Source organism: Cryptomeria japonica, chromosome 1 (genome assembly GCF_030272615.1).
Source record: "Cryptomeria japonica chromosome 1, Sugi_1.0, whole genome shotgun sequence".
Classification (NCBI taxonomy): Eukaryota; Viridiplantae; Streptophyta; class Pinopsida; order Cupressales; family Cupressaceae; genus Cryptomeria; species Cryptomeria japonica.
The window spans coordinates 297,078,498-297,222,676 of record NC_081405.1 but is presented as its reverse complement, the minus strand read 5'-3'; the positions used below and the strand labels follow the sequence as shown (position 1 = coordinate 297,222,676).

At 37.6% G+C, this 144,179-nt stretch overlaps 3 protein-coding genes across 7 annotated transcripts; 2 read left to right on the top strand and 1 right to left on the bottom strand.

The window, feature by feature from the left end:
• Window positions 1-34,017: 34,017 nt before the first annotated feature.
• On the bottom strand, window positions 34,018-107,553 carry LOC131046433 (putative pentatricopeptide repeat-containing protein At5g52630). Of its 5 annotated transcripts, none has more exons than XR_009106002.2 (4): window positions 106,618-107,553; window positions 105,082-106,334; window positions 34,402-34,942; window positions 34,019-34,317 (listed from the first exon to the last, which is right to left on the bottom strand). XR_009106002.2 is itself a non-coding variant. In XM_057980171.2 (3 exons), the coding sequence occupies exons 1-2, from the start codon at window positions 107,333-107,335 to the stop codon at window positions 105,136-105,138; spliced, it is 1,917 nt and encodes a 638-aa protein (XP_057836154.1). In that variant the 5' UTR covers window positions 107,336-107,553; the 3' UTR covers window positions 34,019-34,942; window positions 105,104-105,135. The 5 variants fall into 5 exon arrangements, 2 of the variants coding, with proteins under 2 accessions (XP_057836154.1, XP_057836155.1); XR_009106001.2 differs by having other exon boundaries at window positions 34,019-34,304; XR_009106000.2 differs by having other exon boundaries at window positions 34,018-34,942.
• Window positions 107,554-113,087: 5,534 nt separating this feature from the next.
• On the top strand, window positions 113,088-114,659 carry LOC131046420 (replication protein A 70 kDa DNA-binding subunit C-like). Its single transcript, XM_059209768.1, has 4 exons — window positions 113,088-113,320; window positions 113,424-113,656; window positions 113,738-113,955; window positions 114,042-114,659. The coding sequence occupies exons 1-4, from the start codon at window positions 113,088-113,090 to the stop codon at window positions 114,657-114,659; spliced, it is 1,302 nt and encodes a 433-aa protein (XP_059065751.1).
• A 5,079-nt stretch (window positions 114,660-119,738) lies between these two features.
• Window positions 119,739-120,350, top strand: LOC131046421 (uncharacterized). Its single transcript, XM_057980155.2, has one exon. It carries the CDS (start codon window positions 119,739-119,741, stop codon window positions 120,348-120,350), a length of 612 nt encoding a protein of 203 aa, XP_057836138.2.
• Window positions 120,351-144,179: the final 23,829 nt, after the last annotated feature.

Genomic DNA, 144,179 nt, shown 5'->3' with positions numbered 1-144,179 from the left:
CATATTTGGACAATACTATTGATTAAAAATATATTCCAAAGTCTCCACTCTAGGGTGCATGCTAAAAATTAGCTCACTCTTACACTTTGTCATAAATATATCATAACTGTCACATAATTTACTAACCATTACAAGAGCATTCCACAAAATCCCATAACAGTCCAATGACTAATTTAATATTTAATTATCCAAAAAATGTTTTGAAAACATTAAATTTCATCAAAGTCATAATTAACTATTAAAAATATTATTTTCTCACTAATTCATCTTGGTCCAAGAAATGTTGGAATGGAAATTTTCCCATAAAAATAAGCTAATTAAAAAGAGACATAACAATGCATGTGTGTATGTAAATGCATGTATATATAAATACATGTGTGTATATGTTTGTATACATGTATATGTATATATGTGTGTGTATATATGTATATAATATATGTATGTATGTATGTATGTATGTATGTATGTATGTATGTATGTATGTGTATACACATACACATATAAATTCAAGAAAGACTATATTAATGGTTTTCATGTGTCTTAAATGCATTGACTATATCACTAAAATCTCATAGAGACAAATTTGGGACATCTTGAGGTCATGGCATTGGATCCTTGAAGTGTAAAAAAGGTGGGTTGAGTGGACTTAGAATGATAAATGACTATATCATGGTGAATAAAGAAGGAAAGAAAGGGAAAAGTTCTAGAAGATGAGCTAAAGTCTCTAACAAAATCAATGACTCTAGGTCCATCCCTATTTGATTTATGGGTTGATCATATCCCTAGTGGATTCACCTCTAAAGCAGTATTTTTTGTCATGTATATCCATTTTGGGGTTTTTTACCTGACTCATTATACCACTTTAGGGCATCTAGCAAAGGAGGTGGAATGTTAATAAGTGACATTCTAAATCCTTTATAAATCACTTTGCATGGAGCAATAAGAGGAAACAATATTCATTAATTTTGTCTTATTAGAGTTGTGGATTTTGTCTTCTATTGAGTCAAAGCTTTGCAATCCTAAAGATGCCCAATTAATTCAAATTATGATGAAATTAGAAATAGAAATAGGTGATGCAAGTTTAGTACAATCTTACCCAAATTTCCTAAAACTAATTAGTGGGCACCTTGTGATAATGCCATAACCCTAGACATAGAAGAATGACTAGGTATCTATAAAACTCTTCTATTATAAGAAATTTATATGTAAATTATAATTGAGATGTTTATTATTGGGGGGCTTACCATTATAGTTGGTGTGGTCAAGGTTTGGGGATTGAGATGTGTACACCTGAAAGAGTGGTTAGCCAATAAATAGCTTAAACAAGCAAGTATACCAATGAAACATAACAAAACAAAGAGCTAAATGACAAAGCAAGCTAGATCGTCCATCTCCTAAGATTTTTCCATTGTTCTCTATCTCCAAGGATCCTTCAAATCAAGGTGGCTCTCATCTTGGATGAGCACTGGATCTCTAGGATGACTACCTAAAGAATGAGGGATATGTGATCAAAGATCTAAATGCTATGCAACTAAGATCTTAGTGAATGATTTTGATGTGAAACTAGTTATGATATGGTACAAGGATGATGATATTGATACAAAGTTAAGTTAGCATGAAAATGATATTAAGATGGTATTAAGCTAGCATGGAAATGAAACTAACAGGATATATTTCTAACATGATATGCAAAACATGATAAATCTATGTTATTATGCTTACTAAAATGATCTAATTGTTATTATCAAAGAGAGGCTAAAATGCTTGATGAAATGAGACTATAACTTAGATGCATGAAGACTTGGATATGGATAATGAAGGAAATGAGTCCTATTTATAGAAGAAATAGGGAAATGAATGGTTAAGATTGAGAAATCTTAACAAGGGCTAGGATTGAAAGCTATTCAATCCATGTTTACAATTTTCACCAATGAAATGGTGACAATTGTCAACAATAGGTGGCTTGAGAGGGGATGTACGAGGAATTAAATGCCCGAGAAGACATGAGGGTCACCCTAGGAGGGTGTGGTTAGGATTAGGTTAGGGTTAACCAGTGGATAAAGCTTTTACCCAAAGGGTAAACTCTTGTGCAAGGGTTAATAGAATAACTCTAGGGTCAAAGCAATGAGTGCTTGATGAGACCCATGGGTTAGATGAGGGTTAAGTTAGAGAGAAAGTCTCTAACCATGGGTTGAGGTTGGATTAACCATTAATGGTTAAGAAGTCTTTGAGGGTTAACTTGTTGAAGACATAAATCCTTTAATGCATTTCAAAGACTTTGAGGGATTTTTGAGAAGTGACATCTCTTAATGAATGTGCAAATGATTAAGGGGTGGATTAAGCTAATTAGGATGGTTAGAAGAATCTAGAAGGCTCTAGAAGAGGTTTAGTCATGATTTTAGGAGAATGCAAGTGGGAGACATTTAGGATTTTTAATTAAAATAAAATTATTTATTTCAATTAATGGGTGCAACTTGCATTTGTAGGGAAACACAAGTGGGGGGAGATTTATAAATAAATCTTGTTTTATTTGTATTAGAAGATTAATTTAATTAAATGTAAATTCAATTAAATATGGAAATAGGATTTAATCAAACAAATGGATTTATTTAATTAATAGAAGGGGAATTAATCAAATATTAAATTTGATTAATGGCTAGATAGAAGAAAAGGGGATATTAATTAAACCTTAATTTAATTAATAGGTGGATAAATGATAATTAAATAAATAAAATTCATTTAATTAAGTGTGTAGATTTAGGTGTCTACATTTTGCCCCTCTTTGAAGTGACGTGTGACCACATGTTGATTCAAAGAAAAATCGCTCGATATGTTGCCGAAATTTGTGATATGTTACCCTTGATACTGATTTTAGATACTGATACTGATATGATGTCAATATTATAATGATGCCCCCTCAAGAGATGAATTGAGAAAAATTGGATGATCAAGTCGATTTTGTTGATTTTTCGACGATTGTTTGATTTTGTGAAATTTTTCTATTTTTTGGATTTTTTTTTTAATTTTTTCAATTTTTTGGATTTTTTAAAATTTTTGATATTGATCTATCAATAAAAGTTATTTAAATTTGGTGAAAAATATGCTGCAAGCAGAGCGCGTACTTGCCCCACACGTCCACCAAGGCAATACACCCAAGGTGACATCACCATTGACCATAGAAGCCCCTAAGGCTTTCTTTCCATCTCATTTGAGCACTTGTCAGTTGGAGATTTGAGCCTAGAGAGAAGAAGAAGAGAGAGAGAAAGATGGTGCCACCTCATCACTACCACCGATTCAAGCGAGTTCATCAATTTGAGAGGCCAGTAGCGTTTGGACTTCCGATAAATAGGATTTTGAAACTCTCTTGTGTGATTTTTGAGCATTTTTTTATGGATTTTTGGAGTTTTTTGTACGTGTTTCCGCATTTTTTATGTCCTAGGTTTTTAGCTTTCTTTAACACATATGTATTTTTGCAAAGTGCATTTGATTTGTTTTTGGCGCATACGAAAAATATCATAGCACATATGATTTGTTTAAAAGTGCATTTGATCTTGTAGGTAGCACATATAAACACGTGTGAAGTGCATATGATTAATGTTGTAGTGCATAGGGTAACTGTTATGGCATATATGATAACTGTTATAATGCATGTATGATTTAGCGCATATAAAGACTATTGTGGCGCATATGAGACAATGTTGATTTTTTAATATTTTGTGAATTTTTCGAAGTTGGTAATTTTGATATTTAGAATGTAAATGATGTTTGATACTTAGTTTGATGATTATTTTGTCATGATTTCATCTGATTTTTTGAGAATGTTGAATTTTGATATTGATAGGACTAGATAAAGTGTGTGTTTGTGTTTGGATAGATAGAGTTTATGATGGAAACTCTAGATTGATAGCGTGACTTGTGTCATGGATAGCAGAGGTCTACTTGACAATGTATGATCGACACTCCAAGCTCTTGATAAGTTCAATGACTAGGTCACTGATAGGATAGGTTGAGATGAACATTCCCATGTTGATAAGATTTTAAGATTGAAACTATGGAATGATAGTGTGACTTTCGTCACTGATATGGGTCAATGGGATTCATATATGAGATAACTTGATTTCGATAGGGTGACTTGGTCACTGATATGGGTCAATTTGATTTTGATAGAGTGACTTCATCACTGATATGGGTCAGGTGATTTGATAGTGTGACCTAGTCACTAATATGGGACAACTGATTCAATAATGTGACCTCATCACTAATATGGGATAACCGATTCGATAAGATAGGCTGAGATGAACCCACCTGGATTGATAAGAATGTTATGATCAAAACTTCTTGATTGATAGCGTGACTTTTGTCACTGATAGGGGCTTAATGAGATTGATTAAAATCTCACATTGAGCTGATAGAAGATTTGTCAATTGACTCATGTTGATTGATCCATTTGATAGATAGAATTGATATGGTGTTGATATTGTGATGTAGGCTCCACTTGGTGTCTTGATGCTTCGAGAGCGATACCTGAAGACATTGGCTATGCGAGGAGCTCTTACTGATGGGGACAAAGTTGTGGTTGTTGCATGTGGTTTGTCACACATCCTTTTTATGCCTTCCTACCAAAAGAACAAGGCCCTATTGACTGTGTTAGCTGAGAGATGGCATAGCAAGCATAACACCTTCCACCTACCAGCTGGAGAGATTACAGTTACACTAGAGGATGTGTATAGGATTTTGTGGATCTCGATTACTAGAGAGTTGGTGCAGTATGATGTGGAGGAGTATGGTGGTACTATGGCATTGCGAGAGGTGTTCGCTGACCCACAACTCAGTGGATATTCAGTTGCATGGCATGACATAGTGGATCAATATGCCTCACTTCCTTCAGTGCTAGCAGGTTTGATTGGTGGCTTCCTTTGTCCGAATAGGAGGTCACATGGATTCTTAGTGGGATGGGGCTGGATACTATGATAGATGGTTCGACAGAGGACTCGATATGCATGGGGGGTCTGTGTGTTAGCCCACTTGTACCATGAGTTGCACTAAGTAGTATATGATGAGGCAACGAGTTTAGCAGTCGAAGCCACACTTTTGCAGATTTGGGCTTGGGAGCACATAGCAGTGACTCATCCAGTGGTAGAGAGGTCACGACCAACCATGCTACCATATATATTTATGTATCGATAGGAAGCTTCCCAACCCATGCTCGGGAAGTTGGAGTATTGGAGACAGGTCTTAGATGATATGGATTCAGTGATATGGAGACCCTATGTGGATTGTGAGGCTTAGGCGGAGGATGCTACGAAGATTCCCATTTTATTTCAGAGCAAGTATTTGATAGGAAGGACCTCCTTATGTTGCGGAGAGATTCATTTTGACTCGTGTGTATCGACAGTTTGGTCATACCTAGGGGATGCCTCAGGGTTTGGCCATATATGCTCGAGTGCACAAGGAGAGATCAGATTGGGGCCTGACTGTAGATTGTTATACAACTTGGGTAGAGTTTGATTCACTGCCATGGGTATGGTGGGAGATGCGATTAGGAGTGTTGGATGTGGGGAAGACTCCACAACATGCTCAGTTTTTTGCAAAGCATCCATTCGCTTGACTGATAGGGCCAGGAGAGCCAGTACCACTTTTGGAGGAGGGTGACGATGATGATGATGAGGGAGGTGATGCAAGACAGAGGGGTGGTCGGCGAGATTGAGGGAGAGGCAAGATTGCAGTCATGTCGAGGGGCTAGATTGGTCGAGACAGGGATGGTGGTGGGGATGAGGGAGGTGACGGAGGCCGAGGATGGAGAGTGATGGGGAGAGGGGGAGGTTGGAGAGCATCTTTAGGCTGAGGAGGGCCATTGCAGATAAGAGATGAGGAGGATTCAGGATCATCAGAGGGGATGGAGTCAGAGGAGTCAAGAGATGAGGTGATGGGTGGGATGGGGGGTTTTGAGGAGGAGGGTCCATAGCCACTAGTTAGGCAAAGGAGGACATACATGCCACCACTGGCTACCCCCGTATAGGTTACATCAATATAGGTTGCATAGGATCCACAACCATCACAACCATCGAGGGTACAGATTCCAGTGCCTCCTCATCAACAGCAGGCACAAATAGTTGCACTACAATCTATGGTTCATGGATTACAGGGTCAGTTGATGCAAGCACAAGCATAGATAGTCCAGCTGCAGAGACGAGTTACGCTCCTTACCCTAGAGAGGGATACATCACGATAGGGGTTACAAGCTCAAATTGCTCAACTAACCACTAAGCGAGATACAAAGATAGAGTGGTGGGGCCATGTTGAGTAGCTCATGAAGACCATCCAGCAAATAGTCACTCAAGGCTTGACTAGGGAGACCATGAGAGATCTCATGCATCAGTCAAAGCGAGTTGAGCACTATCAGAGTCTCTACCATGAGTTTGTGCAGCCAAAGAGGCGAGCACCATCCTACATATCAAGTTCGCAACATGGGGGATGTCAGAGACAAGAGGGTAGCCAAGGAGTCTTGGGACCTAGGAGAGATCTTGGTGGTGACGATATAGGTGCAAGTCCTGCAGGTATAGGTGGTGGTTTGGGTGTCAAGCCAACAAATTCGGGTGGCAGCCACTCCTAGATTTCCCTTCATGTGATTGTATTTTTTTATCACTTGATGATATTGATGTACATACTGATATTCTTTTGAGCATTTCAATATGATGTGATGTACACAATGATATATTTTTGATAGTGATGATTCCAATCTCCTTATGATGTACTATTTATTGTTGATAGGATATCCAAGGAATTTTTGGATGGTTATTCTTTCTTTTGATTTATTCTTACATGTATCAATGATTCTCCTTTGGATTGATATGGGTCACACATGTATGATGATATGATGTTAGATATGCTTATGCATGCTATGGATGCATTTACTTTGATGATCTAGATATTTATGTGTATGACTTTGTATTTATGATGCAGATGATATCTATATGATGTATGTGATGATATGATTCTATGATGATGTGATCTATATGTTGTGACGGTGATATATGCCTATGTGATGATTTTGTTGATATCCAGATGTGTGCAATGTATATGGATATGTATTATGATGTGGATATGTGATAAATGAATGTTCTTTTATGCTTATGTGATGCAATGCATGCTTAAATGTATGAAGGCAATGCATATGTGATTTTGATATGAAAATGTCCCTAACATGCTCTTTAATGTTTTTGATGATAATACAATAAATGCTTGTGTTAAATGTACTAATGGTAATGATATGATGTGATCAATGATACTAATGAAATAATGTAAATGATATGAAATTAAATGTTTAATGACAGGAAATGTAATGACATGATACTAAAATGATACTAAATGATATGATATGATGATAATATATGATAAGAAATGCAATTAAATGACACTGAATGCAATGATATGGTTTTAAATGATATGAAATTTGAAATGAAATGATACTTAAATGATGATAAGAATTTATTAATGATACTAAATGAAATGATACTTAAATTTAGAGGATACTAAATGATATGGAATGATAAATGCCCTTATATGAGATGAAAATTGCAACTAAATGTACTTTAAATGATATGAAAATGCAACTAAATGCACTTTAAATGATATGAAAATGCAACTAAATGCACTTTAAATGATATGAAAATGCAACTAAATGCACTTTAAATGATATGAAAATGATAATGCAACTAAATGCATTTTAAATGATATGAAAATGCAACTAAATGCACTTTAAATGATATAAAAATGATAATGCAACTAAATGCATTTTAAATGGTATGAAAATGATAATGGAACTAAATACACTTTTTAAATGATATGAAAATGTACCCTCTGAGATAGTCATCCTTTCGATCAAATTTGTAGTGCTTCCTTTTTTTATCATCATGGAGCCTTTAAAATATTAAAATTTTATACAAGCATCCTCATATAATTGAACCACGATGACCTGAGTATAACTTACATGGATTTTGATATTGCAAGATGACACTACCATCGAAGTATAATTGAACCAAGATGACCTAAGTGTAATTTGCGTAAAATAGACAAGAGTTAATCTCCATCCTATACCAATCTGAAATGTCTTCATTGATATGTGTCATGATCTCATCTTAAGAACAATTTGTATAGTAATAAGGTTTCACTCACAAACAACAGATAAAGAAAATATCGCACTCCTTCCTTGCTTCTCTAGTCTTAAAGACATCATTGAGTCACTTAGGAGATATAATCACAAAAATCAAAAACCACCATAGGTAAACATGCATGATACCCCATGTAATTGTCAGATTATACATCTTACAAATGTATCTTGGTTTTTGTTGCAGAAATCAGTTGTTTGTTCATTTCTCATATTTTCATTGATAGTTCTGATTTTTGTTTTTGGTCAAGCATTTATATTTGTGTTGTTCAATAATTTAACCCAAAAGGCGAGATGCCCCCAGTTAAGTCAGGATTTTGCCCCCAGCTATGGACACTTATTTTGATATGGATATATATATTGATCGCCAATCCATGGTGAGATATGATGCAAATAAATATTTGGATAACCAAGGACAATGACTACGCTAAGTGTGTCCAAGATTATATTGCATTTAAAATATTTTGCGATGGCCATTGGTTTATCTCAGATGGATGCCAAAGATATGATACAATGTCTTAATAGATAGAAAATCCAATCTATCACAAATAGCACCTATTGTCAGGTTTTCACTACTTGCTTTTATCGCACTTTTTTTTTTGTATTTTTTGTATTTTTCTTGATTTTTTATTTTTTTTTGTATTTTTATCTTATCTGTGCATTGGATAACTCATGTATAGAAATTTTTTAGGTGAATGTTGTTGATAGGTTCATCAAACAGGTCCCCTTCTAATGTAGACAGCTAATATGCCCCTGATCCATAGGTTGATATGATGACAAAAGGACCTAGCCAATTTGGTTCAAACTTGCCCTTCTTTTCCCGATCCTGTTGATTATGGGGATTTTCCTTTAGTACCAAATCATCGATTTGAAATGTTCTAGGTTTTACCTTGTGGTTGTATCTCTGGCACATGCATTGCTGATAGGCTTTGAGGTGATCAAAAGCATGTTATCACGACTCATCTAGCAGCTCTAACTCTTGCAGTTTGTTTACCCGATATTCCTCATTTGGAATGAGTTCCTTCAATGATACTTTGAGTGATGGTATCTCAACCTCAATAGGTAGAATAGCCTATGATCCATACACACGTGAGTATGGTGTTGCTCCTGTAGGCGTGCAGATGCTAGTTCTGTAGGCCCATAATGTTGGGTTAAGTTGAACATGCCAATCACAACCAACCTCGTTCACTATTTTCTTGAGGATTTTTAGGATTGTTTTATTTAAGGACTCTGCTTGGCCATTCCCTTGTGGATAGCAAGGTGTGGAGAAACGATGTTGGATATGGAATCATTCACACAATTCTCTCACATCTGGATTCTTGAATGGTCTTCCATTATCAGTGATAATGGAACTAGGAATTCCATACCGACAATGAGATAATCCAGGATAAAAGAGGATATTTTCTTGCCAATAACCATAATCAATGGGACAGCCTCTATCCACTTTGTAAAATACCCAGTGGTTGTGATGATAAAATTGTGTCCATTTGATGAGGAAGGAAGAATATTTCCCACTAGGTTGAGTCCCCATTGATAGAATGGTCATGATGTAGTGAACAGTTGTAGCTCCTGTGTTGGTACATTTATAGTATTTCCATGAATTTGGAATTTTGGAAATTTTCTGGAAAACTGGTATGATTCATTTTCCATGGTCAACCAATAATATCCCATCCTTAGAAGTTTCTTAGCGAGAGTAGGACCACTTGAATGTGTGCCACAAATACCTTTGTGAAGCTCTTGCAAGGCAGTTTCATATTCGTTACGATACAAACACCGAAGAAGAGTACCATCAAGACCTCGTCAGTAAAGTGTGTTAGTGGTTAGATTATAGCGGGCTGCTTGACGAATAAATTTGTGTTTCTGGTTTCGAGATAGATCTAGTGGAAGGATATTGTCTTTTAGGTATACGTAGATCTTTCCATAGTGGTGAGTCAGAACTGACTATGTGGCATATGACTTGGGATTTAGAATTGTCATAGACAAGGGAAAACAATTGTTCCATCAGAAACTCATAACGACTCTGTTTGTCTAGTATTTGCAAGAGTGAGGCAATGGTTGTCATGACACCGACAACTTTGTTGTCCAACCTTGGAATATACTCAAATTTGATGTCCACAAAGTACTTCTTGAAGTAATCCACCTTTCTCTTATAGGGCATCAACTTGTCGCCCTTTGTTTGATGGTCATTGTTAACCTAATTAATGACTAATTGGGAGTCTCCAAAGACTTTCAATTATGTGATCTTCCATTATATGTCCATTTTGATGCCTACTACTAGACCTTTGTACTCAACTATGTTATTTGTACAAGGAAACATCAATATGTAAGATCTTGGAATAGTGTGTCCTTCTGGAGTGACGAATAGGATGTTGGCACCTAATCCATGTCATGTGTATAATTTGTCAAAGTATAAGACCCATGATTTTATCATTACTGTGAGAATATTTGTGTCTGGAAATTCAACATGGATTGGATGATTGTCTTGCATTGTAGCTTCTTCCAGTTGATCGATGATAACTTGACCCTTGATAGCCTTTATGTTTCTATACTGGATGTCAAACTCACTTAGAATCATCACCCATTTAGCTAGCCTTCCTATGAGAGTGGCTTTGCTAAGAAGATATTTTAGTGGGTCGATCTTTGCTACTCACTTGATTGTGTGAGCTAGAATATAGTGTCAAAACTTTTAAGAAGTGAACACCATAGCTAAACAAGCTTTTTCAATGAATGTGTAGCTGAGCTCGTAACCATTCAACGTCCTGCTGATGCAGTATATTGCTCTTTCCTTGCCTGTTGAATCCTCTTGTGCCAATAATGCTCCTAGTGATACCTCTATAGAGGATATGTAGAGAATGAGAGGTTTGTCTTCTATTGGTGGTACCAAGATAGTTGGATTCATCAAATATTGCTTGAGTTGGTGGAATGAATCCATACATTTATCTGTCCATCTGAAAGGGACATTCTTGTGAGGTATATGAGTGAACGAAAGGCACTTGTCAGCTAGTTGAGCAATGAATCTTATTATTGATTGTAGCCATCCTTTTAAAGATCTTAACTGGCTAATATTTCTAGGAGGTGGCATCTCCATGATTGTTTGTACCTTTGTGGGGTCCACCTCGATTCCTTTTTTTGATATTATGTATCCTAAGAGTTTTACGGATGTACACTGAAAACACACTTTTTAGGATTAAATCAAACATTAAATTGCTCTAGCCTCTGAAAGATTTTATCAAGAATCTCCAGATGTCCTTCTCTTGTAAATGATTTGGCCAATGGGTCATCTACATAATCTTCCATGAATGTGTTCATCATGCCATGAAATATTATGGTCATTCCTCATTGATAGGTCACTCCCGCATTCTTTAAGCTGAAAGGCATGAAATTCCAACATTAAGTACCCCATGGACATGTAAATGATGTTTTATCTTGGTCCTCTAATGATATTTTAATTTGATTGCAGCCTAAGAAACCGTCCACGAGTAATAACATAACATGTCCTACTGTTAGATCTACAATTGTGTCGATGTTGGGTAAAGGAAAATCATCCTTCGAACAAGCCTTGTAGAGGTCCCCGAAATCTGTACAAATTTAGATGCTTTTATCTAGTTTGGATACAGGTACAATGTTGGAGATCCACTCTGCATAGTCGATTGGTCGGATGAATCCTACATCAAGTAGCTTCTTCAGTTCTGCTTTAACCAAGAGTGTGACATGTGGGTTCATTTTCCTTAGTTTATGTTTGACATACTTATCTCCTCGAGCTATAGAGAGATGGTGCATGATCAAATCTGGATCTACTCCCGGCATATATGCATAGGACCAAGCAAAATTGATTTTCCTCTCTTTGAAGAAATTTGTGAAGTCAGATTGTTCTTGCTCTGTTAATGACTTTGTCAGGTGTATGGTCTTTACTATCTTTGTTGTGTCGATGTTTATTGATTGTGTTGGCTCAATAAATATGGGTGATCGCTCCTGATAGTGCTCAGGAAGAGTGTCAAGTCTTTCATCCGTCAGCACCTCAAAGAGGTTTTCACCATTGGATATGTCCTTTCTTTTTACTTTTTTATGATCTAATACTGCCATTAGATGGTTTTCACCATTAGATCGATTTTCTATTTTATTCATTTTGCGACTGAAAGACTTGGCATTCTCTTGGTTGAGAACTTCGTTATGGGATTCACTGGTGGAACATGTTTCTAGATTACTGAACAAAGGTAATGGATGATAGTGTCATCATCTAGGAAGATAGGTATGTTGAGTTGTTTAGGATGTTCCCAGTCTATGAGTTCAAGATGTATGAGGGGTAAGGAATCATTAGGTGGATTTAGGTTGATAGTTGTAAGGGTCATGATAGAAATGTTGTCAAAGTTATCAATAACATGATCAAGATCTATTGTGGTACCTTCTTCAGGATTGCCTATTTTGTATTTGCTCATCCTCTCTAGCTTTGTAGATATGTTGTGGTCCAATTTCAAATGATCTAGACCCCAAGCTATGTCCTTCATCAAGTGTGGGTGTATATGTATGGATTACATCTATATTAATGTATTCAATTACATCAGAACAAGTATTCCATTCATATTCATGCGAGTCTATTTCAAAATCACTCTTTAGGAATCTATTGCTATACATGATGGGGATGTCATTTGGTGAGAAGGGTTTGCTGATAGCTGATATAGTTATTGCTTCTATCTCTGAACTTACTTGTATTTCATTTGAATCAAGTTCTATACTAGGCTGCAATCTACAGATCTACTTGTGACAAGTATCCTCTCTTTGTATGGAAATCTCTTCTTGTTGTTTTTCATACTCCTCTTCCTTGTGTTTGCAGATTGCCCCATCAACTACTTGTTGTTGTGGTAATGTTTGTCTCTTTTTTTGTGTGTGTGGTTTCTTGTTGTCGATTCTATTGATCAGGTTGATGTTGATATTGTCCATATCCTAGTCCATATTTGTCCTTGGCAAGTTGCGAGTGTGGTTGAATTGGTTCTACAATACCTTCTTTCCATTTACCGATAGGACCTTTTCCTGAGTATCCCATCCTTTGCACGATTCTAAATCTATTGCCATATTGCTCTATTGGGAGGGTGACAATTAACATTATTGTTTGTGTGTCTCTGTCATCTTTGTACAACCAATTCAAGACATCCTTGTCTTTTTTTTCATCTGCTAGTGTTCCTACATGAATAAACATACCATCAAAGAGTTTTATGGGTTGTGAAGATTTTTGCTTGGATGCTGATGGTTGTCCATGAGACTTTCGTGAAATTGGCAATTTTGATAGACATAAGGATGGTTCAAAAGAGTATTCTCCCATGCCTTTGTCCTTTAACTTCATATTTTTCTCAAAATCTATGGATAGAGATTTGATTTGATTCTCATTGTTTGATGATGTGGAAGTGAGAGCTTCCCTGTTATGTGGTACAAGAACATTATAAGTTGCTTTGAGATTATTTCAATACTGAAAAGGATTAGTGTCTGTCGTGATGAAAATTTCTTGTCCATCATATGGGAATTTCAGGTACTGGTGGTATGTAGATGGTACTGCCTGCATTTCATGAATCCAAGGACGACCCAAAAGTATGTTATAAGATAATTCTATGTCCAATACTTGACATGTAGTATCTCTCTGAACTGGCCCTACTTGAATAGGTAATACCACAAGCCCTTTTGATGATCTTTCTTCATCATCATATGCTTTGATTGTTATCTTTTTCTTAGGATCAATGGTTGTTTTTGAGAAACCCAATGCACAAATAAGTTTTAGAGTACAAATATTTAGACCGGCCCCTCCATCTATTAGGACACATTTCACTGCATGTTTATAGACCAGGACGTCTATATGGAGTGGAGTATTATGCAAATGGTTTAAAGAGACGTCATCATATTCAGAAAATGATAGATTATGAGGCATAGTTAAATGTCCCACCATGGCTTGGAATCGATCAATATCCAGGTTGTTTGGAAGCGTAGTGTCAACAAGAGCTTTTTCCAGAATATCCTTGTGTGCTGGTGAGATCTTGAGAAGCTCTAATATTGATATGCGGGCTGGTGTTTTCTTCAATTGATCTACCGAGTTATATTGTTCTTTCAGAGGAGTGGACATGTTGGAAGTGTTTCCTTTCAAAACATACTTGGATTGGGCCTGTGTAGTCACATTTACAGGGACTCGCTCTTGCTTGTCCTTGATCTTTATGATATTGATTTGATTGTCATATATCAAGATGTAATTGATGACATTGTTATACACATATTTTATATGGGCTTCTTTGTTGTTTGTGGATGATGATGCACCTTTTTTCATAATTAAGAAGTGGATTCTTGAAGGCCTCATGATCATTTTTGGTTTTATGACCGTCTACCATTATGTCACCCTTGTCTAGTAAATCTTGGACCAAATTTTTCAACCTTAGGCAATCATTTATGCAATGCCCTTTGTTTCTATGATATTCTCAGTAGTGCGCATCATCCCACCATGAGGGTTTGACTTGGGGTTCAAAATCCCTTGTATTTGGCAATGTAATGAATTTATTTGTCAACAGTTCTCGAAATGTTGGTTCAAGAGTGTGTCCCAAAGGTGTGAACTTTCCTCGATATGGTGCAGGTTTTGTGTTATTGTTGTTTCCTTTATTATTGGTCCCTTTATTGGTGTTTCCTTTATGGGTGTTTCCTTGATGGGTGTTTCCTTTATTGTTGTTTGGGGGAGTAGTACTTGATAAGTTTAACACCGATTGTTTTTCTGCATCAACTACACCATCATTGACGATATTTTTGTTCCTTGTCCAAAATTTGGATTTGTCTAAGTTGTTGTTGTTGTAATTCTTGTTATAGTTGGTGTTTGATGAACTAGCACCTTCCTTAGAAAATTTCAAAATTCCCTTTGTGATTAAGTCATCTTCTATCTGGATGTCATTGTTGATCACCTTTTGAAAGCTAAGTAGACTTTGTAGTTTAAGTTGATAACTCATTTTGTCATTTAGATTGTCTATAAAGATTTCCATTTTCTCCTTTTCAAGTAAGGTTTGGGGATATCTAGAGATCAATCATCTCCATCTCTACAAGAACATCATGAATGGTTCATTGTTCTTTTGTTTTGTGTTTCAAAGATCAAGCATGGTGACCTCATGTTGAATGTTATAAGAGTATTGTTAAACAAACTTGTTCTCCAACTCTTCAAATGATCTAATGGGAGGAGTGAGTTTTCAAATTCATTCCATCGTTTGTCCTCCTAAGCTTCTTGGGAATAACCTCATCATGTAGGTGTCATTGTGGGCAAACTCCAAGCTCATTGTGCAAAATTCCCTTATATGATCGTAGGGATCACTTTTACCATTGTATTTGTCATACTTTGGTATTTCGAAGTTCGGTGGGAATGGCACCATGTTTAAACTTTGATCAAAGGGATAAGGACAAATATCCTCTAAGGAATATTGTGTGGTGGTCCCTTGTTGCATGTCTTGCATTTGTTGTTGAAGCGCTTGTAGTTGTTGTGTAAGTGTAGTAAGGGGATTGTTTTCATTGTTGGTACCACGATTGTTGGTGTTATCTTGATTATTAGTGTTGTCTTGGTCATTGGTATTGTCTTGATCATTTGTATTGTCATGGTTGGTGTTGTAGGTGTATGTTCTTGATTTTGTACTTTTTATGTTGTCATTTTTCTTTGATTGATCTATGTCAAAATCCTCACGAATCTTAACACCTTTGCTAGATAGCAGGAGGAAGTATTTTTGTTTGTCTGTTTCAATGACTTTCTCCAAGAGTTTTTGTAAGCTAGGGTCTTGTTGGGCCTCTTCGATAACGCCATCCATTATATCTCCCTCATCCATATTTAGGTACTTTTTCCAGGTGTTATTGTATGTATGTCCCATGCTTGATTCAGGTTCTGCGTCTCACTCATTGTTTTTATGGGATCGTGTAAAAACTGGCATGATTTGATTTGATTCAATAAGTGATTGGATCCTTGGGTAGATAAGATAAGTTGATCTTTCCTCCTTTGTTGAGGTGTTGAGAGAATGTTGACTTTTGTTCAAAGGCACATTCTTGCGAATTTTCCTCGCCAAACTCTATATGAATACTGATCCTTCCTGGATAATTTCATAAGTACCCCAGTCTTGCTATATATTGAACTGGGTTTGTATCATCCCATTAAATAATCTCATTCACAGAGTGAAAATTAGCAGGTTTTTGATAGTTCTGATACTTAATATAAGTACAGATCCAATAACCAACAAGATGAGAGGGCGGGGGGGTGAATCATACAAACTTAATCTTCCATAAAAACATCAAATTCAACCTTGGTAACATATACTTCAGTAATAAAACCAAAACTGTCAAACATGCAAACTCAAAAGCATATAAACATCATAAACCTCATAACACCAGATTTAACGTGGAAACCCAAATAGGGAAAAACCATTGTGGGATTTCGGACCCACTAAGAAATATACTCTTCTAGAGTATGCTCAGTTAAAAGCAAATCATGTTAAAGATTACAAACACATTGCTAGAGGTGACTCGGTTAAGGGATTTCCCTCAAATCTGTTAGGATCTTCACCTTGTTAGAAGTGACCTTGTCAAAGGATTTCAAACACTTAATTAGAATGTCACCTTGCTAGAGCGTTTTACAAATAAGACTGTTAGGTCCACTCGGTTAAGAGATTTTCTGTCACTTTCACAAAATAACAATAATAAAAATCTATCTGCAACTTCACATCTAAAATGCTAAAGCAGATTCCTATTTGTTCAATACAATCTAGACATAGAACTAATATTGTCTATCTGTTGGGCTTCTATACTCTGTTATTCAAATAGGTCTTCAAGCTTATCTGCTTGGTAATCACTATGTAGCATCCCTGTGCATACACTTGCCCGCATACATTGTTTATCAACAGTTTCCTATTTATAAACAATTAGGTAACCGCATAATCTCCTTGATCACATTTCCCATATCAATCATAGCCATCAGATCTTCAATCTTGTCCAGGTTCAATGCATCTTTCGATTTGAAAATGTTTTACCCCGCCTTGGAACTTGCATATTAGTCTTGGAACTTGTGCCAAGGTATTGTGGTTCAATCTGCATTGTAGATCTTCATGCCGACTTTCCATTGCCTTAGATTCATTAACAAACTTCATGTATGGCATACCAATCATTTAATCAGTTCCATCTTATCAGCTTCCTTCATTAAATACCGCATGTAAACATTTAATGCATTCTATTATAGCTCGATTACAACTCGGTAAATACTAAACTTCACTCGGTAGACATTCCGCCTTCATTAACCGATACCGATAACCTTAGGGTTTACCGACTATGTTCTTTGCTTGATAACATAGTATAGTATTAACCTTTACAATTTACAATATATGTATGATGTTAAAACAATCTAAACATCATGATCTCATCATTGTCTGACTCGGTACTAGTTGCCCATTGAATACCTTATTCATCCCCTTATTCATCATATTCTTTCTGTGTCTTTTACCGACATCTTTATACTCTTCAAACCATACTTCTCAAGATATGGCAACATCATACTGAATTAGAAAATCAATTTCTTGATGTCAATGACAAAATAATAATATCAAGACAGTAAACATCCTTAATCAGTTATATCCAAAATCATCAACAACCTTCTCAATATCCTTATGAAATGCCAACACTCTTTCATTGTCTGTTATAATGCAATATTGCCAACAGTTTTGAGATTAACGGATGCCTTAGGAAGCGACAATGGATGGAAACACAATCCATGTTTATGATCACCAAAATGTAAGTTACTATAGAATTCGAGTAATAAAAGAAATTTTTAAACCAATCATCATATTGTAAAAGCTTAAATGGGTCACCATTGTATTTATGTATCATGCATTTTTAGTATTCCATATAGCTACAAAATTTATTGTCCTATACAAATTCAAATTGGTCTCTTAACAATAGTTTTTTTGGTAAATTAGAATTTCTGAAGTATCAAACTCTAAAGAAAGCAATTTCCTGAAGTTATGTTCTTCCTACTTGTAAGAACATGGGCAGAATCGCCAAGTTAGCTTCCTATCAGGAACAATGTTAAACAGATTTATGTTCCTCACATTTAATCCTCCAATCCACTTAAAATGGTGCATTTTATTTTTAGAAATAGCACAAACTTTATTTACTAAATAAATACTTGTTTTATAGACCAAATCTTGAATTGATTAATTTCAAATCTTTTCTTCGGGTTGTTTGGGCGCTTGGACCTATTTTCATCATCTCACATATTTGAGTGGAAAGGAATCATAGGATTTTTCATAATGCTAAGATGGTTGTTCATCGGTTGTGGTGGAAAATTATTCATTCTCTTTGTGAGACTGTCTTGACAAAGTGTGACTTTGTTGGAGGTGTGGATCTTGAGGATGTTGTTATTTGTAATCAGTTCAATTTTTCTTTTCAAGGAGGTGTTCCTTCTCTTGGGAGAGGTGTGCTAGGAAGATCATGAGAAATAGATGTCAACATCCTTTGCAAAAGATAAATCGGGAGGGTTGTTGGTTCCCTCTTGAATAAATTTTAAAAATTAATATTGATGGTTCATCTCGAGGGAATCCTAGTCAAGCTGGTATTGGTGGAATAGGACGTGATAGCTATGGAGATTAATTTGTTTTCTCAGTTTATAAGGATCTTCATACCAATAATTTTATGGAGGCTCTTGCCATTTTGTATGTTGTGGAGTGTAGTTGTGCTCTCGACTCGAAAATGATTATTTGTGAATCAGATTCTTAGGTGGTGATGACTTTGTTGATTGGGAAGTGGTTAGATGATATTAGGCACTTAGTTGTGGTTATTAGATACATTCTTTGGTTATGTGGCTCCTTGGAATTTGTTACTTTTAGTCACATCCCTAGGGAGTGGAATGGAGTCACTGACTGTTTGGCCAAATGGGCTTCTGATCATATGCAAGGTTGGAATATTGTGGATAGGGAGCAATTATCTCTGGATTTGTCTAATTTGTTGGATAACTTAGTGGAAACTTATAAGGTTGTGTAATTCTCTTTTCTTTGCCGAGTGTGTGGCCCTTCTGGCTTTGTATCTCTTTCTCTGATTGAATAAATGTTTACCCCTCTTTTAGTTAAAAAGAAAGAAACTAGAATTAGTAAGACAAATAATACACATAATCAAAGAAAATGTATATGTATACATGTACATGTATATGTATATGTATATGTATATGTATATGTATATGTATATGTATATGTATATGTATATGTATATGTATAAGGTAGAACCATTTGTATCTTTATTTAATACAAGCATAAGCATACACATCACATATTCTTGGGTGATCCACTCCTTATCTCTTTCTAATACATTTTCTTTTTTAGTTCTCGCTTTATATATCTATATTATATTGTGAACTACATCATAATATACTAATATAGGTTTTCTACATATAGAACCATGTCCCTAAGCTCGTGTTTCTTCATGTTTGACCATTAGAAGGTACATCATGTTGTGTAAGATTGTCACAAGATACTTTCTAGAACACGTGGTAATCTCTAGCTTGTCCTATTTCATATAAGATTCGCCTATAAGACTTAGCTTCCAATGCCTTTTTAGGTGTTTATTATCTTCCACTAACCCATTCTTTTGGATTTTCTAAGTCCTTATGTTAGTTCTACAACTTGCCAACATCCTCCCATAATCTAGACTCTTGGCTTGTCCTTAAGACAATCTATTTCTAATATGATTTTAAAAAAATAGTCAACTAATTATAGTCCAAACCTCATAGACCAAGTTTTAGCATCTAGTATTTTTAACCGTAAATTTTTCATTTGTATCCACATATCAGCCAAAATTTGTCCAAATATTGCTATCTCTATTGTGAAATTCATGGAGGAAATAGATGTTTGTATACACACTTAATTTGAGCATAAAAAGTGTCTCAGTGTGATGTTGTTTGTTTGAGGCATTGTGGACACACTTTAATGTTGATACAAAAAATTTAAGCCCTCATCAAGGTACAAAGTTTGAAGAAAATTAAGTAGATCTACTTAATTTTCAATGAGACGACTAGTCAATACTAAACTCAACTCCTTCACTTAGAAAACTAGCTTTGCTCTTTATTCATTTAGTTAGTATATTGAGACTCAGCTTCTAAGTTATTATCTATGTGATCTATATAGGTCATGCATCACATCATAAATTCTTGAAAGCTACAAAATATGGTTCTCCACAAACTCAATCTAAGTATTTTGTTGCATGGTGATCTATGCCAATTTATATACACAATACCAACAAAAGTGTAGGAACATTGCTAAAAACATTATTCGTATTTTTATTTATTTATCCAATTAATTTTGACTGTATCACTATTTCTATTACATCCCTCCTAATTTATTTGTCTCATAGTCTTTGATTTTTTTCTTTCCACCTTTTATTTCCTACTTCAATTGCCCATTTGTCCAAACTTAGAAAAGTGTCCTCCAATTGTTGTTGCAACAAAAGAATCAATTTGAATATACAATAGTTACTTTTGTATTGTTCTAATTAATTTATCCATGCTCTAATATAGCTACATATTTAATCATTAAATTTTGTTTGGCACTACTTCTAAATGTTTATATTACTATCCTTTTAGTTACCCTCAAGGCTTCTATTATTATCCTTTTAGTTCCTCCCAAGGCAAGATACTATTGCATTCATTCAATCCAATTTTTTAATTAGTTTAGCCAATCAATACAAAGAATTAAACTATTTGAAAAAAAACTATAATCTAAATTTAATTTTTACTTTAAATGATTATAAAAATGACATTTTTCTTTATTTCTATTGGTAACAGTAAGTACAAAATTTAATTTTCCAAAAAAATACATATTTTTAATATATTTAATTCATTAATTAAAAAGTCAGTTTACTAATCTGTCCATTGTTGTAGATTTTAATGGCTCCAAATAAATAAGGCGATGTCCAAGTTTTGCTCCCTGTACTTCTATAATTGAAGAGGTACAATTATATTTGGCCTTAAATTGCCTTATTACCTTAGCCATGGTAAGCAATTGCAACAAAATCACTTTTCTAGTGCATAAATAACAAGGGGAAGGAACAAACTTCATTATTGCAAGGGACAAAAATGAATTTGTTGATTAAGTTGAGAGGTTTTGAAAGATTAAAAAACGAATAGCACTTATACTATGTTGAAAGTAAAATTCAGAAATAAAATCAGAAATAAAATTAAATCAGATAATGCTTTGTATTGTGCAAACAACACAGACTAAAAACCAATGTTCTTCTCATTGCAAAAGAATGGCTAAACAAAGTACATATATAGAACAAGCTAGTTGTTCGATCAAGCTAAACATAGGAAAATAATAATAGTAAGTCTTAGTTAAAAATAATAATCTAAAAACAGAGATGTTTCATGCATTCGAATGCTTTTCTTTGTAAACTAAAAATAGATTGAAGAACTTAGAAAACTACAGCTTGAAGTCTACATGCAAGTAGATTATTATGCCCAAGAAGGTAAAACTAAAAATAGGAAAAAATCTTGTTATTGAAAGTCCTCATGAATGCAACTTATTAAGCATGAGAAATAAACAAAACTAAAAGCAAATTGGAGTGCCACCGCATGAGACTCCTAAAATTAGCCACTGTTTGAACTGCCACTACCATTGTTGTGAAGCCAATGATGCATCTCTTCAATCTCCCCCTGGATGAACAATGGGGATGAGACCCAATCGTGTCCTTAACTGAACAAAATAGATTGTAGGAAGGGCTTTGGTAAATATAGCAACAACTTGTTCAGATGTAGGACAAAACTGTAATTCCACTTGCTAAACTAAATCATGAACAAAGCGGTGGTGGATCTCAATGTGTTTGGTGCGTGCATGAAAGACTGGATTCTTGGTCATGGCAATTGTATTGTTGTTATCACAAAAAATGATGGTTGCATATTCCTAAACCAAATGAAGATCTTCCAAGATCTTGCATATCCAAATTGCTTAACAACTAGTTGTGGTTGCTGCGATATATTATGCTTCCGTGGAAGAGAGAGCCACAATTGCTTGTTTCTTACTACTACATGAAATAGCTCCAAAACCAAGTGAGAAAACATAACTAGAAGTAGATTTTCTATCATCAACTGAACCAACCCAATTTGAATTTGTGTAACCAACTAGCTCAAACTTGGCATTAGGAAAGTAATGAATGCCAAAATTTTGTGTTCCACTCACATACCTTAGGATCCTTTTTGCAGCTTGCCAATGAGTCTCATATGGATTCTGCATGAACTGAGAGATAAGGCTCACAAAATACATGATATTAGGTCTAGTAGTAGTGAGGTGCATAAGGCTCCCAACCAAACTTATGTATAAGGTAGCATCTACCTTGAAGCTTGCATCTTCCTTGGTCAATTTCTCACCAAGAGCTATTGGAGTGGCAACTGAAGTGCATGATGTCACTCTAAACCTCTTCAATAAATCAACTACATACTTGGATTGAGAAATTGATATACCTTTAGAGTTTTATTGTACCTCCACACCAAGAAAATAATGCAGGAGTCCCAAATCTGACATCTTAAATTCCTTCTTCATTTCAACTTGAAATTTCTCCATGAGAGATGGGCTATTACTTGTATAAATAAGATCATCTACATAAAGACAAACAATAAGAATATCATTACCCAAATGTTGGATATAAAGGGTTGGCTCAGAGGGATTTCAATGGAAGTCTTTCTTCAAGAAATAACTGTCAATCCTTGCATACCATGCACGTGGAGCTTGCTTCAAACCATAGAGTGCTTTCTTCAATTTGTAAACCAACTTTTCTTTACTTGGAATTTCATAGCCAATAGGTTGGTCCACATAGAGCTCCTCATCAATATAACCATTCAAAAAGGCTAATTTGACATCCATCTGATAAACTAGCCATTTGTGTAGCGCAACAATAGCCAAGATAATCTTGTCTGTATCAAATATTGCAACAAGAACAAAGGTTTTTGAATAATCTACTCCAGGTGTTTGGGAAAATCCTTGTGCAACCAAACTTGCCTTAATTCTTTTCACAGAACCATCAACATGATACTTAACCTTGTAGATCCATTTCACGCCAATTGCTTGTTTGCTCCTAGGAAGTTGCACTAACTCCTATGTATGTTTTTTTCAATTGCATGCATATCTTAATTCATAGCATCAATCCATACCTTTTCTTTAATTGCTCCATACACAAAAGGCTCAACTTGAATTGAACTAAACAAAGCAAAATTGATTGTGGTATCCATATTAAAGAACTCCTTTGATAAATGTCATTCAAACTCCGTACATTTCCGAAAGGGGCTTGGACTGGATTTTGAACTTGAGCTATTAACTGATGGTGAACTATCTAGAGAATCTGGTAGAATAGAGCTTGGAAGGCTCACGCTTGAGCTAGCACTAGAGCTGGAACTTCCACTTAAACTTGTGGGGAGAGGAGGAGCATGATCATCTTCAATACCCATGATGAATGGTGTAGTTTGTTCAAGACCTTTATTCCATTGACATACTCCCCCTTCATCAAAAACCACATCTCAGCTGATGATTCATTTCTTTGTATTAGGATTGTAGAATTTGTACCCTTTTTTAGCATCAAAATAGCCCACAAATATACAAAGCTGAGATTTTGCATCCAACTTCTTTTGTGTTTGATATGGAACATGAACATAGGCTGGACAACCAAATACACAAAAGTGAACCACTAAAGGCTTGTGACCACTCCAAGCTTCCTTTGGAGTCATATTCTTAACCAACTTTGTAGGGATTCTATTCAAAATATACATTGTGGTGGCTACTGCTACTCCCCAATAGCAATTAGGAAGGATTTTGGACTGTAACATCCTTTGTGTCATCTCCATAAATGGTTCAATTCTTCCTTCCAACAACTCCATTTTGTTGGGGGGTATAGGTTGTAGTAAGTTGTCTTTTGATCCCATTAGCGCTACAAAAATTAGAAAATTCTTTAAAATTAAATTCTCTCTCTATTTGTTTTGAGTATTTTGAGAGAATACACACTTTGTTTATTTGCCAAAGCCTTAAAGTCCTTGAAGCATGTAAAAGCCTCTGATTTCTGCTTGAGAAAATAAACCCAAGTGTGGTGTGAGAAATCATCAATAAATGTAAAAAAATAGAGACTCTTACCCAAAGATTCATCTTGCATGTCACCACAAATATCAACATGCACAAGCTCTAGTGGAGTTTTTGTCCTCCGTGATTTGTTCACCGGGAAGCTATCTCAATGTTGCTTGCCAAGTGCACACCCTGAGCATACTTCTTGTTTTGTCTGAATTGCAGGGAGTCCTATCACCATATTCTTCTTTTGGAGCCAACTTAGTCCTTGAAAATTTAGATGACCATATCGTTGGTGTCATAACCATGAATCATCTGTGGTTTCTTTGAGAGGATGCATCCTATTAGAACCCAATGTGAGAGGAAAAAGTCTATTCTTTATCATATAAGCCTTTGCTACAAGATGATGGTTAGCAGATTTATCAAATATTTTGCAGCACTTATCTTCAAACACAACCTTATAATTTTTTTCTAGAAGCTACCCAATACTTAAGAGATTATGCTCTAACTTTGGCACATGCAAAGTATCATGAATTAAAGTAGTATCATCCTTCTTAGTTGTCAATGCTAAGGTACCTCTTCCCATTACATCAACCTCTTTATCATCACCAAATTTAACTTGATTTTTCATAGAGTCATCTAACTTGACAAAAAAATCAAATTTACCTGTCATATGATTTGAGCAACTATTGTCTAGGAATCACACATTTGTTTGAGGTTCCTTTGCAAAATTGCATGCAAAGAATGTTGAGTGTTTGGCCTCTTCAAAAGACTCTTCAGCATAGTTGTCTCTTGATTTTTTCAAATCAGATTTCTTCTTTTTCCATTCAAATTCATAGTGCCCATACTGGTCACAATACCGACACAGGATGTTTCTACGATCCACATAACCTCTTCCTCTTCCTCTGTTGTTGTCTCTTCCTCTTCCTCTACCACGTCCTTTATTTAAAAAATACTCTCCTCGATATTTATTAGAGTGAGGGGGGTTGGAAGAATTTTCTTCGATTCTCACAGTACACTGGAAAGCTTGTGCAAGGCTCTCTGTAGAATGCTTCATACGCTCTTCATGTGACTACAATGAACCTACCAATTCTGCAACTTGGAAGGTAGTTAGATCTTTACTTTCTTCTATGGCTATCACAACTGAATCAAACTTTAAAGGAAGAGATCTTAAAATTTTATCTACAATTTTCTGCTCTGTGACAGTTTCTCACTAATTAACAATATCTTGAGTCCTAGTAATGTATTCTTGAATAGATCCGGGTTCTTTTATCCTGAGATTCTCAAAATCCCTTCGAAAAATTTGAAGCCTTACCAATCTTATGTAAGGAAGTTAAGTAGCAGAACAACTTCCTACACTAACCTTGAGAGGAGGGTAATGCAAAAACTTTTACAAATCATTACAACAGTTACAAAAACTTGATAGAAATAGACATAATAACATGCATATTACAACATGGGGAAAACCCTTTCGGGTTTAAAACCCCACTCCAAAAGCAGCTCAATATATTATTCAACAATCAATAACAGATTACAATATACTTGTAGAGAAAGTTCTTCACAAGATTAACACCAATCAGAGATTCAGAGGTAACTCAATGGCCATAAGACTCTTACACAACCTCTATCTCACACGCCTCATATAAGTGATACAATACAAGAAACCGTCAAATGGTATTACAAAACCATGGGCTAAAACCACCCAACAAATTTTAGAGCTGACCTTATCTCCATTCTAGATACCCTATGATGTGTCAAAACACACATCAACACGTGTTCCTCCCTTTTATAGCTCGTTTATGTGTCCAATGCATTTTATATTTCCTATTTTAGGAGTCCAAACTTCCAAAGCCCATAACTTGTGAATTAGTTGTGTAATTGATGAATTGTTTGATGTGCCGAAAAGCTTGTGAAGTACTCTATTACCTCGTAATCTGCTACACTAGTTACACCCACTTTTCAAGGTGTTTCACAGGTTCTAAAGTCCTCATAATTAAATTTAAACCTTTTATCACACCCTCCAAAAATGAAAACTTTAATATCTTCAAAACTAGTTAAGATCTTGTGATGTAAATTTGTTGGCATGCTTATTTAGCCAATTCGAGGCTTTGGGGAGAATTTTGCACCATTTCGTGCTCAATGGAAAAATTAATATAAATAGTAACCTCATATAAATGCAAGGTTGAGACACCATTTTCCCAACATTCTCCCACTTGTTGAACACCATGCAAGAGCAAAGGGAGTATCTACACAATAATTTAATTGCTAGGGAGTATCTACACAATAAAGCTATGAGCTCAATGGCAAAATTTCAAGAATATAGCTAGGTATTGACCCTAGCGTAGCATAGTGCAAAAGCATGTGCACAATGTGCTCCACTTGTGCAAGCATGTGTATAATGCACCCAAAGACAAAGGCAAAAAATTTGTAATCAATTTAGTGCATATAGACATACATTGTGTTCTCTCCCATCTCCTAGCAACAAATTTGATTAGGAGCAAGAAGTTTGAACATAGCATTTCAAGATTCACCAAGTATAAACCCTAGTGCATACATACATGCACTATGTGCCCAGCCTTGTGCACTATGCAAGACCACCTAAATTATGCAATCAGATTTGTGCACCTTCAGATGCACTATGTGCCCTCCTTGTGCAGATGACCCTATAGAATGCACTCAACCTTGGAAGACATCAAACTCAAACTTAAATGTTTAAAACAGAACAATCTCAAGCAATGGTGAATCAAATCATGAAAAAATTGCTCTAGAAATAAGGGAAACAAATCAAAATATGGTTAAGTCATGCATAGAGCGAGTTGTGCATATACCCATGCTCTATGCACTCTTGTTAGTGAATCCCCATGTGTATAATGCACCCAACAACATGCTTGTGTAGGCACTCATGTAGTATGCGCCCAAACAAGTAGGAGAAAGATTAGCTTCATTAAGTCAAACCTAAAGTGGGGTAAAGCAAAACAATAGTCTCAATAGGACATTCATGAAATCAAGGAAGGAAACATGAAAATTTTGAGTGTGTGTTTCTCAGAGCGCATAATGCATGCATTAGTGTACAATGCGCTTAGATTATGCAAGCATGCCTTCAATACATGCTTAAGGGGAGACGAGGTAAGAAGTAAAGGGTTAGCTCAAACCTTAGAACATAGGACTCAGGACTAAAATAAGACCTAGAACATGAGCAATTAGGCTTTGGAAAGACTAAAACTCAGAAGTTAGACCTTAAAACATCATTTAAGCCAACCTAAAAATAAAAAATCAAATCACTTCGAGTAAAACATTAGATGAATGAGAATGTAAATATAAAATATGTCAAGTGTGTTTGATTGCCTTTTGTTTGTTTTGTGGGTGACTAAAGAAGAGGATGAAGGAGTAGGTTGTGGATAACATTAAGGAAATCATCACAAATTCAAGGATCAATGCAACTTCAAGAGGAGGACTTCATGATCGACACAAGGAATACATCAAGGTCGACAACATGGGGAGTTTAACATGTCCAAGACAAAGAGTCAAGTTCTAGAAGACTTCACCAAGGCAAAGAATTTTCAACATCAATGAGGCTTGAAAGAAGAATTCAACGAGGATGATCAAGCATACATAATGGAGATGAGGAAAAAAGTTTACAATCTTGGATTTCGTTTGGAAATCCAAGAACCACTATTAGTATAACAAGCAAGTAATCCAAGACAAAGGCTTCAAGATGAGAAGATTCAGAATCAATACAAGTATGAAGAGTGAAGTGTGATCAAAGAGATAGTTTCTAAAGAGTTAATCAAAGTTAGAAGGCTTGATCCCCAAGGATGTTGCAATTTGGGAATATGATCATTGTCACACCACACCAAGCTTGGAGATGAGTATCAAGAGATATTGCCCAAGGCATCAACACTCCTTCATAATGGTGTATCAAGTCTACAATGCAAAGTTCAGGTGGCATCCCAGTCAGCAATCAGCCAATCAAAGGATTCCAAGTCAAGATGTCCAAGTTCAATAAACTTGACTTACCCTATGGATGCACAAAGTTTGAGATACCTAACCTCAATTCTCATTGGTGCACATTCAAAGAGGACACGTGTCCATCATATTGCAATTTTCTCATTGGCTAGAAGGAGTTTGTTGTAACAAACCCTAATTAGGCTTTTGTCTTGTAATCGTGGCCATAGATTTGTGAGTCAATTTGAGCCATTCATTGTAAAGAGACCTGTATATAAGGCTCGAATCTCTCATTGTAAAGGTTAGTTGTGGATCAATAGTTCATAGATAGCAATTAGATAATGAGTAGAGTAGGAGGAAGAAAAAAGGAATTGTTGCCAAGACTTATTGATTTTAATACATGATCTTCATTGAAGCATGGTGGATTTCTATGTGTAATGTCTACATGTTGTGTGGTTTCTTGTTACTTCTCAAGTTTTAATTGAAGTTCATTGATTATGATGGAGAAGTGTGTGGATATTGATAATTCTTTGGTTCATACTTTTTGTGGTTTGTTGATTGTAAGCTACAATGCAAAGTTGGCATGAACCTTGTTATTGTGTTAAGTTCAATTGTGGATACATGTTCAAGTTGTGCCATATTTGGGTATTTGAATGGATGTTCATGATATGAAAGCCTTTATCATCCTTAAAAGATTGCACTAATTTTGTGAAGTTGTTCCTACCAAGACAAAACAACACTTAGTTGAAGGAATGCGTCCATCCAAATATCATCCATTGTTATCATTGATCTTAGAATTAGATTAGTTTCTCAACCCTTAAAACCTTTTGCTATTTGATTTCCAAGATAAGTAAGTCTTTGTGTTCCAACAACCTTCATGTACAACATAAGTCCCCTTGTGATTCCAACAATATCACATCAAACTATTGAGTTATCCACACGCCAAGACCTCACAATAGAAACCTTGTAGTCATCTCAATTGATCACATAATTTAGCATCCAAGAATATTTTGTTCAAGAGAGGGTAAAATACTTGGTATTTTATTTTGCGTTGAATCATGTCACAAAAACACATCAACAGGTGCGGCCCTTGGTACTTCCTAGGGACCCATAGAGAACCCAGGCACTCAAGAAGAACCCAAACCGTACCCAAGGTTGTACCTATACCAGGACCCAGGCTAAAACAGAAGAACCTGGTATCAAAGCCTGAATGTACAAACAAAATTTCATTAAACATTTGAGCCTCTAAAATGAGAAACCTGCCCATAAGAAGAGAATCATAAGCAAAGCATAAATGATGAATATTCCTGCAGTGGAAGCAGTTGATAACCCTCATTCTATAAGCAGCTTTAGCCACTTTAAGTGACCTACACAATGCCCCAGCAATAAGAATTAAGAGATTTAGATAAGAAGATACAATGTTTGTCTCACATTGGAAAAATTTCTAAAGGGGGAGCATTAACTCAAATGAGAAGTGTTGTAAAGTAGAAATTCCATCCCCAACTGGTGATTTTTTTACAAATCCGAAGTGTGAAGGAATGCAAGCACAGCTTCCCATTTCAACTGTAATTTAATGAACAGACTTGGTTTCCTTGAAGTCTTGTATGAATTTATAATTCCCACAGCTCCTAGCTTTGACAGAAACCTTTCCTCATTAAAAAACAATTTGTGAAAGAATTGATTTAGGTTAGCTAATAATGATTTTGGTTACAATATTGTAAACTGTTACATAATGTCATTGTCAGATGGCTTCTACTTTGTTTAACCCTACACTTCACAAAACAAGTCACCATGAAGCTCTCATGGAACTATGGATACTCTTAGAGAAAACAGCTTAATTCGGTAACTAACATGATCATGAGGAGATTTTGCCTAGCTAAGCATGATACAAAAATGTCAATTTTGAGAACTAGAAAGCTCTTGGAAATTATTAATAGTTATAGATCAATTTTATGTTTCGTAAGGATGCAAATAATGTAAACAAAGTGAACCAAGAGTGAGGATTTGAAAAGGAATGACATCCCTTTGAAGAAAAGAAATTCACATTTGCAACTCAATGCAGGCAAAATTCTTCGGACAAAAACATATGGCCATAAATAATTAAGAAAAAATTGTTCATTTGTCCACATAATACCATCTAGGTCTAGGCTCCATCCCAAAGGAAAAAACTGAAGGAAATGACAAAACACCAAAGAGTTGTTGGAAAAATGTGCAAAGATTTATTTTGGAATAGTAGTTCAGATTCTGAGAATATATTTGCTGTCATTTAAGCGATGTTGTTCCTGGGAAGCTAAGTCACAGAGTTTGCCGAACTTCTGGCTTGGAGTTCGAAATTCAGCAAACCCATAGACATTGCAAAAAAATCGTAAAAATACGCCTAAAGTTCGTCCCGTTTTTCAAAGCATTTTTTGTGGGCGCTTTTTAGGGTTTACGTCATTTTTTTTTTAATAAATATGATGCCCATTTCGTGTAAAAAATAATTAGTTCGGGCCGCGCGGAGTAGGGTTTTCTGTTTGTTTTTCCACTCGCGTCGTGCCTATGCGTCGCGTGTTCGTGCCTATGTGTGTTGTGTTCGTGCCTGACCTTGTCGTGTTTGTGCCTAACCGTGCCTAACCCTACGTGTTCGTGCCTGTGCGAGTCGTGTTTGCGCCTGCTGTTGGCGCCTGTGTGTTCGCGCCTGTTGTTGGCACCTGTGTGTTCGCACCCTGCATGATCTCCATTCGAGCTTACGTGTTCAGGTAGGCCATTATTTCTTCCCACCTTTTTTTTATATATTTTATAATAATTTATTAGATATTCTATATTTAGATTTAAATGTTTTTATATTTTATATTTATATTAAGATATTAAGATATTTTATATTTATATTAAGATATTTTATATTTATATTAAGATATTCTATATTTATATTTAAATGTTTTTATATTTTATATTTATTAAATATTAAGATATTCTCCAATCTTTTATATAAATGTTTTTATATTTTTATGTTTCATTAGATATTAAGATAAATTTTATATTTTATAATAATTTGTATTTTAGATAAATTTTATGTTTTCTAATTTATATTTTAAATAGATGTTTTTATATTTTACATGTTTTATATTTTATGTTTTATGTTTTACATAAAAAGACAAAACATGTTTTAGAAGATATATTCAGATTTTATAATAAAAATTGATATATTTTTGTTTTATGCTTATTGAAATATATTTTAATATTACTTTTCCTTTTTAGAGTCAAAAGTAAAAATTTCATATATTTAGTTTTGATGTTTTTTAAATAGAATGTAAATAATTTAAATACTAAATATTGTTTTTCTTTTGAAACATTACAAATTGTAACAAAATGCCTCCTAAAAAATCAGATTCTCTAGTATGGAAATATGTGACACGTGATGGTAATGAGCTCTTTTGTAAGGAATGTAAGAAACCTTTCAAAGGAAGTTTAACAAGGGCAAGAGATCACTTACTTGGAATCAGTGGGGGTAAAGGAGGAGGTGTTACTGCATGTCCAAAAGTGACTGCAGAAATGAGAGCTTGTTTAGAAAGAGAACAATCCTCTTCGATTGTAGGAATGCTCAAGACGACACAAAAAAAACAAAGAATTCAAGAGGATGAGTCCAGGTTCACATCTATCTCTTCCTCTTCCAGTTTACCCAATGCCTCTTCCAGTTTACCCAAGGCCACAGGTGCATCAGGAGAAAGTAGAATATTGAAAAGCTTTTGGAAACCGGTAGAAAAACAACAAGTGGATGATGCATTGGTTGATTTGTTTTATACAAGTGCCATTCCATTCAACGTGGCAAGAAATTCTCATTTCCGTAATGCAATTCAGAAAGTTGCAGAGTTTGGCAAAGGGTACACACCTCCAACTTCAGAGGCTTTCAGAACAACTCTTTTAGAGAGGTCAAAAGATAGAGTGACAGAAAAGTTAGCTGAGGTCAAAGCTTCTTGGAAAGTAATAGGTTGCACCATATTGAGTGATGGATGGTCAAATATATGTCAAAGGCCATTGATTAATGTTTTAGTAGCTTGCTCTGAAGGTGTTGTCTTCTTGAAAGTGATTGACACCATGAACCAAAAGAAAACTTCAGAATATATTTTTCAGATACTAGATGAAGCCATTCTTGAAGTAGGGGTGGAAAATATGGTTCAGGTGGTTACTGATAGTGCAGCGAATTGTGTGCGTGCTAGGAAGCTGATTGTAGAGAAGCACCCACAGATATATTGGAGCCCATTGTCTAGATTTGTTACTTCATGACTTGGCGAAATTCCCATGGATACATGAAGCAATCCATAGAGGAAGAGCAGTGGCAAATTTCATTAGAAACCACCATCTCACATTGAGTCTATACAGGCAACATGCATCTAGGGAGTTGTTGAGGCCTTGTGACACAAGGTTTGCTTCATTTTATATCACTTTGAAAAGAGTGATTGAAGAGAAAGCAGCTTTGAGATTGGTTGGAACAAGTGGGAAAGTTCAGCACTTTCTAAAAGTGCTAAGGGGAAGAACATAGAGCAAATCATTTTGAGCAACAACTTTTGGGAGAGTGGAGCAAAAGTTTTGAATATATGTGGACCAATTGTTGATGTTCTTCGTATGGTGGATGGTGACACTCCTTGCCTTGGCATGCTTTATGAAAGCATGGACCATTGTAAGGAATCTATTCAGCGAGCACTAAATAATGTAGAAGCAGAGTACATGGAGATTTGGGAGACAGTTGATTCCAGATGGAAGATGATGCACACACCTTTGCATGTAGCAGCATGCTATTTGGAGCCTAAGTTATTTTATATTGATAGGCAAGCTGATCCTGAAATCATGCTAGGGTTTTATGAAGCCATTAGCAGGTTTGAACAAGATAGAACAATTGCAGGTCTAATTAGAGACCAAAGTTGGAAATACAAGAGAGCAGAAGGGTTGTTTGGAATAGAAGCAGCCCGAGATGATATGACACGAGATGAGGTACCTGGCTATAGATGGTGGATGAGCTATGGAGCACAAAATCCTGAACTACAACCTTTGCCATTCGAATATTGAGTCAGGGAAACAGTTCATCAGCTTGTGAGAGGAACTGGAGTTGCTTTGACCACATCCATTCCAAAAAGAGGAACAAGTTGCTGTCCGAAAAGTTGGGAGATCTTGTCTACATTCGGAGCAATTTAAAATTGTTCATGAATAGATCAGCAAATGACTCCACATCTTCTTCACAACAACGAATTTCAAAAGGCAGTAACTGGAGTTGCAAATGAGCCTGAGGATGACTTTGTGGATGATGAATTGGGCAGTGATATTGATAATGATGATGATGATGCTACAGCAGCAACTCGGCCATGTGCTCTTGACGACCTGGAGCTTTTTTGAAGCTCTATAGTCTTGAATTTTGATTATACCTTTTTGACTAAAAACATCTTCGCAGTCTTGATGACTTGGAGGCTTGTAGCTTTTTTGAAGTTCTAAAGTCTTGACGTTTGATTGTATCTTTTTGATTTAAAAAAACTTGACAATCATGATATCACATGTTTCCTATGGTTTATATTAAGAATGTTGCATCTTTCTATAATGATTTTGAATCTATTCTGCAATCTTAAGTATATTGATAATTTGTTGGATATATTACTAATTTTTTTAAAAAAAATTATATAAGGCGAATTTGATGCCGAATTTTTTTTCTGAACTTTTTGCCCTTGCCGAACTTCATCCGAACTCCATAGCTGCCGAACTCGAACTCGAACTTGAACCTTGTGACTTAGCTGGGAAGCAAGATAAGAAGATAAAGCATAAATGACTGCATTGGCAGAAAAAACTATTGTCCCTTAATGTTAAAATTCTCAAGAAAAAACATATATCTATAAATTTATCCATACTTGGCTGTCTGAGAAAGCTGACCATAATAATATTTTCTGAATGGTTCTGAATTGTTTCAAAGTAAATCTCAAATATCTCTCAAAGAAATTGTTATCTTAAACTAAAAATCTGAGGATGGTACAATTATCTTCTTACAGTGGGGGAATCTATAAGGTCAGCCTTCCAAAAGCAATCAGATGGTGTTGAGCCTTCTCTTCATGAAATAACCTTCTAGTCTCGCTCCTTCAAGACCTTAAGCTTTTGCATAAGCTCTCCTGTTGAGAAAAACTGCTTTGAACTGATTATCTTCTCAAAACTCTAAATGAATCTACCATATTGTGGATGTGGCAAAAAATGTATACTAACATGTACCTCATTGTTCATGCACACATGGAAGTTGACTGGAGTCATGCTTTTGCCACACATTGGCATCATCATTAATTTTCTCATAATAGAAGATTCAATGTAGTAGCTATTCTTTCTACATGGAAGTATAAATCTTCCCTTCCAATATGCCAGCACTAGCACATGCAGCCAGCTAAACGATCTTGTAGGGCTTCCAGGATCCTGCATAATAAAGGAAATCTCTCTTGGTTGGTACACTTTCCTCTCTTCAAGCCATTCTAGCATTCCCACGAAACTTATACTGCCATTTATAACTAAGTAGAGAGAACCTGAAGAGCTGCAGGCAAGGCCACTGAACTCACATCTACTGTGAGTTATCATGTCAGGTTTGATCTCAGATGCAGAAACAGAGGATTGAAGGATATTCCTTAGATGTTGGGCTTGGTTATGCTGAAGCTGCTTAGCAAGAGAGTGAAAGAGATCTGAAGCATGCATGACAAGAAGCTGCTTTGGCACAAAATGAGTATCTGTGAATTGTTCATTAAGTCACTCCAATGATTCATATTCCCTAATCAATAAACAAAAAAAAACTTAAGTTTACCAGTAAAAAGTACAAATCTATAACTGGTGGATCTGTAATTAAGGAAACAACTATTCCATATAAAGAAGATATTCGTAGATTTGTAGCTGAAAGTATTACAAAAATTATTTATCATTATCTACTGCGGTAGCTTCTCTTCCAGCATTACATATGTTAGACCAGAAAGAACAAAACTCAACTTCTGAAATCTACAAATTGAACTCAATACTGAAAGAACAGAAAAACAGAAACTCATTTGAGGGTGAATGCAAATGGTATGGATTCATGGAAGATATGCCAGTTTTGGCATCGCAGATACTAACACCCAACAAGTACAAAACATACCACATTCATAGATTGTAAGCAATACAGTTGAAGGAGGAAATTTTAAGCTTGAACGACTAAGCCAGATTACCAAGCTCGTTACAACTTCAAAATATTAAAAGGTTCAAAGGTCTTAACTGGTATGTCCAAAATAAAGCAACGAGATATGTGATTGACATATTTTCTTCACAGAATGATAGCAGCAAACACCTATCCCTTAGACACTCTACTTGTTCCCAACCAGATCCACTTGACCCTCAGCAACAGATCCCAAATATTATAAAATGAAATCAAATTAAAATAAAATAAAATCTACTACTGCATTTACTAGAACATGACAACACTTTAATGTGCTTCATGTAACCCCTTCCAGGATCAAATAAGTAAAGATCACCAAAATCTTTATTTCTCCCTAGAAGCATTTTTGACAAAGAGATGTGCATTGTTCATTTTACTGAATTTTCCTGCATGAACCACATTTTACAATTTCTTTCTTATATTGACTGCCATTTTTCTTTCAGGCAGGACTAAACCAATTTAACACCAAAATGCACATACCAAGTTCTGTTTATGCCCCATTCATTAGGGGGGTTGGGAAAATGTTATGGCACTTGGAGGATTATGCATTATTCCATCAAATGATGTCAAGAATGGGTAATGTAATGAGCAGACCCCTAGCTTGTAATTGAAATTTCAGTGTGTTACAATTTCGCAAGTCTCACCAGGACTTAGATCCGAATTTGAGTCAGGCTTAGCAAGTCTGCAGCCTTGACTCACAGACTTGGCAAGTCTGACAGCTGAGGCTTGCAAGTCTTGACTGTAAGACTTGGTTCTGTCGGAAATTCAGAAAATCAACTTGAAAATATCAAAATGAAGTTAAACCATACAAAAGAAAAACACACACACACATATATATATAATCGACAAGTTTTGGCCAAGCTTTTCCTCCAAGTCTGAATCTGAAACAGAGAACAGTTTGCCAAGGTTTCACCAAGTTTGACTCTCACACTGGTTTGAATAATTCACATAGGTTCTATGAACAATATTTCTCTCAAAACAAAATATTTTCTCAAAAGAAGTATTTTCAACTAGATTATATATATAATCGACAAGTTTTGGCCAAGCTTTTCCACCAAGTCTGAATCTGAAACAGAGAACAGCTTGCCAAGGTTTCACCAAGTTTGACTCTCACACTATGATTTGAATAATTCACATAGGTTCCATGAACAATATTTCTCTTGAAACAAAATATTTTCTCAAAAGAAGTATTTTCAACTAAATTAGAATTGTTAATTTCTTTTCTCATCTTTTCTAACTTAATATAATAGAAATCTTTTCCAAAATAGCTTTTTCCTATCCTTGACTTTGTTAGCACTGTTTTTCAAACTGTTCTATTATTTACCCCTAGTTTGAGAATGTGGGCCTGTTTTAACAAACTCGTACGAAGGTTTTTGGGATATTTTTGACAAACCAGTGCTACAAGTAGTCAGAGACTCTTCTTCTTAGTCAAGTGCAGCACTCATACTTCCCTTGGAGATTTCAGCCTTGGCATCCATACCTTCCCAAGATAACTTATTTTGAATACTGTTTGAAACTGCTTTTGGGAATACAACAAAGTTATATTTAGTTTCTTTTCAAAACTCTGGAGTATTTCCTTTACTGTTCAACTACTGTGGATCCCATCCAGAAATTACATTTTTCAGTCTTCAGAAATAGAAAACCAACTTTTATGATACCAACTCAGATCAATGCCAAGCTTCAAATTTCAGTTAGGAATATAACAGATCTATCAGCACAATTTTGGTATATAAAAGTGATGTCGGGGCAATTTGGATCAATAATATTAAAACTGGGTCACTGGAAATACAGTCCAACATACTGGATCCTCTTTTCTTGTCTGATTTCCTAATATTTTAATCATAGCCCAATGATTATTAGTTACAAAGAAATTATATAAATTACACTGCTGGATGGTTTTGGACAGTAATAATTACATTGTTGGGTGGCATCATGTTGATGTGTTTTTTATGCACATGCAAACACAGAATAAAATACCCAAAAGTATCTTATCCTCTCTTGAACAAAGTTACTCAAATGCTGAAGATTAGCATCCTCTCTTGAACAAAGTTACTCAAATGCTGAAGATTAGCTTAAGGATCACTTGAGATAACTCCAAGGTTCTGGTATGATGTAAAGTATCAGCAATTTTAGCAGACATAATTCTGATTTTAAGATCAGACCTGATTTTGGCAAATTTTCTAGATATATCCTGCCTATGATTCAATCAGTATCATCATGTCCAGCCTTAGAAATCCATGTTCAGAATTGAATGGGTTGTAGGAAGCTTGATTTTTTGCAGAAAATTGTTCTCATTCCTAATGTTTTGATGTAAAATATTTTTGCTTTTCAGGTTTGATATGAAGATAGAAAAAAAGAGAAAGATGAGCACCCAAGGAAGCATGGAAGACGAGTCACATTGAAATTCAACTCACATTTCAAGACAACATCAAGCTGGAAGATAGCTATTCAGAAATGACTTCCTCTACCATTCAAGAGATCTGATTACACTTACATTGAGAGACAGGTTGAAAGGATAGGTTTTGATTCAGTACATGATAATTTCAAGTGCTCCCTGGTTGGAGTGAAATCTGCTTCCATTGCTCATAGTTGGGAGTGATGTGGACTTTTTGAGCAGCATTTGAGGCACTTGAATGGATGAAATGAAAGGAGTGAGCAAAGAATTTCAAGTTTGGATTTCAACTTCATGTGCAACAAAATCAGAGCGAACTTCATGTCTTGATCATGAAGAGCATACTTCATCTTCAAACCTATGGGAGCATACTTCATGCGCCAGTCAAGGAGAGCGAACTTCCTAAACTCACCTACATGAGTGAACTTCATAATCTGAGGTAGATGAGCGAAATTCATGTTAGAAGTTGAGGGGCAAAGGAGATTTGAAAGCATTTGCCTTGAGTTGATTTAATTTGAAACAAACTTCATGTTCTCAAGAAGATGAGCGAGCTTCAAGAATCATCATAAATGAGCGCAGTTCACAAATCACCATAGATGAGCGTACTTCACAAATTGGCATAGATGAGCACACTTCACAAATTGGCACAGATGAGCGAACTTCACAAATAGGAAGAGATGAGCGAATTTTATGAACATGTTAACTAAAGCACACTTCATGTGGTGGCTGATAGGAGCGAATTTTATGTTTGGAAGTGGAAGAGAGAAGGGTGTGAGAATATTTATCTCGAGCTGATCCAATTTGGAGATAACTTCATGAACTGAAGAAGATGAGCGAATTTCACAAATTGGACTACATCAGCGAACTTCACATTTGAAGCCACATGAGCGAACTTCAGGAAATGGAGTACATGAGCGAACTTCAAGATTTGATGAGGATGAGCGAACTTCAGGAGTTGAATGAGAAAGAAAATTTGTTTCATTTACTCAAAATAGGATGGCAAACAGCCAATAGATCATTTCCTTGTGCCAATTTGATGTCTTAACAGAGAACGACTTGAATTTGAATGATGAAAGGTAAGTTAGAGGGCTACTTCAAATTTCAAGGTATATGAGCGACTTCAAATTTCAAGGTATATGAGCGACTTCAAGAATCAAGGGAGATGAGCGAGCTTCATAAATTGACCTTTATGAGCGAGCTTCATAAATTGACCTTTATGAGCAAGCTTCATAAATCGACATATATGAGCGAGCTTCATAAATTGACATATATGAGCGAACTTCACAAATTAAGCCACATGAGCGGACTTCAAGATTTGATACGCATGAGCGAACTTCATGTTTGAACCTAGATGAGCGAACTTCATGTTTGAACCTAAATGAGCGAATTTTCTCAATAGTCTAATAGTAAGTCGGTCAGCTTGAAAGGATTTCCTAATTTTATTTTATTACACTAAGTCGGCCTATATGGGAAAAGACACAATCTTCCCCTAATCGCCTATAAGAGGAAGCTCAAGCAATCATTTCAAACACCAATCAAATCCAACTCCTCTTTCTAATCAGCGAACTTCAGGAGCAGATTAGTGAATTTTATCTGCAAGGCAGTGAGTTCAATCATCATCTACAGCGAATTCAGTCAAGCATCGACATCAAATCTGATCCAGAAGCAGCGACTCCAATCAATAGTGACAGCAAAATTCACAAAGGAAGAAGTGAATTCATCAAGGAGACAACAAATTTGCTCCAACCAAGGAGCAACCTCCTCTATAGACGCCCTTGTTAAACCTGCAAATCACATGAAATCACATAATTACATCAAACTAGGAGGTTATAATAGAAGGAATATCATATGTGTTTGATGCTTGCTTGTTTATTATGCAGGAGATGAAGAAAGAAATCAAGGAGATCGCATTGGAGGAGGAATGAAACAAGTTGCTCGAGGATCAAATTTCAACATCAAGATTAAGATGCAAGGAAGATATCCTCAAGGGAACTTCATAGACAAATACAAGAAGGTGATTACACAAGATGCATTCATCTACACAAAGGCATGATCCACAACATCAACGACATGAAGTCACAAGAGAAGGAATTCCGAAGCAGACAAATTGTGGTGACATCAAAAGTTCATTCTAAGGTAACTTCAATACTTCGAAACTAAAATCTATACCTTGCACCTCCATTATTGAAAACCTCAAGAGTATATTTTCAGAAGAGTTAATTAAAGATAGAAGATCATCATCATCGCGGAAGCTAGACAATGTTGAGTTCAATATTCCTCCATGATGATCTATCAAGCCTACAAAGTGCAAGTCAAAGGTGGAATCCTAGTCATCATCCCACCAATTAGAGGAATTCCACCTCAGCATGTCCAGATTCAATGTACTTGACTCACCCATGATGGCACAAACTTCGAGACACCTACCCCTATCATCTATTGGTCGAATGTTCCAGAGAGGACATGTGTCAAAGTGTTGCACTTATTTCATTGGCCAAATTGAGTTTGTTGTAACAAACCCTAATTAGGGTTCTCATTGTAAAATCTCGGCCATTGATCTCAAATTGATCTAGGCCATTGAATTGTATTGAGAGCATTATAAAAGGCTCAAATCTCTCATTTGTAAAGGTTAATAGTGAATAATTAGCAAATAGATAGTTTTAGAAGAATAGCTAGATTAGAATAGAAGTTAGATTAGGGGAAGGCAAAGATTGTTGCCAAACCTTGTTGTAAAGAACAATTGAAATCATTGAAGTTATGGTCAATTTGATTTGTTACTTCAACAACTCGCATGATCTGTTTTGTTCATACCACTAGCCTCTTGTTGATTGTAAGTGTGCCTTGCGTGGTCAACTGGAATGATATGAACCTAACTTCAAATTGTTATGCGTCCATTGTTTATGCATTAACTTGAATGGTGGGCAGTGTTTGATGATAATGATTTGAACATCTTTGAAACGTCCTTAGAAGATTGCACTGAGCTTGTGTCAAATTGTTTGGTTTGATGGTGAGACCTCACTCGGTAGGACTCCATCTAATCATTCATCCATCTTCTTACATTCTAGGCCTTAGAATAGACTCTCTGTAATGTCCCCACTTCTCTAGTTGCTATCCAGATGCATGAATTCACCTGTCACCCATCTCCACAGGTGAAGTTCAATGTTGGGAGATGATGGGATAGCCAAAGGGGACCAATACTTAGACAAATTTTGCTTTGGTGAGCCATTTATAATATAACTTTATAATGTTATGTTATAAAGTTACTTTTTCTAAATATAGGAAAAGTTAATAAAAGTGACTTAATAAGTTGCTTTATGTTTTAATAAGTAACTTTACTATAAAGTTACCATGTTCGCCCTCCTAGGAGAATAAAACATTTTCAAAAAGGTGGGCAAATAATTATGATGAAACAACCCTCATGTTGGGCGTAGCTTTTGAGAGAAGAAGATTCCTTTGGAATCTTAAAATGATGCCTTGAAAGGGTTTGACTAGGGTTGGAGCTCATTTAAGCTTGTATTGGCATTCATTTTTGGCAGTCTTGATTTATTTTTTGTCGACCTTTGTTGAAGCAAGTCTGCAATTTCAGATCTGCAGGTATTCACAGGGATTTGGGAATGAAAACTCTCATATCTACACAGATTGGACGTAGCCCCAATCAATTTTTGGCACAATTCCAGTATAACAGCACCTTGAGAAGTTATTTCAGGTCATCCAAGGACCAAATTGTTAAGTTATTCAGCTAATACAGCAAGAAGGGTGTATGGACATTAATTCTGGTCCGATTGGAGGTCACTTACAGCAGTCACACCATTCATTAATGCTAACCGTACCATCCAAGGCAGGCCGTACCATTCTAGCTAGCCTGTGGAACCAAATAAATAATCAAAAGGGTTTTGAGACCAGTAATTGCTTGAGAATTCATCGTTGGGGTATGACTAAGGCAGATAAATGGCTCCTTCAGTGAGATCATAGCACATCTGAGCTACATATGCATTTTGGTGGGGAAAAGTGGTCAGAATTGGTGATCTCTCCTGGCAAGGTTTCAGAATAGGTGTCAGAATTGTTAGATATTCATTCAAATGTTTTTTATAATTATTGTTTAGAAGAATAAAACATGTTGGAGCAGTTGGTGCACATTGGAAGCTCCTGTAGCAACATCTTCATTCAATAAAGTCAATAAAGAAGCCATCCAGGCAAGGCATTGGACCTCTGGTAGGCCAATTTGGCATGTTAGTGTTGAAATTCATTTATTCTTGGCATTTGTTAATTGCTGTTAATAAATCAGACATTCTAAAAATTAGTTTCCAGTTAATTGTATGTGTATTATCATTGTTATTCATTTGCATTGTCAATTTTCCCAAAGCCTATATCTCAAAAACACAAAAAAAGGCATAAAACTTAAAAAAAACTCATATACCAATCAAACTTCCTACCACTGGCCAAAGAAATCAGAATCAGAAAATTATATCGGACTGCTTCAATTAGCACTCAACATCGTTCACTCTCTCAACCCTTCAAACTCAAGTTAGTTTAGGATCAAAAAGCATCACTATATTGCAACATCAGATGATCAAGTTCCAGCGATTCAAGCATTCGACAATTCAACGTAAGTCCCCTTGTGATACCAGCAATCACATCAACCAACTGTGCTTATCCACACGTCGTGACCTGACATACTAGAACCTTGGAGTTATCTCAAGTGATCCTTAAGCTAATCTTCAGCATTTGAGTAACTTTGTTCAAGAGAGGATAAGATACTTTTGGGTATTTCATTCTATGTTTGCATGTGCATAAAAAACACATCAACACAACCAACATTGCCCTTGGCTTTGATACAAATAATCGCAAGAAAATAACTAAGCATTTATTTACAACCTCAATTTGTCCATTAGTTTGAAGATAATAGGCTAAACTCATGATTAATTGAGTGCCCTGCAACTTAAATAATTTCAGTTAGAAGTTGCTGCTGAAAGTAGAATCATGATCACTAACAATAGAGTGAGGCATACCATGAAGCTTGAAGACTATGTCCAAAAAGTGTCGTGCTACAATAGTGGTTTTGTAAGATAAGGGCACAAAAACGAGCATACTTAGTTAGATGGTCAACAATGACCAAAATGACTTGTTTATAGCCCAACTTAGGAAGCCCATGAATGAAATCTAGTATTTGCCCAAGCCATGTCTAGAATAGAAAGGGTTTGTATAGAAACTAATAATTTGATAGTCTCCCCTTTGTTGCATTGATACACATCAAATCCTACTTAAGTGCATCCCAAAAGAAATCCCACTTGATATACTCATGTGGCATCAAAAACCTTGAGTAACTGACAATAAGGGAGGAATGAAGTTTCTTGAGCATTTGAGGCTTGAGCTAAGAGTAGGGACAAATAAGTGTGGTCATGATATTTTAGTACTTGACACCGACTAATAATCTTGTTCCCACGTTTATGAATAATCCCTAACAGCTACCATTATTGCCTAACAGCTTTTTGTCCAGGTGGGTATAGCATTGAGAGAGAAAACAATGTACCCTCCTCTTCATATTAGTGTGAGTGCATTGACCATGACATTCTTTTTGCCTTATAATGAACTCGTAATCATAACCTTGCTTTTTAGTTAACAAACTTTTGTTGTTTGAGGCAGGACACCCTATGTTGCAAAACATATCTCAAGTTGTGATGATCAAATTTGATTTGGAATTTGCAGCCCAAGAGGAAAGAATACCATTGCTAAATAGTTTTGTCTCTTTTTTGTAGTTGAATTTAGCAAAAATTCACCTTCTCATATGCTTGTTGGTGAAAGCAAGTGGCTAATCCCCTTGCATCAAAACAACACCAATATCTACCTTCAAGGCATCACATTCTAGAACAAATGGTTTGAGAATATCTGGCATGGCCAAAAATAGGGTAGAATACACAGCAATTTTGAGGGCAAGGAAGGCCATATCAACTTCTATATTCTAGACAAAGGAATTCATTTTAATAAATTTTGTCAAAGGTCCTAGAATTTTACCATAATCCCAAACAAATTTCCAGTAGTACCCAGCAAAGCCTAAGAACCTTGCAACTCTTAATGGATTTGGGTTTAGGCTACTCCTCCACTACCTCGAGCTTAGATTGACTTGCATTCCTTCTTACAAAACAATGTGACTGTGCCAAAGGAACACTTAGAGCCCTTAGTGAAAAGGTAATGATCCTTCAAATTTTGGAGGGTGATTCCAATGTCTTAAATGATTAGCCCAACAATGATTGGAAATAAGAATTTGTGGAGGTAGCTTTTGAACACATTATTCGATACACTTTGAAAGGCAAGGGAAAATTAGTTAAGCCTAAGGGAATCACAAATAATTCATAGTGACCTTCATGTGTCCAAAATTTTAGTTTGCTGTAAATCCAACCTCCACTAAGCAAATTAATTTGATAGCGCAATGTGTTTACCCCGTGGGGTGTGTTATTAATATTGCATATCAACAGTCAAATGATAACCATAGGATAGAATAGTAACCAGAACCTCAGAGCAATGCTTTCATTAATGCCAAAATGTCTAGTACAATAATCATTCTCTGCATCAGTGTCTCCATCAACAAGTACAAGAGTATATATAAAGACACGATTGAGGGTTGCGGTTACCACCTGTGGGGAACCGTCATGCAACAGACAACTACCCTCGACAACACTAACATACTTAACCAACATAGCTTAACAAGTAGTACAAAGCCCATTTTACGACCAACATCACCCCCCCCCTAAGAAAAGTCGTCTCCGGACGACAAGGACAAAAATCCGAGACTAACACAACAAAATGGGGATGAAATATACTGTATACAATAAGAAAATCACAGAGAAGAAGGGGCTGAGGGGGCGTCCCTAAGGGAGGTAGTTGCACTGCCGATGAAGAAGATGCAGGAACTGTTGACGCCAGTCGAGCACGAAACTCATACACCTGTTGTGTCCTCGCCTGAAAACCCTTTTCTACTACCATCTGATGCTCAAGTGCGGATTCCACCATTATTGCTTCCGCAAGGAGTTCTTTTCTTTCCTTGACATCACAGTCCTCCTGTGCCTAAACCAAACTTGTCTACAAAACACGCTTTTCCGTCTCAGCCTCCACCAACTGCTACTCAAATGATACTATCTCCCTAGCCAATTTGTCCTCGATAGCCACCCACGCTGCCCTCTCGGCATCCAACTCCTGGGTACGCTGAGCTAAGTCCCACACTACTACTGCCTCCAACCTGGTGGTCAACTCCTCCCAAGCCCCTCACGTCTAGCCGAGACATAATCCGAGTTCCTCAAAGCATACCATTCATGCCCTGAAGGTGGCCACAACCCTCTGGCACAAAGGCTAGGAGACGCCTCAAATCCTCCATCACACTCGTCAAAGGCTGATAACTGAACTGAACAACTCCCTGGTGCCGTATGACTTCGCCTGCTTGCAATGTCTTCCCTCAAACTCTGTTTGTTCGCAACCTCCAAATTCGTCTCCCTCTACGGCTTATGGCTTCCCTGCCAATGCTTAGCTTCAGCCTTCTTTCTCACAGTACAGAACAACCCAAACACTTACCGTGACTTCTCTAATGCCCTTCGCCCAACTCAAAAGTGTATTGTAGCTCAAAAATAAACTAGGGGTCTGGGGGCAGTGCCCCCAACGAGATCGAGCGCAACGTCCTCGCGGGGTCTGGGCTGTGCCCCAACGGGATCAAGGGGCACACAGAAGTCCAGGGCACACATCATTTTTGTGACATTTTAAGATGCCAAAAACCACCTTCTCCACTCTAATCTTTTTCAACATCCCGGCTCCAAACTATAAGGAAAGCAAGTGCAGAAATTCGCTTTCCTAATGTCAGTTTGCAAGGGAGAATAGACTAGTGTATACAATTTTCAACATTTACAGAATATGGTACAAGCATGAGCATACACAAATAAACAAAATAAAGATATAACACACAGAGTTAACGTGGGAAAACCCTTTCGGGAGAAAAATCCACCAGCAATAGATAATCAACTTTATTAACAGTATGTCAAAAACAATACAATAAAGTCCAGTCTGCAGACTTCCTTCACTCTGTCATACATTCGTTCCAGATTAACATACAACACTCAGATCACACTCCAGTTTTAGAACGCTCAATAGCTATCATAACTTGTAACCTTACATTTAGTTCACATTTGACTTCAAATACCAAACTGGTCGACGGTTCATCTGAGCAACTGCACCAACGGCTTGAAGTCTAACCGTCTGCCTCTGTCAGTTTGCATTCATGAAAAATCAACTATCCCACATGCAACAAGGAGTCGGGTCGGTTCGTATCCAAATACACCGACACTCGCATCCCTAGTGTCCGAGAGTTAACCTTTTTGGATCTTGGTTCGACCTTGCATCCGCAATCGATCTCCGCTCCATCAACCATCGGAATAGCTATCAAACAGTAAAGTCGATCGCCCGATGAAACCTGATTGCCAAGGCGACTCCATCGAGTCATCGATATAGCATGTAAAATGTTACCCCGATCTCCGATAACCAAGAGCGGGCTTCATCGAGACATCGACACCAACCCTGAGATGTTATACCAATCTTCGATAACAGAGAGTGGTCTCATCGGCTCATCGGATCAAGCCCAAAAAACTATCCCGATGAGCGAAGCACTCCGAGACAAAACAAGAGGGACTCATCGGGACTTTGGCATAGCCTTCAGCACACTAACCCAATAGCCAATATCAACCCGATCGCCTAAGGCAACTTCATCGAGTATCGGCTTAACTCCAGATCGAAACCCCCGATAGCCGATGACAAATCGGACCGCCTAAGACAGCTCCATCAGGTATCGGAATAGCTTCCGATACGAACACCTGATAGCCGATGACAAACCCGAACCGCTTAAGACAGCTCCATCGAGTCATCGGCACAACTCTGATGCAATCTTCCACTCTGTTGTTCCATCAGTGTAGGCTAGCCCGACCAACCTGTACATGTCAAGTGAATTAGAGGCACATTTCCAACAAACTCCCACTTGACGAGGAATTCACTGGGCCGAATACCATTTCAGACGTTACTGAGAAACATGGGTATGAAGACCCATAGAATTTGAACACCACTTGAACTTGCGCATGCTCACCGGTTTCGTCAAGGCATCTGCAACATTTTCCAAAGTGTCTACCTTGTTAAGATAAACTTTTCCATCTTCCACCATGTCACGAACGAAGTGATACTGAACATCAACATGCTTTGATCTAGCATGGAAAGTAGGATTCTTTGCCAAACATATGGCACTCTGACTGTCACTCCAGATTTCAATCTGCCCTGCATCAAAACCAACATCTGAACTCAAACGCCTAAGCAAGACTGCTTCTTTACAAGCATGTGTGGCCGCCATGTATTCTGTCTATGTAATGGACAAAGCGACTACAGCTTGCTGCTTGCTCATCCAACTAATTGCTCCACCATTCAAGACAAAAACATATCCACTAGTGGATCTCCTGCTGTCTACCCAATCAAAATCCATACAACCACACAAGCTGAGAGTTCTCTTTGAGTCCTTCAGATTACCATGATAACATAATGCAAAGTCTGAAGTACCCTTTAGGTATCTGAACACTCTCTTTACAGCATTATAGAGCGGTTTCCCTGGATTCGACATAAATCTGCTAAGTACTCCCACTGGTTGAGCAATGTCTGGTCTTGTACAAACCATAGCATACATCAGACTGCCTATAGCACTTGCATAAGGTACACTTTTCATGTCTTCAATCTCTTTTGGAGATTTCGGATTGTCAGACAAAGACAACTTAGTTCCCTGCAAGATGGGAACAACCTGTGGTTTACAATCAGACATATGAAATATGTCAAGAACATTGGTTATATACTTCCTCTGGCTGAGCCAAAGTTTTCTCTTAGATCTATCTCTTTTTATCTCCATTCCTAGAATGTAATTTGTTGGTCCTAAGTCCTTCATTTCAAGTTTCATAGAAAGCTGAGATTTTAAATCTGAGATCATACCTTTTGTGTTTCCTATGAACAACATATCATCTACATACAAAGCTATGATAAGAATCCTATCACCATCAGTTTTGTAGTAAACACAATGATCAACCTTTGACCTCACAAATCCTAAAGACAAAACAAACGTATCATACTTTTGATACCACATTCTGGGAGACTATTTTAAACCATACAGAGACTTCTTGAGTTTGCAAACCAGATGTTCTTTTACCTTTTCCCACAAAGTGCTCAAGCTGGGACATATAAATTTCTTCTTCAAGATCACCATGAAGAAATGATGTCTTCACATTCATCTGCTCAATCTCCCAATCATATGCTGATGCAAGTGATAAGAGAAATCTGATAGATGTCAGCTTAGCTACAAGAGAGAAGATTTCCCCATAGTCAATACCTTCCTTTTGCGAATACCCCTTTGCAACCAGTCTTGCTTTGTACTTGTCAATGCTGCCATCTGGACCATACTTCTTTTTGAACACCCATTTGCAGCCTACAGGCTTTCTGCCTTTAGGCAATGGCACCAAATCCCAAATTCCATTTTTATCCAATGATGACATTTCATCATTCATGGCTTCCAACCAGGAATCCGAATCAGGCATTTCAATTGCTTCTTTGACAATCCTAGGCTCATCAGTATCTACAAGTAAAGCATAAGCACAATTAACATTCAACATAGAGTGACTGTACTTATTAGGTGTATACCTATTAGGTTGCCGCCTCTCTCGAGTAGATCTTCTCAACTCTGGTGTTGAGGCTTCTTGAGGTTCCATGGGAGGCTCATCATCATGTTCTTCTTCAGAACTACTTGAACTGCTTGAACTCTCCTCATTTTCAGGTATCTTTGGAGATTCTTCTTTGGCTGGAGGAATTTCAACCAAGGCTTCTCCTTTCTTTTCTATTTTATGATCTAGTGACATAGGCTTCAGCTCATGAAAGATCACACTTCTGCTGTACACAACCTTACTAGTCACTAGATTCCAAATTTTGTATCCTTTCACACCAACTCCATAGCCAATGAAGATACATTTCACCGCTTTGCTATCCAACTTAGATCTATTAACATCAGGCACATGAGCATATGCCTCTGCACCAAAAACACGAAGGTGCCTTAAAGAAGGTTCCTTACCAGACCATGCTTCCATAGGTGTTTTGTCAACCAATGCTGAAGTAGGAGAACGATTCAGCAGGTAACACATTGTAGCAACTGCTTCAGCCCAGAATTTTTGTTCCAGCCCAGCTCCGCTCAACATGCTTCTTGCTTTCTCCATTAGAGACCGATTCAACCTTTCCGCAACTCCATTCTGTTGTAGAGTGTAAGGTACAGTCTTGTATCTCTTAATTCCATGATCAACACAGTACTTGTCAAAATATGCACTACAAAATTCACCACCGTTGTCTATTCTTAAACATTTAATCTTTCTCCCAGTCTGATTTTCAACAAGGTTCTTAAACTCCTTAAACCGACTGAACACTTCTGACTTACTTTTAAGAAAGTACACAAATGCCCTTCTTGAATAATCGTCTACAAAAGATACATAGTATTTAGACTTAGACAGAGAAGGTACATCCACTGGACCAAACACATCAGAGTGAACATAATCCAAAATATCAGAAGACTTATGAGAACTAGAATAAAACTGAACATGGTTATGTTTTCCATATATGCAGTGTTCGCAGAAATCGAACTCAAAACTAAATCATCCAGACCTACAACCAGATTCTTATTCTTCAAGGCTTTTAAACCTCTTCTACCTATGTGGCCTAGCCTATTATGCCAGAGCATTGTTTTCTTAGCAGGAAGTTTAGCTTCCAAAGAATTAGCATTATGCATCATTACAATTGATTTAACTAACTTTTCAGAGGCCATATTACAACATATAGGTTTAGCATTTAACTTATATAAAATACCAAAACGATCACCCTCTGCCAATACAATGGAACCCCTAGTCATCTTGCAACCACCAGATACAAATGTAACTTGCACTCCAGCATCATTAAGTTTACTTACAGAGAGAAGATTTCTTGCTAGACCTAGTATATGAAGAACTCCGTTTATCCCCTTCACTCTACCATCTGGGAACTGAATTTTGATTCTGCCTCTCCCTACAATCTCCAACATAGAATCACTAGCCGAGTATACCTTTCCACCAGCATATGGTTCATATTTCGAGAACCACTCCTTGTGGGAGGTCATGTGGAAAGATGCGCCAGAATCTACTAACCAGGTGTCATCTGAAGTAGGCACTGCCAGGACTGTTACAAAAGCATCAGCATTACTTTGAGAAGATTTAGTGTCAGAATACTTATTCTTCTTCTTCTCCTCGCAATCCTTTCGGATATGCCCTTTCTGCCCACAGTTCTAGCACTTCACCTTTGACTTCTTGCCTGGAGATTTAAATCTCTCTTGAGACTTGGACTTCTTCCCTCTCTTCTTGTCTTTGTCCTTCGGTCTGCCTCGAACAAAGAGTGCATCTTTTGTAGTCTCAGAAGACTTCTTTCTCATTTCTTCTGACAAAAGAGTATTAACCACAGTATCCATCTTGAACTGGGTTGTAGTACTACCAATAGCCATCACTAAGTGCTCCCAAGAGTCAGGCAGTGAACACAACAGCAGCATGCAACATTCTTCTTCCTGTATGGACACGCCAATAGAAGTTAACTGTGCAAGAACAATGTTGAATGCATTCAAGTGATCTGCCAATGGTGTTCCTACATCCATCTTCAGAGAGTACAATTTCTTCCTCAGGAAAAGTTTATTCACCAAGGATTTGCCTTGATAAATATCCCCCAACTTAGTCCAGAGTAGATGTGCAGTCTTCTCCTCATGGACGCTTAACATAACAGAATCAGCAAGACATAGCCTGATTAGACCTCTTGCCTAACAGAATCAGCAAGACATAGCCTGATTAGACCTCTTGCCTAACAGAATCAGCAAGACATAGCCTGATTAGACCTCTTGCCTTCCGGTCAGCTAAGTCCCAATCTTGTTGCTTCATGCCTGAAGGCTTAGAAGTTGCAGTCACAGCACCCCAGAGATCTCTATCGACCAGCAAGTCTTCCATCTTGAGTTTCCATAGTTCGAAACTGGAACCATTAAACTTCTCCATGTCTATGCGCCCTGAGGTGCTCACCATCTCAACCTGTAAAACAAGTAGACACTCTGCAAGACTCCCACTGAAACGGAACTGACACAAAAAACCAACCCTACCCAACAAGGATAACAAAATGGGCCAAGCTCTAATACCACTTGTAAGGAAAGCAAGTGCGGAAATTCGCTTTCCTAATGTCAGTTTGCAGGGGAGAATAGACTAGTGTATACAATTTTCAACATTTACAGAATATGGCACAAGCATGAGCATACACAAATAAACAACATAAAGATATAACACACAGAGTTAACGTGGGAAAACCCTTTCAGGAGAAAAACCCACCAGCAACAGATAATCGACTTTATTAACAATATGTCAAAAACAATACAATAAAGTCCAATCTACAGACTTCCTTCACTCTGTCATACAATCGTTCCAGATTAACATACAACACTCAGATCACACTCGAGTTTCAAAACGCTCAATAGCTATTGTAACTTGTAACCTTACATTCAGTTCACATTTGACTTCAAATACCAAACTGGTTGACGGTTCATCTGAGCAACTGCACCAACGGCTTGAAGTCTAACCGTCTGCCTATGTCGGTTTGCATTCATGGAAAATCAATTATCCCACATGCAGCAAGGAGTCGGGTCGGTTCGTATCCAAATACACCGACAGTCGCATCCTTAGTGTCCGAGAGTTAACCTTTTTGGATCTCGGTTCGACCTTGCATCCGCAGTCGGTCTTCGCTTCATCGACCATCGGAATAGCTATCAAACAGTAAAGTCGATCGCCTGATGATACCTGATTGCCAAGGTGACTCCATCAGGTCATCGGTATAGCATGTAAAATGTTACCCTGATCTCCGATAACCAAGAGTGGACTTCATCGGGACATCGGCACCAACCCTGAGATGTTATCCCGATCTCCGATAACAGAGAGCGGTCTCATCGGCTCATCGGATCAAGCCCAAAAAACTATCCTGATGAGCGAAGCACTCTGAGACAAAACAAGAGGGACTCATCAGGACTTCGGCATAGCCTTCAGTACACTAACCCGATAGCCGAGATCGACCCGATCGCCTAAGGCGACTTCATTGGGTATTGGCTTAACTCTAGACTGGAACCCCCGATAGCCGATGACAAATCGGACCGCCTAAGACAGCTCCATTGGGTATCGGAATAGCTTTTGATAGGAACACCTGATAGCCGATGACAAACCCGAACCGCCTAAGATAGCTCCATCAGGTCATCTGCACAACTGTGATGCAATCTTCCACTCTGTTGTTCCATCGGTGTAGGCTAGCCCGGCCAACCCGCACATGTCAAGTGAATTAGAGGCACATTTCCAACACAAACTCCATCAAATGATTTTTCAATCTGGTCGTCATTTGTTTTTGTTTTTTGTTTTTTTATAAATTAAATGCATGCTTGTTTGAATGTCGGTACATTTTTCTTTTCACGTGCCATCACCACTGTTTATCCCTGTCGTGCCGTGGTATTTTTCCTTTCACCCTTTTTTAAACCGCTGTCGTCGTCGCCGTGCTCCTTCAGGCCTACGGTGGTATTCCACCGCCGGTAACCTCCATCGACAGTGGTCCACCGCACAGTGGTCTCACCATGGTGGTTCCACCGTACGGTGGTCCCACCACCACTTTCAATTTTTTTTCTTTTAATTTTTTTTTAATTTAATTTCCTAATCTAATTGTCCAGAGAGTCTTCGACTCAGGTCCCATGCCTCTGGGATCGCCCTTCATCTTTCTCTGTTTGCCTCGCCCGAGAGTCTCCCGCTTTGGTCCCGTGCCTCTTGAGTCGCCTACCCATCCTCTCGAGTCCCCTTCCATCCTCTTGTGTCCCCCTCTGGACTCTTGGGTGTCCTTCCGGCCTCTCGGGTCTCCTGCACGCTTCTCGTGGTAGGGATTCAATTTGGACCCGCTGATGGCAAGTCTATTTTCAATGGCCATCCGAAGACCTGGAACCATAAATTCTACAGGGACCACGGTCTCCTTCCCATACATAAGAAGAAGAAGAAGAAGAAATATTTTGAAGGCTGCGGCCTTCCACACAGGGTTCCAATCGTTGCCGACACGAATGATCTTGGGATTATCTACGTCAGCGAGGTTTGTCTCCTTCAATTTTACCTCTTGATACTTGATGGGTTCTTCCTTCGAGAACTGGTGTGCAGTGGTGTCACTCACACGGGTGTCTACCTTCCAATATTCTCTGTATTCCGATAGGTACACCTCCTCTATTACTTGCTTTGATTCCTCTACTTCGAGCCTATAGCTCTAGAACATTTTGTAATCCTCCATCTGCCAGTGGAAGAGCCCGTTCAATGACCCTGTCTCATCCTCGGAGCACTCTCCTAGTTTGAGAATCCCTTCGTTGTTGGGCTCCATGCAGCCCCGTCCTTTGTCCCTCAGGTCGCCTTCTCCTTCACCGTCCAATTCCGAAGATGATGCCAGTTCCTCACTAACCAACTGCGTCCCAAGGTCTATGATAAACTTCCTTCCTCCATTCTCCATAGACAGTGTTCTTCTGCCAGTTGTGGGTGGCCTTGGCTGCCACCAGCCACCCTCTCCCTAAGACAGCATCATACCCTTTTTTCTTTAATGGGATTACCATGAAGTCCAATATGAAGGGTTGCGCCCCGACGGTAACTTGCTGGCCCATCAGTGTCCTGATGGGTTTGATTCCATGTTGATTTGCTCCCAGCAGATTGAATGTAGATGGCCACAGCGTTAGCTTTCCCAGCTTCCGCTAGGTTTCTTCTGGAAGAACATTCACTCTCGATCCACCATCGATGATGGTATCGATTAGAATGGTGCCAAGGATACCCATCTCCACAATGGTCGGGTTCCTTCCAATGTTAACTGCCAGCAGCCTGGGGTCTATTGCAGACCCCCCAGGAATATCCGTGCGGTGGTTGGTATTGGTGCATGGTTGGGAGAGATTATTTAACAACGTCATTCGTAATTGAGGCATCGTCTGGAGGAGGTCGTGTACCTTCACAGACACCTCCAGTTTTAAAATTTGATTTAGTATAGCCTCCTTCGCCTCCAGTCGGCTGGAAGTACCCGTCGTACCCTTCGTCTTCGTCCTCTCTCGTATCTCTTTCTCAATTTCTTCCCGTGTTTCCCGTACCCTTCGCTTCTCCGTCTCCGGGTCTGGGCACGTTGCTTGTCTGGCTTGGGCGCGGGTTACGGCCAGCACTTCCTCTTCTTTGGTTTCCTCGATATTGAGCAAGTTGACGCCGAACTTTGGGCAGGTGGCGTCTTCGTGGTCTCCCGATCCACACCATTTGCACATATTGTGTGGCCTCTCCCTTCGGGCAGTCTCGAGCGAAGTGCCCCCACTGGCTGCACGCTTTGCATTGTATCATCTGTCGGCCTTTGGAGTCGTATTGGATCCGTCTCCTTGTATTGTTATTGTTGTTATTGTTGTTTCGTCCTCCCCACCGGTTATCTCGATAGCCTCCCGATGTTGCATTGTTGTTCGCCTGGGATGTAGTTGGTTGCTCCTGTGTAAGCAATACTTGCCATTGCTACTACTTCCCTCGGAAGAGTCATCATCCTCGAATGAGCTATCCTTCTTCTTTTTCTTCTTGGATGTCTTGGTCTCGCTCTCGAGATCCATCGCTCTATTATATGCATCTTCGTACGAGGTTGGTGGAACAATTTTCATCTTCTTTCGAAGGGAGTGTTTCAGTCCCTCCACAAACCATCTCTTTTTCAACCCATCTGTTGGTTGACTCTCCATTTTCTCCAACAGTTCCTTGAGCCGCTGACTATAGGCTCGAACTGTCTCGTTCTTGTTCTACTTTGTGCCATAGATTTTGGCTACTATTTCATTGTCGTCTCTGAGGAGGCAGAACTCTATCTCGAACTCCTTCTTTAGGTTGGGCCATGTGCCGACTTTGGCCTTATCCATATCGGAGTACCGATCGATGGCCACTCCCCTTAAGGTTGCTGGAAATTGTGTTACCCATTCGTCCTGGTCGATAACACCGTTCGCTGACCATATGGTTTCGCAAGTGCAGCAATGGCGGACGAGATCTTCCTTCCCGTCGCCGTTGAACTTCGGCAGCTTCTGTTTACTGGCCATTGATGGGGGTCGTGTCACCTATCGTGCACCTGCACCACTCCCACCCACGTCGGTGGTGTGTGTTGTTTGAGTGACTGGGGGTACGGTGGTTTGTACCCGCGTGCTTGGTGTGATGGGTCCCAGGAGGGGGTCCTGCTTGCCGTGTGCTTGTGCCTCCTCCACACCTACGGCCGTATGGTTGCCCTCCCCTCCATTCTCACCCTCGTCATCTGTTCGCTCCCTTCGAGATGGTCCTCCGTATGTAGTGTAAGGGATAAATTCCTGAACTAATCCTAGGTCTCTTCGACCAGATTTCTTCGTAGCCTTGTTTCCTACAAAAATTCTTTGTAGCTTCTCACCCTATGGTGTTCTGGCAACACATAGAAATCTCCTTCGGCTTCTGCTCCGGCACCCTTAGTGACACCTCCTTGGTTCCCTTCGGGCAACTCTTCGGTAGGTCGTCCTTCGGCAAGTTGCCTCAGCCTCCGTCTACGTTCTACTTGTTGTTCCAGAATCAAGGCTCTCTGTGCGGCCTCCCACTCCTCACTTTGTGCCCTCTTATTTCTATCCATATTTAGTAAGTTGGGCATTAATTCCCGTACATAATGTAGGAGTGTTCTTTATTTTGCCCCTGAAGCTCAAGGTTCAAGTTTCCCGTCGTCACTTGCCATTACGCTCCTCTTCCCAACAACGGTTGTTTTCTTCATACTCCCATAGGACCTATTGGCGTCACTCCTCATGTTGGGTTTCCTCCCTTCGGTGTTGGTGGGCAAGGGTTGCTTGGGCTAGGAGATGCGGGAGTTGTTGCAACAACCTATTTGCCACCGGACTGACGTTGAGAGCGTCCCAGACTACACCCTCGGGTACATCTTCCTGTGTAGCCTCCCCTCATACGAAAGTCTCTATAGCCACCTGGAACTGGATCACGAAGTCGCCTGTCAATGCGTTCTCCCGTTCGTAAAGTTCTCTCAGTCGGCTATCATCCCCCTCGATGCTATTGCCAATGGGCTGGCCCATTATCCTCCGTAGGCCATTCACGCTCTGAGGCTACCCAGATTCAGACGGCAATGGTGCCAGATGTTTACCCCGTGGGGTGTGTTATTAATATTGCATATCAATAGTCAGATGATAACCATAGGATAGAATAGTAACCAGAACCTCAGAGCAATGCTTTCATTAATGCCAAAATGTCTAGTACAATAATCATTCTCTGCATCAGTGTCTCCAACAACAAGTACAAGAGCATATATAAAGACAGTCGAGGGTTGCGGTTACCACCCGTGGGGAACCATCGTGCAACGGACAACTACCCTCGACGACACTAGCATACTAAACCAACGTAGCTTAACAAGTAGTACAAAGCCCATTTTACGACCAACACAATGATATATGGTAGACCTAAACATCACACTTCAGCTCGGATATCTTCTTTGAAACCACTTATAAAACAACTTTCGGAAAAAAATTCATCAAGGCCACTAGTAAAATTAACTAATTTCTCAAAATGGGTTTGGTATTGTTGGAAGGAATGTATCCCGCACAATTTAGTTATGGCTCTTGTGAAGTCTTTGTACTCACTTGGACTGAAGTGGCAAAGGACATCCTTATTAAAGTGTAATGTCCCCTTTTGGGATCACCCTATACTTTGCCCTAAATTCACAAATCCAAAATGAAATAAGGGAAAAACATAGTTAGGGATATAATCTTCATTTAAGAATAAGATGCTCGATAAGCCTATTTTTCGAAAACCGCAATGAGATTGGACAACAATGTAGATATAACTCATGAAATACATTCAATTATAGGGTTAGGATATGTATATATAAATCTACACAACCAATATAAATAATTGCATGGACACTCAACCATAACGAGGGTTGGGTTGGAAGACATGATGAGGTGCCCCAAGTATCCTCTACCCTAGGCCCAACAACAAGACCTTATCCTCTGTGGCCTCATGTGGTCCTTAACCGATGGTCCTTAACCATCACCATGAGGTGGCGTACCATTGAGGGCTTTACACCATTCCCCTCCATCACATCAACCTCTCATCTCTTGTGATTGATTCACTTCAACAATTGATCCATGTAGAGATATTAGGGAAGCTACGATAGGGTGCCTTTGACCCTCAACCCTAGGCCCAAGGTTAGGACCTTATCCTCCTTGGCCTCATGTGGTCCTTAACCAATGGTCCTTAACCATCACCATGAGGTGGCCTCGTGGTCCTTAACCAATAGTCCTTGACCATCTTTACAAGGCGTTGTGCCTAGTGAGGAATCTCTCCCCATTCCCCCTATTTTTTTTTTTTCAGTACACCAGAGGTATCCCCGCGACCCAGTCCAGTGACCCAAACTGTCTTACCTTGGACTTACTTTTATTGCCAAGTTGGGGCTAGGAAGAGGCGAACTGAGGCGAGACTAGTCCCCTAGGGAGAGAATATGGAGCCCACAACCAGTCCTCCCTCTTAAATCCGAGAGGGAGTCGAACCCGAGACCGATGGGGAGCAAACCCACCGCCCAAGCCAACTCACCTACCCGTTCAAGCTAAAACTTTATGGTTTGAACCAAGGATGTAAGCACTACAGGCAAGAAGCCCCACTATTTCTCCAAGGTTCTCCCCAAGGTAAAGCATACTCCATTGTTAACACAGTAGAGACAAACCCGTGGGGTTTGAACCTAGGTTGTAGGCACTACAGGCAAGAAGCCCCACCATTTCACCAAAGGGTCATCCCCTAAAACTTTATGGTTTGAACCAAGGATGTAAGCACTACAGGCAAGAAGCCCCACTATTTCTCTAAGGTTCTCCCAAAGGTAAAGCATACTCCATTGTTAACACGGTAGAGACGAACCTGTGGGGTTTGAACCTAGGTTGTAGGCACTACAAGCAAGAAGCCCCACCATTTCACCAAAGGGTCATCCACCTAAAACTTTATGGTTTGAACCAAGGATGTAAGCACTACAGGCAAGAAGCCCCACTATTTCTCCAAGGTTCTCCCCAAGGTAAAGCATACTCAATTGTTAACACGGTAGAGACGAACCCGTGGGGTTTGAACCTAGGTTGTAGGCACTACAGGCCTCTCCCCATTCCCCCTATTATGTCCCTTCCTTCTATCACAATTCCAAACAATGATAAAACATACAAATTGTTTACCGCTGCAAATGGTAAATTAAATATAGAAAATAACAATGTACATGACAATGCATACCAGACACGACAGTAAAATATATCTTTATTCGCACATGCAATCATTACAGAGAAGAAGACCAGAGACGGTCGGCCAAGGATTACAACAGATCCGACAATACCGTACCCCTTCCTTGACAGTACACGACATATTTAAAGGATCCGACGATTGCCGAGAGGTAAACAACCGTCAACCAACCGACACATAACTACCCGAGACTGACAACCCACTCAATACAATTAATTAATACCTTGTCGAATAACAAATATTATCAAACATAACAATAGGCAGTTTATGCCGACATCATCCCCCCCAAAAGAAAAAGTCATCTTCCAGACGACAAGCAAACATCAAGTAATATTCGGGAAGACTAACGACAAATGGTGACTTCGATTGGACAACCACAACTTGTAGTGTACCTGCCAAATCAAATGGGGGTTTGGGGGCAACGCCCCCAACGAGGGTCTGGGGGCAGCACCCCCAATGGAATCGAGGGGCAGCGCCCCTCGCAGGGTCCCACATGGAACTCCATGGCGCACATGATTTTCGTGATATTTTAAGATGCCAAAAACAATGCTAATGAAGCCAAAAAAGAGCTTTAACCAACGTCTGCAACATGTCGTGAAGAAACCACCTTGTTGTACGGAACGATGGCATTGAGAGGATTGTACCATATATGACACGATGAGAACACACACAAGCTGAGGTTGATCATGTACAGCTGATTGGTGTTCCCGTACAGGATGCAACCACTGTTGTATGATGCGAAAGAAATGCTCTGGCCGTACGGTGTTGACAATAGGCTTTGTTCGTACGAGATGAAGTATCCTCCATACGATGTGGGCAATATGATCTGTCTGTACGTGACAGAATTGACGAACGGCAATAACTCCTTAGAACTTCAAAATATGCATTGGCAGTAGGGAATGATGCACTAGGTGTCGTACGGAAGGAATGCACTTGTGATACCGTACGAGATGAATGAACTTGCCATGTTGTACGGAATGAGTTGAAAGTCGTACAATACAAAGCAATGACCATTGTGAAGTCCGTACGATTATTCCACAATTATGTCATACAGTTGGATGTACGGTTCTGAGGTGATGTACATGGCAAGGAGAAGGTGGTCGTACGGTGGTGATTCCCTAATGGTGGTTTGATGTTCGTACGGTGGTGATTCCCTCATGGTGGTTTAATGTTTGTACAGTGATTCCCTCCTGGCAGTTTGATGTTCGTACGATGGTAATTTCCTCCTAGCAGTTTGATGTGATGTCGTCTTAGTCTTTACTTGCCTTCGTATCTCCTTCCGTACGAACTCCTTCGTACGGGTTGAGCCTTATTCCCTTCATCCAACCCCAAACCTTGCCAATGTACAATTTGTTTGTGTGGCTTTTCTGAATTTCACCTCTGTACGAATTTGTGGTACGGAACTCTTTTGACCCCAAGTCTTTACTCCTTGTTTGGGTGGTATTCTGCAGGGCGTACGAATCCTTTTGAGGTAAATGGTATGCTTCCAAATTCCGTACGGATTTGTTGTACGGATGATGTGCTTTCAACTTGTACAGCCTTCTCTCACACAACCCCCCTATAGCATACAGATGACGTGCTTCATTATTCCTACAACTTTTTTTCTCCTTATCATACGGCCTAACCCCATACAATTCCTTCGAACCAGTTGGACTTTGCACTTCCTCAATTTCACCAATCTGTAGCATGTTATAATCGGGGTGGAAGACTTCATAATCCTCCATCTACCAGTGAAATAATCCATTAAGAGAACTCATCTCATCCTCAAAGCAATCTTCCAGTTTGAGCATCGCTTCATTGTTGGGTTTCATGCCTTTCCTCCCTCCGTCCATACCTAACTCTCCACCCTCAAACTCAGAGTCCGAGGGTGCCAGTTCTTCACTCACTGCCTAGTTCCTCAAGTCAATGACATGCTTCCTCTTGTCACTCTCAATCGAGAGTGTGTTTCTATTCCAGTTATGATTCACCTTGGCAATAATCAACCATCCCCTCCTAAGGAGTGCATCGTACGCCTTCTTCTGTAACCGGATGACTACAAAGTCCAAGAAAAATTGTTGTGTCCCAATCATTACTTTTTGTGCCATCAATATTCCCAATGGTTGGATGTCATGTTGGTCGGCACCTACCAAGTGGAAGGTTGGCGGCCAAAGCTTTGGCTTCCCCAGACATTTCCATGTGTCCTCTGGCATTACATTTACTCCCAAGCCCCCATCGACAATGGTGTTTGTCAGCTTCTTCCCCATTATTTCCATCTCGACGACGATCGACTTCCTCCCGATGCTCACCGTCAACAACATTGGATCACTGGACTCATTCCCTTCGGCTGATGATTTTCCAGTCGATTCCTCCTCGTGTGGCTTACATTGTTTCTGGATGACTGTGTCATCACTAACTGTGTGATACATTATGTGATTTCGATGGGCTGGACTCTCCCTCGTTGATTTCCATAACCACTTGGTGATACATTCTGTGATTTCGATGGGCTAGACTATCCCTGTGTGAAGAGTACTTGTGTACTTCTCATCTTCAAATTGTACGGGCACTCCTTGATTGAATGCCCTAGCACTTGGCAAATTTCACAAAACATATTTCTAGGACAATTACCTTTCATGTGCCCCTCCCTTTTGCACTCAATACACCATAGTTCATTACCTTCTTTGTTGGTTCCTTTCTCAAGCTTCAATTCTTTCATCATTCTCAACATATCCCGTCGAAGGTACGGTTTTGGATTCTTCGTCACTGCTACCTTCGGTGCTCTCATCATCATCGGTCTTCCTCTTCTCTTGGGAGGAGGTTTTATTTTCACTCTCGATGTCCATCGCTCGATTGTACACATCGGCCTATGAGGACGGAGGCACTACTTTCATCTTCTTGCGCAGTGAGGGCATCAATCCCTCCGTGAACCACCTCTTCTTCAACCCGTCGGGTGGCTGGTTTTCCATCTTGTTCAACAATTCTTTGAGCCTACGGTTGCAAGCACGTACACTCTCATTTTTCCCTTGCTTAGTATTATAGATTTCAGCCATGATCTCATTATCATCCCTCAAGAGTTTGAATTCCTCCTGGAACGCCCTCTTCAGATCACTCCATCTCATCTTGTGCTGGGCGTTGAGGCCTGTGTACCAGTCAATGGCGATCCCTTGAAGGGTGGCAAGAAATGCCTTCAACCAGTAGTCCCTGTCATCTTGTCCGTTTGCCTCCCAAATGGTTATGCATGTTTTGCAATGCCGTACTGGGTCCTCCGACCCATCTCCCGTGAACTTCGGCAATTTCTACTTCTCCTGGGTGTTCAACATTGTTTTCACTCGAAAGGTATGTGTGTATTCGCCTTGTATGTCGGGGTGGGTTGTTTCGACCGCTACATTCCGATGCTTTCCCTACACTCTCGGCCATGCAGGCCTCCTCTACACGTCCACCTTCAGCATCCCCAACACTTCGAGTACTTCCAGGTGTGTCGGACCTGAGTGAACTGTTCCGACCGCTACGTTCTAGTGCTTTCCTTGCACTCTCAAACACGTGCGCGTCCTCTACACGTCCACCTCCAGCGTCCCAACACTCCGAGTACTTCCAGGCTTCGACTCGTCTTTGTGCTCCCTTCGGCGAGAGTCAGCAGATCACCTAATCGCTTGGTCTTGACCACCCTGTGGCCTCTTCTCACCTTTGATGGGATCTACGGACATGAATCACTCAAGGCTGACCTGATTTCTTTTAAGGCAACGGTGCCAAAATGTTTACCACTGCAACTGGTAAATTAAATATAGAAAATAACAATGTACATGACAATGCATACTAGACACTGCAGTAAAATATATCTTTATTCGTAAGTGCAATCATTACAGAGAAGAAGACCAGAGATGGTCGGCCAAGGATTACAACAGATCCGACAATACTGTCCCCCTTCCTTGACTGTACACGACATATTTAAAGGACCTGACGGTTGCCGAGAGGTACACAACCGTCAACCAACCGACACATAACTACCCAAGACTGACAACCCACTCAATACAATTAATTAATACCTTGCCAGATAACAAATATTATCAAACATAACAATAGGCAATTTATGCCAACAACACAAATTATGATAGTAATTGGTATTTGCTAAGCCCATTCATCAAATTGATATTCATAGTTTCTCTAATATTATTATTTTGTGTTATATTATTCACATTATTTATGTTACTTACATTTTATTATATTACATTTCAGTATTGTGTTGCATTGATAATATTTTACTCTATAAGCAAATATTATATAAGATTTGGTTAACTGTATAAGCCTCAGAATTTATTATCATTATATTATTTTGTTATCTTAATATTATATTACACTAAACATATTACTATGTTTATTGTATTAATTATAGTAACAATATTTAATTGTATTAATATTATTAATTATATCAGCAATGCTGACTGTATTAACAGTAAAACAGCAGCATGCGATGCTGTAGATAACCACATACCTGTGTTATTTTCCCAGTCTTAGTGACTGCCAAACTCTCAGTCCTCATTCCTTCCTATTTTCCTTTTCTTACTTTCCCGTGTCTTAGAAGTGATTACCGCTGCCTCTTTAATAGGCCTTTAGGCTGAATAGTTGCATCTCTTGCTAGTAAATGGACACATCGTTATCCTTTCTTAATCGCACACTTCCATTATTCATAACATTTGTTACTTTATACAAATTGCGTTTATTTATTATTGAATATGTAATATTAATAAGAATATTAATGAATATGTAATTTTAATAAGAATATTGATGTATATGTAATAGTAATAAGAATATCTACGAACCCTGAGGACTCGTCCCCTACCTGAAAACCCCCGTCCCAGTCACGAGGACTTGGGGACGGCCAGGGGGATGGTCCCCCCCGCCCCCCATCCCCAAATTGTCAGAATTTTGAGGGGATGGCTTACCTAGCTGTGGGGGACGTCCGTACGTCCCGGGGACTGCTAGACGTCCCCCACATCTAGGGCTAGGGAAAAATATTAAAAAAATAAAAAAAGTCGTATTTTCAATTTTTTTTAATTTTTCTAACATGGGCCCTCTATCAATTCAAATTTTTCAAAATAGTTATAAAAAATTATTGAAAATACGACTATCTATATTTTTCTAACATGGGCCCTCTATATTGAAAAAATTTAAAAAACGACTATGAATTTTTTTATTATTGAATTTGAATAGTTATGAAATCAAAATACGACTATCTATATTTTTCTAACATGGGCCCCCTCTATCTAAAATTAAAAGGCAACATTAAATTTATTAATTCATATCAAATATTTATAATTTTAAATTTTAAAATTTATAAATAGAAAATAAATTAAATAATAAATATTATACTTTGCTTTTTAGTATTTACTTAGTACTATTTTGATTTCCATATCACAATTGACAATGAAACAATATGGCAGCGGTGTAGCCTTTGGGCATTTTGTATGTTATTTCTTTAATATCTATTATGATATGCATATTGACAATGTGAATGAATTGAAATTCTGAATTATGAGTGCATATTGAGTATTGAGTCTATTGATAATGTTGTATGTTCGATGTTTGCATTCTAAAATGTTTTCATAGTATCATACACATGTTATATCCATGTTTTCATATGAATATAATGTATAGATGCATGCTTTATCCATGTTTTCATATGAACATTTAGAATTTTCCTATATATTTTAAATTTTCCCTATATTTTATATAGCCGTCCCCCCCCCCCCCCCTTGTCCCCAAAATTGGCAAAAAAAATTGTCGTCCTAGAAACTCATCCCCCTATCCCCCCGTCCCAAAAACTTGGGGTAACGTAGAAGAATATTAATAAATATGTAATATTAATAAGAATATTAATGAATATTTAATATTAATAAGAATATTAATGTGTGATGTGTAACATTTAATATGAATGTGTATAATAATCTGTTTATTAAAAACATTTTATGAATCTAACTATTAGGTTAAATGTGGGGACATGACATAAAGCCTGCCCATGTACGAAACTATCAAGATTTTTCAAACCATTGATAACATTACAGAGCTTCATTATCCCATTGGAAAAAAGTAAGAGAGATTTTGACTCATCAAGATTTGATGAACTGTAAAATACTACTCTGCTCTATAGAACCAATTGGTTAGGTCTATACCATCAAATTTTAGAAAGTCCAATCTAGTATTGGTCGGGGCCTACCAAGATTTTGGGGATTGGAAAATCCTCAATGAAGAGTGTTGTCCTGTATCAAGATGCAAACTTTGGAGCCTATTAGTGATACATGTACATGAATGTAGAGGCACCCAGCCGACTGTCCAGATTAATTTGCATGTCAAGCCAATCTAGCTTGGAGAGATGTGCATCCACATTAGACTATAATTGGTGGACTCTATAAATAACTAGTTCCAAAAAAAGCTTCGATTGGTCTTGGGATCTATGGCCAACAGCCATAGTGAACACACAAGGCTACCAAAAGGGTTATCAAAGTTATATGTCAAAAGTCAAAACCATCAATGTGAAGAGATGAATGCAATGGGGTAGGTGCATGGATGATGTGAACAACTTGAGCAGAACAAATGAAATGTCCCAACTTTGGCCTAGAAAAACAACAAACAATAAAACAATTGTGTGATCAAGGGTGGCAGCCTTGACGACAATCTTTAAGTAGTTAGAAAGTAATAAGTTTACATATTACCAATATTAGGTTGTATATTTATATCAACTACAGGATGGAAAACATTGAGAACATCACCCTATTCCAATAAATTATTAGGGCAAAGACAAAAAAAGAATTGATATATGAGCCATCCATCAAGCCATAAAGACTCGCAAGATCCAAGGCATTCAAAGTTGATCATCCATCAAAGAGGTTTCCATTCAACACACCAAGCTATAAGATGTCAAGCATAATGACCTCAATCACCTTACATATGTGTAGTCTCATGCATAACAATTACTAATATCAATGGCATTAGGGTCATCAACCAATAACAGATCAACTCTGCCATTAATAACGTTCAATAGAGGAGAAGACAAAACACGGTATCAAGGGATATAAGCGATAGCAAAATTAATGGTGATAGTTAGCATCGGTCATCAACATTCCAAGGTTTGCACATCATCATGACCAGCTAAGGCATGGAAGATAATGTTTGGATCAATATCTAAATAGCATTATTCATCTATTGTTGATATTGACATGGAATAAAAAGTGATCAAAATGTATAGCAGTGACTACCATATGGATGACTAGATAATCTATTAGATGATTATGATTAAGTTACACAATAATCAATGGTTACAGGTCAAAGACTAATCTCAATGAAGAGACACGATGATAACCCAATTATCATTGGTTGGAGATTAATAATAATGAAAGGTTACAATGCTTTATCATGTTAAGGATGTGATTATCAGAAGAAGAATCTGATTAAGAGTACAAAGTCAGTTGATAGCTAAATGGTGCGATTATTAAGTAATATGAAGGAAGACCACCAAGAGATATGTGACATATCTCATCATCCCAAGCGCGTGATATAAGAGGGTATTCACAATCTCTCAATTGAGCATCAATTCAATTTATCTTTAATCTTTTATTCTTTGGCATTTTGGTTGCATAAGGAACACAATCATAAATTAGAGACAGCACCATCTTAAGTTGCAAGTGAAGAGCACACAGAAAATACTGAGAGGGGGGGAGGTGAATCAGTATTTTAGAACTTTTAAAAACATGAAACTTCATAAAACATAGAGAGAGCAAAATCTCGACACAAACACCAATTTTCTCGTGGAAAACCCTTTCGGGTAAAAAACCATGGCACACAATAGCTTTCATTTACAAAATGGGCACCAACCCAGAATACAAGAGTGAGCACCAACTCCAATCAGCTAAGGACCAACCTCAGTTTGAGCACCAACTAAAAAACACTAAAACTCAGTAAAATTTTAGAACATATGCAGCTCCTTCGAAAATTTTCAACTCAAAAACACATCCTCATTTTCCATCCCCTGCCCAATCTCAAATCAAGAAAAAACACACCCAATACTTGCAGCTATGCATGATGTTATTTTTAATTCACAATCTCATGCATCTATCCATTCAATAACATGCTTGACTCAATAGGAATAACACGGCACAATCACAACAGAAAGAAGATATATTTCTTAGCCACAGTTATCATGTTTTCTTCTATTTACAATTTTCTCATAGCACATACAAACATTTTTTGAATTTACGGCAAACACACACCATTTCTGCAGTCCTTATATTTTTCTCAAACTTACATTGTTATAACTTAACAACACACCCACGATATTCAGCAACACTCTTTTTAAAAACACTCGGGTGACTTATATAAAGCATTAGACTCACATCTTGGTATTGCGACACTTCATAATATTCATCGAACGCATGAAAACTCCACGATTTCTATTTTAAGCTTCAATTTTAAACTTCATACCAAAATTAGACTCCATAATAACTACTCTGCTAGCTGCATACAATTTATTCTACAGAGGGTACCGCAATGATTTTATTTAGCCAATAAACCTTGCCACACTTCTGCAATATATGGGTATCAAGCTGATCAATAAGTATTCCACGATTCGCAGCCAATGATGTTGTACATTTTTTTTTTTACAGGGACCCGCTGAATTAAAGAATGGCACATGTGCTATCAAAGGATCTAATGCCAAAAGAAGATGAGTTGTCCACTCACCAATAGAACCCTCAAAATAGAATCCACGAAGTCAGGGAAGTTTGTTTCAAATGAAACCGCCACGCATATTAATATTGCTGATTATTCAAACCACCAAATCTAACTTGCAACAAGTCAATAGGTGAAGTGGACAAGTAGGCAGCTTAAGCTAACACCCAAGAAGCTCAAACACACAACCAAGTAGCTCAACTAGATGGCCAGGTAGCTCAACCAGATAGCTAGGCAGCTCAACCAGGTAAGCAAGTAGCTCAACCAAGCTAGCTAGTAGCTCAACTAAACAACTAGATAGCTCAACCATACAACCAAACAGCTCAACCAAATAGCCAAAATTACTCAACCAAGATATGATGAATAATCAACAGCATAGCTAGTATTTCATTCCAATTCTCTTTTCAAAAAAAATGCCAAACATAGTTCCCTATTACTTTGAGTAATCCTCCAAAAATTACACAACCTCGATCATCATCCTTTGACATCAATGACAAAATATCCAACAATCTCCCCCTTTGTCCAACCTAAAACAAAGATGCTCTAAAATAATACTGCTCCCCCTGACAATTGAAATCGGACTAAAAGAATATGACAATAAAAACTCCCCCTGAGTCCAAACAGCAATTCAATGATGCAGTGGAATCACTCCCAATTTCTCCCTTTTGATATCATCAAGAATGCATAGATTGTTAGTAGCTCTGCTTGCATCAACAATATGTTTACCATCTTTTCTAGTTTTCAGCATGTACTTCTTCTAAGGCCATGAACAAAATTTCTTCATTTGAAGACTCTTCATCACTAACCTTGGATGAACAACTTTCTTCTTTTCAATAGAGACTCTTTTTGGATTTCTGAAACTTTTTCTCTTTTCCCTTGTACTTCTTTTCAAAGTTGCTGTCCTCGTTTTTTTCATATGGACATTTAGCTACAAAATGTCATGCGTTACCATAGTTAAAGCATTTGAAAGGCAACTTGCCTTTATATTTACCAAAACCTTTCTTCAACTTCCTCATAAAATGTGCTTCATCAGAATCAGATTCTTCATCAAAACTTTCACTAGATGCATACTCTTTGTCTTTTCCTTTCTTCGAAGCTTTGAAGGTTGCCTCTCTTTTGGATGAAGAATCAGAGTTTGTCCTCATCTCATACGCTGTTAGAATGTCATGAAGCTTATCAACGGTCAACTTATCAAGTTTTGTCATCTCTTCAATCGCTGGAACCTTTGCATCAAAACGCAAAGAAAGAGACCTTAAAATTTTCTGAACAATTGTAGACTCCTCAACCTTTTCTCCTAAGCCCTTAATAGAGTCAACAACTTCATCTACTCGTAGAAAATAACTAGCAACATTTTCCTCTTCTTGCATCCTAAGGCTTTCAAAAATCCTTATATGATTCTGAAGTTTTGCTTTCTTAACCTTGTCATCTCCTTCATATGTTTTCTAGAGTTCTCCCAAATGTCATAAGTTGTATCACAATGCATGACTTTCACAAATTTTGTCTCTGACAGACCACATAATATTGCATTCATGGCTTTTGCACTGTTTTCAAAAGCCTTCTTCCCATCAACATCTGTTGGAGGAATTGAAAGAATTATGTAACTAGTCACCACACTATTCCAAACATCAAATAGGCTTGCATTCACACACTCCAGAATGCATAGTTGGAGCCATCAAATAAAGGTGCTTTATTCATAGCAAGACCTTCAAGAGCATTCATGTGTGTGCTATCAAGATCAACCTTCAAGGGTTTAAGCTCTATTTCTAGAGGAAACCTGAGGTGATACCAATTGAAGAGCACACAGAAAATATTGATGGGGGGAGGGGGAGAGCGGCGGGGTAGGGGGGTGAATTAGTATTTTAAAACTTTTAAAAACATGAAACTTCATAAAACATAGAGAGAGCAAACATCTAGACACAAACACCAATTTTCTTATGGAAAACCCTTTTGGGTAAAAAACCGCGACACACAGTAAGTAGCTTTCATTAACAAAATAGGCACCAACCCAAAATACAAGAGTGAGCACCAACTCACAAAGAGCACCAACTCCAATCAGCTAAGGCACCAACTCAAAAACATTGAAACTCTGTGAAATTTTAGAACACACACAGCTCCTCCAAAAAATTTCAACTCAAAAACACATCCTCATTTTCCATCCCCTACTCAATCCAAGCCAAGAAAAAACACACCCAAAAGTTGTAGCTTTGTATGATTTTATGTTTATTTCACAATCTCATGCATCTATCCATTCAATAACATGCTTGACTCAATAGGAATAACATGGCACAGTCACAACAGAAAGAAGATATATTTCTTAGCCACAGCTATCACGCTTTCTTCTATCCACAATTTTCTCACAGCACACATTTTTTTTTATTTACAGCAAACACACACCATTTCTGCAGTCCTTACATTTTTCTCACACTTACACTATTATAACTTAAGAAACACTCACGATATTCAGCAACACTCTTTTTAAAAACACTCAGTTGACTTATATAAAGCATTAGACTCACATCTTGGTATCACAACACTTCATAATATTCATTCAACGGATGAAAAATCCATGATTTCTATTTTAAGCTTCAATTTTAAACTTCATACCAAAATTAGACTCCACGATAACTACTTTGCTAGCTGCATACAATTTATTCTATAGAGGGTGCCACCATGATTTTTATTTAGCCAATAAACCTTGCCACACTTTCACAATATATGGGTATCGTGCTGATAAAGAAGTATTCCACAATTCGCAGCCAATGATGTTGTATGTTTTTTTTAAAAAGGAACCCATGCAATTAAAGAACGGCCCATGTGCTATCAAAGAATCTTATGCCAAAATAAGATGAGCTGTCCAATCACCAAAAGCACCCTCAAAATAGAATCCACGAAGTCAACGAAGTTTGTCTCAAATGAAGCAGCCAAGCACATTAATATTGCTGATTATTCAGACCACCAATCTAACTTGGCACAAGTCAGCAGGTGAAGTGGACAAGTAGGCAGCTTAAGCTGACACCCAAGTAGCTCAACCAGACAGCAAAGCAGCTCAACCAAGTAAGCAAGGAGGTCAACCAAGCTAGCAAGTAGCTCAAGCAGCTCAACTAGACAACTAGATAGCTCAACCAAATAGCCAAGCAACTCAACCAAGAAAGCAAGTAGCTCAACCAAGCTAGCAAGTAGCTCAACCAAGCTAGCAAGTAGCTCAAGCAGCTCAACTAGACAACTAGATAGCTCAACACAACCTTGATCATCATCCTTTGACATCAATGACAAAATATCCAACAGCAAGCACATAAGTATACATCAAGAACAGCAACATATCACCATAGAGTGATACTAGAATCTACAACCTGCATATTATTATCAGTGGATCAGACATAGCAGTCGTTTCGAGGAAAATTGCATGATCATCATCAGCATATCAGAAAGAGCAAGGCCACTCATCATCTGCAAGTCACAAGGAGCAACAAATCTCTATTCATGTGCACTCAAAGTACTAAATCAGATACGGCAGTGTCTAGATATTGCAGATTATCATCTATATAAACTTAAACATTGAAGATCCATTTGCTTGTTTATACATATTTACATCTAAGACAGCAAGTAATCTATATATTCTAATTACCAAATACTTAAGCATATTAATAATTGTATATCAGAAATAACATAAACATCAGTATATTTCATAATTCATATTATTTGCAAATATCATCAAGTCAGAAATCCTTCACAACTAGATAATTGTCCCTATCTCATAAGTAACCAAATAACGGGACATTACAAGTGGTATCAAAGCAAGAAATCCCATCAGCCTGTGAATGTTTATGAGTGATAAAGAAGTGAAAACCTATCAACGCAAGAGGTCAGGCCAAGACAACAAGAACAACCAACAAGAGAAAACAAGCATGGGTGAGGAAGATCTTGGTAGGAAGATGGATCAATTCTTTGCCGAACAAAGAAATACTCAACTAAGAATGGTTCAGTTACACAACATGCTCACAAAAACGGTGACCAGGGTCTCAGCAAATCATAATAATAATAATATAAATCAAGGAGAGAACAAAGGACAATCAATTAATGGAAGTCCAAGCCATAGGACAACTACAAAGAGTTCCCAACCCATGATACCAACTTTCACACCAAGGGTTGAACAGCAAGAAGAAAATGAACCTTCTTTAGTAGATATTCGAGACTATTGGGTAGATGGAGGTCTTCGAATGGAGATGTCATGAAAAGACTATATGGACTTAAGGATGAGGCACATGCCCAAAAGGGGGAACCGTGATAATTATTCAAAATTGAAGAGGAAGGTGGGAAAACTCAGCATACCTTGTTTTGATGGATCACAAAAGACCACCGCATGAGCATGGGTACAAAAGATGTATACCTACTTTCAACTAAACTCTATTTCCGAAGAGGAAGCCATCAAATATACAGCGCTACATCTAGACGGGGTAGCACATGAATGGTGGTACCACGGAATGACCACCATGGGGCATGCACAAATCACCTCTTATGTTGAGTTCACAAAGAGATTAATTGAAAGATCTGATAACAAAGATCTGGAACTTCACTTCAAAGAGCTGGCCAAACTTAAACAAAAGGGCTCTATTGATGAATACATAATGGAGTTCCAACAATTATCAGTCCTAGTTACTAAGATATCTGAAAGAAGGTTAATAGTGCTATTCATGGATGGACTAATGGATAAAGGCCATCAATCCTAAAACATTGCAAGAGAGGCCATTAAGAAATCAAGGGATGATGAACATGGAATACTACTAGGATTGACATAGTTGATTTGCTTGACTGCAAGAGGCCAAACGGAGGCACTGAGAAGAAATGAAAGATGCCAACTGAGATATTGGCACAATCTGATTTGGTTTGTCTCAACTGAATCTTTGACCAACGTTGTAATTTTTGGTTTTGATGAGGTTCTTTTGGTTTTCATGCGTTTTTGAAGTTTTTCAATGATGCAATTTTGGAAAGCAATATAGAAACAACTTACAACTACTGAAATTAATTTTCAGAAGGTCTGATTTATTAACAGCAACTAACAAATACCAAGAATAAATGAATTTTAACACTACATGCCAAATTGGCCTACCAGGGGTCCAACGCCTTGCCTGGAGGGCTTCTTTATTGACTTTATTGAATGTAATTGCTGCTACAGGAGCTTTCAATGTGCATCAACAGCTCCAATGGGCTTTATTCTTTATAACAATAATTATCAAAAACAATTTAATGGAAGAATGGCTGATCTGGAGCTTATCCTGAAATCTTGCCAGGAGAGATCACCAAAATTGCTTCCTTTTCCCCTCTAATTTGCTGGTATCATCAAAATGTGCTAGGGTTTCACCAAATTGACCATAAATCTACCTTAGTTATTCCCTGACAACTAAGTTGCCGGTTCGGCTTCGGGCACCGGTTCGGGTTCAAAGAACCGGTACGCCGGTACGGCAAAATTTTGAAAAGGGGTTTGGGTTCATTTAGTACAAAAACATTTAAAACATATAAATATATAACTTATTTTTATTATATTATATTATATTATATATTATATATTATATTATATTATATTATAAAATAATATAATATATATTATACAATATAATATAATATATAATATATCATTGAATTTCAATTTATAAAATAAAAAAACTTAAAAATAAATAAACCCCGATAGCTACTTTGACTGCTGTTGAAATACTCTAACCAAGGGCTGTGGCACGTCAGCTGAGTCAGATGAAATGTCAACAGCAAGAGGCCAAAACAAAGCACATGACATAATAAAAATTTTGCCCAACTGAGTGACCGAACCGAACCATGAACCGTATACGGACCACAAACCACGAACCATATTTGGGCAATACGGGGGCCTATATAGCCGAACCCATTAACTCAGCCTGACAATAATTTCACAAGCAAGAGCTTCTCCAAAACCCTTCTTATTTATTTATTTGCAATCCCAAGCTGCTGAAAATGGTACGGCTGACTTGAATGTGCATTAAATTTGCTGAAAGTGTGACCAAATTGCTCGGATCTGTATGTCATTACTAACCCTGCAATCTGATACAAAATTCCACATGATTTGACCCTTGAATGGCCTGAAAATTGATCTTTCTTGAGTGCTGAAGAAGGAAGAATGGCTGGGGTATCGTCCAACCTGCCTAAATTGAAGGTTTTCATCTCCAATTTGGCCTCCAAACTGCTGTACCTGCTATGGCAGAATATTGCAGAGAAGAAGAATGAAAATTTCCAAAATAACATAATACCCATCTTGCACGTACAACCTCCTTTTAGCCTTCAAAACCTAATTCGATCCCTAGAAGCATCAATAGAAGATTCCAATGGAATCTTTTCTCCCTCCATAAGTTCAATGGGTAAAGGGTCAGTTTGTCATTAAAATTTGGCCACCTTTTAAAAGTTACATTTCACCTAGGAAGATGTTCCATGGGGTGAATTATAAAGCCTTATTAAAACACTTATAAATAACTTTTCTATTTTTAGAAAAAGTGAGTTTTATAACTTTATATTATAAAGTGATATTATTAAGTCCACCAAAGCAAGAAAATGACTAAGTATTGGTCCCCTTTGGCTAACCAATCATCTCCATACTTTAAACTTCACCTGTGGAGATGGGTGACAAGTGAATTTTCACATCTGGATAGCAACTAGAGAAGTGGGGACATTACAAGAAACCAATTAGATGGAGCAACATGACAGGGCCTAAGGAAAAGAAAACTTTGTTTTACAGGCAAGGAGCCATGGGAGCCAGGACACCAATGAATGGGTTACGGAAAGATTCATTACATTGAAGTTAGGCCAAATAGTGAAGAAGAAGATGATTTGGACAGCAGCAAATCAGAAGATGAGGCTAGCCCACCTTCTCTCCAAAAGAAAAGTAGCACTTTAGCTACCATCATGGGATTTCATGGGCCTAAAACATTTAGGGTTCAAGGGTTCTTACACATACACCCCATCACCATTCTTATAGATAATGGAGCCACACATAATTTCCTAAACTCCACCCTCATCCAGTCCCAAGAGATTCTGACTTATGAACAAGAAGGTTTCACCATAGTAATGGCCAATGGTTCAAAATTAAGATGCCACACAATAGCGCGGCAATGCTTGAAGTCGCCATTGGAAGTTATAAGTTACGTGATGATTTCCATATGATGGAATTGGGAAACATAGACTTGATATTAGGTATACAATGGATGGAAACTATTGGCAGGTTCACCCAAAACTTCAAGACCATGACTTTCAGATTTAAGATCAATGGTGAGAGGATCATTCTTAAGGGATTAATTGATGAAATTCCCGAAGAGAAGTTATCTAAAAAAAGACATGTGTCCCTAAAGAATTATAGGAAGAACCTACAAAACTATCTCCAACGGCAAGTAAGCAAACACCCTGAGGGGAATATTCAGCTGCAACCCAAGGATGGCGCCATTGTTATGACACATATCAAGCACATCAACAGGTTCAAGAAAGGTATAAACAGATTCTTCAAGGGATGGTTGAAATCTAAAGGTCTCATAACCAAGGAGATAAGGATGCAGGAAGGAATTTCGGAGGAAGAAAGGAATCAGTATGAGATGCTTATGGACAAGCATCTTCAAGAAGGGGAGACTGTGTCCCCAACTTTGGCCTAGAAAAATAACAAACAATAAAACAATTGTGTGATCACGGATGGCAGCCTTGATGACAATCTTTGAGTAGTTAGAAGGTAATAAGTGTACATAGTACCAATATTAGGTTGTATATTTGTATCAACTGTAGGATGGAAAACATTGAGAACATCACCTATTCCAATAAATTATTAGGGCAAAGACAAATAAAGAATTGACATGTGAGCCATCCATCGAGGCATAAAGACTTGAAAGCATCCAAGGCATTTGAAATTGATCTTCCATCAAAGAGGTTTCCATTCAACACACCAAGCTATAAGATGTCAAGCATAATGACCTCAATCACCTTACATATGTTAAGTCTCATACATAACAATTACTAATATGAATGGTGTGAGGGTCATCGACCAGTAACAGATCAACTAAGTTCTAAAATTAAATAAAGATTAAGTAATCAAGGATCCATATCGACGTTCAAGAGAGGAGAACACAAAACACAGTATCGAGGGATATAATCAATAGCAGAATTAATGGTGATGGTCAGCATCGGTCATGAACATTCCAAGATTCGCACATCATCATGACCAGCTAAGGCATGTAAGATAATGTTTGGATCGATATCTGAATAGTATTATTCATCTACTGTCGATATTGACAAGGAATAAACAGTGATAAAAATACATAACAGTGACTACCATATGGATGACTAGATAATCTATTAGATGATTATGATTAAGTTACACAATAATCAGTGGTTACAGGTCAGAGACTAATCTCAATGAAGAGACACGATGATAACCCAAATATAATCGGTTGGAGATTAATAATAATGAAAGGGTACAATGCTTTATCATGTTAAGTATGCGATTATCATAAGAAGAATCCGATTAAGAGTACAAAGTCAGTCGAAAACTAAATGGTGCAACTAGTAAGTATTATGAAGGAAGACGACCACCAAGAGATATGAGACATGTCTCATCATCTGAAGCACATGATATAAGAGTGTATTCACAATCTCTCAATTGAGCATCGATTCAGTTTATCTTTTATTCTTTTATCCATTTTGGATTCGCTCTTTTAAGAGCAGTTGCCTTTGGCATTTCGGTTGCATAAGGAACACAATCATAAATCAGAGACAGCACCATCTTAAGTTGCAAGCACATAAGTATACATCAGGAACAGCAATGTATCACCATAGAGTGTTACTAAAATCTACAACCTGCATATTATTCTCAGTGGATCAGACATAGCAGCCGTTTCAAGGAGGAACATTGCATGGTCATCATCAGCATATCAGAAAGAGCAAGGCCACTCATCATCTGCAAGTCACAAGGAGCAACAGACCTCTATTCGCATGCACTCAAAGTACTAAATCAGATATGGCAGTGTCTAGCTATTGCAGATTATCATCTATATATACATAAGTAGTGAAAATTCCTTTGCTTGCTTATACATGTTTACATCAGAGACAGAAAGTAATATATATATTATAATTGCCAGATACTTGTGCATATTAATAATTGTATATCAGAAATAGCATAAATATCAGTATATTTCATAATTCATATTATTTGCAAAGATCATCAAAGTAAGAAATCTTTCACAATTAGATAATTGTCCCTATCTCATAAGTAACCAAATAACAGGACATTACAATAAAAAGGATTACTTGAGTTATGTGTCAAAATAATTAGCTCAATGAGAGGATCACAATGGGACAGTTGCCTAGTGGTCCAAACTTCATTTATTTATAGGTTTTTTACAAAAAATACCCTATTGACAGATTTTTCAGACACAACTACCAATTTTTTCCTCGTTTGGGAGAAATTTGAGCCTAAAGTTGCAAATCAGCAGATGTAATGGGAGATGAACCTGCTGTTGTGATTGACACTAAACCTACAATCTAAGAGATTATCATCTAGTTTTTGAATAGTGTGGTGTGCTTTCCCACTAATGTAGCATCATAAAATTGCTCAAATTTCTAGCAATCTGCTCAATTGTCTGAGATTCTAAGAACCTGTGTCTAGATCTATCTGCAGAAACTAGGGAATGATCAAGAAGGTTTCAAGAGGGTGCGGTTGGTCTATGAGCTCACAAATATATTGGTCCCATTCAAAACTAGTGTTGGCCTGATATTTTAAAGCCCTAACTATAAAGGGTGGAACTATCCTATAGCCCACTATCTCATCTCCAAGATATGGTGCAATTAATTTTTTGAGGCTAAACACTTATCAGAGCATCATAGACCATAGGCAATTGAAAGTTACCTAGGATTGGATTTTCAAAAAAAATATGGCATCTTCCTATATAACATATACCCAAGGGTATGTGAAAGCTGATAGCCATATAGAGATGTTGTTTAAGGCCTAGTTATTGGAATCTATGCCCCCCTCACTTCATGAAACCCTTTTATGAAGAATCTAGCTTAGACAAAAATGACAACTCTTCTAAGGATATTCGGAAACCCCCAACACAAGGTGTATAGCCTAAAACCAAACAAAACTACTGGCAATAGAAAAAAATGGCAAATTTCAAGCAAGATTCTAAGTGCCACTTTCAAATTACCACGACCCTCAGAGGGCAAGGTGAAAGCATACGGTGGATAATCACAAAAGAGCTAATCTTGTGATATTGCTGCAGAATGTGGCCCTAAAAAGAGCTCTAATATCAATTGTAAGGAACTTACAACTAAAATAAAGACAACACAGACATGCAGAAAATAAGATCAACATAATGCTTTTATATTGTTTGCATGGTGCCACTTCAAGGAAGAAATCATCCCAATAGAACATAGACTCCAATTACAATATCAAAGATGCTTACACTTGGGAAGTCATAAAAATATAGAGCCTTGATGTCTTTCTAAAGACAACTACTACTATGCCATGCATGTGGAATAAATACTTACCATATGGGTGACTTACAAAGCAAATGCACCCAAACTACTACTAACTAATACCTAATTTATACATCCGAATGGGGGTTCATAACACTAAGGGCATGTCCCCATGCTGCTACTTAGCTTATTTTGGCTAGCAGTAGCTGCTCAACTTTTTGAGGAGCAATTTGTGGAGCAAGTGGCCCCATGGAAAGTAAAATGGCTGCTTGTTTTTATGCAATCCTCTTAAATAATTTTTTTAAATGAAATTATTAGTGATATTCTTGCAAATAAAATCTGTAAGCAAAATTGTAGACAAATAAAAAGGAGAGAAAAAAAATATGGTAAAGCCACATGTCAGTTTTTTCAACAAGCGGCCGCTGCTTATTTCTAGCCCCCCCTTTTTTCTCAAATCTTATTTTCAATTTTTAAGCAGCTGCTGCTCCACCAAAATAGGGGAAGATTCCAGTTTATCATTTTCTGCTAATTAAAATTTTACATGGGAACTCTTTGGCTGCTTAAATTTAAGCAGAAAATCTTCATAAGCAGACGCATGGAGACATGGAGTAAGCCCTTATCATTAGGCCAGAACTGTAGGCAACATACAGTAAACTGGTACCTATATATTGTTGGTGTAGATTAATCGCCAGCTGAGTTGGCAGGTAGCTGCCTATGTGGCAAGTTCCCTTTATATTCACCTCCACTCCTAATGTTTCATCAAGCCTTTTAATCAATCATTTATCCATTTGCTAACAATTTGCAATTGTTTGTTGTTTCATTTTGCTCAAGTTTCCTTGGCAAACTCATATGGTACTAGAGCCATGCTTGTTGCAAAGTGAATTGCATTCTGATTATTTGTGAATTGTGATTTCACATGGAGAGTTTGAAGACCAATTCAACAAATTCAGCATAATATTGGTTCAGTCTTGATGAAATTTGTTCAATTTATGGTGAAATTTGTTTAAAACTTGAAAATTCCTTTTCATTTCAGCAAATATTTGTAAAATTTTGCAAAATTTGCTGGAAATTTAAAGAATTTTGTTTAAATTTGCTTTTTCTTTGTAAAGATCTGTGAAATATTTGCAAAAATCTGAAGTTAATTTGCAAATATTCATGAAATTTATTGGAATATTGAAGAAATTTGCATTAATATTTGTACATTTGCAAAAATCAGATCAATATTTGCATAGATTTCCTAGATTTTGCAAAATTTTGATTGTAGGGTTATTCTTCAACATTGATCTACCTCTTTTGGTGTGAAAATTGGTTGGGGATGTCAGTATGTGATGAAAATTTGCAAATATTCATTATTTGTTATTAAATCTGCAAATATTTATGCTCTGCCTGCAAATAAGGCATTGACCAGGACATATTCTGCAATATATTTGTGCTGAGAGCCAGCAATTGGAGGAAATTTGAATCGACCTACAGTTTCTCTGTGTTTTGTTAGGCACAAATTTTGCACCCAACCAGCAAATGGATGTAGATCGACTGCCAAAATATGAGGCTGGAACATGCAAATTACAGATTTTGTGTTCAGGCATGGATCATTGGAGAATATGAGACCTTTATTCAAAGCTTTTTCCCTCTCTGCTGTGGGGCTTTAATCTGGCAGTTCAACTCTCATTCTTGGCATCCATTACATTCTGTTTTGGCAAACAAAATTATTTTGAGAATTGTATTTGCATACCCTGAAAAGTCTTCTACATTTTTGGCAGCCTGTGATCCTCTGTTTTGGTGTGGAGGTGTGGACTTTGGGCTTTTACCTCTCTATTCTGGCATGAACTTTTTGCTGTATTCACTTTGGACTAGTAGCATGGCATAAGGGGCGATCCACATCTGTGATCCCTCTATTTGGAGCTGTTTTAATTTTGCCTGGCACCACCCTGTAAATTGGTGGTTAATCCACTTGCATTTATTTGAAACCTGACTATCAAGCTTCACAACTGCTGGCAACTTGCATTTTTTTGTGGTTTTGAATGTGCTTTATAAAACTACAGTTGACCTGTACTTTTTGACCAGTGCTTTGCCTCGGCAAGGCTTCAAACCCACAATAGGGCATTCCCTTTGGCATTTATTCATTTTCAAAGTTATGGGTGACAATTTCGAAAATTGAAATATGCAGATCAAGTTCAGTTTTGATGAATTCTGACAGTTCATTCAACCACAACAAACTGCCTTTTGCGCTTCACTCTTGCACCAATTTGGCATCCCCTTTTTCAAGCATTTAGATTCATCTCTTTGAATCAACTTGCCAGGCATTGCATTTGCTCATTTGTAGTTCAATTGTTTGGGCAACAAAATTCATCATTGGGCGGCATTTTTTGAAAAGTAAAGTTCAAACTCCAGTGAGTTAATTTACTAGAAATTTCCGTTCAGAATTGTATGGGGATGGTATTCCCTCCAGGTTCAATCTTCCAACTTTGGGTGACAAAATCAGATGCGAAAAATTGAAATTTTCTATGTAATTTACTTAGCATTTGCATTTGTTTGGCATTGGCATTTATGACTTGCATTTGAATTTGCATTTCATTTGCTTTGCAATTGCATCTAAGAGGTTAACTTTCACTTGATTTCTCTTCTCATTCCACTTGTAAATTTGTAATTTGTAAGTTTGTGAAGGCATAAAATTTTGTAATGCACCTTTTATAGGCATATGGGCGAAAATTCAAATTGATGTAACTTTCAAATAGTAGCTCAAAATTGAGTGCCATCTTTTTTGAAAGTGGTCATTTTTTCATGCCTCGTCCATTGGAATTGATACCACACTATTGTTATAAAGTGTTGTTTTTCGCTCAAATTGGTCATGCCTATGCACTACACTTATAAAGTGCCTATTGTAAGCAGGGTCTCTAAAACTAAATCAAAAGGGGAGTGTAATGTGTTGTATCTTGTATGATTCCACACTTCTTACATTTCTTCAGTTTGAGACCAATTGAGATATTATGGGGACTATGAATGTAGTCATGATCTATGACGAACTTCTGCTTTTGGAGGGGTCCATCATGTCACCTAAACCGCAATTTCATTCTTCTGTCATGAAACTAAATTCAAAGAATTATTTATCTTGGAAACAAGGGATATTGACTCACTATCGTGAGCATCGTCTATTTCCCTATCTCTTTAGACTCGTTACTGAACTAGATGACAAATGGCAAAGGAAAAATGGTTTAACAAACATGATGAGGTCTATCGACTAATAGGTATTGCAGTTTGGAATGGATATTTTCATCACATTGAGCACACTGAGTTCTCTTTCATTGCTTGGACCATCATCCAACAATTGCATGGAGACTTTGACTCCTCATCTGTTTGTGATGTCATCTTGGCTGAAACTAAGAAACCTATTATCCCATCTTGTGCTGACACATATTCAGTGAACGATCAGTTGGCATACAGTGTTCCTTCACATATGGTTGCATCCATAGCTGAGTACACTTCATCTCCCCCAGTCGAGGACAATTCATCTACTATTGCTACTACTGAGTTTAGCAATGCTTCTTCAATAGCTTCCAGTGATTTGGTGCAGCAGGATTTTCGTCATCTTCCTAAGATAGCTCATTTGGACATATTTATACCAGACATTGCAACTTTGTTTTTAGAGTCCCACATTGCAGACTTGGAGGATGCCATTGAGGATATTCATCTCCTCTTTCATGGTAGCTTCTATGGAGTTGCATCATCTTCCAATGTTATAAGCACACATTCAGACCCTCATATTCCTTCTTTGCCTACATTTGCCTCTATCATAGCGATACCAGATTCTCATTGGTCCAACTATCACCGTACATCCATGGTCATTGTACCTGAATCTTCTACGGTACCTGATTCATCTTATCAGCATTTGACATTTCAGCATTGTCTTAGAGACATTTGAGCAGCATTTAGCAGAGTCATCTTTGTCTTTGAGCTATGATCTGCATTGGTCTTCATCAGATTCTAGATCGCCATCTTCATCATTGTGGTCTAGAACACTTGATTTGACTATGGTACCATTTGGCATCAACATGGAGACACTTAAGCAAATTTCAAAGGCTCGCTTCATCTTGAATTTTCTTTTCTCATATTCCTTTCAGGAGTGGGAAAATAACTTGCACACTTACGTGGTTCTATTTCTTCCTAAGGGAAGAAAAGTTATTTGTTGGCCTTGGATCAGCTTCAGCATTTATTGTTAGACATCTACCATTACTGCAGGAAATTCTACATTGAGAGGGTGTTGCATTGTATCACTCCTCTCATATGGGCAGGATTATTTCCTCACATGAGGTTTTGTACTTCTCATCTTTTACCCTCATCTAGGGGGGAGCTTTTTCCCACAAGGTTTTCTCCTCTTCTTTTTGAGTGCATTGTATACTTGGGTATTGTTGATGTGTTTTTTATGCACATGTGAACACAGAATAAAATACCCAAAAAGTATCTTATCCTCTCTTGAATAAAATCTCTCAAATGCTGAAGATTAGCTTAAAGATCACTTGAGAAGACTCCACGGTTCGTGAATGTAGGGTCACTATGTGTGGATAAGCTCTATTGGTCATCATGATTGCTGTTTCATCAAGGGGCACTTTACTTAAGGAGAGATTTCATAGAGTACATTGTGAATGATATGCGGTGAAGTTTATTGGCAAAAGATAAGGGTTTAGAGAGGTTCTAAGCTATCCTAAGAATGGATGGATGAAGAATGACACAAATGAAACTCTACTAGTTTTAGCATCGCCATACAAGAACAACTTCACTAGAACTAGTGCAATCTTCTAAGGATATTTAGGAATTTTCAAATCATCGCTAATCATAGACACCATTACTTGAATGCATATCAATGATTGAGCAACAATTGAACTTAAGCACTATCAATAATTCCAGTTGACCACGCAGGGCACTCTTACAATCAGCAAGAGGCTAGTAGTATGGATTACGAGTTTCACAATACATCAAATGCAACATTCCATCATTCAATCTAAATACTTAAACTAAAATCAAAGATTGACTTGAGAAGATAAAGAACCATGCAATAGGCTTCAAAGATTGAATAGAAACACCATAACTTCAATGTTTTATTAATCCAATGGCCAAACAACAACAATTCTTCAAGTCCTTCTCTTATCACTCTTGACTTCTGGATGAGAGTCATTTATGTTTCATTTTATGTCATGTTTTAGCCTATTTCATATGCTTTCATACCCATTTCCATAGTCCATTTCCATTCCATATTATATCATTTTAGCATTTTATGTTGCATATGATTTATATAGATAAGTAATATTTAATTTAGTTTTAAGATAAAATACTTGAATAATAAATATTAGATTGTATTAACTAACAAGCATTTTCATGTTAGCTTTGGAAAATAATTTGCAGCATGCTATGGAGAAGGAGAGAACAAAATTCTTACACCCCGTGGATATACTTGGCAACAAATAATTCCAACTATTAATTATTTGTTTTACTAAATATTAGCTATCTTGTTGTAACAACAAACAATTTATTTTTGTACTCATATGACATGAAATAGTATAAATTATTTGTTGTTGCAACTAATAAAATTATGTTGTACGTAGGCCAAAAGAATGGCTACTTTTGTGGCACAACAAATTCCTATATTTGTGGCTTGTTTTATTCCAACCCACAAGCCACAAATAATTCCAAAAGAAGTGGCAAGAGAATAGAATCCAATGCTATAAAATAGGGCTGCAAAAATATATTATTGTTGGAGAAAAGCATTGGAAAAATAATGCAACAAGCTAATATCCGTGAATAGGAAATAGTTGAGAATTTGTTGCACGCCTATTCATTTTATAAAGGCAATGTAATATCATTAAAAGGGGGAAATGAAAGACAAAGAATTTTATATTATTCTGTGATAAATAAAATAGTGCTTGTTCTAATAAAACCAACGTAAGAAGGCATTCATTTCTTCCACTGTGCAAACCAGGAGCAAGGGCCCACCCTTCGGGAAGCTTGGTGATATTTTATTTTGTTTGTGTGTTATTTCTTTTTAGTTTTAAACTTTAACAATTGTGTGATTTAAATTCCATTAGTTTAGTTTGATAAAATGATTATGATTTAAGTTTCGTTTGTAAGATTTTATTAAAGTTTGATTGGTATTATTGATTTGATGAGAAGGTTTGTCAATTATTAACAAATTGTTTGTTTCATAATTTGTTGTCTGTGCAGTTTCTGTTGTCAGGAAGTGACAGTTACTGTCCCCAGAATTATTTTGAATTGTCATAGGTTTATTTTTAGATGCATTTCATCCCCACTTGGCTTGCTATCTTCATCCCTTGAGCAGATAGCCACTATACCTTTCATCAGTCTACGATCCCGGATTGACACGTATAGACCGAACTGAAATTCATTATAAAGTGTTAAATCTTTCTTATTCTTTGCCCTAGTTTTGGCCTATCATTTTGGCGCCATTATCGGGGAGAGGTATTGAAGGCATGAAACCATAGTGGGCTAAGTTAGGACCATTGTGCCTCAGTGAAAATCTATGCAACTGTCGACCTTGTTTAGATGATTAACCTTGGTTTGCTTTGTTTTAAATCATATAGATGCATTGTTTGAGGTAGATCTTAGAAATTAAAGAAACATTTATATATTCATTAATTGTTGTGAGATTGATAAGAAGAAGTAATATTGAAGAAACAACACAAAAATGTCAAAAATGTTGCATTTTCAATATAGTGCAGACACGTCAATTTTGAATTTAAAAACTGAAAAGGTAATTGGTGGTGAAATTGCGTTGAACCAAGGTGATGTTTTTCTAACCCCTCTATCTAATGAATGCAACATAAATCATCTCAATCTTACATTACCATTGTCACAATCATTTACAAGTATTATTCCTATAGATGAGCAAGAATACATAATTGATGAATTTTTAGGACAATGGAATTTTGAAAATGATGATTTAACCATGTGTTGTTCTAATTGTTGCGAGGAGGAGGCTAAGTGTACACTCCAAGTTGATCAAGAGGATGTGCTAACAGATATACAAGCTATAAGCAAGCCTCAATAAGAAAATGGTAAACACGCACCAATCTTCTTTATAACTCAAGAACTTCATATGCCAAGTAGGGAAAATCAAAGTATGGTTAATGATGATGAAATGTCTTATAATTCAATTGGATTTAAAAGACAATATGTTTCTTCACAAAATACTTCTTACACCTAGTATATGTGGTGAATGGAATAACAAAGGCTCACAACAATCACTATATCCATCATTACCATCTCCATCATACCCGTCCTACATCATCCCACCCACTTTACATCTGCAACAATTATTACCATTTTCATTATCACATTCATATCACCAAATATCCACCTTCACATATCCACCAAGGGTACTATCAATGCCTAATAAACATTACATAATAAGGTGGTTCAAACTGCATATAATGATGAGATTTTAATGATCCCTTTACATTTCATTAACGTGCATGAAATTGATGATACAACTAAAGAATGTGATTTTTGTTTAAATGAATTAGAGGAACATAATGATCAATTCATAGATAATCAATTTAGTTCTTCTTATCTACTTCATGAATCACAACTTTTAGAAATGTTTCACACACCTAAGGAAACACATCCATATGATTTCATCATTGAGAGGATAAATGTGTATGTTGAATGTAAGCATGCACTAAAAGGTGATCTATTGTATACCTTAATCATTCACGAGTTGTGTGCGATACATAATGACATCCTACGAGATCTATCCTTTAAAAATGTTTTAATGTTCAAACATCTAGATCTTGGGAGGCCTATAATAAAAATGTGTATTCCTCACACACTTATTGATCTAGGTCCAACTGATTTTATGATTAAGAAGAACTAGAAGGATTTGAATGCATTATTGACCGAACAAAATATGATGCAATCGGATGATCATTCATTTAAAAAGAATCAAGTATGAAATTAAGTTGGGGGGAAGAGGAATTCCTTTGAATTTTGGAAGTCATTGGTTGATTCTTAATAATGTCTTCATTGACTGTTTCTTTGGGACTTTTAATAAAACCACATATGTGAGCTATGGACTACATCAAGGTATGCATTCTTGTGTTGATTAGCATTTCATTTATATTATATTTACACAAGAATTAATTGTCATCCATCCATTTATTTTTATTACATATTTATTCATATATATAACTTTACCATTCTTTTTCTAATCAATAAATTATCATAATGGTGAAGTTATTAAATGGATGATATTGTACATTACCAGTGTTCCATGGGCGTTGGGGACGCGGGGACGCATCTTCGGGATGGGGGGACAGCGGGGGGATGGCGGCGGGGGGGTGGCGGGGTGGTGGTGCTCATATACTTATACATATACATATAGTACTTGAAAAACTAGTTTTGAAAAGACGTATAACAGTATAACAGTATAAGAATTAGATTTCAAATGAAACTATAGGAAATACCAAGATTACTTAGATTACTAATACTAATTGCTAAAAGTCTTCTTCACGTTTTTCCTCCTCTTCAGCTTGCTGGAAAAAAATCAGTTTTCCAAAATGAGAGTGAAATCTAAAAGAAACATGCTTTTGTGTTGTTTTGGGGGGTAGGGTGGGGCCCACATCCAATTAGGGTTACCCCTTAACCCTCCCCCAAAAGGCACATGTTTTTTAAAAATTGTCTTTTTCAGTTTGTTTAGACGTGGGAACGCAAGAGACGCCTGGGCATCTCCCAGGCGTCTCCACGTCCCGACGGCATTTGGGTGGCGGTGGCGGGACGGTGGGGGACGTCGCGTCCCCGTCCCCCCGTCCCTGAGACGTTTCTGACGGGAGGACGCGCCCAAAAAGGGGGGGGATGCATCCTCGTGGAACACTAACATTACTATACTTGATATGCTTGGTCATGAGAATATGGTACAAGTTTCTTATGATGGTTACTCGTCACTGATTGGTGATGCTTCTCCTCATGAAACTTCAAAGATGTACTTTGTTAGTCTTGATAACTAGGTGGCGAAGATCAAGTTTCTTTTGTGCTGCACTCTTGGAGATCACAAGAGGAATTTTTGTGCTGAGTGTCGAACACTAATGGGCCTAAATTCTCTTTTTCACCATCCTTGCTGCTAGACCATGTGGAGGACACAATGCAAATTGGTGTAACCATGAATCTGGCAATACCATGCTCTTGGCTAATTCTTCATAAGCCACACATCCAAAGACATGTGGAGCTCCTACAAGGAGCATGAGCATATTCTAATGCAGATCCGTACACTTCGTCATAAGGATTAATTCATCTGCCCATCTAAAGCTATATGGATAAGTTGAGAGACTCCATTGGTCTTTCCCCTTATAGCCTTTTCTTTGGTGGATTGCTTCTCTTGTAGGTAATTCTTTTAACCAAATGATTGGGCTTGTATTCCAAAGTTTTGCAGTCAACTTTCAGATATGGTGGTATGAGCTACATGGGATCAGGAATTTTTGTAGCAATCATGCTATGAGAATATTCAAGGTCACTCTTGATGAGGTATATTTCTTGCATTTGGTCATCATTTCAAGTTCTACATCATATAACCAGTTTCAACAGTGACTTTCATTGAAAGGCTTCCAGGGAAATCCTAGATTTGAATGGTCTCACTTAAACATCCATATGAGAGTTTCATATTCTGTAGTCATTCTATGCAGTTTTTCAAAAAAAAAAAATAATAATAATGAAAAAAAAAAGCAAAAAGAATAGCAATAAAATTCTAACAATGAAAACCTTTGGGCATTGTTAGACAACTACAATTTGAAAACCAGTTTCTGGCGGATTGTAGTTGAAATAAATTCTTAGTGGTGAAAACTGTTTTTACAGCGCCACTAAGCGGTGAGCGATTGAAAACTGGCTTGCCAACGGTCACTTATCGTTATCAAAAATGACAAAAAAAAAAGAGAAAAAGACAGAGAAAAATAAAAAAAGGGGAAAAAAATGCAATTATTGGTGTTCTTCCTTTGGCCTGATTATTTTACAGGAAGACTCGGATGCTTCTTTGGTTCTTCACTCTCTGAGTGTTTCTATCACCTCCTATCATTCACTTGTGCAACTATGCTCCTATTTGTTGTGGTCACTCTGACTTTGATCACCTATGCTACAGGAAGTGCTTCACATTCAATTGAGGTGTTCTACAAAATGAGATTCATCTCCCAATGGTATGCTCTCTAGTGTTTTAGTCAAATGGAGATCTTCAATGGTGTTGCAGTTCTTGGTGCAATATTTGGTTCCTTGTTGCAAGTTTCACAGATGCAGAGTTACATTAGCTACCAAACCTTGGCATATATGGACATGAGAGTTGATAAAACAATCAGTTTTATTTTTCATTATTTTATCTCTTAACTTTATTAATATTTCTTATTATATTAATCATATATGCAACATTCGTGCCTATCCTCTCCTTTTTTCCCGAGGATGGTCAACCCTTTAAGTTGGGGGGAGGTATACCATCCTTATTACCTATTGTTTCCCTATTATTTCACTGTATCCTTAATTATCTCATCACACTATCCATTATTTTCACCTTGCATAATCATTTCATATTATTTTAGTCTCCACATCACCTATCCTTTCATAGCCTATGGACATTGCATCTCATTTCACCCATTTTAGGCAACTCGTGAATGATTGATAGAAAAATTTTGTGACACCTCCTATATATAGCATTTAAATTAACAAATAATGCTATTGAAAAAAATTTAAACAAATTTTAAAACAATAAGAAAATCAAAAAAAAATCAAAAAGAAAAATGATGAAAAATGAAGAGTTAAAGGAGGTATGAATAGTGCAAAATCAAAAAACAAAGCAATAAAGTCTATCATGAGAAGCTGATAGAAAAATCATAATGAGCTATAACAACTATGGGTGAAGAAAAAGTCCAAAGTCATACTCCCAAGGCTACCCTCTCAGAAATAAAGATTGCACAAGGACATGCAATATGTTAAGTTGGGGGAATGATAAGAGCCATTTATGTTTCATTTTATGTCATGTTTTAGCCTATTTCATATTCTTTCATACCCATTTCCATAGTTCATTTCCATTCCATATTATATCATTTTACCATTTTATGTTGCATATGATTTATATAGATAAGTAATTTTTTAATTTAGTTTTAAGATAAAATACTTGAATAATAAATATTAGATTGTATTAACTAACAAGCATTTTCATGTTAGCTTTGGAAAATAATTTGCAGCATGCTACGGAGAAGGAGAGAACAAAATTCCTACACCCCATGGATATACTTGGCAACAAATAATTCCAACTAATAATTATTTGTTTTACTAAATATTAGCTTTCTTGTTGTAACAACAAACAATTTATTTTTGTACTCATATGACATGAAATAGTATAAATTATTTGTTGTTGCAAATAATAAAATTATGTTGTACGTAGGCCAAAAGAATGGCTACTTTTGAGGCACAACAAATTCCTATATTTGTGGTTTGTTTTATTCCAACCCACAAGCCACAAATAATTCCAAAAGAAGTGGCAAGAAAATATAATCAAATGCTACAAAATAGGGCTCCAAAAATATATTATTGGTGGAAAAAAGCATTGAAAAAATAATGCAACAAACTAATATCCGTGAATAGGAAATAGTTGAGAATTTGTTGCACACCTATTCATTTTATAAAGGCAATGTAATATCATTAAAAGGGGGGGATGAAAGACAAAGAGTTTTATATTATTCTGTGATAAATAAAATAGTGTTTGTTCTGATAAAACCAGCGTAAGAAGGCATTCATTTCTTCCACCGTGCAAACCAGGAGCAAGGGCCCACTCCTCGGGAAGCTCAGTGATATTTTATTTTGTTTGTGTTATTTCTTTTCAGTTTTTAACTTTAACAGTTGTGTGATTTAAATTCCATTAGTTTAGTTTGATAAAATGATTATGATTTAAGTTTCGTTTGTAAGATTTTATTAAAGTTTGATTGGTATTATTGATTTGATGAGAAGGTTTGTCAATTATTAATAAATTGTTTGTTTCATAATTTGTTGTCTATGCAGTTTTTGTTGTCGGGAAGTGACAGTTCCTGTCACCAGAATTATTTTGAATTGTCATAGGTTTATTTTCTAGATGCATTTCATCCCCACTTGGCTTGCTATCTTCATCCCTTGAGCAGACAGCCACTATACCTTTCATCAGTCTACAATCTCGGATTGACATGTATAGACCGAACTAAAATTCATTATAAAGTGTTAAATCTTTCTTATTCTTTGCCCCAGTTTTGGCCTATCACTTCTAATCAAAATCTCTATCTCTCTATTCAATATTCTAGCACTATTATTCTATTAACCTTTACAAATGAAACGAATGGAGTTTATATAGGACTCCCAAATACAATGAAGGGCCGAGATCGAATGGAGATCAAAGGCCAAGATTTTGCCACCTAAACCCTAATTAAGGTTTGATACAAATGAAACCCTATCTAGATAAACATCATCATGGAAACAACCAATGAGAAAATACCATGTGCCTACACGGAAATGAGGAAGCATCCTCCAATAGGAAAATGAAATGCCAAGTGGGATCATAACAAACTATCTTCTAGAATCTGGTTCCCTTTCTCACATTCCTTTCTGGCATATTCGATGAATTTGGTCACCATACCATCTATCTCTATCATTGGGATCTCAAGCAAAGACTTCAGCTGCTCCTCCATATTAGCAACAATCAAGAAGGAAGACTGAGAGGGGGGGTGAATCAGTCTTCCCCGGATCAAAGTAAATTAAACTTCAAAACATTAACTAATAAATTGCAGCAATGAATTAGATAAGCAAATTAATAGCACAACACACAACACCAAGATTTTGACGTGGAAAACCCGGTTAAGGGAAAAACCACGATGGGAACCTACCCACTGTAAGATGATACTCTGCAGTAGTATGTGAAAATATTACAATGGGGAATGCACATGCATTCAAGCACACTGCCTAGAGCTCACTGCTCAAAAGATATATGCCCGAAAGGCTACAACCCTCAGGGAAGTCTCACTGACTTACAATATGATTCGGACTACAATCTGGAAGAAATAAACTGCAATGATAGCATCTTCAAATGCCTGATGACAGTTCCGATTAAGCACAATTGTCTGCTCTGCAACACCAATCTCACCTCAACACTACACTAAATGATAAGTCTCTTGTTCGCACAATCACCTCTCTCTGATAATGCAGACACAATACCGACACCTAAATTACATAAGTATCTCACCTATAAATACAGATCATCAACCTTGATAACAAGGTCGACTAAACCCTCAACCCTCAACTCATAATTATAAAAATTGTATTACACGATACAAAGATCGATCACCGGACCAATATAATGATTTACATTACATAACATGGACCTAATTCAAATTCTCAAATGATCACATCCACCAGAAATCATGCCAAGATCAACCGCAACACGCTACACCACTAGAAATACCGCATAACACGAAAATCATCAACGATTCACAGAAATCACCAAAAACTCACACAACGATCAATGCGGATCACCAAAACAAATAGGACACGACTAGGAAACACCAGCAAGCACGTTAGAACCATTCGGAACAGTTGCACCAACACCGCTTTTCAAATCTTCATTGATCAACATCTAGAAAGCTCAAGAACACAACCAATCAGCAACTGTCACAAAGAAAGATAACTTGCGGAGTACCAAATCACGAACCATCAAAAATAAAGATACACAAGATCATCCCAAACAATATCCCAAAGTCTTAGCACAAGATCTAATCACACCAAAATATGCCTGAGGAAATACCGGGTTCTGCAAAACAGTGATCAGCAAAACCAAACTTCAAAACCGGATCAAAAACTTTTTGCAAACTCACCGGAATAAATCACAGGAATTGTTGACATCAATGACAACAACATATCCTAGCAGCAGCAATGACAACAACCAAATCCAACAATCTTCCCAACAATCCAACAATCACCCCCTTTGGCATTGATAGCAACATATGAATGTGAAAAACAGTCAATGCAAAGAAAGAAGATATCACCAGCAAACTCCCCCCAAGAACAAAATTGATAAAGCAGTCTTTCACATAATCTCTCTCCCCCTTTGACAGCAATGCCAAAGATCTCCAAAACAGAAAAACAAACTCTCTCCCAATACAAAATCATGAATCTCTCTCCCCCTAGGATACACAACAAAATCAACAGACTACTCCAGCAGAGGAGCAGCATCAACTCACCAATCCGGATAAAAGAATAAGGCTCTGAATTCCACCGAATCAATGCAACTCAATGCATCTAACTCTCATCATGAGGGGTGGATACCCCTAACTTGTCTCTCAAATAGACAAATGTATCTATAGGCAAAGGTTTAGCGAAAATATCAACAATTTGTTCCTTTGTAGATACATACTCCAGCTTCACCTTCCCTTCACTGACTTGCTCTCTCAAGTAGTTATATTTGATCGTATATGCTTAGACTTTGATATTGCACTGGATTCTTTGACAAGTTTATAGCACTAGAATTATCACAGTATATAATAGTAGGCTCATCATGAATAACTATGATATCTTTCAACATTTGTTTCATCCAAACTATTTGAGTGCAATTACTAGCAGCAGCAATGTACTCAGCTTTAGCAGTAGATAAAGACACTGAATCTTGTTTCTTGCTAGCCCATGAAACCAACTTCTTACCTAAAAAGAATGCTCCACCAGTAGTACTCTTTCAATCATCAACATCACTAGCCCAATCCGCATCAGTGTAAGCACATAACATGAAATCATCATTCTTCGGATACCATAAACCATAATCCACAGTTCCCTTTAGATATCTGAATATGCTCTTAATAGCTTGATATCTAGCAGCCATACACACAGCATGCATAATGTCAAGCCTAGTCTGAGTAAGATATAGCAGTCCACCAACCATAGATTTGTACAAACTCTGATTAGCTTTAGGAGATTCATCATTTTTGGACAGTTTACAACTAGTCACCATAGGAGTTCCAACAGGTTTGGAATCATCTAGTCCAAACTTCTTCAACAATTCCTTCACATACTTAGTTAGAGATATAAAGATACATTTTTCTGTCTGTGCAATCTGCAAACCTAAGAAAAACTTCATCTCACCAATCCTAGACATCTCAAATTCTTTCTGCATATCACCAGCAAACTTCATACTCATATCATCATCACCACCAAAGATAAATGTCATCAACAAAGACTTCAACAATCAAAATGTTATCAAATTCAATTTTAAAGTACAAATTACTGTCAACAACACCTTTAGTAAATCCCAATTTCAACAAATATTTGTCTAATCTAGCATACCAGGCTCTAGGAGCTTGTTTCAGTCCATAAAATGTTTTCTTCAACTTACATACCATGTCTCCATCACCCGACAGTGAAAATCCATCCTCCGACAGTGAAAATCCATCAAGTTGCTCAATGTAAACTTTTTCCTCTAGATCGCCATTCAAAAATGCAGATTTGACATCCATCTGATATACCTTGAAATCTTTATAAGCAGCATAAGCAAGTAACAGTCTAACAGCTTCGATTCTGGCAACCAAGGCAAAAGTTTCTTCATAATCAATCCCTTCACACTGTGAATACCCTTTGCAAACCAATCTAGCTTTATTTCTGACTACTTCACCGGCTTCATTCAGTTTGTTCTTAAAAACCCACTTAGTATCAATAACATTTTTATCCTTAGGTCTAGACACAAGTTCCCAAGTGTTGTTCTTTTCAATCTGACCCAACTCTTCTTCCATGGCTCTTATCCAGTTTTCATCTTTACAAGCTTCAGCCACATCTTTAGGTTCAACTTTAGAAATCAAACATACTTCTTTTGCAGCTAACCTTCTTCTAGTCATCACACCTTTATTCTTGTCACCAATAATCTGATTCTCAGAATTATTCAATCTAACATACCTCAGAATCTTCTAATTGTTCTGATCCTCAGGTTCCTACACATCATCACAAGCAGCAGCAACATCCGGATTAACAGTTTCTACCGAATCATTCTGCTTAGGCTCTTTAGGCTGAATAGGAGTTAAAACAACATGTTGAACATCATCATAAGCTCTTGTCTCCTTCCCAAGGTTCTCATCCACCTTCACATTTGCACTCTCCACTATCTTTCTCAGTCTCTTGTTATAGCATCGATAGGCTTTACTCTGTTGAATATCCCAAAAAGATACCTTCATCACTTCTAGCATCAAACTTTCCAAGATCCTCATCTCTCTTAATATAACATTTGCTACCAAAAACTTTGAAATATTTCATAGTAGGAATGTGACCAAACCAAAGCTCATAAAGGGTCTTACCAGCATCACCTTTGATATGAACTCCGTTGAATGTATAAACTGCAGTGCTAATAGCTTCTCTCCAGTAGACCTTTGAAACATTTCCTTCAATCAACATGGTTCTTGCAGCATCAAAAACAATACAATTCTTCCTTTCAACAATCCCATTTTGTTGTGGAGTCCTAGGAGCAAATAGTTGTCTTTTGATTCCATGCATCTCACAGAATGAGTTGAATTCACGAGAACAAAATTCTCCACCTCTATCAGATCTCAAACACTTCAGCTTCAATCCAGACTTAGTTTCAACTTTAGCTTTGAATATCTTAAATTTCTCAAATGCTTTTGATTTTTCCTTCAAAAAGACAACCCACGTCACTCTGGAATAATCATCAATTAGCAGCATAAAGTATCTATCACCCTGCACACTTCTAACAATTGTAGGTCCACATAGGTCAGTATGCACAAGATCCAGCAATCCATCAAATGTATAAGGTTTGCTCTTGAAAGAAATTCTTGTTTGCTTACCCAACTAACACTCCTTACATATCGGATTAACAGGTTTAACAATTTTAGGTAGATCTCTAACATCTTGTGTAGAACTAATCTTAATCAATGAATCAAAGTTTACTTGACACATCCTTCTATGCCACAACCAACTCTCATCTATCTTAGCAATCAAACAACTTTTCTCACCAGCATTCAAATGAAAAATGTTACCTTCAGTCTTAATCCCAGATGCAATCTCTATACCGAAGGCATTCAAGATCTTGCATTTACCATCCTTGAATTGTAGATCGTAACTCTTATCAACCATCTGTCCAACACTGAAAAGATTATGCTTCAAACCTTCAACATACAAGACATCATCAGTGTTGTGCTTACCATCAAAAGAAATAGAACCTCTCCCACGGATTAAACAGGCTTTGTCATCTCCAAATCTAACTATTCCACCATCATACCTTTCCATGCTTACAAATTTGCTTTTGTCACCAGTCATATGATGTGAACAACCATTGTCAATCACCCATACACCCTTTTCTTCTACCTTAGCAGCCAAAGCTTTCTCCTCAACAGAACAACTTGTGGAATCACCAGGTACAGGTCTATCTTCTTTAATGGCAATAAACACAACTTCATCTCCTTCTGATTCATCATTTGTAACACCTCCATCTGCAGCATAATAACAGTTCTTTTGGTTCCTAAACTTCCGGTTAGACTTGCAAGGCTTATCATACTTTTCATGCTTCTCATATCTATCATTCCTATCATACTTATCAAACTTATCATGTTTGTCATACTTAGCCATTCTCTCCGGACATCTAGAAGCAAAATGTCCTATCTTATTACAAGAAAAACATTTCAAGGGCAACTTTCCATCATACTTACCAGCGCCTTTAGGTAATCTCTGAGCAATCACTAGTTCAAGCTCATCAAGCTCTTTTTCTTGCTCTGTTATCTCTCTTCTTTCTCTTTCATATTTGGATATCCTACACTCATCAGGATCACACTTCTGCTTACCGGATACCAATGTTGATGCTCTAGACTTTCCATGTGATTCTCCAAATTCACTTAGCTCAAATGCAGCAGCCAACACATCTCTTGTCACTGTAGTCACACTCCGGATCTCATCAATAGCAGCAACCTTATGTTTGCAAGCAAGAGGCGAAAAATCTCAGCACCTTAGCAACAATCTAATCTTCCTCAATCTTTCCACCGGCATTTCTGATACCAAGGACAAGTTCATTCACTTTAGCCATGCATGAACGTATGTTCTCATCACCTCTCATCTTCAATGTCTTATACTTTCCTTAAAAGCTCTACAACTTAGCAACTTTCACTTGGCTATCACCTTTATACAGGATCTCAAGCTTCTCCCAGATCTCATGTGCGGTCTGAAGTCCCATAACATTTGTCATTTCAGAATCAATCAGGGCACTAAGCAATGCTTCCTTCGCTCTGATGTTATATTCTGCTTCCTTAACCTCATCAAGAGTGGATGGTCCATTCTGAGGAACAGCATAGATATTCATAGCAATCTTCCAATAATCTTCTCCAAGACATTTCAAATGCACCTCCATCCGACTCTTCCATATAGTATAGTTACTTCCATCAAACCTCGACTATCCTTCTTGAAAAGAATACCTTGAGCTGCCATCTCGGATCTCCTCAAGCGATTAAGCTTCTACTGGAGGATCTAGCTCTGATACCAATTGTTAGCAGCAATCAAGAAGGAAGACTGAGGGGGGGGGGGGGGTTGTGTTGAATCAGTCTTCACCGGATCAAAGCAAATTAAAATTCAAAACATAAACTGATAAACTGCAACAATGAATCAGATAAGCAAATTAATAACACAACACCAAGATTTTGACGTGGAAAACCCGATTAAGGGAAAAACCACGGTGGGAACCTACCCACTATAAGATGATACTCTGCAGTAATATGTGAAAATTTTACAATGGAGAATGCACATGCATTCAAGCACACTGCCTAGAGCTCGCTGCTCAAAAGATATATGCCTGGAAGGCTACCACCCTCAAGGAAGTCTCATTGACTTACAATATGATTCGGACTACATTGCGGAAGAAATGAACTGTAATGATAGCATCTTCAAATGCCTGATGACAGTTCTAGTTAAGCACAATTGTCTGCTCTGCAACACCAATCTCACCTCAACACTCCACTGAATGAGAAGTTTCTTGTTCGCACAATCATCTCTCTGATAATGCAAACACAATACCGACACATAAATTACATAAGTATCTCACCTATAAATACAAATCATCAACCCTGATAACCAGGTCGACTAAACCCTCAACCCTCAACTCATAATTATAAAAATTGTATTACACGATACAAAGATCGATCACCGGACCAATATAATAATTTACATTACATAAAATGGACCTAATTCAAATTCCCAAATGATCACATCCACCGGAAATCACGCCAAGATCAACCGCAACACGCTACACCACCAGAAATACCACATAACACGAAAATCATCACCGGTTCACAGAAATCACCAAAAACTCACACAATGATCAATGCGGATCACCAAAACAAATAAGACATGACTAGGAAACACCAGCAAGCACGTTAGAACCATCTGGTACAGTTGCACCAACACCACTTTTCAAATCTTCATCGATCAACATCTAGAAAGCTCAAGAACACAACCAATCGGCAACTGTCACAAAGAAAGATAACTTGCGGAGAACCAAATCACAAACCATCAAAAAAGAAGATACACAAGATCATCCCAAACAATATCCCAAAGTCTCAGCACAAGATCTGATCACACCGGAATATACCGGAGGAAATACCGGATTCTGCAAAACAATGATCAGCAAAACCAACCTTCAAAACCGGATCAGACACTCTTTCCAAACTCACCGGAATAAATCACAGGAATATGTTGACATCAATGACAATAGGAATGACAACAACCAAATCCAACACTCCATGTGCATGACTTCTTCGAAGCTTTGACGATGGCATTATCCCATTCAGGTTCGAGTTCTTGGGTTTTGCTTGCTAAAACCATGAACTCAAACATGTCATTCAACTATTCCCTGGTGATCTTTCCATCAGTCCCATGGAAAATCACTCTTATCCTTTCCTCCAATTCTCTAGCTTCTATGATCATTCTTGGATCAATCTTTCTCTCTAAAACAATCTGTGCTACTTCCACTATCTTATCATGAATTCGGTGCATATCATCTTGAATTTGACTACATCTGTTTCCAATCTCCTCAAAGATGATCTTCTTCGTGCGAAGTAGGCTGCTCCATTGTAGAAAGGTAGGTGTAGATCCCTCTTTTGTTATCTTCTCTCTTGACAAAACTTCTCGGGATGTTTTCCATATTACTTGAAGTACTGGAATGATGGCATCTCTAGCATGAGCAAATGTTTCAAAGGCTTCTACGAGGAAATGAGTTCTCACAAGGACCTTTATAACTGTATCGAGTGTCTTCATTATGCCCTTCATGAACTTGCTAACTCTAGTATATGAATTCTCTATCCATGTATCCATCAACTATGCTGAATTCCTCATCTTCTCCATATGATCCACTAATTTTGGAGGAAGCAAGGGTGGCGGTGTAACTGTTGGACTCTGATGTCTCAATGGTTGCTGAAATTGCTGAACATAATTCCTCCACGCACTTGTCTCATTTTCTAATCTTCTATTCTTTTCTATTTCAGCTCTCAACATGTCATTAACTGCCTTCAATGAATCAGTTGCATCACCTATAGCTTGCTTGGAAGTGAGTGGACCCAAATCAATAGTTTCCATGTCATACTCATTTTTTGTGATCTCTCCTCCATACTTCTCAACCCTTAGAGTAGCTATTTGCAACTTTCTTGATCCTGAATCATCTCTAATAACCTTTGACATATTCGTAGCTTTCCTCCTCTCAGTGACCTCTCGAGTTTGGCTTAGAAGACTCGCTATATCATATATTTGCTCTTCCTCAACTACTATCACTTCTTGAGCTAGTCTTTCTTTTAGCCATTCCGGAATAGAAGAACTTCCTTCTTGAATTTGTGCTTCTTCATGTATTTGCTCATCTCTGGGTGGTGAGGTAGTCTCATCATTATCCTCTTCTTCGCCTCCTTTGATCTCTTGAATGAGATGGGTGAGATCTTCTTGTTCTTTTGATAACTTCTCCTTTCCTTTATCATTGTGGACTATAGATTCCGCTGATTCATTGGCTCCTTGACTCAACTCCTTTTCTACCCTTTGTTCTTCATGTCTAGAAGAAGGATGACTTGGATTTGATTTTTCCTTTTCACCACGATCTTCCTTTCTCTTCGATCCTCTTGAATGAGATGGTTGAGGTGCACTCCCACTTGCGCTTGCTTCATCTTCATCATCTACTCTTTCTTTTGAGTGGAATGTCGGTGCTATATTCTGCTCTTTCAACTTTCGATGTTGTATGTCTATCCATATGCGGGTGTATTCCAAAATTGGTTTCATTAACTCCTTCAAGTCATCAACCTCTATATCTGCCCATTTGAATTTGATCTCTGTCTTCTTTGGCGTATGCTGCTTGGAAATATTTGCCACTATCTTGAACTCGATCAGCAACATGAAACAACTTGCATTTCCTGATGAAATCGAGAGATAGCTTGGAATACATCTTCTTTTTCACTTCCACATCATTTTGAACATTCATCCAATAATCCTCAAGATGCCACCGGTGTCCATACTTCTTTCCCAAAACTTCTTTTACATTACCATATGGATCAAAGCGATCTCTAGTTGTGAATGGCTTGAGTGAATGGATTGCTAACTCTTTCTCGGCATCTTTTGCTACATGAGTAGAGGGGCATACTTCAATAGAATCTCCAAGAGTGATAGGGAAGGAAACATCGGCTCCATGATTATGCCTATATTCCTTGACATATGCCAATAACTGTCTCACCACCTCGAGTAGCACCACTCTATTCGTTGGGTAGCTCAGCAACATGTAGGGAGGAACGGGACATTCTTGAACTCTAATATAAGTGAACTTCGGGAACTGGATGAACCATGCACCATGTTGTTCTACCAATGCTTGTGCTTCTAGAGAGAGTCTTCGCTGCAATCCACCTCGAAGTGTCCTCGTGATATGCATGGTGAATGCATCATTCACTCTCCTAGAGTGTTGCTTTGGTGGATGCTTAAGTTGTGGATAGCAATCATATACCTTAATCTCTCCAGGTCTCCTTCCAACTACACCTGTGTACATCAATCCTGGATACTCATAATTTCTCGCTATGGAGTATATGACGTAGGAGCTCATATAGAATGTTCTGGTGCGCATCAGCCTCCTCATCTGTAGATCAATGTTGTTGATCAATCTTGCCCAATTGATTGCGTTCTTGCCGTGAGTAACAGTCTCAATGAAGTAGAACATCCAATCCTCAAAATATGAAGCCTCAAGTGCGCCAACCAATCGATGGAGTAAGGTGATGAAGTCTGTGAATTCATCATTGAAGTCTATCCTATGCAATCTATCTGGCCATCTGCTTCTACCACCTCTACTCTTCTTCAACCAAAATTTGTCAATGATCTTCACACAAGCATCTGGATCATCATCATAGGCAGACTTAGCTCCTTCCATGCCTATGTAGACCATGTCTTTGGGCTCGGGTAGATGAAATGTTTCGCTGATTGCTGAAACCGAGAGATATGCAAGCACTGTTCCATCCTTCGCCACCATCCTTCGCCACAATCCTTCTTGAGGTAGAGTAATAATGTTGAGCATATTCCACAATCAGCTCGTAACATTGCACCGCGGGAGGAAAGCCAGCTACATTTATGATCCCACTTTCAATCATCTTCTTGGTTGTAGCAGTAGGTTCACTTGTGTGTGATAGGTGCCAAAACTTCTTGGTGTCGAACTTCCTGAGATTGGTATCTCCTACTTTGCTCCAATGCGAAGTGATCTTGCTTTCAAATGCACCACTCCTTGAGTCTTCCTTAATGATCGCCTGATGGGAGAGGGTCTTGTTTGGTTTAGGAGCCGCCATCTTTCACCTATGAGAGATATGTAAGTTAGAGTAGTGGTGAAATATTGATGTACTAAAGCATATTTACTCAAGTATGGAATGAATCTTGCATCTAAAAAATGTGGGATGAATTGCTAAATAAGACTGATTTGCTTCTTTAGATGAATTAGGGAGATCTAATTTGCCTTAACAAAATCACTATCAGACTTAGACCTGTCCCTGATTTTATATCAGTCTAAATGATGCATTTATCTCCAATTTCTGATATTTCACTTCAAAATCTAATCAATGATATGAATGTTGATGCTCAAGGGTTTGCTGTCTTTCAAATTCTCCTTAATTCCTTGCTATTGACAATCTGCTAAAATTTGCCCTTGTGAGGATGAAATCGCTGTTCTCTCTAAGGTGAATTTGTTGTAGAAGATGATTAATTCGCCCTCTTGCTGCTAAAGTTCGCCAATCTGCTCTTCAAGTTTGCTAATTAGAGAGATGAACTTGTTTTGATTGATGTTGAAATGATTGTTTGCTCTCCTTCTTATAGGCGATCAAAGAAAGGGAGGTGTCTTTTCCCATATAGGCCGACTTACCTAAATTAAATTAAAACAACAAATTGCCTTAGCCGACTTACCTCTTCTTGTTTGAATTTCGAATTTTATTATTGCTGGATTAGTGCATCAAGAAAAATCGCTCACCTACCTCATTTCTTGAAGTTCGCTTATGAGGTTTAATCCTTGAAGTTCGCTCTTATATACCATTTTGCGAAGTTCGCTCATATCATTGAATTGGTGAAGTTTTTTTAAAATTAATTCAAGGTAAACATTTTCAAATTTCCTTCTTTCCCCCCCATCATAAATTTCGCTCATTCACCTTAATCCTTGAAGTTGAAATTCACTTCTTGTAGCTCCTTACATTAAGTTTGCTCATCTTCAACAAGAAGTTAAAATTCGCTCATGTAGCTCGATTCATGAAGTTGATATTCGCTTATGAAGCTTTGAAGATGAAGTTGATATTCGCTCATGAAGCTCTGAAGATGAAGATCGCTCTAATTGGTGTGCACATGAAGTTTGTTTCAATCTCCTTGCTTATTAAGTTCGCTCTCCCTCTCCAACTCATGAAGTTCACTTGTCTTCCTTAACTCATGAAGTTCGCTCCAAATCTCCAACTCATGAAGTTCGCTCCAAATCTCCAACTCATGAAGTTCGCTCCAAATCATCAACTCATGAAGTTCGCTCCAAATCATCAACTCATGAAGTTCGCTCCAAATTCTCAACTTGTGAAGTTCGCTCCAAATCTCCAAGTCATGAAGTTCGCTCCAAATGCTCAAGTCGTGAAGACCGTTCCAAATGCTCAAGTCATGAAGTTAGCTCCAAATGCTCAACTCATGAAGTTCGCTCCAAATTCTCAACTCATGAAGTTCGCTCCAAATTCTCAACCCATGAAGTTCACTCCAAATTCTCAACTCATGAAGTTCGCTCCAAATCTCCAAGTCATGAAGTTCGCTCCAAAAGCTCAAGTCATGAAGTTCGCTCCAAATGCTCAAGTCATGAAGTTAGCTCCAAATCCTCAAGTCATGAAGTTCGCTCCAAATGCTCAACTCATGAAGTTCCCTCCAAATGCTCAACTCATGAAGTTCGCTCCAAATGCTCAACTCATGAAGTTCACTCTTGAGTGTTTGAAAATGAAGTAGGTGCTCTCAAATTTCCTTCATTCCTCTACTTCCAATTTCGCTCATGAAGGCTTGAAGGTGAAGTTCCCTCCAAATCCTCAAATCATGAAGTCGCTCCAAATCATCAAGTCATGAAGTTCACCCCAAACCATCAACTCATGAAGTTCGCTCAAAATCATCAACTCGTGAAGTTCACTCCAAATTCTCAACTCGTGAAGTTTGCTCCAAATCATCAACTCATGAAGTTCGCTCCAAATCCTTAAGTCATGAAGTTCGCTCCTAGAGAAGACTTGAAGATGAAGTAGATTACAAATGAGCTTGTCAATCATTTCGTTGCATATGAACTCAATCCTTGGAATATCTCATTCAAACGCTCAAACTCATACTTACACATATTCTCAAACAAGGCACTCAAGGGAAGTTCGCTCATCTACCTCTCAACATGAAGTTTGCTCCTCTATGCCTAAACATGAAGTTAAGGTTTTGGGGGCTTGGAGAATGAGGTGAATTGAAATCGAATATTGTCTTCTTGTACATCACCTTGATTCATTTTCTCCCTTCAAACTTGCGAGAGGAGGTCTCTTGGAAACAACCTCGGACGAGGTATTTAAAGTGAATTTTGCTTCTTATGAGAAGCAATTGGAGTTTATCTTCAACCTTGAACTCTTGGAGTGTCACTAACTAGCAACTTCTTTGGACTCTTCAGCTGAGCTCCTGATTGACTCACATGACATCTAAACCCTATACACTTACTCATTTCGCCTATGAAAAAGGGGGAGGCTAGGACTTGAAAAAAAAGGGGGGTCCCCATCTTGATGGGGTGATGTGTGAAATGGTCACAACAGGTACCTTGTTAGGTTTTGATGTTGAGACCCACTCTTTTCCTTCACCTAAGTTGTGCTTAAGGGGGGGTGTTGGTGTAGACTAATCACCAACTTAGTTGGCAGGTAGCTACCTATGTGGCAAGTTAGGTAAGGTGGTAGGTAGAATATCTTCCCTTAATATTCGCCTCCACTCCTAATGTTTTTCATCAGGTCTTCTAATCAATCATTTCTCCATTTGCTAACAATTTACAATTGTTTGTTGTTTCATTTTTCTCGAGCTTCCTTGGCAAATCTCACATATACCTTATAACCTCTATCCATGTTGTGTGCATGTCATTGTCCTTAAAAATCAATAGATGTTAACTTTATTTATAAACAAAATTATTGTTCTTCTCAAACTTTGTAAAAAGTAAAAAGGTCAAGAATGGAAACTGCTTTGGTAGTCTCATAAGAGACAGGAACGTGGAAAATATGGGTTAACCTGATATTTTGCATGAGTTTGGATGATTTGAATCTAAGATTTAAAATTATTGTGAGATTTTGGCCTATGTATACTTAAGTCATCTCTAATGACCAATTTCTAGTATAGTCATTTGTTCTATGACATTTCTCTTGTGCAAGTTGGTAATAATCACAAGACATGGGAACCCACAAAGCATCCAAGCACCTGTAACAGATGTTTGAAACAGAGAGAAGAAAAATGTGAAACATCAATCGAAGGACTTTCACCCCAAAGCCTGTTCTATAATATTTGAATATTGTTCCTTTCATGCAGCTTCCTATGCAGTTTCTAGCATGGTAACTAAAAAGATAATGATAACCACATAACTCAAGTTCATTAACCAGCATATACTTCTTCAGTATTGACACTGCAAGATACATGAGCATATCTTTAAAAGGTATCAAATGCAATCTTATCTTCCATGTTAAAGGGCTTGACATCAATGCAATCTTATCTTCCATGTCAAAGGGCTTGACATCAATGTACATGTGACTTGCACCTCCTTGAAATTAGTTGAAAATGCTTTTAAATATCTCTTTCATTTCACCATATCATCTAAGAATATTCAGGTTGTTGGTTTCCTGACTCCTCTATTTCATTCCTAAGTGCCTACTTTCTTATAGTCTGGCTTTGTGTCTTGCCAAGAGGTAATGTAATCATTCAATTTCCCCACCATATCTATCAAGATTCCATGACATCATTTAAGTCCTGCTGCAACTTCAACAGTGCTCCTAATCTTCAATATTTAGAAGAATTCTATACCAATACAAATAAATGCCACATGTCAGAAACCTGTAGGTTGGAAAACACTACAAAAATCACATGAATCCTGTATGGTTTGTACAAAATATGAAGTACAAGTTCCATACCAATTATGTTAGTTCTCATAATGGAAAGCAGGAGATCTATGGTAGGTATTTCTTAAAATGCAAAGAAATTTGATCCTTCATTATTTTTTGCTGGAAGCCATATGAGATCCATACCTGTAGAAACTAAGACGTTGTGATATATTTCCATATTGGATGAAAGTTTCCTATGAATGACAGAAAAGGGGACAAATGTATTTAGGAAGACAATTAACTCTGTTTTCAATACTCTAAATCTTCTCTTTATGATGGACTTATGTATCTGCCAGTGGGAAGGGATCGTTAGTGTAAGCTGACCTGCTACTGATTTTTCACCAAAGTTCTAAACAGATGAGAAAAACAAAAAAAGATAGAAACATCAATACAAAAAAGATACACAGTTTGTTCCAGAAACACTCTTGCAAAGAAAAGCAATATCTTAACAACATGATGACAAAGATAAAAACTTCAAATCACATTTACTGGAGAGCCCATCAGTTTTAAAGAATGGCAAACTGCAACTTGAAAGCTAGATCAGGAAAAATAGAAGCAACTTAAATCAAGTTCTGCGATGTTACTTCCTACCTTGTATGGAATTTTGGCCAGGGTTACAATGATATATCAAAGAAATATAAACTGAATGTAATCAAAATTAACTTTCAGCTTAAGAAAGCCAACTCTAACTTGCCTTTTGACATCCCAACTCTAAAAGTAGATCTGTTAAATCTATGATTTGTTATTATTTTTTCAGCCACATTATTGAAGTAACAACATCCATGTTATGAGCAAGGTAGAAGAAATGCGTGTTAGCTGCATGGCCATGACATACCAGCTTGTGACATTCAAGTACTCGACTTTCTCTGAGGAAATCAACATAAATAAGGATCTCAGCTATAGAAGATAGCAAAAACCTCTAGAAGACTTGTGAAAGAGATCATGAGACATAAACATGATAAGACATTAGAGCTTTGTGATTTAATGCCAATATATCGCTGATGAACACACTATCAATGTACACATTCTACTAGAAACTTTATTCTATGCAATAATTTACAACTCAATCTTTGAGAATTTTTTCATTATGATATTATCCACCAAGAATCGAAAAAATTGAGATTCTTGGGAGCCAAAAAAATGTGTACACACCTTTGTCACTTATATATCTTACCATCAAAAGATCACAGAAGTTTGATTTTCATTTCACCAATAATCTCTACAGGAGCACACTCCATCCTTGAAATGATGAAAACGATGTGTATCCCTTACTATAATTTCTCTTTTAACAAGCTTAGAGATGAACTTGATTGCATTGTGGCAGTCACCACATACACGAAGATTTTTCATAATTCTTATGGTTGTATCTATTGGTGTGCTCATAAGCCCAAATGCAAGTGCTATCTTCTCACTGTGAAAGCCAAGGAGGACTTCTTTCTGCTCCTCTTCCACATCATGAAGCACAAACCTTGTGTCAGGCACATATCCTGCCGCTTCCATCTGATCATTTAATGTCTTCAACTTTGCATAGATTTCCTCTATTTGAGGGTGTGTGTCATCATCCGAAACAAAAGCATGCACTTTGCTTTTTAATCCAATCCAGCTAAGCCCTGTCTCTTTTTTCAGACCGCGGTCTCTCATCATTTTCCTTACTTTTGCAACATCATCCCACCTTCCAGCTGCTGCATAGATATTAGACAGCAGGACACGAGCTCCGGCGTTGTATGGATCCATTTCAGATAATTTTTCTGCAGCTAACTTACCTAACTCCATATTGCCATGCATTCTGCAAGCACCAAGCAAGGCACCCCACACAGATGCAATCGGTTCCATTGGCATTTGTTTGATGAACTCGTCTGCCTCCTGCAAGTGCCCAGAGCGACCAAGAAGATCAACTATGCAGGAATAATGCTCTGGCCTTGGTGAAATGCAATAGTCTCGAGTCATAGAATCAAAAAAACGTTGACCTTCATCCACTAGGCCTGCATGGCTACAAACAGAAAGAACACAAAGAAATGTGATATCATTGGGAATCATGCCCGAAATCTCAAACTGCGAGAAGAGCCCAAGGGCTTCCTCCGCCTTCCCATGTTGTCCACATGCTATAATCATTGCATTCCATGCTGCCAGATTTCGTTTTGGCAATTTGTCAAACACTTGGCGTGCATCTTCAATACACCCACACTTTGCATACATGCCAACAAGAGAACTACCAACAAAGCTGTACACATCATAACCAGATTTTACACCAAGACAATGTATCTGCCTACCATAATCAAGAATAGTGACATTTGCACAAACTGAATATATAGTCGAAAACGTATAATCATTGGGTTTCACTCCATCAACCAGTGCTTGCCGAAAAAGTATTAAAGCTTCCTCATTCTGTCCATTTAAAGCACAGCCTGCAATAGGGGAAAATTTTAAGAAAGCACGTAATTTTTTCCATATCAAATTTTCAGTACGCTTACATAATTTATATATAGATAATAATCCCAAAGCTTTCAAGAAAAAAAAAAATGACAGTACATCCCGAAAATATAATCTAAAAATTCTCAAATTTTCAAGAAAGAAATATCACTCTATGGTAAATCGGGCATGTCTTCATCTTAAAGTAGGGTATGTTTTAAAAACAATTCTGGCTAAATTACTCAGTTGTAAATTATTAGGCACTAAAAATTTCCCTGCCTGTAATCAACCCGCTCCATGAAACAACATTTCGTTCAGGCATTTCGTCAAACACTTTTTTCGCATCGTCGACAACTCGACACTTAGCATACATATCAACAAGCGCACTGCCTGTAAAGATATCCAAATAATACCCAGTCTTCAGGATACAAGAATGAATCTGCATCCCCTCTTGCAGTGCCCTAATTGCGGCGCTCGCCTTCAGAACGCTAGGAAAAGTATAATTGTTCAATTTCATTGCTGCTCGCTGCATCCGCGCGAAAAGCTTCAGTGCTTCCTCCTCAGGCCCATTCTGAGCATAACCAGTAACCATGGTGGTCCATGTGATTGGCTGTCGAGGAAACATTTTGTCAAACATTTTACGTGCATCCTCAATGATTCCGCATTTGGCATACATATTTACAAGATTGTTTGATATGAAGGGAAGATATACAAATCCTGATACAATGGTGTGTGCGTGTAACTGTTTTCCTTCTGCAATGGCTCTCGAATTCACACACCATTGAAGCAGAGGGCGATAAGAATTGTAGTCAGCTACAATGCATTTGGGTAATGCATTTACGCATTGTTGTTTATTGGCTTCTGTGTTTTTCACGAGTTTTTCTTCATCCTCCAGAGTTGGGATTTCTCCAAGGAATACTTCTGAAACGCTGGCAACTGCAGAAGTACTGAAACCAATGGCTTTGAATTTGATTCGGCATCGGACTGTAACGAGCATTCAATCTGGAAAATAATGTCCTTTAACTTCCTTTATTCCAGAATGATTGGAAAGTTTCTGTGAAAACACTAATGTATGATTGCATTGGGCTGTTTGTGAAATTTACTTGTCCTCGAACATTTAGCTTGTTCCAGCTCCGCAAGATGGAGATTCACAGTTTAATGTAGTGCATGTCTAGTCGAACTAAGGTTTCGAAACAAGGTTTAATTAAGCCGATAGGCTTTTAGTGGGGGCATCTATGCCCAGAAAATTGTCAGCCTTCCGGCAGCCCGTCAAAGATTCCGGTCGACGGCATTCCGGCAGTTCGTAGGGAAAAGTACCTCACGTCTACCAAGTATTTATCGGCGGAGTTAATTCATTCGCGTTGGCCAGCGTTAATGTCAGCGGAGTATTATGTTTTGCGTGAGATGTATGCAGCACGTCTTCGAAGTGTTTATGACCGAAGTTAATTCATGTGCATTGAACATCGTTGTATTAACGGGGCCGACATTAATACCTCTGTTTTTCACTAGAGCCATTCACAGAGGTCAAATTTGTTTTGGAGGTGGGTGTTGTTTGGAGTGGAGCGGTCGCAACAAGGAGTAGATTAGTTGTTACCTCTGTTTCCGGCCAGAGCCATTCACAGAGGTCGAATTTGTTTTGGAGGTGGGTGTTGTTTGGAGTGGAGCAGTCGCGAGAAGGAGTAGATTGGTTGTTCTGTGGCAAGGTTTGTGCGTTGTTTGCTTTTTTGCATAGACTTTATGAAAGCTTGCAATCTATTGTGAGTTTTGCTCTTTGTTTATTAGGCGGATAAGGACCTTCAGAAAAAGTGTCTGTTTCAATTTTTTAAGGGTTTTAAGGAAAAATGCCTATTTCATTTTTTTATTGTTGTCATTACTACAACGACCTTCGTTGGGAAACAAGTTTGGATATATATTTTGAAAAGTATATGGGCCCTCAGAAAGCTCTTGTTTCGATTTTTCTAAGGGTTTTACGGAAAAATGAGTGTTCCATTTTGGATATATATTTTGAAAAGGATGATTATTAACAAACTTTTAACGTTATCTTCGCCCTAGGTTTACCATTATTTATTTTAATAATGAGCTTCTCACCGTTCATTATTAGGGCTTTACCAGTTTAAACAAAAGCTTCGTGGTTTCAACGGTCGCCAAATTGTACATTCTGAAATATTCAATGGATGCTCTTGGTAATAGATCACTGCTTGAGCATTAAAACTAAGGCATTTCCCATTCCTCAGACCTTGGTTGACAGAGGTCTTTCGTTGGATGAATGTATGTCCCCTGCTCGCTTTGCTAATGCTAGAGATTCTAGATAGTAGATTGAAGCCTACCACCACCTGCAACAATTCAAGTAGGCCTGCTCTCACAAAAATTACATTGTGAATAAAGTTATTTCCACATGTTATAATATGTAATTTGGCGTCTGTGTGCTAGATGCAGTGACTTGTTTGATGGCTAATATCATTAATGTGTTTTAATGCATCGACATTCTCCCTTGTCTATTCATGCACATTTAACCGTGTTTCTTTTCTTAACTGTCCACATCCTTTTAGAATGGAATTAACATTAATTAGCCTCGATAAATATAATCTACAAAAACAATCATTTTTCATACTACCCTTCACTAACATTGGCTGATAGATCTTACTGTTTTTTTAAGCGTTAAACTGATTGTAACATTTGGTTGCATATATTTTAAAGACGGTCATATAAACATTCATGGAAACATTATAAGGATAAGGAAGCACAATGCACATAACACAGTAACATTGACATGTGAGCTCAATCATGGGATTTTTTTAAGCAAAACAAAACATCTTTCATTACTTTATAGTCTGCTCAAAAACATTTGATCGTCTCCAAACATGGAGTCTATAGTCAACTCTTGCAAATATGTGGTGTCAATGTAGAATTACCTATCTTTGGAGAGTTGCCTATCGACGTAGAATTACCTTTCAATGTACAATTGCCTATCTTTGAAAAACCTCTACAACTTGATCTACTTAATTTCAACATAAGATACAATAAAAGTTGATACAATATCAAAGGAAAAAAACATCAACGCAGTGGTAAGGAACTTGAAAGATGCAGTTAATAGAGTGTATAGGGCAGATCCACTTCATAGATTTTAGAATTTACAGTTTAGAAAAAAAAGAGGAATCTATGGTTGTTTTCATGTTAACACTTATATAGGTTTCTCCTTCAACTTCCTTGCCATGACCTTGACGGTTTCTTTCTTTGATGTTTTTTCAACTTTTATTGTGTCTGCAAACATGCAGTTTATACTCGACTCTTCGAAATATGTGGTGTCAATGTACAATTACCTATCTTTGGCCAATTGGCTATGGATGTGGTATTACCTATCAGTGTAGAATTACCTATCTTTCAAAAACCTCTACAAGTTGATCTACTTCATTTCAACATAAGATACAATAACAATTGAAAGAATTTCAAAGTAAAAAAATCGTCAAGGCAGTGGTAAGGAAGTTGAAAGATGCAGTTAATAGAGTCAATAGGGCGGACCCACTTCATAGATTACAGAATTTGCAGTTTAGAAAAAAAGAGGAATCTATGCTTGTTTTCATGTTAACACTTCTATATGTTTCTCCTTCAACTTACTTGCCACTGCCTTGGCGATTTCTTTCTTTTATGTTCTTTCAACTTTTATTTTGTCTTGCGTTGAAATTAAGTAGACCAAGTTGTAGAGGTTTTTCAAATATGGAGTTGTTACAAAGGAGGCTCACTCATAGGGTTCTCAGAATATGTGCTATCATTGAAAAAGCCCCACTTCATGGATTTTATAGAGTCAATAGGTCAGACCCACTTCATAGATTTAAGAATTTGCAGTTTGCAAAAAAAGAGGAATCCATGGTTGTTTTCATATTCACACTTATATAAGTTTCTCCTTAAACTTCCTTACCATTGCCTTGGCAATCTTTTCCTTTGAAGTTCTTTCAACTTTTATTGTATCTTATGTTGAAATTAAGTAGATCAAGTTGTAGATGTTTTCAAAATATGCAGTTGTTGCAAAGCAAACTCACTCATAGGATTTTCAGAATATGCACTATCATTGAAAATGACCTGCTTCATGGATTTTTTAGAAATGCATAGATTAAACAAAGAGAAATCCATGATAGCTCACAATAAAAAAAAATGTTGGCTACAAGATTGCTCGCAGAGTGAAAATACCTACAGCACCTGACGAAAAATATGGATCTGCTTACTCTCACCGCTGTGACCCTTGTTACGGCGCTCTTTCACTGACAAAAAAAATACACAGCCTCCTCCCCTTTCTGTTGTCAAACAAATGCAGCAAAAAGTGGCTCAATTTGAGGTTTAGGAATACATGGTTGTTTTCATGTTCACACTTATATAAGTTTCTCCTTCAACTTCCTTACCACTGCCTTGGCAATCTTTTCCTTTGAAGTTCTTTCAAGTTTTATTGTATCTTATGTTGAAATTAAGTAGATCAAGCTATAGATGTTTTCAAACTATGCAGTTATTGCAAAGCAGACTCACTCATAGGATTTTTAGAATATGCACTATCATTGAAAATGACTCGCTTCATGGATTTTTTAGAAATGTATAGATTAAACAAAGAGAAATCCATGATAGCTCACAATAAAAAAAATATGTTGGCTACAAGACTGCTCGCACAGTGGAAATACCTACAGCACCTGACGAAAAATATGGATCTGTTTACTCTCACCGTTGTGACCCTTGTTACGACACTCTTTCGCTATCAAAAGAATACACAACCTCCTCCCCTTTCTGTTGTCAAACAAATGCAGCAAAAAGTGGCTCAATTTGAGGTTTAGGGGGCAATTTTGCCCACGAAAATTCAAGCAAAATGCGTTGAAATTGTCATTCCTTGCTAAAATCACCTACCAATCAGCTCAAAGTAGCTGCATGTTGGTTGAATATTTTGTATTTGTTACGCCTTCCTTTTCGCCATGTAGGGAGTTTTAAGAACTAAACATCCATCTTGCCCGGTACTTGTGCTTGTTGTTTGCTTTACTGGCTGGCAGATTATGGAAAGAGCGATCACGGTTTTGTGTATCTATATATCCATCTACATACATACAGTTGCATATGGATTTCTATGTCTGTGCATGCAGATATATAGCTTTATGCTTATCCTTGTAGCCATATATACATACATGCCTGTGCATCTATATATCCATGTACATACATATCTATCTATATGTATATGGATATATATACATACATATTTATGTTTCTACATGCACATGCATATGGAATTCTATGTCTGTCCATGCAAATATATAGCTTTATATATATGTGAATATACCTATATCTACCAGCTTTAGTGGAGGCATTTATCTCCGGAAAATTGTCTTTGTCCCAATGTTTTTTTTTTTGAGATGAGGAACAACAGAATTTGTTATCGGTGGCCTTATGCGAATGCAACTTACAAGGTTCATGAGCCATAGATACACTGTGCTTAGCGCAATGGATACACAGCAAAATGTGTTGCCAAAAAAAACCTTCCATACATGAACTTTTGCTAGGTTTGCCTACACCTTCAAATACTTGCAAAAGCGAATTCCCATGCTCTAATTAATGTAGCCCATCTTTTCATCGTCATTTGATTTTTCTCTCTACGGCCTCGTCCTGCAAGAAATCCATCATTCGGTTTCACTGATTTGTTGAATTGTGTCAAGTTATCCACAATGCATTCTATATGAATTTCCAGCAAAGTAAATTTGATATTGTTCTTGAGTTGGCTTGAACATTGATGGGCTATGCGTTGAACATTGATGAGATTTGCCCTGCCTGCACTTCAACTTCACTCGTTGGCCTGTTCATCTTTCACAAGTAGAATGTAGTCCTTTGGAATTGTGGGTTTCAAATAGCTGATAGATTTCTATTTTTCACCTCTTTTTGGGTCAACTAGGCAGCCTTTAACATTAAAAAACTAGCTTCGTTGACAATTTTGTGTTTCTTACCTCTTTTCCCGGTTGTCTATAATTTTGTATTTTGTTGCCTTTGAAAAATAGGAAACAAAACATTGAATTTGTTGGGTTGTCAAAGTGTGCATGTATATTAATCTCAATATTTATGACTGTTTGTTTCTTATGTTGCATTTTCCTTTGGAGGTTTTATTTGAATATGTTATTCAACCTTTCTTTATGTTGTTTATTTTCCTATAGACGTTATCTACTCTCACAAAAGATCGCTCCCTCTAATTGTGAAGAGCATTAAGCAGTATGTCATCTTCTACTAGCTCTCCTGGTCCATCAGAATAGCCTCCCCTAGATACTTCGGTAAGATAATCCACTCTATGTTGTCACAAATTTAAAGATATAATCATTCTTTTGGGTATTTCAGCAACACAAAAAACATCACTTGTATACATGTTTCGCTGCATCCACATAGTTGTCATCATTCCCATGTTTCATAGTCTATGCATATATTCTATCCATCTATTAACAAAAAGAAAAAAAAAACTCACAAACACATTAACTTATAGGAATATACAACGAGGCATCCTTTTATTCAAAACTGCTCCACCACCTTGTAATATGACTGGCATTCTATTGTCTTCATGCATGAATAGATATATAGATTGGCACCAAATTGGATATATATATATCACCAAACATAGTTTCCTTTTACCATGTTTGCATTGCTGCTATGGAACTTCCCTCCTCTATAAATTCAACCTTGTTGTCCTCTCCTTGTAGGGACTTAACAATCACCTCGAGCTTACCCCATATGCAATCCGATCTATGAATGCTGGAGATGATATCCCTTCGCCATTGTTGCAGCTTTTGTCATTTAAAAAAATGGCTGGTGATCCAAATGACAATGACAAATACAAAATAGTCCTGTCAGATGGTACATATATGCAGCTAGCCATTTTGTCACCCAAGTATGCTGACTTATTGCATGCAGAGACGTTGAAGATAGGTTCTATTGTTTTGTTGACAAACTATACTTGTCGATATGTTTGGAACACAAGGTAGCTTCTATAATGCATTTTTCCTCATTTATGTGAACCTTTTTCTATGTTGTTTACAAACACATTTCTTGCAATTGAGCATACCTCCTTCTCGCTTTTACAGGACCATCATTATATTCACTCTTGATGTGAAGAAAACGGATTGTCATTTGGTTGGAAAACCTAGATACCTCTTTAAAGAGCAGGAGGAGCAAATGTTGGGCCGTGAAACCCCACCCTCCACTAAATGTGCTCTTAAATTCGGTGTAGATTTACCTTCCCCACAAAATGCTCCCTCTAAAAATATCAGCCTTGTTAAAAGCTTGAACCCTTTCCAAAACAATTGGACCATAAAAGGTAGGGTAACAAATAAGAGGTAGATGCATCAATATAACACGCCAAAGCGCAATGGCCAAGTTTTTAGTTTCGATATTATAGACGAAGAGGGTTGTGAAATTAGAATCACTTCCTTTGATGAGATAGCAGAATTGCACTATCATCGAATTGAAAAAGGAGCTTCATATGTTATTCCCAAAGGTACTGTAAAGGATGCAAACACAGTATACAATAAGCTTAACAACCACCTTGAGATTATCTTGATTGAAACTTCAGTTTTGAAGCGATCTGCCCCTGATCTTGATGAGACTAAAAAAAAAGTCGCTTCACCCCTATTAATGAAGTTCTCACCACTAACAACAATACTTTGGTTGATGTTATTGGTATTATTGTCAACGTTGGAAAGATTTCTGTAATTCGTAGAAAGGATGGTTGTACTGTAAACAAGAGAATAGTAAAAATAAATGATATGTCAACTTTGACAATAGATGTTAACCTTTGGGGCCCGCCATCAGAACAACTAGGTAGTGACTTGAAAAATATGCATGCATCTGGAACATTTGTCATCCTTGCTATTCAAAATGCAAGGGTTGGTTATTTCAATGGAAAAGTCATTAATATTTCAGTGTCTACAACTTTTGAAATTAACCCTTCTATTTCAGAAGCAAACCCACTTTGTTTAAGAGGCATTGTACAACAATGCCTTGATCCACACTCTTCGGTTGTCCATACCAAAAATAACCAGTATCAAAGAATGTCAATTGCATCCATCCTACAATGCCTTAGCATTGTGTCGGAAACCATTGAGACTACTATTACAGCTGTCTTGCGCTTCATAAAGCAAGATCAGTTTTACTATACAGCTTGCCCATTACAGTTCAACGATAAAGAATGTAAAAAGAAATGTAGTAAGTTAGCTGAGAATTTGTGGCTCTGCCCTAGGTGTCAAACACAATTCCCTGAATGTAATTACATACCTCCTGCAGATGAAACTACAAGATCATACAGGCAGTGTTTGGGCTAATGCATTTGATGAGGTTGGCACAAAACTCTTGGCTTTGTCTACAAAGGAACTATACATACTACAATACGACTTAACAACAGAAAAAACACCTCACATCATACTTAATAAAGCTATGTTCAAGCACTATAGCTTTACAGCTTTGGTTTCTACTGACACATACAACTCTGAGCGTAGAATAAAAGTAGCAATCAACAAAGTGCAGAGGCTCGATTTTGACGCTAAGTCCACCTATCTGCTTGGAGAGATTGCTAGAATGGGTGCAACCACATGACTATATAATTGTTGGGGCAAAAAAAATAGGAATTCTCTTTGTCTACGTACACTATATGAAGCTCATATTTATGCATTTACAAACAATTTGACAATGTTTTGTTCCACCACACTTGCTCGCAGTTATTTCAAACATTGAACAGCTACATATAGCCACATATTACTATTGTGTTGTTTTGCATTTTGAGATGGCTTGCTCAATCCTTTAACTAATATGTTTTTCTACCGATGAAGGCTGCCAATTGCTCAGTATGCTTTTATTTAGAACCTCTTTTTCTATGCATGGTTTATATGTGTATGCATATATATGTATGGATGTATCTGTGTGTATATATAAAGCCCCACAATTTTAAAGTACCCACCCTACAATCTCTTCACTTTCTCCTTGCAAAAGAAAAACCATTTGCCAGTTTTCTTTGAAGATGATTCAAAAAAAAAAAACTTAATCTCATTGTCCGGGAGCTAACTTTTACCTCTCTTCATATAAATGTGTGCTGTAATCCGCTGTCATACCTAAATAAACATTGTTCTTTCCAATTATGGTTCATTCATAGCCCTTGTTTAAAATTTGATTCAAAATGCACTTTGAAGATATGATACCTTCATATTTCAGCATTTCTATACATAAACACATCTCCACAGTTTTAATCGCAATGTGCATGTCTATGGATTTCCTTTTTCTGTTCAAATTGCAATTCTATGTACGTTTTGTTACCACCTCTTCCAGATTTACATAACAAAATTAAAGTTCAAACCATGACTATGCTAAGTTCTTTGAATTGATCTTTGTACGTTTCCATTAATCTGTTTGCATACACACACACATATATATATGGCTGTGGATCTGAGTATATATGCATGTGTGCATATATATATATATATATATATATATATATATATATATATATATATATATATATATATATATATATATATATATATATATATATATATGCCTTTCTCTACATAAGTGTCTTCATATACACATATGTAAGTATATACTACTATGCACTACATATACATATCTGTTTATCTATATATATATATATGTATGTATGTATGTATGTAGGTATATATGCATGTGTGTGTATGCATTTGCATAGAGATGCTCCTATATATATGTATTTCCATATCCACATATGTACCTATATATTGTTTTTTGCTACATATATATCTATATACATAGATATGTTGTGATCCCCTTCAAGTTCAGCCGGTGGAGGAGGGTGGAGAACCATTGGAAGGGAACTGGGGTTCTACCGACTGAACCGTCTTCGCTGCCTTTCATGCATATAGGACTACATGTTTCTGCCATCATACACTTTTGCCATATACTACCTTGCAAGCATCCTTCACAAGACTTTTGCATTGTAAAGCTTTGTAAGATTGTATGTTGCCACCATCATTGTTACAACTTCTAAATGAAAGAGACCGTAATAGGAATTTTAAAGTGTCCACCCTTCAATCTTTTCACTTTCTCCTTCCAAGAAAAAAACCATTTACCAGTTTTCTTTGAAGATGACTGAAAAAAAAAACATTTAGTCTCATTTTCCAAGAACTAGCTTTTACTTCTCTTCATATACATCTCTGCTCTAGTCTGCTGTCATACCTAAACAAACATTGTCCTTTCCAATTATGGTTCATTCATATCCCTTTTTTAAAATTTAATTCAAAAAGCACTACAAACATATGATGACTTTATATTTTAGCATTCCTATACATAAACACATCCCCACAGTTTTAATCGCAATGTATATGTCTATGGATTTTCTTTTCTATTCGAATTGCAATTCTATGTACGCTTTTTTACCACCTCTTCCAGATTTACATAGCAGATTAAAGTACAAATCATGCAAATGCTAACTTCTTTGAATTGAACTTTATACGTTTGCATTACTCTATTTGCATACACACAAACAAACATATATATATATGGATGTGGATCTGAGTATATATCCATATGTGCATATACATATATGTGTATATATGTATATATACACATATACACATATACACATATGTGTATATGTGTATACATATATACATATACATACATATATACATACATATATACATATATATGTATATACATATGTATATATATATGTATATACATATATATGTATATATGTATATATATATATGTATGTATGTCTTTCTCTACATAGTTGTCCGCATATACACATACGTAAGTATATAGTAATTTGGTCTACATATACGTATCTGTTTATATATATATATATATATATATATATATATATATATATATATATATATTCATGTGTGTGTATGAATTTGCATAGAGATGCTCCTCTATCTATGTATTTCCATATCCACATATGTACCTATATATTGTTTTTTGCTACATATATATCTATATACATAGATATGATGCGATCCCCTTCATGTTCAGTCGGCGGAGGAGGGTGGAGAACCATTGGAAGGGAACTGGGGTTCTACCGACTGAACCGTCTTCACTGCCTTTCATGCATTTATAGCTGCATATTTTCTGCCAACATGCAGTTTTGTTATATACTACCTTGCAAGCATAGTTCACTGGCCTTCTACATTGTAAAGCTTTGTTAGATTGTACGTTGCCATCATTGTTGTTACAACTTCTAAATGGAAGAGACCGTAATAGGATTAACTCCCATTTGCCCAGTTTTCCCATTGTCTAAAATGCTTCCTACCATTGTTGTTTTTCCCTTATCTTTGGTTTGCCTGGCTGGCCATAACGGTTAGTACTATTTTCATACAACTTTCATCTCGGAATGCATTTTTTTACTATAGTAAGCATTCCACTACAAGGTTCTTACATAGATTTTAGAGACCCAAACTCAGCCTTCCAATTATAACCCAACAAGTCTAGCTTTGCACTGTTTGTTCATGCCCGTTTACATTTTGCTTACATTCTTTCATCTACAGTCTAAAATTGCCTCTACGTTATTTCCCATTGGCCTAGAATTTAAACCAACCTGTGAACTACAACTTTATTGCATTGTGATTCAATCTTCCCAGATTAAAAATAAGAATGGTTGCAAATTACTCAATTATAAGTTTGTTATATTGTAAGCACTTGTTAGAAAATTAGCTTCCCTACGCAATAGTGAATTACTAATTTGGTATAGGCATAAGGGATTTTTGGGAAAAAAAACGGAAATTAGAAACACGGTTGTTTCAACTTATTAGTTCTAAGAAGTCCTCAAGCCCTCGTGTAGGTTGTTCCTGTCCTTTACGAGCCCTATAGATTTTATAGCTCTCATTCACGTTTGCTTAAGGAATCAACATCTGAATTAAGTGTTTTGGCAAAAAAAAAATATTTTCTTGTTATTTCAGTTTGTTTATATATGTCTTGGATTAGTTACTTTCTTCAAACATTTGGCGGTCTATATCCTAATTTCCCACCATTATCTAATTCTTTTAGTTTTTCAAAAAACTCCCCAATCCACTATTCACAGACGCATCCATTTAATTGTCTTCTGTCCATACTGATAACTCTACTATATGTATTGTACAACATCCTATGTTAAATTGTTGTTGTTACTTAATAATGGTTGTTCTTCTATCCTGCCCATCAAATGGCATGAGATTGGCTTTCTAAACTGTATGCATACTGCCTTCTTAAAATTAATCATTGTACATATATATCTACCTCTTTGTCCACACACACACACACATACATACCGCCACACCCGCACACGCACACACACACACACACACACACACACACACACACACACACACACAGTCTCGCATATATATATATGCATGTTGGTATACATACATGTGTGTATATGCATATACATATATGTGTTAACATACTTATCTATCTGCATATGCACATATGTAAGTATATACTATCCTAAACTACATACATGTACACACACACACACACACACACACACACACACACACACACACACACACACACACACACACACACACACACACACACACACACACACACACACACACATATATATATGCATGTTGGTATACATACATGTGTGTATATGCATATACATATATGTGTTAACATACTTATCTATCTGCATATGCACATATGTAAGTATATACTGTCCTAAACTACATATATGTGACTATTTACCTATTTATCTATGTATATATCTATGCAGGTGTACATGCATGTGTGTATGTGCATATACATATATATGTTGTCGTATCTATGTGTTTACACATGCACACATGTAACTATATACTATTTTTCGCTGCATATATATGTATACACATAAAAAAGTATGTCCATATATCCTTCCACTTGTCTAAACAACCCCATTTATATCTGCCCTTCCATAAATGCACTGCACCGTTTACGTGTTCCCTTGTATACCATTTCTATTCATCTCAATGTGTAGCCACACCCATATACACCCTTCCATAAACACTCTTCATCACACTGCGCCCCTTCTCATTAGCCTATCCATACAATAGAATTCCCTTCATCTTCAATCGGCGGAGGAGGGTGGAGAACCATTGGAAGGGAATTGGGGTTCTACCGATTGAAGACTCCACTACATTTTAGGTTCCTGCACCGAAATATGCTTCCAACCATATGTGTCGCACACTCAATAGCCCTCCACTCGTTCTTTCCCCTTTGTTGCTTCTCATTCTAACACACCCCCATTCTTGTGTTTTTCTCAGATCTCCAAAGAGCCTGCTCCACAAACAGATTGGGAAGTTCTTATGTCTCGATCCTCTACCAAACTAGTTGTTAACCACAACAAGGACTTTGACAGTTCAATTCATTTATTTGCAATAAATGCATCAACCAAACACCACAATACTAAAATGTTAAAACAATTGCACTTGCCTGTTGCACGATGTCTTGCCCAAGTTCCAAGGCAAACGAACATTGCATATGATAATGATGAGCAACTCCCTTCAGAAATACTACTCTCCGTCAATGAACAAGTAATGTTAATAGCTAATCTATGGATACAAGATGGTTTGGTGAATGGCTCATTAGGACAAATCAAATCCATTGTCTATGATACAGATTCTAAACCTCCTGACTTACCAAAGTACATGGTCATTGAATTCAAAAATTATACTGGACCTCATTGGGACAATGCAAATCCAAAGTTTGTCCCTATAACTCCTATTACTCGAGGTAGCCGCACTCAAGTCCCCCTTGCAATGGCTTGGGCTCTTACTATTCACAAATCCCAAGGCCTCACTTTGGCCAAAGCAACAATCAATATTGGAAAGACTGAAAAACAAGGGCTAACCTTCACTGCACTATCACGAGTGAAATCTCTTCATCATTTAAGAATAGACCCGCCTTTCACTTTTGAAAGGTACTCAAAATTACAAAGCAATGCTTATACAACTATCAAAAAGAAAGAAGAAAACAGATTGGCTGCTCTCTCTAGTCAGCTTTCTACATCACCCCCCAGCTAGCAACTCTAATCAACAACAACATCAGGTATGTCACTCCACAATTTCAGCTCCACTCCTCCCTTTACCTTTTAAATTTCTATAGTCTCTACATTTTTACTATGCATCTCATTAATAATGTGGCTTCTTTTCTTGCAGGGTCCATCTTAATTGTTGTCTCACTACTTTTCTTCACCCGTCTAGAATTTCTACACACAACATTATTCAACGTTGGCCTCCTCTTACCAGGTATGCCAACAATTTTCTATATTGCCATTCTCTTTGGATACTCATTCCATATTTAACAATTACACCATCCAATTTCCCCATAATATCTCTAAACAAGGTATAGCTATCTACTTATGTTAAGCTATCCGTTCTGGTTAAATATCCATTTGACGGATTTTAGTTTAGTCTTCATTTCAACTGTAAGAAATAGTTTAATACAAAATGCTCATCATTACCTTTCCCTGTACTGGGTAACTATGTTGCAGCATTGCACTCCTCCTCTGCCACTCCTTTTGGTTGCAACAAAATAAGGTATATTAAATGTCAAAGTTTTTTCGTTATAAATATGTTGTATCAATTATTCTAATATCTACAAATATTATAATTATATTCCTTGTTGTTTATTTCAGATCCATCCAATTTCTCCCTTGCATTGTTCAATGTCTCGCCAATGATATTTAACCTCGTCTTTTGCCTTTCACAGAGACTAGCTAAACAAACACATTCAAGCTGCTCCATCTACACAATGCAACTACAAAAAAACACAGCAGGTAATGCGATTCAAACCTATCCCATCACTAATCTTCCTCTGCTCGTTTTCTAAAAAAATGCACAACCAATTTTCAATCAACGTTTTTCAACTAATCTGGCATTTCTACATCGTTGCTTTTCTACTTTTTGCTAATTTTAAAGTTCTCATCCATGCAACAATCAAGGTTTTGCTTCAACCACCGCTATAGAATGAAAAGAAAAGGGCACAAAGACGTTCAAGTTCTTCACTTTCGTAAGTATATACCTCCCTAATTACAGGTCCACCAGTTTAAATTGCACACTTAAATTGCTTGCATTGTTCGGCTTCTTCTCTTATGCAAATTTTAGTGATTACCTCCCTTCATATGTTCTATGGTTTAACCTCACCATATCCATCTGCTTTGCTTTTGACAATTTCCATGCCAATATAGATAAATATGTTTACTTTCAAATGCATTTTTAATATATTCTTTTTACCAAACAAGTTCAACTTGCAGCCCTCTCTGCCACAACAAACTAGACTTCCGCCACCCATTCCTCACCATATACAAATGAAAGGTAACAACGACCCTTCCCCTCTCTTTGCGCTTCATTTTCAATAATTTACCCCAAATAAAACATTTTGTTTGTACATTTCACTCACTTTGTTGTGTTTCTCCCCCCCTGCAGGCTTTATTCTTCAGCTCTCATTTGCTTCCTGTTGTTGAATGCACATCGGTCAGATTGTTGTTCATTTGTGCTTCAACATATACTTATCACCCTCTTGTAAAGATTGGCAAAAAAGACAAGATACCACATTCCGACAGCCCCTATCGACGACTTGTTGTAGGCACTTCTCCTGCAACTGCTATTTTTACAAATAGTGGGGGAATTTTGTTTGTTGAATGAATGAGACTGATTAGTCTATGGGACCAAGAAAATCACAGGACTGCATCTTTTGAATTCCTTTCTATGTCTGATCTCCTGCTATGAATCTTGACCAGATAGCTAGTAGTTTGGTTGATCCCGTCCTCATCAAATAAATGATACATGTTGTCGGCTTTCAAGATAAACTCATATTGAGCATGAATATCATCGTAAGCAGTGCACTCAATGAGAAAGTGTCGTTCAATCTCTATAGCATCCACCTTGCAAAACAAGAAAGTTCTCTCCTCCCAAACCTCTTTGGGTCTTTCTCACCTACTCGTTTCACGTCTGAGATGATGTGAACCAGTCCTTAATTGAGCAAGTAACAGCTTTGCCTTCCCTTTAATAATTGTCCCTAAATATGCTTTCTCGCCATGTTCTCCAGCTGGGTTAAAGTCTTTGATGTAATACATCTTTTTACGACCAATGTGATTAGTCCACATGGCAGTTTGAAAATTTTCAATGATGAACTTATTTATTTCCCCATTAGTATTAGGACACTTGTGCAACTTGATGTTCCATTTGTTCAACCACTTTTTGTTTTGTTTCATCCAAGTTTTCTTCCTACAGTTAAGACCCTCTTCCATCACAATCTTGGGCCATCGTTGGTTTTTCATGTTTGAAACCCAAATTGATATAAGAGAGAAGTGTTGGGTATGCTTGTTGGATCATGCTTGTTAGGAATTGCCTTGTTAATGAGAGATTAGTTGTGTTCAAAATTAAAGGTTTTTTTAAATGACTAGTTAGTGTGAGGTAGGTTGTTTGAAATTAAGGTCCATGTTTTCTTTTCTAAATATTTAGATGCAGTTATTTGACAATAAGAGTGTATAATTTTTTTCTAAAATGAAAAAAAGGTAAAAATGTGTGTTTTGTAGTCTTTTTTATATTTTGAATTCAATTTGACTTTTTGTCTTGAATGTGATGATTAGTTTATGTTTATATTGAATAGTCAGTAACTAATCAAAGATTTGACTAAACTTGATTCTACACATTCCAAGGATTTAGAATTTATTTACAAATTCTCCATTCCTTTACTTAAGTTGTATCCACAAGTGCAAATTCAAACTTGGTTCATATTTTTAACTAAGATTTTGACACTTGAACTTTTAAAATCAAATATCATCATGGCCCAAGCCCCTTTCCAACTAGACATTACTAGCCAACTTGAACATGAAGTGTTCAAATTTGAGAGCATGGTGTTGTCTAAAATGATCTTAATCTATTTTGTGTAATCAAGAATCAAAAGCATCATCATCCAAGTATAACTAGAGTAACTATCGCTAGCCATTGCGATAACTATCGCTAGCAGTGTTATTGCCGACAACAACAACAGCCGCTAGCGGTGTGAGGGTCGTTGGAGACTTAGGGCCATTGGTGGTTTGAAACCGCTAGCGGTTAGCCCTACTAGGGGTTTAAAAACCACAAAAACCATATTTTTTTAATTTTTTTGAGGTAAATCTATACGGTACGCTTTGTATGGCCATGAAATTAAAAAAATTTACCTCTGAGATCCCTGCACTAAAAATAGGCAAATTATATATCAAAATTCATGGAATCAACCTTCAGAATCCAACTGTGAGGTCATTTTGGGCCCAAAAATCTCTGAATTTTTAGGTACCCTTTGGAACATAGAAAAACCCTCGAACTTCAAACTCTTGCAAAAATGGACTCTGTATATCGGATTTCAGCGAAATGAAAGGCAATCCTAACTATTTCAAGCCTTCTAGAATTTATGGTGAGATCCAAAATAACCCAAGATGAACAATTTGTTGTGTAAATGCAAATAATCTCCCAAAAAGTGAATAAGAATCTTCAGATCTAGAGCTCTAATACCATGTTAGAATTCGTGAAATGTGAATCGCACAAGCCCAATTATCTTCTGCAAGAATACCTGTCACACAATAAGAGAAAATTGAACAGCAAAGAGAATTGAAGACAATTAACAATAATTGAATGTATTGCTTTGAAATTGCTTATTGCTTAATTACAATGAAGGATATGACATCCTTATAAAGAAATCTAACTCTAAAGATAGAAATCCTAAATGGTGAAGTCTACAAGATAGACTGAGAGTTAAAATAGAATGCATGAATCAGTCATGTATGCACAAAAAGCATAATAAACTAATTAATGTATGAAACTCTCGAAATTATAAACATAGCTTGCTTTTCCTAGTTTGCATTATGCATGGAGATAAATATTGATTATTCATAATTAATTAATTAACTAACTAATAAATGCCAATAATTACTTACTAACTAAACGAAGGAATCAATTATTTACTGAAATAATGCAATTTTTTTTTTTGAATAAAAGGGTTAAAACTTTATTGATAATCAGAAATAAGCATTACCCAGAAAGGCAGAGCCCCAAGGCCCCAGAGAAGACAACCAACCCAACCACAAATCAACCAGCTTCATAACCATCCTTGTCCTTAGTGAAAATCTTTTGCAATTCCTGACAGTATTCCCCAGAGAGATGCTCCCAGCCTTCCACTTTCCAATCACTATCATGATCTAAGGCCCACTTGGCCAAACAATCCGCCACTCCATTCCATTCACAAGGAATATGGATGAAGGACACCTACTCCATTAAAGAGCTAATTTGGAGAATCTGTTGAACAATCCTTGCCAATTGCCACTAAATTCCACTCACCTTCTGCTCTAACAACAAGTTAACAACAATTTGTGAATCTGATTCACAAATCACCTTCCTACAACCCAACGCCAAAGCTCGCTCCAGTGCATAAAGAATCACTAAACCCTCCATAAAATTATTAGACTGCCATCCTTTATGCACCGAAAAGAAGAAAACAACCTCCCCCCTGTTGTTCCTGCCTACACTCCCTATTCCAGTAGGGCCTGGGTTACCCCTAGATGAGCCATCAGTGTTAATCTTGATAAACTCATCCTGAGGGGGTATCCACCTTCCCACCCTTTGCACCTTCTTAATAGCCCATCTACCTCTCCGGACACAAGCAAAGGTCAGAGATAGCTCCTGCAATCCAAGCCTACTCACAATATCTACCTCATCTCTACCCAGCGAGAAGTTCACCTCACACTTAGCTTCCACGGTCTCCCGAATCATAATAGTGATCCTATTCCAAACTTGTTGAACAAACAATTTAGCCTCACGAAAAATCCTCCCGTTCCTTTCGAGCCAAATCTGCCATAGAATGAAGATGGGCCCAATATACCAAACAGTCTAGATGGAGGATGGAATAGGAGGTCTGCCCAAACTACTCCAAAATTCCTCCAGAGAATCAGCATGGACACAAGGACGCTTCCACACCCCCCACCAATAGTGCCAGATAAGCATAGAGAATGGGCATATGAAGAACAGATGAGAGGAATCTTCCTCTCCGTTACCACATAGAACATAGATAGAAGGCCCCAAGAATCCTCGCTTGCAGATATTGTCCCATGTAAGACATCTATTCCAAGCTAAAGTCCAAGCAAAGTAGTTACACTTCGGCCAAGAAGCATTATTCCACACCTGTTTCCACCTATTCACTTCCCTTCCCTCGAGTCTTCGGCTCATCAATTCCCAGTAACCACTAGCCACATAAAAGATGCCCTTAGGATTTGGGGACCAAGCAAGCCCATCCTTACCCTTGAGAGAGCTACAATGTCTATTCACCAAAATGCCCTGTAGCTCCGCACATTCTTCCTCCATCCCAACCACCAGCCACTCATTAGGATTCTTCCACCACTCCAAATCCAGCTGACCGCACCTATAGACAACCTTAAAATCACTCACCCTTGACCATCTCGCATCCAAAAACCTCTGGCTCACGTTTCAAAGGTTAGGAAACTGTTCAAGGATGGGAGGGTAACCATCCCAAGAGTCCTTCCACAAAAGGACCTCTTCCCTCCTTCTGCAAATCCAAAAAAGCCCTGCCTTAATGAGAGAAGCCCTCTCTTTAGCATGTTCTAGATCGATGAGCCCTTTCCTTCAAGTGGATATTTAGGGATTTCCTCCAACGGGATCCTCTGCATATATTTGTTGGCCAGAATCCTAGCCCAACCTCAATCCTGCTCAACACACCACCTCCAGTACAGTTTAGCTATAAGTGCCTCCCCAAAAAGAATAGACTGCCTTAACCCAAGCCCCCCTGACTGCTTTGGGCTACACACCAGGTCCCAATTGACCAGACTCCACTTGGAAGAGGAGAGATTTCCTGCCCATAAGAACTGCCTAGCTAGAGAGTCCAAACCCTTCAAGAACCACTTAGGTGCCACCTGAAGCATACATCAACAGGTCGGCAGAGCCTGAACCACCGACTGAATCAGTTGAACCCTCCCCACAAAGGATAACCATCTATGGGTCCAGTGATCAACCTTCGATCGGAACTTATCCAAGATCCCCTGCCATGACTCCCTAGGAGGGTTGCCAAGAGAGATAGGGATTCCTAAATAGGTCAAGGGCAGGGAGCCAATTTGGAATCTCATAATAAAAGCAATCCTCCTTTGGATATCTTCCGAAGTGTTGAAAAAGAGGATAGAAGACTTACCCTTATTAATCAACTGGCCAGACGCCGCAAGATATACATCCAGGACCTTCTGCAAATTAGAGGCTTCATTGATCTAAGCTAGCCCCATAAGGGCTGTATCATCCACAAACTGCAAGTGAGACTGCAGCTGTAGGTCATTACCCCAATTCCAACCTTAGATATTACCCAAGCCCACATTATGCTTGATCGGCCTCCCTAGACCCTCAGCAAGAAGAATGAATAAATAAGGGGAAAGGGGATCCCCTTGGTGGAGACCCCTTGAAGCCCCAAATAGCTCAATATGGTCCCCATTGATAAGCACTAAGAAAGAGGTGGACGTAACACAACTCATAACCCACTAGATCCACCAATCAGCAAAACCAAAAGCCCTGAGGATCTTCTGAAGGAAGGACCACCAAACTCTATCGTATGCCTTGGCCATAGCCAACTTGATAAACATAGCCTTTTCCTTGGAGGTTGCCATAGAGTGAATGGTCTCTGTAGCAATGACCACCCCATCTAGAATTTGGTGGCCTTCCACAAACCCACTCTGCTCCTCCGAAATAACACTCCCCAGGCACTTCTTCAATCTGTCTGCTATCAGTTTAGAGATGATCTTATAAATCACATTGTAGAGAGAGATGGGGCGGAACTGGCCTAACCGGTCGGCCCCTTCACACTTGGGAATTAGAGCAATGAAGGTCGCATTCAAAGCCCTAAGCATCTGCTTATTTCTCTGGGACTCCTGGACAACATCCAATAAATCTAGCTTAATAATTTCCCAGAACTCTTGAAAGAATTCAATCGGGAACCCATCCAGTCCAGGAGCCTTCCCTTTCCTCATATGGAAGACAATCCTCTCAAGTTCTTCCATCAAGATAGGATGCAAAAGTTGCTCATTCATCTCCCTCGAGACAAGAGAAGGGATGCAAGCCAGAACCAGATTCTCCTCCACTGTTTCCCCCTGAGATTCTTTCCTAAAGAGGGACTAGAAAAACTGAAGAGACTCCCTAGACATCTCCTGCAAGGATAAGCACTGCTCACCTCTATCATTAACCAGAATAGGAATGGAATTTACGTGTCTCCTTGCTTTCACAGAGTTGAAGAAGAAAGTTGTATTCTTGTCCCCCTCCTTCAGCCAATCAATGTGAGCTCTCTGCTTCCAATAAATTTCTTCCCTAGTCTCCCATTCCTCAACCACCTTGACAACCTTGTCTTCCTCTCTAAGCAATTCCTCCGACAACCCATGCTCTCTGATTTCCTTGGTGATCTCACTCAACACAATTTGGGCAGCTTTCTTCTCATGAAAGATGTTCCCAAACCCTTGACGGTTCCACTGTTTAAGCTGATGCTTAATAATTTGCAGTTGCTTGGAAAAAGTGAACATGGCAGTGCCAAAGGCCGGCCTGCCTTTCCTCCACCAGTCCGCAACCAGATCCTATAAAGAGGGGTCTCGAAGCCACATAAATTGAAATTTGAAAGAAGGCGAGCGGGCAACCCGAGCCAAGGATGAAACCAACTTGATGGGCCAATGATCTGACCCTCTCCAATCAAGAATCTCAGAAGTTGTGGACCACCCCCCGCCAATCCAAAAGCAAGAAACCAGAAAGCAATCCAACCATTCAGCAATCCAATTCTCACCCACCCTCCTGTTGTTCCAAGTGAACAAGCCATTGCTAGGCTTGATGTCAACCAACTGCAGCCGGGAGATACTATCTTGGAAGAGGATTAAAGATGGTTCCAACCTCATAACACCCCCCTTCTTCTCACTCAACTCCAGAATGGCATTGAAGTCTCCTACCATAATCCAAGGCTGAAAAGGGGCCAACCTTCGCATACCAGCCACATGAGACCATAAGTTTTGCTTACCCTGAATATCAATGGGAGCATAGATATTTGAAAACAAAATGACTTCCCCAGTCTCGAGACTAGATAGCACCCCGGATATCGAGGATCTGGAAGTGGCCCACCAGACAAGGCGGAGCCTTAAAGGGTTCCAAAGACAGGCCACCCCTCCTGAGGAGCCAGCTAACCCAACACACTGACATTTGCCTCGCCCCCATAGCTTTGGCACAAGACCCATCATACTCTCCACTGAAATTTTAGTTTCTTGCAAGAAATGGACATCAGGTGAATGATTCCTAATCAAATCCCGAACAACTTTTTGTTTAGGGCCGTTGTTCAAGCCCCTTACATTCAATGAGAGTACAATCATTTGGGAGGGTTGGAAAAGTGAGAATCCAAGGTCTTTACTGACCTTGACTCAACCAAATTCTCTCCCATCATTTTGATTTTATCCACATCCTTCTTTCTGCCAGCCTTTGAGATTTTTTCTGAGGCACTTTTCTTAATATCCTTCTGATGTAGACCTAGGTGAACAAAAGACTTACTAGTCCTAGCTCCAGCCGGTTCCAATTTTAGGGCTATCGGGGACCCCTCCCCCCAACCCAAATTTGCCTCTGAATGAGGAATGAGTCCCAACTCGGCCCCTACAGCTTGCTCCATCTCCATTTGTTGGTTTCCAGTCACTACCAAGGCCTGGGAAAAGTCCTCCCTAAATCTTTCCGGTGCCCCCCCTGAAGCCCCCTGGTCCAAAGGGGTTAACCCCAGATTCACTTCCTATTGGCTGAGGTCGTCCAACACTTCAAATTTGTTAAAGGTATCTCCTCCTATCTCTCCTGAAGGGACCTCTTCTGGCCTTGATTTCTATTCCTTGTCTTAACTGGAACAAAACCCTCAACACCCACAACATCAGTCACCATAGCACTTTTGCCTTTATTAGCCCTATCTTGACCCTGGACCGGTTGTTGAGGTTGGTGCACCACTAGTTTATATCTAGGGCATTTACATTGTAAATGACCATACTCATGACATAGATGACAACGAAAAGGTAAAGTCTCATAGTCTAGCTGTTGAACCCATGAGTAAGAACCCACACACATATCTACAACATCTGGTAATGGTTTACTAAGATCAATTTCAACACAAATGCGCGCAAAGGTCATTACCTTTCTCCCTAGGGTTTGTGATGAAGATCCCACTGGTTTCCCCAGTAGTGCTGCTAGCATCCGTAACATGTCCTCTCGACAACATTCCACTGGAAGACGTGGTAACCGAACCCATACAGGGACCCTGTTTGGGAGCTCCTCCGAAGGGTTAAACCCTGCATGCCAAGGTTTGATGAACAACCCCACCTGGTTGTAAAACTATGGGCCTCCTTCAAAAACCATATTTCGGTCCTCCATACAGTTGAAAGTAACCATGAAATAGTTGTTCGCCAGCAACATAATCTCCATTTCCCCATCTGGTGCCCAAGACCTCTGCGCCCAGTTTTCCAAGAACTGCAAGTATACCCTCATTCCCAGAAATTTGCAGTAGAGCGAGTGTTTTGAAAAGTACTCAACGTCTTCCGCTATCATCTCCAAAGGAATGACCAACTTCGGCCTTTCACTGCATCTCTCTAGACACCCATTAATCTTTGTAAGGCAAGAATTACCAGTACTTCCAGTCCCCGGTTCTGAGGAGAAAAGGTTATTGGAAAATGTCTTCATATTTTGAGGTGGGGGTTTAGAACCCACCGCAGCACGGAAATCCATGGTTGGAGCCGCATGAGAGGCCTCACCACCAAAACCTGACATCGGAGCTCGAATAGATTTAAAAGGTGACAAAGGGCAACCAAGGACCCCAACCCAAAGAGCCCCTTATGAAAGCGCTGCCCCTAAGGCTCCCCCCTTCCAAGCTCCTCTTAAAGATGCCCCCAAACGGCCCCCCCAAACCCCATGGGAGTCCCACCGGAAGCCCACTGACCGCAGCAGTCTGGAACCCTTCCTCCCGCTCAACCACCCCTTACTCCCGCGTAGCCAAACCTTCCCCCGACGACCGGTGTAGCAGCTCCTAGCCCGCCGCTTCTAGCTCGCCACTCTCCCCCGACACCCTTCACTCCCCTCCCCCTCTGCGCCTGCAACAAACGCCTCCGGCAAGCTAGGGCTTCGAAACCCTAGCTCAGCCACTCGAAGACATCTGCATGCACGCCATCCATCGTGAATTAATGCAATTAAGTGAATAATTAATATATGAATTATTTATTCCAAAGGGCATTTCTAAAAATATAAATTAATTTTTAATGGGTATTTCTAAAACCTATAGCATAAAAGTCACTTTTTCAGGACCCTACCATGCCCTTGTATGCCAAGCATAATTTGATTCAAATGAAAGTGTTTTTTTGAATTCTTTTGGAAAAAGATTTATAACACACTCACCTTTGATGAGGATATTTTTTGTAATTTTTTTCTGAATACATTTTTTTTTTAGGCTTAATTGTTGTTTTGAAAAACTCTCGCGTACAACAAGCATAAGTTGACCTAAACTTATCATTTTTTTTATTTTTTTGAAACTTTATTGAATTGTATAGAATTGTCTCTAGTTTGATGCCATATAATTTTTTTTCAAAAAAAATTAGAAATAAATTTGTTTTTAAAAATTATATATATATATATATATATATATATATATATATATATATATATATATATATATATATATATATATATATATATATATATATATATATATATATATGGAATCTAGATAGTCTCTTTTTTAATGGGTTTTTATTTATTCAAAAAAATTTGAAAAAAAAAAGTCTTCAGATATATGTCGAGAGTCAGTATTTTGTATGGACACTGACATGGCCTTCAAGTTGCAGGTCAAACCAGGTCCAAGGCTAATGGTTGGCTCTCCAAGCCTTTTCCTAAAGCAAAATCCAAAGGGGAAACAGGGCCAAAATTTCATTTTTTTTAGAATTGGGACCTCGTTTACTAATTGGGATTCTGTTTAGGATTTGAGATCTCGTTTGCTTTTTTTTTTTAATTTAAAGAGGCAAAAAGCAAATGAGATCTTGTTTAGGATACAAGATATTGATTCGAAAAAGTAAATGGGATCTTGTTTGTATTTTTACCATTTTTAAAAATTACTGTTGTACTTTTAATAGTCATTTTTTGCAGTGATTTAGGAAATTAGGGTTTCACCAATTAAGATAATAAAACCAATAATCTTACCAAATAAACCTTACATTAAAAGGGGGAGGAAATATAATAGATGTAGCCACAATTCAATTAGGAAAAGGGTTGTGATATCAATTAAATTTACTTATAGGTTGTTTCCCCTTTTAGAGTTGAAATTTATGTGAATTGTAAGGTTTAGGGAAAAATAATGGATAATTGAAGTGAATCAGAAATAACAAAGTGCGACAAACACCAAAGAAAGCCACAAACAAGGATTTGAGCTGAAGAAGAGGATCATAACCTATTGTTGGAAATTTGTGCTAAATTTTTGGGACCATGGTGCTAGGTCGCCTTAGTCTTGTAACTCTTGGATGGGCAATTGAGGTTTTTTTTCGATCTGGGAGACACACAAGATCCACTATTGGAAGTTCAAGCAAAATTCTTAGGACCATGGCAATAGGTCACCCTAGTCCTCCGATTTTCACTCCTCAGAAATCTGAACTTGTTTGTCATCATCAACTCTCTCGAGATCTTTAACCACAACTTTTAAATCAACTTCCTACACACAAAAAGAAAGGACAAGGGTTGTGGATAGGGGTTTGTCTTAGGTCAAACCCTAGTTTAGGAATTAACCTTGAATTGAATTGAAGTATGAAATATAAATAATGAAGTAAATGTTGTAAGATATACCTCAAATCTACAATGGTAGATAGAATATTGATGATGCAATGTTCTTTGGATACAATCATGAATGTTGAATGAAATAACATGGCAAACACATGAACATGAATGACCAAATCAAACACACATGCTTGCATGAAGATTGATATTACTTTTCTCCATGATGCTTGAAGGATGCAATGTTTCCTTGAATTCTTGAGAATGCTTTATGGATGCACGAATGATTGGGTATGTGTGTTAACAATTTCTTTTGGGTCTAAAATAAATTGATAGGATGTCCTTATATAGGGTTCCCTAGGTAAATTACCAATTATCCCGACCTTCAACAATCACATTGAGGCATGGAGACCAAAATCCATCAGGGAGGGGGAATGCCTACCCACATTTAAAATGGGTCATGTTTAAGGAGGACCAAGGTTCCATGACACCATGGTCCAAACAAGGGCACCAAAATGCCCTTGTCCTCCAAAGGCGGGATGATAAGCCATTAAACAAAGGGGACATAGCTCTGGGATGGGTTCCACTTAGCCATGTATGCAAGTGACATCAAATCTAGAGTAAAAGGGGTCAAAATGGTCCTAAAGGGAATGGAGTAGGACATGCTAAGGTAGGAGCACAAATATGAGGTGTGAATTGTACCGGTTATAATTTATGATGCTATAGGATGTTAAGAAACATTAGTAAAAATTTAAAGATGCATCCTAAAACATTGGTAAGAGAAACAAAGATAAAACAAGGTATTGAAAATGATCCAAACAACCAATGTTGGAGTTTTAGTGGTCGAATCCCAAGGTTTGATATGAAATTGAATATTGAAGTGAAATATTTGGTTGAAAAGTATTGGCATGATAACACAAGGGTATCGTCTAATGATATATATGTTTTGGAACTAAGAGTGGGGTTGAAAATTCATGATCATCATCCAAAACACATATTAGACACAACTCAAATTGAATTTTATAGAAAAGTTTTGGATGGTGTTTGTTACTAGGAGATATTACCATAAGTCAAAGATCATTTGAGAAATGAAATCCCTAGTATGTGAAAATTAATAATCAACGAATCTCTTGTTGTTGTAAAACACATGTGCAATTTTGTTATTATTATGATGTTTTTTGATATATACATTGTGTTCTGCATACTAACATGCTTATGTAGGAATGTGGTATTGATAGTCCACCTTAAAAAATCAAGGAATTTGTAGCAGGTTTATTTTTTGAAAGATCTAATGAGCAATTATTTTATTTAAGTTCATGTATTTCTAGACAATGTACTAGTTGTGGCATTTTTTCATTATTAGTAGAATATACGCACGAGAGTAGCGAAAATGAGTTTGGACAACAACTAGTAAATGTTAAAAGATTTAAGAATATTGAGTATCCTTTAAAGGATGAGATGTAATGCCCACCAAAATACCCTAGAGAAAATTAACCATCTAATATGCAAATAGAGATTAAAAAAAATTATAACATCATCTAATGCATCATATATAAATAAATACCCACATGCATTAAACATTTATTTACATGTTATATCCATATCCATCAAGAGCATAAACATTTAAACACCATACACAAGCGGAAATAATTACAACTCATCAACATCTTTCCCTAGGGTATCTCAATGTCATTACTTAATATATCACTAAGAACATAACATCACATTCACTACTACGATACAAATCCACTTTATCACATCTTCTTATCATTTAATTCTTACAATAATATAAAAGAACTTCCATATATCTAACTACTACGAACACATTCTAATATATCTCAAATGCCATTAAATTCCTTTGGATTCATTTTTAAAGCACCAATTCCAAATGTTCCTAATTCCAATCTCATACTATCATCATAACATCGTTATTCCATTTCTAATTTTATCTATTACATGTTGAAGCAATCACTGGTGAGGAGGGACCTCAAAGAGATCAATCCAGACCAGTCCGCAAGAGTAAACACAACAGAAACACGGATATGATGGAGGTAATGTAGAACAAATAGTTTTATTGCATGAAATTTGATTACATCCAATCGGTAACAATTGGGTTACAACATACCGACACATAGGCTTGGTAGAATAGGTCACAACCGGGACCTTGAATCGAAAGATCTATCTTCTAGGCACAATCTATCTATCTGATACTTTGATAGATTCTAATTGATTACATTCTATATATATATTGATCCAAAGGATCCAGTCGGCCCAAAAGGGATCAAAACCTGAAGAACAAGACCTAACGTGCAAAAAGAATAAGGTCGACCTCCGCCAAGAGATTCCTTCGAAAAATCCAAAGGATGAAATGTAAAAGGTTAGCCACAGGCCAAGAAACATCAAGATCAATTCTCAAGGCTCTGAAAGCTTCATAATGGGTTCCAATAGATCACCAGAATAGGTCTCAGGCAACTGTTAACAAAGGAACAACTGATAACAAGAAATTGTCATGGAAACCGATAGTGATATCTTATCAGAAAGTGATCCAAATGAGATGTGGTCTAAAAGAAAGAAAGATGATCAAGTCTTCAAGTAGAATCAAACTCCATAGGATCCAGTGATCCAAAACCAAGACACACAGAAAGAAAACTGAAACTGCAACAAAACATAAAGGAAAATATTTTTGGTTGATGCAAGATTGTTGCGAACCAGGGATGCTCCTACATCAAACATCTGGGGTTAATGAAAAGTGAGCCTCTCACTTTTCTTGGGTCAAAGGGAAACCAAGGTAGTCTACCTCTGCCTAAGTAATCCAAGATGAATCTTCAACTGGTCTTCTCTTCCACTTCACAAGATATTCTTTGTACTATTTGTTTCGGGTACTACGCTCAATCATACTATCCAAAATCTCTTCAATATGATCTCGTTCCTTTTGGGGCAATTGTTTCTCAAGGTCTGCAATACTATCCCCACTAAATTCTGGTTCATGGTACTCATGAAGATCTACAATGTTGAATATAGGTGAAATACTTAGACTATTTGGTAGCTCCACTTCATATGCATTTCCAGAGCTGAACTTTCTCAAAATCTTACAGGGTCCAAACTTCTTCATCTGCAACTTATTATAAGTTCCAATCGGGAATCTCTCTTTTCTCAAATATACCATCACTTCATCCCCAACTTCAAATTCCTTATGTCTCCTCTTCTCATCGACCTTCTCTTTATATTTGTTTTTCATGTCTTCCAAATGTTGTTTAACCTGAATATGCAATGCTACCATGTGATCTACAAAATCTTCTACTTCTGAACTCTTCCGGTCTTCACTGCTAATGTCTCTCAATTCTGCTATTCCTCTAGGATGCACTCTGGTAACAATCTCAAAAGGTATTTTTTTGGTACTTATATTCACTGAATTGTTGTAGGCAAACTCTTGTTGTGCAAGGATCAAATCCCAACTTCCAGATTTTCTCCCACTAAACATCTCAACAAGTTTCCCAAACTCCGGTTAACAACTTCTGTCTGTCCATTAGTCTGTGGATGAAAACTGGAACTGAACTTCAAATCTGTCTTCATCTTCTTCCAAAGTGTCCTCCAAAAATAGCCAACAAACTCAGTGTCTTTGTCTAAAACTATGCTCTTAGGTAATCCATGCAATCTCACCACTTCCTTGAAAAATAGGCCTGCTACATATAATACATCATATGTTTTATTACAAGGTATGAAATGAGCCATATTTGAAAATATATCCACTACCACAAATATAGAATCATTCCTTCTTGGTGTCTTAGGCAATCCAAGTACAAAATTCATGCTTATATCCTCCTAAGGTCTTACTGGTACTGTCAAAGGTTTATACAATCCCACACTCTGACTACTACATTTTGCAACTTCACAAACTCTACAACTTTGCACATATCTCTTAACATCCTTATGAATCTGGGGCCAAAAGTACTGCTCACTCACCAATGCAATTGTTTTGTCAATGCTAAAATGTCCAACTAAACCTCCACTATGTTTATCTTTTATCAAGTTTTCTCTCATGGAACTCGTAGGTATGCACAACTGAACTCCCTTGAATAACATCTCATCTTGAATGAAATAATCCAATCATTTGCTCCTATCAACCATAACCAGTTCTCTACATGCTTTCCAAGGTTCTGCAAAATCCAGGTCCTCATCATACAAGGTCTTCAAATCTTCAAACCTAATACTGCCACTCTCATTTTTGTTAGCAAATTCCTTCTCCTACTCAATGCATCAACAACTTTGTTAGATTTCCCACTTCTATGCTTCAACACAAAGGTGTAACTTGATGCAGGAGCACCTGAGCACCTGAATGCTCAAATCCTAGCAGGCATAACATTTTATTGCAAATTAAGAATGTGTGTTTATTTTATGCTTCTAGTAGGTTTAATAGGTTTGTTTTGTGGTGTCATAAGGTTTGGAACTCATTTGTGTTAAGAGTTTCCAAGATTTTGTTTTTTTTTCTCAGTGGGCCAAAAATTGTCAATTTTGGGTCCAAATGAGAATTTTTGAATTTTTGATGTTGTAAAGCCTTGAAAGGCATTGGAGCATGTTTATTTAGTGTTTCTAATGATGTTGAGTCATTGGTTTGAGTGCCAAGTCACCGGGAGTCAAAATACAACTTTTTGAGCAACAAAAGTTGTCAAAAGTTGTCAAAAAGTTGTCAAAAAGCTGTCATAAAGTGAAAAAAATGACTTTTGGTGGTTTTGGTTAGTTCCAGCCTGTACCTATCCATACAATGGCTTCAACAAGTTGGCACATGTATAAAAACCATGTTCCAATCATTGTATGGGCAGTTTACATTGGAAAAATAAGAAAAATACTTGCTTTGCTCTTATTTTCTGTGAGTTTTTTAACTAGTTTTCTGCACTTTTTAGAGTACAGTCCGTACCATGGCTCCATGAGTCTGTACTGCTCCTATTTTTGGTTGATGTGATCTCCTTTGATGTTTTAGTAGTGATTGGAACAAGTTTTATTTTAAGTGTTCTTGAGAAAGGCATTATTTTGTGGTTCCAATGGAAGATCATTCATGGTCCAACTGATTTCTTCAAAGTCTCTTCATCCATGGCTTTGGGGAAATTTGTTGGATCCTCTGTACATACTGTACCATACATTTATTTTCCTTTCCTAGCAATGCACAAGTGTTTGTAAACCCATGGCAAGTGTGTGAAGTGAGTAACTTGGCTTGGGTATTCTTAATGTTGTGTGAATGGTACTTTGTTGTTCATAGCACTGTACTTTGATATGTTGAAGAAGAATCAAGTTGGCAAGAGTCTTAATTGTATTTTACCATCCTTGTCTCTCTCATGACTTGGTTGGATGCAAGAAGAAAAGGTGTAAACAGGCTGTAAGACAGTGTGTCACTGTTTTCATTATTAAAACCTCATTGCCAACCTTCATAGACGACAATATGGAATGATGGATTCTTTTTGTCATGCATAATGGAATGTATTTGCAAGTGGTTTCAATGTTGAGATGACAAGTTACACAAATTGATTGTAAAGGACCTAAATAAGGATCCTAAAACAGTGTACTCTTTGTCACAGTCATATAATGTTGTCATACTTTGTGGCATCCTTTTGAATGTTCAAACTTACAAGCTCTTTGGAGAGGTTATGTGCATTATTCTATCATGCCATTAACACCTGTTTGCAGGCCAAGGACAGAGTGAAGAAGCCAATCAAAACAAAGGAATAAAGTTACAACTGTGTTAAGACTGTCAAAGTGCAGTGATGACGGTTGAATGAGTAGCAGTCATCAAAATTCCTTTCCTATTTGCTTTGCAAGATGTTCCAACTTTTGTCAGATCATGATTGCATCTATATTTGATATACTTTCATTGTATTTGGTTTATTAAGGTGGAAAATGTGTGCAAAACCTTAAATACATTGTTGTCCCAGTCATTCAGACTGTTATTTTTGTGTAAAGCAGCAGTATGGCATTTATTTGACAGAATGAAAATATTAGTAGATGAGTTTTGAATCCTTTAAAGTGTTTGGTATATGTTGTAGCAAGGTTTGGAGCATTTAAATTGGTCTACTATCATGAGAAAGAATTGTAAATTGCAAACCCTCACTAGAAACCTCAAAAACCCTTGAAAATTGCATATTTTGTGGGACAGTCCTCAAACAGTCCGTATAGTACTTTCCATAGAAAAAATCCTTGAGCTCTCATCATAAAATGACCACATCTCCAAGGGTTTGTCATGAAGTTTAGTAGGCTGAGCAGGGTGAACAAATTTCATAAAAAACTAGGGCTAATTCTAGTAGCCTTTTTGGAGCAATTTTGACAATTTCATGAAATCGGTAAGGAAGGAGAAGAAAATGATTGTTTCAAACCATCAAAATTGGTGAGTTGAGACCTGAGACACCCTACTACATGCTCCATAGTGTTGCACTAAGTCATTTGTTCAAGATGACCCTTTGAACCTAGAAGTTGCCTTGAGTATTTTAACGCTCCTTGTATCCAACTTAGAAATTTCCATTCTTGAAAAGTGAAGGATAGTCATCATACCTTGCAGACCTATCCAGATGCTCAATCAACACTTTAATATGATTGAATTCCTTAAAGGTGCAAACAAGATTTGATAAACCATGGTTCTCCAACAGTTGCCCATTCCTGGAAGAGAGGAGATTCAACCAGTTGGACAACCAAACTTGTTCATTTTTGGTTACACACAAGAGGACCTCATTTCAGATTTGAATGCCTTAGCATGGAAGGTAAGGAGGAGTGATGTCTAATTCAATAGGGTGCAAGCAGTGTTGAATAGAGAGGAGGAGATAGGAGAAAGGTTTAGAAGAATCCCATTTGTGCCTAGGGATTTGGGAAACACATTGAGAACAAATGCCCACCAACCTCAAAAGGAGACTAACTTCTCTCTACCTCCTCATCATAACTCTACAATAATTCTACCCATCTCATATAACTCTAATTCAACTTACTCTGTCTGTTCAAATAATGCAAAGCTTGATGATTTGTATACAATACAAACTCGTTAGGCAACAAGTAGTGTCTCCATTTCTTCAAGGCTTGAAATATGGCATTAAATTCCTAATCATAAACTGAATATCTCTTCTGGGCATCATTCAATTTTTTACTAAAACAGGCTACTGCTCTCCCTTCTTGACTCAAAACTGCTCCTATTGTTGTTCCACTTGCATCACAATCCACTTGAAATACCTTATTGAAATCCGGTAAAACTAACACAGGTTGCTCAGTCACTTTCTACATTAACAATTCAAAACTTTTGTTTGCTCTGGTGGTCCACTTGAGTTCCTTTTGATCTCCTCTCATGGTCTTAGTCATAGGGTTACAAACTAAATTGAATTTTTTGATAAATTTCTAGCCAATCCATGAAATTATCTTACCTCTCCAATGCTTTCTGGTGTAGGCCACTTAATAATGGCTTTCACTTTCTCAGGGTCCATCTTCAAACCATCCTTAGATATCACAAATCGTAAATAGACTAGCTCATCCTTCATGAAAGTGCACTTCTTGATATTGATCAGCAACTTTTCTTCTCTCAACCTCTATAAAACTTGTCTTAACTGCAACAAATGCTCCTCTTTTGTTTTATTCAAAATCAGAATGTCATCCAAATACACAATAACAAACTTACCCAATAATTTATTCAACACCTCATTCATCAGCCTCATGAAAGTGCTCGGTGCATTAGTCAATTCAAAAGGCATCACCAACCATTCATATAGTCCTTCATTTGTCTTAAATGTTGGCTTCCACTCATCACCTTCTTTGATCCTGATATGATAATATCCACTCTTTAAATATATCTTTGTAAAGTATTTTGCTCCACTCAAACAGTCTATTATGTCATCCATCCTAGGCAAAGGAAACTAGTATTTCACTGTGATCTTGTTTATTGCTCTTGAATCAGTACACATCCTCTAGTCTCCATTCTTCTTAGGTGCTAATATTGTTGGTACTGCACAAGGGCTCAGACTCTCCTTGATCAAACCCTTCTTCAATAACTCCTGCACTTGTCTATTCAATTCTTCATTCTCTGCCGGTGTCAATCGGTGTGCATCTTTGTTAGGCAACTAGCTCCAGAAACCAAGTCCATGCAATGACTAATACTTTTAACAGGTGGCAATCCATCACACACTTTATCTGAAATGATGTCCTCATATTTTGTTAGCAAATCTCTTATCTCTTCCGGGTGTTCTCCTTTCAGTTTCGGTCTCTCAGTCTTTTTAGGAATTAAGTCAAAACACACATTCTCATGTCTCAGTCCATCCATGAATTTCATTCCATCTACTAAAAAGATTCTGGTATTTGTACAGACTTCACCCTTCAAAGTTTCCTCCAAAGGTAACAAGGTTTTCTTCATCCCATTGGCCACAAAAGTGTATGTATTCTTCCTCCCATCATGTATTGCTTGTCTATCAAACTTCCAAGGTCTTCCCAATAAAAGATGACAAATATACATAGACATAACTGTTGGCTATTTGGAGGAATTAATTATTTGTTGCATTGATGTTTTGTCATTGATGTCAACACTAGTTGTTTTGGTTGTTTATCGGTATCCTTCTGGTCCCAGTGTTGGTGCCCAAAACCACAGATTAGAAAACTTAAGGGTTTGCCAAATCCTCAACTAATCCAACTAGCTTTGGCCAATGAATAGGGATGGTCGAAGACCAAATCCCTCTGCACTTAAGGCTCCAATGAACCTAGGTGGGTATACCTCTTCCTCTCAAGCACAAAAAGAGTTATTTAAAGTGGATTTAAGCTTTATGGTTAGCAAATGCAAAACTAGCAAATGATTGTTCTACAATTATGCTTTATTATGTGCTTTAAGTGAATGCCTTTGCAAAGAAATGGTTGTGAATGTATATTGAAAATGAGATTGCTTTCAGGACCTAAAAGACATATGCATAGATCGGTTCATATAGGATTTGGGAAGAATGTTTTTCTGTCAAGGACCTTGAAAAATCAATAACAGACCAGTGCCTCTATCCAGGGATATATATGACACTTTGTGGACAGAATATCTTATCAACTCAAGAGACAATTTCTCATCAACAATGAAGGTTCAATATGTGTTACACAAACAATAAGAACTCAATCTTTCAATTAATGCAATATCATGTGATTCACATCATAGCAAATCTATACACAGATTTATCAAGAGGACAAATATAATAATCAACACAAAAGTGTGTACAATATTTGGAAAAGAAACAATGAACCTTGTATATTAACCTTCAGGGAATGATTGCATACATAAGCTACACTTTTAGATACTCCATTACAAATTGCTTGCACAAAATGGTACTTCTTCTTCCTATAGACTTCCCTAATACATATAACTTGCAGTCCTTCCAGGCAGCATGATGTTCTATATTGACTCCCACCTCCTCTGTCATAGATTTTGGTATCCTGTTATATACATAACTGAAGGGATGCAAACAAGCTTCAAACTGATGCATCTATTCCGAATGACTACCTAATTTACAACTGAAGATACGTAATTACAACATGACAAACAACTAAGATCACGGACTGAGATCTTAGGCATTCCCGTAGTTTCTTCCGCTTGTATACTCTTCAGTGCCATTGTTTTTCTGGTAAATAAATCCTTCGGCTGTATTGACATAAGTTCATTTTATGTCCCTCCAATGCCTCAATGACCTCAACATTTCGATCCACACTCTGACTAAGCTTCCTGCATTATCGGTATAACGCACCTCGAAGAACTCCTTGCAACTCACCATCCGCCATAACAGTCCCATCGGGATTCGACATAGCATAAAAATTCTCCTCCTGATGTCCTGATGAGTCTTCACTTTATGTTACTTTATCGATATAACTCACATCAATATCCCCGCAGGTGCTTTTATCTTCATCAGGGGTCGAAATAGCCTTTTTCTATTCCTCCCGAAGTCCCGATGTTACTCCGATGCACTTTTATGCTTTATACCTCCAAGTCTTCTTTATTAGTATAGGTAATATTGATGGTTCTGCCTTCCAATTCTCCATGTCATCAGGGATTGGCCTAACTATTTTTGTACTATCCTGATATGGTCTTTTTCTCTGATGGACCTGCCTTCAATTCCCTTCAGTCATCGGGTATCGGGATAGAGTTTTTCATTATTTCCGATCTCTCGATGCTATAGGTCCATGATCTGTACTTCCTTTTCATCATTACAAGTTACACCGATAGCCTCATAGGTTATCGGTATAGCAATTTTTACACTTTTCCGATAAGCTGATACATGCTGATAGAAAACACCCTCCTTCTGCCTCATCGGAACAAGCTATCCCAATGGTATGACTTTTCTAAGAGCGCGCATCATGCTGAATATTATTTAAGTGCTCCAATGAATCTGCCTTCTGATTTATCAGTATATGTCATGCTGATAATCCTTCTTTTGCTTGCCAATGTTGTTTCATTGGGACTACTTATGCTGATAATTGAAATTTTGCAGTTTTGAAAAAATGAGTCATCCACCATGAATAGTAGTGATCCCAGCTATCCCACAGGGTCTGATACATACTTGACATTCCTGAAACAAGTGATCCTTGGAGAAATTTACTTGTGCTAATAAAGTTCCTGCACATGCAAACTAGCAGTAAATGCTCATTTGATAGGAAAAAGGCCTCCATATAGCACAAAAATGTTTTGTAAAAATATGTGCTAACACCCAGTAAGATGTTTGGTTTCTGGTTAGATTAGATCATGATGATCTGGTGTGCTTCGGTATGTTTTGTTTATGGGATTGGCTTATTCATGCTACTCAGATTCATTTTCAGTCAGTTGGTTTTTATCTGGTGATTGGGTGCTATCATGTATGCTGGGAAGCTTGGTTTGTTGTTCCGACGAGGGTTTCACCGACAAATCTTTGTTGAAGATATTTGATGTTATGCATAAGTGGTATTGGTGCGGCTTCTGGTAGAGATTCAAGATGTTGATGGTGATCATGTTCGAGACTTAGTTGATTGGGATCATTGCTTTAATGTGTGTGGACCTAAATTGGGTCCCGGTATTATCTAGGTTATGGACTGGCTTAATGTAACGTGTGGATTGTACTTCTTGATGTGTTTCTGGGATATCTTATGGGTTGGATATTATTTGTTTGGTCTCAGGCTGACATGTTTTGTAATTATGTAATTGATTTATTATCTGGTGGCTGAGCTTATTGTTTGTGGTCGAGGGTTTGTATATATATTATGTAAGATCTCATTGTAGATCATATGTGAGGATGAAAAGGATATGTAAGGAGCGAATAATGTAATAATCATTCATGCAGAGGATTTGGTCGATCTTTGGTGATCAAGTTTGGTTTATGTAAGAGGATTTAGTCCTTCGATATAGAGCTTAACCGAAACTATATTCAGGCATAGGAGATGCTATCATTGTAGTTCATTCATTCTTCCATATTGTAGTATGGATTTCTATGTAGTCAGTGAGACTCCTTTTGTGATGAGCAATGTGCTCTAGGCTGTTGGTCTTCTTGCAATCACATACTTACTGTAGAAGTATTATATGATTATTGGTAGGCTTCCCACCATGGGTTTTCCCTTTACTGAGTTTTCCACGTACAAATATTGGTGTCATGTGGATGGTATTTATTCTCTGATTGTTGTTTATGCTTAATTGGTTAATGCATTCCGATATTGATCTTTTGGGTTCCAGTATTAAATTTTTAATTTCTTAAGGTTCTGGTGATCTGGTGACAACTTATTCACCCCCCCTCTCTCAGTTGTCTTCTGGTTATTTGAACTGTCTAACAATTGGTATTAGATCTTTGGTCCTCTCCATAGAAGCTTAACCTCTTCAGGAAGATCCTATGGCAGCTAATAGTTCAAGTTCATCTAGTTCATCTCTTGCTATCTTTTGGAGAGATATTCTTAGGCTTGATGGAACAAATTATAGAGTATGGAAGATTCGTATGGAGACTCATTTGAGATGTCTTGGTAAGGAAATTTGGGAAATCATGGAGAATGGTGTTACACCTTATAATCTGGCATCTGGCAGTCCTCCTCTAGAAACTTGGATAAGGAGCTTGAGAATGATTGTAGAGCAAGAGAAGC

What these genes read in the sequence shown, in the direction of transcription:
- LOC131046420 (XM_059209768.1), top strand. Translation starts at nt 113,088, where the DNA reads ATGAATGCTGGAGATGATATCCCTTCGCCATTGTTGCAGCTTTTGTCA. An exon ending in AAACAATTGGACCATAAAAG is followed by an intron (nt 113,657 to 113,737) that starts GTAGGGTAACAA and finishes TCGATATTATAG; the next exon opens with ACGAAGAGGGTTGTGAAATT. An exon ending in TTGATGAGACTAAAAAAAAA is followed by an intron (nt 113,956 to 114,041) that starts GTCGCTTCACCC and finishes AACGTTGGAAAG; the next exon opens with ATTTCTGTAATTCGTAGAAA.
- LOC131046421 (XM_057980155.2), top strand. Translation starts at nt 119,739, where the DNA reads ATGTTAAAACAATTGCACTTGCCTGTTGCACGATGTCTTGCCCAAGTT.
- LOC131046433 (XM_057980171.2), bottom strand. Translation starts at nt 107,335, where the DNA reads ATGCTCGTTACAGTCCGATGCCGAATCAAATTCAAAGCCATTGGTTTC. An exon ending in ATGGAGCGGGTTGATTACAG is followed by an intron (nt 106,335 to 106,617) that starts GCAGGGAAATTT and finishes CCCCTATTGCAG; the next exon opens with GCTGTGCTTTAAATGGACAG.